The sequence below is a fragment of the Barbus barbus genome, assembly GCF_936440315.1.
Source record: "Barbus barbus genome assembly, chromosome: 39".
Classification (NCBI taxonomy): Eukaryota; Metazoa; Chordata; class Actinopteri; order Cypriniformes; family Cyprinidae; genus Barbus; species Barbus barbus.
In genome coordinates this window covers 15,776,558-15,920,736 of record NC_136717.1, presented here as the reverse complement: position 1 = coordinate 15,920,736, position 144,179 = coordinate 15,776,558, and the positions used below count along the sequence as shown (strand labels likewise).

The following is a 144,179-nucleotide window of genomic DNA, read 5'->3' as shown; positions in this document are numbered from 1 at the left end:
CAGAAAAACAAAAATTGTGCTGAAGTAATCAAGAATTCTCTCAAGCTATACTATTTAAAAATGTAAAGGGACATCTAATATGCACCTTTTAAAGGGATATAAGGTTACTGCCCCCGTGACAAGCTGTTGTACCCCTAAAGATACAATTTTAAAGCATTTTTTTCTGACAAGGTAAATATATAAAGCAAAGCAAAGTCCTGAGTACTGACCTCTACCTGAGGTCAATATTATGCCTGAACCAAAAAGCCCAGAGACTCCAGAACCAAGGTCCTCTGAGTCCACAGAACCTGATATGTCACCAGAGGCCCCAGAACCTCCAGAGCCCAAAGACTCTCCAGAACCGGATGCTTTGTTATCAAGTAAGTCTCCAGAGCCCAAGTCACCAGAACCCGAAATGTCCCCAGAAATCTGAAGGATGTCAATGGGCGTCAGACGAAGCTCCTCCTCTTGTTCAAGACAAGGTTAGGTGTTAGAACAGTTATTAGAATTAGAATTACACTTAGAACCATACCATATGGACTGGTTCAGTAAACACTATGAGTGATGAATTGAATATGATGCACATAAAAAGCGAGTTTAAAAATTATTAGAACACATTTAACCAATCAGATTGCCAGTTAAATGGACAGCATGATGAAATGGTTGACAGGCTGGTCATGACAATTAGTAGTGTGTGCATTTGTCCATGCATAGTACAGACCTCCCTGTGCACTAGGGCCCATCAGAGTCCCAGACTCCCCAGAGCCTGATGGAATAAGCTGAGGCTTTAAGGGTAATTCCTTGTCCTCTCTCCCCTCAGCTGTCCTCCGTTCTTCATGTTCCACATGCTCCACCTCCTCCTCTTCTTCTTCCTCTAATGAGGCATGGTGTGAAGGATCAATGTCCTCATCAGGGCTCAAGGTGCCAATCTCTATCTGCAAGAAGAATTTAGGTCAGTACACTACACTCATTTTTGTTATGTTACAAACAAGGCCTTTTCAGACTGCCGACGGTTTAAATAATTGTGGTTAAAAATGCTAAAGCAATTTGAAGTTCTGGTTTAAAAAGACTCCAAAAACAAGTAGAACATAATTATCTCACTCTCTACTGCTCCTGGAAGTATGCCGTAAGGTGGAGTTTAGCTCCTACCCTGATTAAACACAACTGAACCAGCTAATCAAAGTCTTGAGGATGACTAGAAACTTGAGGGTAGATTTGTTGGGGCAGATTGGAACTAAAATCTGCAGGATTTTTGCCCTCCATGAGTGGGACTGAACACCCTTGAGCTATGCTGAACGGATTCACACCACATATGGTTTTAAAAATTGCAGACACATTAACACAAGTGATTGTGACAGAAACAGTTTTGAGGTTCAGTAAAAGGTGTGACTTAGCAAATGGCTGTCCCATTGAAAGAGAATAGGCTTTTCACTGGGTATCAACCTATGCATTCAAAGCTTTCAAAGTCACCCTCTTCCTTATAAATGCTAATTGTTGTAAGGTGTGAGACAAATTACAGATCATATTGATGTGCTGATTTTTTAAACTATCCATTTCTCATTTCTGTTACTCTGCAAATGTTGTAATGTTGACTAGTTTTGTCAGCTTTTTTGTATTCGATTCCACTACAATCCAGAGTGGGGAGCTGTGAAACCATTCACAGTCTCATCTCCAAGCAGCTGCAATTCTTCAGAAATGGTCCTTGTGGAACCAAGACATACATGGTAGCAGAAAAATACACATTTCTGCACATCTTCTTTCCAGAGTGTTGAATCAACTCCAGAGATGTCTCTCAGTTGTCCCACAGAATGGTCAACTTGAACCTATCGTACTAAATCATTTTTCAAAAAACACCATTATTAAGCTATAGAACAGTAATTTTATTCAAATGCACTACACTGTTAATTTTGTCAATAATCAGGTATAAAGGCAAATGGACAAAATCTATGCTGAGAGTCCATAAAACAACAAGCCTTTGAGAGACCTTACTTAGAATATGCTTGCTTTTCATACAAAAACCTAGCCAAACACGCAAAGTCAAAAGCTAAAGGGATGGCTAAGAAGAATCAACAATGTGTAAAGCAATAAACAGTGCTAGAGACTCATTTCAGATACAGGGATGCATGAAAGCTTTCTGGAGCACCTACCAAAATCTATTCTACAGCAGCCAGGCCTGTGACTCACAAGCCTGTTAGCATTTTGTTCTTTAGTCAGAAAGGGTAGACAAAAGATGTTTTTATACAGTAATGTACATTGCATAAATGTTGTTTAAGTTTGGAAGTATCTTTCTGTTGTGGAAGCAATGAAACGGTTTGTTTTATGCTTTTACATAAATGGGTCATTAAGTTATACTGAAAGTTAGTTTTATTTTTTCATTATGCTGGGACTGATTTGCAAAATAGAGAAAAGCACAAAAAAATATCAAACATACATAGATTGTATTGCAACTATACATAAAGGCTTGAATGCCTTCATGCTTTTTGTTGGCATAGTTTTATACTTTTCAGAAACCTCTAGAACAGGTATATTGAGTATATTATGAGTCCAACCTTTAGAGCCCAAGATTCACATGGCATCAGGGGCAACATCTCAGCAGTCACTCTAGTGAGAGTGATATAAATACACCTGCACATACATTATATGTCCCTGTTCACATATGCATTTACACAGACAAATACAGGCATGTGCCTAAGGAACCTACAAGCACTTTTACATGTACAAGCAACTTCAACTTGTAACTTCTCAAAAACAGAGTCTTAACATGTACTCAGTTTTGTAAGATAAATTTAGTCAGTTTATTTACATTAAGAAGTACCAGAAATCAAAATAAACTACAATTCCGAAACATTTCTTCTTAACACGTCTGAAACAGTTAAGTTCTTAATAATAATAAAAGCTCTGCAGATGGTGAGAAACAAGAAACATTCCCACACTTTATGAAACCTTCATAATATCCTGAAGAGTTGAAAATAAAGAGCCTTACACAAGGAAAATGTGTTGTAACTTACGAGTGTGCTTTTGATTGTGGGTTTAACTACATAACATTCCCATCAGGATCAAGTTAAGTCTCTTGGCTTCTATATAATTCCTCTAAAAACCCATCCTGGTTTGTGCCAGTCAAACATAGTTTTAGCCCAACTTTTTTCCATGCTGAAGATGATGAACTGGTTTTTGTTGTCCCATTGTTTTACAGAATAGACTACATTTCTTCATACCTGCAACTTAACTTCTGGCTATCAAACCTCAGTGCACAACTCAAAGCATGTAAAGATGTTCAAAATTAAGTATAATAATACCAGACATTCCCAAATTAATGTTCTTATCTAATACATTCCTTTAAAATGAAAATATTTTCGATGTGGATGCTGCTACAAATGTAATTTAGGACATGACAACCAACTAGACAGAAAGCTTAGATGCTTTGAGCTACCACCAATGATGTTATTGTGCATCCAGTCAAAAAATGCCCCTCAAGTGAAAAAATCTGACAAGTACAAGTATGACTAGTGGTGTACAACTATTGATTATGAGTGTATTTCAGTACAGTAAAACATGCCAGTGTCTGCCTCTCATTCCATAAGATTGTGCCAATGGAAAATTCAGCTGAGAACATTTCACATTCAACAACATCTGGTCTGTCCATCATACAGATGATATGTCCAAGAAAAGTATTTGTTACATTAAAAAAAAGAACGATAAATCAATCTGACACACTGAACTTTGCTGCACCAGTATGCCTCTGTCCACAAGTAGTTCTTTAAACAAAGTACAAGAACCAAAACTAACCTTTGAATGCAAATAAAGTACGTCACAAACTAACTTGACTGAAAGCTTTGTATCATAAATAGGCAATTTACTGAAAATGGCGGTTCTTATGAGGTTTCACTTCACTGAGAAGGGATGAATATTAGTATGTACAGCCGCACATTGATCTGAAATCAGAGAGGATGAGTAAATACAGGCCCACATGCCCTCAGTGACCGACCCTGAAGCACAGCAGCTTGGTTAAAACCAGTTTCTAAATGGAAATCATAAACCAAAGACTGACATAGCTGGATACTATTATCCCCAGGAACATTTGGATCAGCAGAGCAAATGAAAAGTTGTCAAACACCCTGAAGCAAAACGGCAGAAATACATTCCTGCATGACAATTAGAAGTGAGTCCAATGTTTGAACATTAGCCATCTCAACAGACTGGAGGAAACGAATGAATATGCAGAGAGAGGAATCAGCAATCGAGGTGTATAAAATGTGAATAAGGCTTGATTAAAAACACTTAGAGGAGACATAAATTGGAAAACAGTACTAATGCGATACTCATTTATGGAAAGTAAAGCTGCAAAAATGGGGTCATCCCAAAATTCTTGAATGACTCTCTCACCTGTGGTTCATCAATTCCATCGTAATAGTCATAGACATCATCGCTATCCACATTCAGGTCTAAATCCACATTGTTGTTGTCGTAGTTATCTAGTTCTGTTTGTCGAACGCATCTGCGGGGAGAGGCTGCCACCACACACAGGACCAGGAGTCCCCACATCAACCTCAGCGTTACCATATTCCTGCTAGACACAGAATCAGATTGATTAATGTTTGGTGAGACCTTAAAATGTTCATGTAGAAGAGCAGCACTAGAGTTAGTAAACAGAGGACATGAATGTCTGGTTGGATATAGCAACATAATCAGTCCACAATATATCAAGTGACATAACCTTATAAAATTTCTTATATTTGTGATCATTTAAAAAAAAAAAAAATAATATATATATATCACACCCTGCATTTACAGGTTGTGATTAGAGGCATACGTGTCTTAAAAATCAAGGAATTTGGCTCACCATGTACTATATATACACATCCATTAAAAGTTACTTCTTTTTTTGGGTATATACATACAAATTTATTTTTGAGGTACATAAAAATCACAGTAAAGATAAATTAAATAGCAGAATTCCAATCAATAGTCTATTGTTACCTTCCTTGCATTTACAGTCTCTGCATGGTTCTGTGGCCATAAGTCCAAAGATGTTTTTACGGGACACACATTTTTAAGGGTGGATAACTCAGTGTTCATTACCAGGGTTTAGACAGCCAGTAATACTGAAATATAAACCTCAACAGTCTTTAACTCACTTGCAAGAGCCAAGAAGTCACCATCTAACCCAGCAGCCATCTTGAATGCACTCAATGACTGCTTTGTGCATTAAAGTTGAAAGGTCACAGGTGAGATGCCTGACATTATAAAAGGTTTCTTTTTAAACAAAATGATGACATATACAGTATTTATTTATTTAGTAAATATAGCATGTTATGGAAAGTTTATATTCTTTAGTTTAAAAAAAAAACTATATGGTTCCATGAAGAAACTTTAACATCCATTTTATTGCACAAAAGGTTCATTTAGATAATTAAATATTCTTTACAATAAGAAAAAAAAAATGGTTTGTATAGGAACTGTTCAATAAAAGGTTCTACCCCCCCCCCCTCTTCATTTTTAAGAGTGTGGGTTAATTATCTATTACAAATCCATACATATTGAAAGAAAATAAAACATTTTCACATTGTCATTAGCTGACCCAGAGGAAATCTGCGGATGTTTTTCCATTTTCTGTGCTGATTTTGGAGAGAAATTCTTGCTGACTGGATAAAAGTCTGAGATTAGATTCCACATGTTCCTAATCACAAGTTCTTAATAACTAACTATGTACATATTTCTTTCTCATATTTTATTGTAAAATCCATAATGTTATTTTTTTCCAACAGTTATCGTCATTAGAATTTGCGCTTATTTGAGATATACAGTATGAAATAAGAGGCTCACAGGAAAGCAATGACCAGCTGGAGTGGAGGAAGAGTAGTGGGTGTACTTGATGGGCAGACCAGGTTCTGGTCCTCGGGGTGAGACGGAGAGAAAAAGAGAGGGAGAACTCTGACAGAGCCCCTTTATGAGCATCTGACTCTACACTCAAGTTCGAAATTCCACCGAGGTTTGTGGACAGCATGGCAATGAGTTACGATCTCCCTCTATCTCTCTCTCTTTCATACACACACATATCCACGTAACTCTCCATGAAAGGCTATTTTGGGGCACGGCTGCACTCTAGAAACCATAGCATTTTTAGACATAAATCAGTTCTCTGTGGGTTTCTGACAGCCAATCAAAACATGCCATCACATCACATCATGAATAGAGATTATATAGTGGTGATATCGATTAGAGTCGCAAACTAGTTCAGTCTGTATCTTTGAAAGAAAAATTGTCTCACAGTAAAGCTTCAGTGTACCAGTGCCTGACAGCTTCAGCTTGGAAATGCTGAAAGAGGGACTATACTGCACACAGAGCTAGGCTTTTACACACTCTCAACAGTGTTTGCAGTGCATAGACCCTGTGTGAGTATGTGTGTGTAAGAATTAACTATCCCAATGTTGATTTTGGCTCTACCCAACAGCATTCCACATACTCATTGATTTTACAATTTCTTCTCCTCTACTGATTCTGCCAATATTGCCAAATTTATGACTTATTTAATAGCAATAAGTAAAATTGCATACATATATGCACACACTGTAGCTTAATTATTACATGCATATCTGTTAAATTCCATCTGTTTGACGATTACTTATAACTAATCTGAAAACTTGGAAGTTTCTATAATATGGGCCTTGACCTGAACACATTTCCAATGACCAAACATCTCTTGTCTGTAACAGTATTTACAGCTCTCACATTTTCTGCAAATACTCATATTTTTATTGGTCAAGCTTAAAAAATCAACTAAAAAGCTTTAAAATATAAGTCACACAAAACAAACCCCACAAACCAAGGAATAGTAAACTGATCAATAAAGAACACCCATACATTACCATCATTACTACACAGATCACCTGTTAACCCACTTAAAAACGTAGTAAATCAATACTGTTAGTATGGTAAGAAAATTCATAAAGATTATGGAGAATGGAAGCATTATATAATCAAGCCAGAAATCCACAAACAAAAACGGAAGAAGAAAAAAAATGACAGCCTCAGTAAAGTCAGTCATGTGTACTTGAACTATTTTAACTTAGCAAATGTGCATTACTATTATAAGAACTACAAGTCTCATAAAGACCATGGTGTGCAACCAGTCATATATAAGACAAAACTGTAAACAAAAAATATGAAAGCCTCAGTACAGTCAGTGAACTGCATTTTAGCTTTTTTTAGCTTAGCCTCTGTGGCCAAGTACCACTGAGACTAAGAAGCAGAAGGGACCCCAAGAAGCCTTTAGGTCCGGTCCCTGCTCTGAAGCACAGCAGCAGCATTTAGAAGAACATACAGTAGAACCCTTACCTCTTTCTCCTCCTTTCCCAAATGGTCCTGTTCTTCAGCTCGGACAGGTAGAGGGTTGGTGGGCCTGGCCAATGGCAACGTGTCACTCACGGTGAGTGTGTATCTGTCTGTGGATGCTTCTGGGTGTGTGACGTGTACGTGTGCACACACTCCCAGACCCGTGTACCCTACCTGTTCGTATGTGTGAAGGTAAGAAGTGAGACTGAGAAAAGGGAAAAATCGAGTTTTGGTCACATCTACAGCAGCGCCCACCCCATACCACACTGCATCACAAACACACACACACACACACACTGAACGGACACACAATTTGCACACTGACAGACCCCCAACTGCGAAAATCCTTTAATCCCCTACAACCATCGTTCTTTTTTGTTTCCTGAAGAGACACATAAGATATTCAGTCCTAAGTATGATATATTTGTCTTCCTTTTCCTGAGGAGAGTGTGAGGGATACTCTGCTTTCATGTAGGGATCTGCCGGGCCCCGGTGCACAATGGGCCCTCTGTGAGGCTCCTCTGTTAGTGCAATGCTGAGAAGTAGAAGGCCTCCATTCTGCTCAGCGCCAGGATTTGGTGCTAAAACACTACAACTGTGCTCAGTACCTCTGTGCAGAGATGCACCGCAGAAAACCTGCTAACCTATCAGGAAGTGCCATACAAGTGACTGATTCATGTTCAGTGGGATGTTTTTACAGGTCTCAGTCTATTTTTCCATACTAATTATTTTTCTCTGCAATTCAGTAATCATATTTCTGCTGAGTCACATGAAATAAAAATCCAGCATTAGTCTGTTAAGGACTGGGACTGTCAAGCCATTCAGATTTTTAAATAACATCTGACACATACTGCATTTTGTTTCAGTCTCACTGACATGTTTACATGTCCCTGGCAGTTTTACTGACCACTAATCTCACTTTGTTTGATTATATGTGACATTTATGGGTGTGTAAACATATCTCTTTTATGTGCTACTATTTGCCATCTTTAATTAAATGTAATATGCAGCTATTTATTTAATTATTAATAAATTATTTACAGCCTGTTTTATATAGTTGAGCTTTAAGGGACACCAAATGCACCAGAAAGTTCCATAGCTGGACCATGCATTGCATCAATGTCCATGCAAATACACTGAACAGTGCCAAGGAAATCCATTTACTTGCACGATCAATTTAAGCTGCACAGCCCTGCACTGTGTGGTGAAGGACTTAATGTAACACAGTCAGTTATGTCTAAAGTCAGCATAACAGATGCAACCAAAAATATATGCATCGAGCATTGCAGAATAAATGAAGCTATTGTTTCAACTGATACCCAGGTACTGTAAACTCGCTGTTGCTCGTTCTCTTTTCTCTCAGATGTGTATAAATATTTAAAAGAAAGTGTTCTAGAGTCTTCAGTTGCACACTGTTTTGTTTTAAAAGGTTTTTATAACCACAAAGCTCTTGGACCATAATGATGTGCTGGTAGTATTTCTCATCCACCACATTCTCATGAGAAGATTTGCAATCCATCTGAAAATCTTAAACAAACCGCCTTAATAGACAGGAATTGCTTTTGCTGGAACTGAATGTTTAGCAAAAGCTACAATTGAGTGGTAATTAAAATAAATGACAAGTCTAATCACAAGTTACATTATTGTAGAAGAATACATTGCTTGTGGATATATATAAATTCCTTTATAAATAGGTTACCTGCTTGGCTGTTCTTCTTTGACAAATGAATCAGTGAGAATGCAGAGACAATTGAAAACAGTTTAATCAAGAACACCAAACAAAAGTTAATCTCATCTTATATTTTCCCTCTGACAATCCTAATGGTTCTCACAGTTCGCAGTGGTAAATGAAAACATGAAAAATAATCACATTTGTGCGTTGAAAAATAATATTCACATTACTCTAGAGAAAAATACATTTTAAAATCAGTCTAGAAGGTTCACTGGTAGTACCGTTGTCAACTTCTAATTTGAAACTATATTTGTACATTAATTATTAAAACAGTAGGTCTCTGTAGGTCTGCAGCACATCTTTATGTCCTAAAATGGCTGCTTCTCTCAATATTAATGTCACACTAAATATTGATTGAATACTGAAATTCTGATTGTACAAAGATGTAAAGAGATATTAAAAAGTAGAAATAAACTTACTTTTTTTAAAAAATATTACATGTCAGTACATGTCAATCGCTATAACAGAGGCAAGAAACAATTGGAAGTTAATCTTCTCTTGGTGCTGTTGTTACTAAGAGTAACCATGCATTCAAAAAGTCAAACAAACCACCCTATGTACTCAGTTCACTACCAGAAATGTGGCTCCATAATCAGACCACAACTCTTCTGTCCAAAAACACTCCAGAATGGTGTGGTAAGATAAAACAGTTTTTGGGTAATGCTACACCTACTAAAATTGATTTGTTTATTTTTTCCTTCTGCACAGGATGGGGAAATGACATTGTTTCCCACAAAGCAGGCTTGGTAGTTTTTCAAATGTATGAAATGAAGAAAGGCACAGTGGTTTTACAATACAGTCATGAGAAACCATCTATAAATGCAAATGTGAACCAGTTTTGTGGATTTCTACCCTGCTGAAAAGACCAAAATAGGAGATCATCTGAAAATATAATATTTTGGAAACTGGAATCCCCACCAGCAATCTTAACTATCTTATTTAGCAGGGCTTTCTTGGTCAAAAGCTTTATCAGATTATTTTCACTAGCTAGTCCAGAACTAGACCAGCATAAGTGAAACTGGACCTACATTGAAATTCATTCTTGTCTTAACTAGTCTTTTCAGTAGTGTACATTTTTGAATATTTATTTTCTGACTTTGCTAATAGATAGTAAATTTTTTGGACCCTTTTCAAGTGTTTTAGTTTCCATACATTTTCAGATCTAGTAAATGAAATGGACAGGAGTATCTAGATGGCGTGGTATCTTTATATGACAATAGCCCTGAGGAGACGGAAACACATCATCAGCTCTCGTGGAATAGGGGGTTTGATCTCATTACCATCAAGGCGAAGGTAACGGAGACGTGGACCATTCTCATCAAGATAATCATCGAGTGCACCAGGTGGACAGACGTCAGAGCTATTCACACCTATGGAAATTAAATAAATAAAAAATACACATCTTACTGATAAAGTCATAGACGTGCATCCAAAGTTTAAAGTCCAAAGTATACTTCGCACTTTAATAACAATAATAACAATAATTTTTGTTATCAGCAGGATCCGGACACAGGATCCTGCATGCAAGATGGAGCAGAACGTGGAAAATGAAGTTTACCAGAGCCTTAAGATGGCTTCCTTGCTGCCTGGTCAGTCAATAACGTATTACAATAACAGTCAATAACGTGGCGTTTTGCTTATGAAGGTGCTTCTTAAGGAAACTGGTTTCAGACAAGTTTCAAAGGCACCATAAAGTCTTTAGAGATAACCAAGCAAGTATTGACTATATTGCTTATTTAATGGTAGAAATGAAGTGATATAGAACAATAGTGTGACCATACGGGCGACAGTATGAACAGAGATACTTTGGGGCATGTCTTTAACTAATTACCAAAGGATTTCGCCCAAAAATACAAAGGAAGTCAATATTTACAATAATGCATGTTCAGAACTTTGTTCTTGAACTTACTCTTGATCTTATTGTGATCCAGATGTAGGTGCTCCAGGCCAGAAGAGATAACGGGTATCTCTGTGAGCTGATTGTGAGAAAGCTGTAGATCCAGGATGCTGGAAAGATTAAACACGTGTTTTGGGATACCTCCATTAGCCAGCTTATTGCGGTTGAGCCTGAGAGACACAACTTTGGGAAGACCCTTGAAGTATTCAGCCGGAATATTTTCAATGTTGTTGCTGTCCAAAAAGATCTGTGTGGTTGTAGGTGGTAGGCCAATAGGCATGGTATTTAGCTGATTCTTTGCTAAATTGATCTGAATCAAGTTGTTGAGGCCTTTCAGACTGACCTCAGTAACTGCATCATCCTGTAGCTTGTTGCCTTGCAGATCCAGTAAAGTGAGATGGTCCATTCCAGAGAAAACACCGGGTGGTATCTTTGAGATTCTGTTTCGGGAGAGCCGTAACTGCTCTAATTTGGCAGGTAGAGGAGATGGAATGGAAGAAAGCAAATTGTCTTCCATGTAGAGGTGTACAAGATTGGACATAGCCTTTAGAGCATCTGCCTCCAGGCCTTCACTTGTGATTTTGTTACGGTTCAGGTTGATCCACCTTAGTTGTGTGGCATTGCGCAGAGCGTCAGCTGCCAGGACATCAATCAGGTTGTTCTGGAGGTACAGGTACCATGTGTAGGGAGGGATGACAGGTATGCGTTTCAGACCCTTATTGTCACAGTAAACAGCATTAGGGAAACTTGGAGGGCAGTGGCACTCTTTAGGACATGCCTGGAGCTGAGACATATGGTGCTCATATGGAATTTCTTCAGAGCGGACATGGCCGGCCAGAAGTAGGGCTACAAATGCAACCATGAGCCACTCCATGGTTAGGTTTAACCTGAAAAATTATAGAAACAGAAAAAAAGAAACAAAAACAGCTGTTAACAATATTTAAACCATATAACTCTTAGAGATAAAGAGTTGTCACAGAGCCTGGAACAATGTTTGTCCCCCATACTAAGAATATCCATAGATCCACCCTATATTACCTCAGGTTCTCTCTAAGTGGATAAACTCATTGACAAAAAATTAGGAACATCCTCTAGTTAAGATTATTATTCCCCGTGTCTTCATCTTCTAAGTAGTAATCCTCTTAAACTCAGAATACGCTGCCAGGTCAACCTTAATTGACTTTAGCATGGCACAGTGCTCATCTCCATTCAGAAGTTACATCTTGGACTCCCATTTCTGAATACAACAAGATGTACCAAACATAGCAATGCTATCTCATGACCAATTTGCAAGGAAGGAAAAGGAAAGGAAAGGAGGTGACTTGTGGCCAAGTATGGTGACCCATACTCGGAATTTGTGCTCCGCATTTAACCCATCCAAGTGCACACACACACACAGCAGTAAGTAGTGAACACACACACACACACACACACACACACACACACACACACACACACACACACACACACCATGAACACACACCCGGAGCAGTGGGCAGCCAATGCTGTGGTGCCGGGGGAGCAGTTGGGGGTTCAGTGCCTTGCTCAAGGGTCTCACCTCAGTCGTGGTATTGAGGATGGAGAGAGCGCTGGTTATTCACTGCCCCCACCTACAATCCCTGCCAGACATGAGACCCAAACTTGAGCTTTTTCAAGTGTGTATGCAAGAAATAATATGTCTAATCTGGTTTAAATATTTGGTCCTGAGCTCCAAGTGACTGTCTGGAGATCATTTTCTATGGGCAGCAGTCTCACACTAAACCAGAGGGGATCAAAGGGAAGCCCTGGATACTTAGTGATCAGATCAGATGGAGCCAGCTTCACCTTTTAAGATCTCTCAAAGAAAAGCCTTTTAAATCATGACCTCCATACTGGCTTTGCAGAACCAGTTCTGTGGATAAATGCATGAAAAAACAGCTGAAAACTTTAGTGCCATAAATTAACTCTGCAAATGTGCACTTCTGCAAGATCAAATAAATACAAAGCCATGAAGATCAAAGCAGAAAAATGGCTCACAGTATGCAGTTCTGGAGGCTTTCTATTGGTATGGAAGAAGTCGACACTGTTTTTGTCAAAAAAAATTTAACTGCACATTACCATTGCCCAAATTCTAGAGTCTTACCTTTGACTTCTTGGAGCTCTGCTACTGTATCTCTTGCTGTGGGTACAGATCTCAATTCTGATCTACTTTGTCCTTTCCTGCCCCTATTTGTAGTGTCAATGGCACATTGGACACAACCTTAGCCAATCATAGCCTCTTGAGATCAAGAGCCATAATCCTGTGGGGATGGACAATGCTTAAACCAGCGTATTGGTCAAAAGAAAACATGGGCCTTGGCCCAGTTGTAATTAGGCTAATACAGGCCTATATACCATGCTTCATCCTCTTCTTCATCGCCCCTCAAAACAAAACCTGTCTTTGAGTAAACAAATGTCTCAATCAGGCCACTAAGTTGATGAATCAGAGTTGATCTATCTATCTATCTATCTATCTATCTATCTATCTATCTATCTATCTATCTATCTATCTATGCATTTCCTCTCAGCTTGGTAAATGACAATTGATCTGCTTCTGGATATGCTTACAGTTGCAAAATGAGTAATGAGAAAAGTCTGCACATGTTTGTTACTTAATGTGCACAATTGCCAAAATTCATGTGCTGAAATTCCTGTCCCCACGGGAGCACTAGTCTGGATTTAGAGGCTGATTTGAAGTCGGCACAGGTAGCCACATATGGTGTCTTTGTTTGACTGCCAAGCATTGATCTTGTTGTTTCATTACTTGCTCTCAATTCCGCTGACGACAACAACTACTTACTCTGCCATTGTAATCCCCTGTAATGGGCTCCTCCTACGACCATTAGTAATCCAGTCTATTATCCAGCATCTCGTGTCAAGGATGGTGCTGCTCCACGTTAGAACCAGTGGTCTAAAGGGCAGAGTATACAAAGACCAACCTAATCCAATTGCAGAATTCAAAACCTATTATTCACAGGAACCTAAAAGAGCTCTAAACACAGTGTTGTAGACATTGACACAGACATATTCTAAGTGAATTAGGCTCCAAAATACAGGACATGACAAGAAGTCAATTTCAGGGCAGCAATTAGCATCTAGCTGTAGGAGGTTTAAGCCTATTAAAATACTCTGTATCTTTAATGTCTGTTTATTCCAATGATGGCTTCAATACATGCAGACAAACTATGCAATATTTATATACATCTAATAGTGTCAACAGGGGAAAATATTAAATACTTGCTACTCTATAAGTCTCTGAGACCAAGATCAAACAAGACTAAACCTTGTCACCCCATTGACTAGTCTGCGACAAAAGCCCCAGATCATAGAAGGTGCCAGCTTTTCTAATGTCTGCACCTGTGAGACTAGACATGGCTTACAGATTTCAGACTGGATTTTCTAGTCACCCAGCCTTAAGGTGGACTGTCTCAACTTGCGTGAGAGCAGCAAGTCAGGGATTAAATAGTCACATTTTTGGTTATGATCAGAAGTTTCAGAACAGTCCAAACTGCTCAGTGCTAAGTGCTAATGCTAACTGTTATGTATTTGAGGGTATCTTCATGAAACCTCACTAGGCACCTAAACATTTTGAATTCTGAGAATGGTAAACTGACTGGTGTTTGTGGTTAATTAATATCTTTAAGATAAAAATATTTAATATACCAGCATCTTTGAATGGAAAAGAACAGAAGTTGATCATCAAAATGAAATGCAACAAGGATAAAATCCGCCATAGATGGGGGGAAAAAACCAAGTATGAGAAATGACAACGTAGTCAACACAAATGTTATGCTTCACCTAAAAGAAAACACATGCTCTCAAAGAGGTTTAATTTCCTGTTTGGGGCATTGTGTCTCAGGTAGTTATGTTAATTACACACAGTTCCGCATTTGGCTATAGCTCTGTGGCTAGTGTACCGTCCAAATGTCCACTGTCCAATTTCACATCTTTATGCTTCTAAGAAACTTGATTTAACAGAAACTTGTAATTATTCTGTATTGTCTAATTGCTTTAGTCAACATCAAAAAGCTGCATTAGTTCTAACTTCAGTAGAATGTACATTTAGAGCATCCGTTAATGTTAGCTTCACAAAAAGATATACAAATTAAAGTAGAAATAATTAATTGCACATTATAACACATCTCCTCTGCTGCTTACACAAGCAAAATCTAAAACTTTCCTTGAAAAAAACGTCCTGGTATCATGTTACAGAGGTGATATGGTCATACCATACTATTTTAATCTATACCATGGTATTTTAAAAAATATCATGGTGCTATCATGATGAATGTCTGACATTGTTACTTTTTGACACTTTTGTGTTTTATCACACAAACGATTAATTAGATGCCAGTACATATGTAGTACATATACATTTCAAGTTCATGATCCTGTTGCCAGCTATTACAATTCTTCTTCTTTTTTCCAATTACAATTAAAGTACAAAATTCATTATCTTATACAAAGACATGAAGCAGAAAATTAGAAAGTACAAGGACAATACAAGGAAGTGGCGTTTAATAACTCAATACTCAACTACAGAAAAACCATGAACCTCCTACACCCACCACCCACTTCCTTATTGCATCACCACCACATAAAGTTCAAAGAAATTAAAAATATTACCTGCTCATCTCAGTTATAGAGCTGATTTTGGTTTGTTCAGGTGAAATGTCTGGTTCTGGTTTTGGGGTTGCAGTCAATCTCTTGGTCCGCCTGCTCTCCTCTCCAGTTTGAGTCCAGTCTGCAGTTTCTCCCACTTTTTTTCTGGCCCGGACATGCATCAGAAGACACAGCCTTATTAAATTACTATTGTTGGTAGTGTAACTTCCCCGAGGCCAAACCTTTGACATCAGCTGGTGAGCTTGTAGAATTTTGAAAGATGCGTGTGGAGTTGGTTACTTATTGCTAGCACAGCACTTTATATATTTTCTTTTTGCAGTGAGGGTCTGTGGAGCCTCGGGAGGTGGGGGCCACTGACAAATATGACACCCTCCAAACAGTTGCAGGTGGCTTCGAGACATTTAACTCTTTCTTTTCAATGGACATATCTCATCTCCATCCCTCACGACTTTGAGGGATCTTTTACACCCTGTTAATCTAGGCCGGCCCCTCAGGTAATGCACATCATCTGGCTGTCATTTTGCACTGATGGAGACTCGTCCCAACCCGTGAAAGGTAGAATTAAGTTGGAATGCAAAAACTGGTGAAAGGTACAGTAATGTTAGAGAGTTAATCCTGCACTCTTACCATATCCCAGCAGGTCCCTCTTCTCTCCTTAAGTTGCACATAGCTTCACAATGAATGAAAAGGCAGTGGGTAGTAACCAGGCAACATCTGTTTCAACATCTGGATCCTGTTGTAGACATTTCAAGATGGAGAAGAGGAAAGTGGGATATAGAAGGTCTTTGATTCAAGATTCAAGATTTTTATTCGTCACATACACAATTATACAGAGTATAACCAGCAGTGAAATGTAAGATTTGGGTAGGGCACTAATTAAAGTCCCATTGCACAATTGAAAAGGAGCAAATCTTTATCCTGATGAAAGGATGCTATTGTCTGGAATAAAAGAGGATTCATGATTTCTGTTCTAAGAGCAATAGTTCACCCAAAAATTTAAATTCTGTCATTATACCCTCATATCGTTCCAAACCCATAAGACCTTCATTCATCTTTAGAACACAATTTAAGATATTTTTGATGAAATCTGAGAGCTTTCTGACCCTGCATAGACAACAACTCAACTGACACATTCAAGGCCCAGAAAGGTAGTAAGGACATTGTTAAAATAGTCCATGTGACATCAATGGTTCAGTCGTAATTTTATGAAGCTACGAGAATACTTTTTGTACACAAAGAAAACAAAAATAATTACATTATTCAACAATTTCTTCTCTTTTGTGTCAGTCAATGCGTGTTCACAAAAGTACCACAACGCATGCAAGTAAATAATGACAGAATTTTCATTTTTGTGTGAACTGACCTTTAAGTATTTGGGACCATCAAATCTCACACAATCTCACTTTACAAAGCACACATACCCTGTCAGATCTTTGGCCATGCCCAAAGAGGTCCTTTACACGGTGCTACATAAATACAGACATACAGCAATGAAGTAAAAAAACACTATAAACCTATACACAACTAACCTACTGACAGATTTTAACTATAAGTATACTATATATAAGTATTTACCCTATACAAACTAAAAAATTAAAGATAGAAAATACAAACTATACGAATGCTTCACAAATACTGAACATGTGCAAGGAGAAATCAAGCAGCTGGTTAGGGAACAGTGCAGGATAATTTGTAGTGCATGAGCATGTAAACATACATATATTGATTGAAACATACATACATAGTCTTTTGTGGGATTGCGTACACGCAGCAGTGTGTGTAAAGTGTCTAGTGCACATAGAGGAGAGTGTGTTACTACAGGTGGTTTGTACAGGCCCACTCACCTGTGTGTAGCACACTTCAAATTGCACAAACATTTGCACATACAGTTGCACATACAGTTTTTTCTTTGGTGTGGTAAGGTTGGGGGGGGGGGGGGGGGGGGGGTGTTTGGGATGGGGGGTGGTTCATGTTTCAGGAGGTAGGGGTTTGCATGGGGTTTCAGAGGGGGTGGGGGGGTGGTCCATGTTTTCAGGAGGTAGGGGTTTGCATGGGGTTTCAGAGGGGGGCGGGGTGGTTTGAGTTCAGGACTCTCACAGCCTGGGGGAAAAAGCTGTTGAGCAGTCTGGCGGAGCGGGCTTGCAGTCAGCTGTAAAAATTTGGAGGGGTTCGGCAGCCTAAAAGACTGGAGAAGTCTAAGAAGAGGCTGTAATTTCACTGAAGCATGACAAAGTATGACATTTTTAATTAAAACCATTAAAAACATTACAATGCATTTAGATTTCCATTTCATGTCGACTTCAAAGAAAAATTCTGAACATTTCTCTGTGCAGAGCCGCACAAATCAAGCTTATAATGTTCTGACAATATCACATGAATCAAATAAACAGATTTTATCCCCTCAGGGAACCTTTGCAAGCCTTTCTTGTGTTCTAACATATATCATGACAGTGCAGCACAATGGTCCTATTCTAAACAACAACAGGAAACTCTTGTGTCCTCTCTCTCAAGAGATCAGCTGTAGGAGGAACATCACAATGGTCTCTTTCCCCCACTAAGTCTCTCCAGTGTCTAGTAGACGCTGAATAACAGACTGTGTTTTTTTTTTTAGCAAGACCTCAATTGCACAGCTCATAACTTAGTCTTCCAACAAAAACAAAAAAAAAGAGACTGCCCCTTCCTTATAATCGCCTGCAAGCTCACATTCAGATCTGCCTCTATCCAATCAACAATCAATGTATTTAACCAAGACCCTGCCATCATCCATGCAATGATATGAAGAGAGCAGGGTCTGCCAAGCTCCAGAATCACTGCAAACCCTAATAAGTTGACAACTCAACTGATTAAGTAAACTCGTTCCCTCAACTGAACTGAGTAATGGGTGTACTTTATTTGTTTTTCAAATATTGTACAAAAATAATTAAGTTGACTTAACTTGTACATTTCATGCATTTGATTTCTCATGCTATGCTATACTATAAATGAACTCATTTTGTGCTCCACAGAATAAAGCCAAATGGGTTTCGAAAGACTGTGGGTGAGGAGACAGAAAACTGCATTTAATCATCAACATCCAAAAAAAAATTTTTGTGTGTGTGTATTTGGTCCTGCAAAATCAGCTTGTGGTGAACTTAAATGCCCAGGCTGCTATAAAGTGGTAAAAATATTTCAAACGAAAAGCCAGAACTGCCTATCCATCATCTGTTTCTAACACATGGACAAAAGAAATCCCACAGTGTCTTTCTGTCTAACAGTCACATGGTCACCCCCAGACCCTCCATTCCTCTGGAATGCTGGGTCGTCTGCCTGCAACTCTACTGTTTTAAATAAAACACTAATTTTTAGTGCTAGCTCAGACTTGTGCAGAAAGATCTGTAGTTACGTTAAATGCAACTTTTGACGTGCCTGTCATAAAAGTGTGGTTTGGGATAGAGATTGGAGCAGATGGTTGGAAGAGGTAAAGGGAAAGCACAGACCAAATGTTGGGCTATTTTATGATTCATCCAAGGTATGTTCTGAGCTGAGGAAGGGAATGAATGTTTACAGTTAACTCAAATACAGGCTCTGCATCTGAATATGCGAAAAACCCAGCTACACAGTATGCAAAAACAGTATGCCAAATGGGATGTCAGACTGCTTAGTATTCATGATACAGTAGGCGAACCCGGATGACCTTCTGCATCCACCAAGCCACTGAGCTTCTGAAATGTGCAGCCAGTGAATGGTTAGCTATCCCATGAGGCCAATAGTTGAATTAAAAATAGTGTCGAACTAGACTAGAGAGAGTGGCTCTTTTCAAGTTTAAGTGTTGTAAGTACCAGGAAGTTTGTTCTGCAGGGTTGAATTTACTTGTTTAACACAAGTAAACCTTTTTGTGGTTTTTGCTAGTAGGGCTACATCACATGACAAGAACATATAGTCAAAGGACAATGTCAACATTGCTGATGTAGTTGGCCATAGACTATTTATTCCACACAACTGCATACTTCATCTAGTTTCATGTCAAATTCAGTACATAGTTTGTTAGTTTGGAAATGTAATCGCAGACTGGGATTTATTGTTAAAACTACTTTAATAATCCTTACTAAATCACAATTATTATAAGATGTTTTGATATGTTCTTACCTTTGGCAGCAGTATAAAGTTTCTGACATTGTACCGCCATCGGATGCGACACAAAAATAACACCTTATACAAGCTCTTCCATTCAAAAGCCTTTTCATCTTACAATCACTATATTTATATCCATAGCCTGTACTTCAGCTAGAGACATCAAGAGAACACGTTTCCTACAGGAAGCAGTTCTGCCATCATGGCTCTGCTTCAAACAGAGCAAAACTCATAGACCTTTGTCCATCCATAAGTTTGGCTGAGAGGCCAGAGAGAAGGAAGATGGAGAACACATTCATACCACAAGTTTCTTTCCATCCGAGACAGCAGGACTGAAAACTGGAAATCCACACGAGTCATGATGGAAGGTCAACAACCAAGACGAAAATAATAAAACATGGAGTAGCTCGCCTGTGTGTAAAGGGAACTATTTGGGGTTTACTTTCAGTGTAGTAAAGATTGATGCCCTTATGTTTATGAATCATAAGACTTCATTCGCTTTTATTCTAATATGTACTGAAGATTTCCTGTGATGGTGCTTCAAAGAATTTTGATGATAAAATGGAAAGGAAATTATTCATATTTAACAGGTAACAGTTTTGGCTAAATGTATTATATTATTTGAATAATGTATAATATTACATTTACGTTGTCATTTAGCAGACGCTTTTATCCAAAGCGACTTACAAATGAGGACAATTAAGGATATTAGTCTATTAATTTCTACATGTGATCTCATAAGGATTGATACCATCAGTATCCCTCCAGACAGGTAAGAAACCTGGTTTATTCAAGTAAAGATGAACAAACTGCTTTGGTATTTGTTTTTTAACAAAATAAAACAATAAATCGAGGAACTTACAACCTTTACAACAGTCTGCCAAAGTTACTGTAATCATACATTTCAATAATTTGATTAACATTGTGATGACGTGAAATGGTGTATTGAATACATAAAAAATGTCAATGTTATTTACCATAGAATTGAAAACAATTGCTTTTACAAAATAAGATGAACTGCATGCAGATAAAATATGGTATAAATGTAGGCAGAGTTCAGAAATTCAAGCTGATACTAATTTACAATTGATACAACATTGTGTCACTGAAATTCCTCAGTTAAATAATAAACAAAAAACCTTTAGATTTATTTAGCAGTTAGCGAAACCTCAGCAAATTCACTCAGTGTCCAGCTTTTTTTCAGTTTTGCGTGCATTTCAATTTCAGTTGAATTCTTGATATCCTTCCTGATATCCATTTTATATGCAATTAGATAGTTAGGTTACATAACTTGTACTCTAAACAATCTAATTTCCTTACCGGCAGGCTTATTAATAACATGATTACAATTTTGAATGATAAGGTATTTAACATGCAGTTAGATGACATATAGTGCAGCTTCTTATAGAGTGCACACTGGGCTATTCACAATTTGCACAAATATGTCTCTCTTTAAATGGGAATATCTTGTCTAATTCAACTACTACTCTTTATACAGTACAATACAAGACTGATATTTTATGTGCCAGATTTTTAAGATCCCAGACTACTGCTGCCCATTTTTTCATACAGCTGTGTTCATCAACATTTTAGAGAGAAATGTGACCAGATGTGTTGTTAGGATCATGAATAAAGATGTGCATATGTCAATCAGAGTGTCTAATAAGAGCAATAGCCTTAATTTGTTTGATAAACTACTGGCGAGATGTGACTCTAATCAAAGATGATCTCTGAGGCCTGGCGTAGGCAGTTAGCCGTGTCATCTGGCATACTGCTGTGTGTGATGTTATTTCCATCCAAGCGCAGGGTCTTCAGTCGAGAATAGTTGACTGGAGAGCTGAACTTGCAGATATTCGTCAGGTCAAACTCTGAAGAAACAAAAGTTGAATGAAGTAAAAACCATGCAAAATCTGTAGCTTGAACAGATGGAAACGGAGTAAGACTTACTGTTTATCTCGTTGACTTGCAGGTACAGGTGCTCGAGCGATTCGTTGATCTCCGGGATGGACTTCAGCTTGTTAAAAGACAGGTCGAGCTCAAGGAGAGAAGACACGTTGAACACACCTGCAGGGATTCCAGAGTCCACCAGCTTGTTGTGAGAGATACGCAGGTACTGCAGGACCGGGAGCTTGGCCAGGTAGCCATTAGGGATGCTGTCGATGTCGTTATTATCGGCGTAGAGCATCAAAAGTGAAGGTGGAACTCCCGAGGGAAGTTTCTTGAGCTTGTTCTCGCTCACGTCCAGCAGAACCAGGGACTTCAGGCCTTTGAAGGTACCTGTGACGCTCTCGGTGGTCAGCTTGTTCTTGGACAGGTGGATGGTGGTCAGGTTTTCCATCCCAGACAAGGTGTTAGCTGGGAACGAACTCAGCTGGTTGCCGATCAACTTTAACTCATCCAGAGACTTCGAAAGAGGACCAGGGGGTTTGGTCAACTTGTTATAACTGAAGAGGAGCTTCTCCAGTTTGCTCAGTTTATTAAAGGTGCCGGCCTGGATCTTGTCGCTGGTGATGTTGTTGTTGTCCAGGACAAGCCAGCGAAGGTCGGTGGCGTTATCGAATACACCAGTCTTGATCTCCTCAATTAAGTTGTTCTGTAGGTAGAGGTATTTTATGCCAGTTGGCACGATAGGGATGAACTTCAATTTGCGCTCATTGCAGTACATGGCTGTGGGGAAGCTGAGGGGACATTCGCACTCCTGGGCACAAGTAGAAGACGATACTCCCTCCAGTGGTGCGGAGGGGACATAGTATTCGTCATAGTAATCATATTGACCCAAACTCTGACATAACAGTCCAGCCAACAGGAAGAAGCCAAGAGCAAACATGTCTGCACAACTCAGTAGAATCAAACCTGGAGAAGAGAAGAGAAGAGAAGAGAAGAGAAGAGAAGAGAAGAGAAGAGAAGAGAAGAGAAGAGAAGAGAAGAGAAGAGAAGAGAAGAGAAGAGAAGAGAAGAGAGGGTGGCAGGGGTTTATATGGTTACATAAGTGGCAATATTAAAATGTGAAAAAAAATGTTTAAGAATAACAGAACTTTCTCTGGTCAACCTCAGACATAAACAAAACCCAGAGACATTCTTCTAATGGAAATTGATGACTTCATCCTCAAGAATGCAAATAGGCCCAGAGAGCCGTTCCTTCCTTTGCAAATTAGACCCACATTGCTTATGTGCAGATCCAAGTTTCTCTCAAGTTACTTTAACCTTACCTCATACCTATAGATCGCTTTGTCTTTGCATGCTATACTGAAGAATTATTGCATTGCAAATGATGAATAATGCAAGAGTACTTGTATAATATTGACTATTCAATTAATATTTCATGAAAGTTAAAAGAAAAGAATAAATTAGATCAGGTGTCATGCATGCAATTTTGCAACAGTATTTGTGAATAACAATTCAAGGAAAATCCTGCATAATCTCTCTCAAAATATTCATGCATGCATCATAATTCTATCAGCTCATGCATTTTTAATAATTAATCATTTATGGAGAAAAGTATATTTATAACAACTTAACACAATGTTTTGAATAAAATGCATGAATGGAAACTTCTCAAACATCACCAAGCAGAATATCTGCAATATGATAATACATTTTTTCTTCAGTCCGCCCCAAAAATCTGCCAAGCAGATTTCTAATAATCTTATCCAGACGGAACAAAAGCGAGCATTATAACCACAGATGCTTGATATCCTTACCTTCCTGCTTCTCTCTCTGTGCACGACTTCAGGTAGAGTTGTGTGCGGCCCGAGCACTCTGGAGAGAAAGAGTAAGGGAGGGAGAAAGCAGAGAGTGAGAGAAAGAGAGAGAGAGAGAGAGAGAGAGAGAGAGGGAGAAAAAGAGAGAGACACTCAAGCCAGACCTTAGTCACCCAAGATTGATAGAAAACAGCAGTCAGGCGGTTCTAGTGTGTAGATGTCAGCAGTTGTTCCCTGAGAAACATACGGATTCTAAACAAGGTTCAGGTGTAGCAAAGCAGTTTGGGACATGTAGTTCTTCATGGGACACAGAAAGGAATAAAGACTCACTGGGGAGGGTTTGCCAAATATATATACCTGTATAGTTGCCACACACACGCACACACTTTTCCATCCAATCCTTTCCAAACAATCCCACAAACAATTAATCTATTGTGTGTGAGACACAAACAAGCCAAACACCTCCATCACTTGTTCCGTCATAACCAATGCTAAGCATTCCTCATAAAAATAAATATTCTTAACAAAACAAAGTTTAATGAAACTATTTGGAAAACCGTCTGCAAAAAAAAATAAAAATTGGCTACTTGAGATGGCAGCTGCCTGCTATTAGACTACTGGGCTGAAAATAAGACTTGGAAAAATTGACCAAATAAGACGGTAGTGGGCCAAACCAGACTTACATAACCGTGTTGACTATCTGAATGGAGAGTGTATCCAATTCTTAACAGCTGGTAGATTGTATATCATCAAACGGTGTGCCATCTTTAATGTTAAGCCTCATAAAATCCAGACGGCTTCTGTCTGGCTGTGGTCATGGACTTGTGTGATGGGAAGCTTGCGCACGGTGGTGGGCTGTATGTCATGAGGGAGCAAGGAAGGATGGTGCTGATTGCAGGTCAGTTTAGTTTTAATAGCATACATCGGCTCTTAGGAATGCAGTAAAGCCAGAAAACCAGATGAGAGGTCGGTTCTGTAAGCCTCGTGTGTATCAGAGGAGCTACTGTCTTTGATCACTACTGCAAAATCAGTAAAGAATATGAAGATAAAATATGCACACCAAATGTAAAAAAAATAAATAATAAATAATTCAAATAAAATAATTAAAACAAAATATAAAATAATGAAAGAAAAAGTTTGTAAACTTACATCTATGGTCATCATTTTACATATTTGTTTTAGTTTAAGATTTTATTTACTTATATTTTATTAGTATAAGATTATACTTAAATATTAGGGTTACTGAGTGTTGATTCTAAACAAGAATAAAAAGTTTAAATTAAATTAATCAGGAAAAGTCAATGATCATCATTTAAATGTCAGGTTCACTGAGAGTGTTAATTCATAATAAAATAAAAGAAATCAAGTAAGGTCAATGATAAATGTCAGGTTAAATGTCAGATCCGCTTATAAAAAACAATGTAGGGTCAATTATCATAATTTAAATGTCAGGTTCACAGAGTGTTGATTAGATAAACAAAATAGATAAACAAAAAATGTAATAAAATTATTAAGAAATATAATCTTTAACAAAAAAATTATAAATGTAAACAAATAAATCATTTAAACATATCACCAAAATTCAAACACTAGTTACATGCTCGATCACCACGGCTTGTCATGGCATGTGCGATTGCTAAGCCACAGATCTGATGCTGCTGGGTGGTCTTAAACTGCTCTGGATCAATATGACTGCTGCAGTGCTCATACCTGTCCCATACCAACAGCACTATGACCTTATCACCCATTCCTCATCTGTTACGTCCCCTGCAGCTCACCCCTCACTCACTCCACTCATCTGTCAGGCCTGTAGGGCAAGCACATGGTGCTGAGCTCATGTTAGGACATTATGGATGAAGTTATGCAGCAGGGGCAGGTCAAGGCAAACCTGTGCAGCGCTACCTGATGCAGGTATGTGAGGTTTGCAGTTGCCCCCAAATCCAATGGTACATCTGCAAGCTGAATGATAAAAATCGCTTTTTTAGATGATACAAATGCATTGTTTACCGTATACGGCAAACACACTCCTAGACATAGTTATGTGCCAGGTCATTTATTACACTTTACATGCTCATTTCACTAGCCTTAATGGATGGTAATTAGCTTTGGTTGAAGGACAACACTGTTATTTTAGTATCACTGGGATACAATAGATACAGTATAGTTTTTATTAATTTTTTTGAATTAGTTTTTATTTCTATTTTTTCTGTTTTCATTTTAATTTCAGGTAAAGTTGAATTTTGTTCATACTTTTTTATTTGTTAGTTGGCAAGTTTTAATTTAGTCTTTTTTCATCACGTATTTATTCATTCAGTAAATGTCTATATAGTTTTTAGTAATTTTCATTTCTGTTTTAGATTGAGTTATTTAGTACATCAAGTTAAAATGAAACTATTTGAATATGAGAAATCTGCCTTTGAATATATAAGGTAACACTTTACTTAAAGCCTTTATGTATAATGCATTATGAAAGTAGATTTTATGCATTAATTATGCCTTATAATGCACCCTATAATGCATTGTACAAGCTTATGAATAATTGTAACCACGGTTTATACATTATAACACTTATCAATTCATTGTTACACTATGCATTTTAAATTCGGTTATAATTATTTACGGCAAGATATATTACAACGCACGTTACAAATAATTATAATGCATTATACCCTTTAATAACCCATAACAATGCATTAAACAAAGGCTTTAAAGTAAAGTGTTACCAACTATAAAATATATATAAAAATATATTTTATATGCTTTTTATTTCAGAGTTATTTGATTTTGAGTAATGACATTTTTATGGGTTTAGATTTAGTTAATAGTAACTCTGTATAATGTAAAAATGACAAGTTGATAAAAAAAGATAAATAAATGATAGAGAATAAAGATAAAAGATAATGTAGTTTTACTGTAAAATACTGTAAAAAAAATCATGTGTAAAGCACTGCAGGTTACTTTTTTCTTAATTTTGTTATGTACAGTGGTGGCCAAAATTATCAGAACACTTGGCATATTTAAGAGGTTTCAGTTGTTTTTGTTGAATTGGCCATTAAAATAACTATTTCCAGAACTACCTGCGATGGTAGGAATCTGCTGGAACATTGAAAATGATGGACAGGCCCCCTCAAAGTCCGGACCTCAACCCCATCGAGCAAAATTGGGGCGAGTTGGAAAATAAACTGGATTGATCTATTGAACATTCAAAGGAAAGCCTTTGGCTCGAGTTGCAGAAGGCATGAGATAACATTATTGTTGAAGCTCTCGGGAAATATATTGACACTATGCCAGAGAGATGTGCTGCTGTAATTGCTGCAAAAGGTGGACATACCAAATATTAAAGTTAAAAGTGGATCAAAACAATACGACTGATATTTGTTGTGCTCAGAGCAACCATCTGCATGTTTCAACATGTGTGCCATGTTTGTTGGAAAAGCTAATTTTGATTACTGTCATGCGACTTTCCATTGTACCACCTGTATTATTATCAGTATATTTTACAGTAACAAACAGGAACTCAATAGTTCGGTATATTATACTATAATTAAATGACATGCACAATTATTAACTACAAAATATACAGTAACTAGCCTTTAATATTGTCACTATATTTCTTCTTCTTCTTCTTTCAGTAATATTCTGGCAACCACAGCTGGCAGTTTTGTTGTTGTTGCTGTTTTTGACCATAAATGTATTTATTAGACCATAAAGCCTGTGTCTTTTCAAGCCTGATTATTTCCATCTCAACTTTGCGTAATGACATTAAGTATTTTGTAAGAGTATTCTGTTGTCTTGCCTGTCTGGACATTGACACACATGGAAAATGAAAACCACGGCATCCTGAAGATCACTGGAAAGATTCTCCGCACCAGCTCCACAAAAAGGTCCAGCATTTACCAACTTAGAAATCGGTCTGCTTGAGGATTTCTATCATTTCCTCTGTACACGAGTTTACAGTGATGTTAGTGGATAAATTCCCCCTGTCTTCAAAATTACGCACAGGAAAGTCCACAGCTACGTCTGTTTCTGACAGAACCAGACGTTTCCATTCAAGTTTCGTATTTTCCGACCTTCATTTTTTCCTGGCCTGTATGCTTTTGAGACAGACAAATATGTTTGTAGACAAGGATTATATTGTAATACAACTGAGTATATTGAAACATGTTTTATAAATCTATCAAAACGTTGATTCTCCTGATCTTGTTCAACAGGTTTATAATGTTTTCTCTCCTGAGCTTAAGTTGATATTTCTACTTGATCTGACTCTTAAAAAGGACTTTTACTGGAAAACCTGATACTGTCAGCTGCTACAGTTATAATAACCTTTTTTCCCTTTAATAAAACGAGTTTCATCTTGAAGTCATTTTATCTGAGGAATAAATACCTCATATGGTTTCCATTACAATACATGTCTTTGTCAGCAATAAACTGATTTAGTCACACACAATTTACATTGGTTTTTAAAAGGCAGAGAGAGCTGACTAAAGAAAAGGAAAACGCCACAAAACTTTTCAATATGGCTTATGTTAACAAAACACAGAGTAGCAAAACAGTGAGCTCACAAACAACCAGTCAGCTTCATTAACTATTTCATACTTTTATTAACAGGTATTGATGTTAAGCCCTTAACTCTTTAATATTTGAGATCACTGTAAAAAATGATAAGTTGACTTAACCTTTTAAGAAAATTTGAAAGAAAACCATTGCCTTAAAATTATTAAGTAGATAATATCTATTTTTTTTTTAAAGTTAAGTGAATTGTCAAGTTCACTTAACTTTTTAAATGATTATTTTCTTAATTTTAAGGCAATGGGTTTCTTAAAATTTTTTTTAAGTTAAGTCAACTTATCACTATTTACAGTTATGATGCTATTATGGCTATCCAGCACTTAAGTCACAGACAGCACTTCACCTTATAGATATTGAATATTCTCTAAATATTTGTGATGATTTTACTGGCAAAAACAACATTGTGAATCTATGATTCAGTGAGGGTTTTCTTATACTAATCTGATGATTTTGTCTAGTGTGAATGTGTTCAAAACATGCAGCTGATATATTCTAGTCCCATGAATCAGTTCACAACAAATGATTTTAGTCATAAAACAAAATATTTTAGTAAAAATATATGTAATTATACATGTAGGTGAATGTAAATTAAAATAGGTTTTAAAAATAAATTTTTGTGTTGATTTCTAATAATATTTATAATGCATCTTACATTTTATGCAACATTTTGAATCTATGTGTCTGTATTTATATTTGCTCTGAAATACAACAAAAATAAAAATATATAACTTAATAAATATTAATATATAAGATATACATATAAATGTGTATATATAACATTTATATATTTTTTTATTTATATAACAGCACTACTTCAAACAGGGTGCGTTTGGGAAAATTATTGTCACTAAAATGTCTTCTGAAATATCTGAATAAATAAATCAATAATATATTAAAATTGTATTAATGAATATTACATTTACAAAATATTACAAACATCTATATAATATTTATATTTTTTGCAATTTTAAAAAAAAGTTATATAACCCACCAGTACTTTAAACTGTGTGTGTGTGTGTATAAACTTTTCATAATTTTTACATCTTTTTAGAGTTAAACATCACTCTTGATTTTTAGAGCAAATTGGTGTTACTAAATCTTGTTTTAAAACAATATGTTCACGTTGTAAAATCCCAGCTATCAGCTCTCCTCTTAATTAGTTAGAGGCATTTAGACTCAGTTTGGACACAAATAGTCAAGTGTTGGGTGATCCTAAGGCGGACAAATGCACACAAACAGACTCAGCGCTGTGCCTCACATTGGCAAACACACACTCACACACACACATGGTAGCACATGTGCCACAGACAGCTGCGAGAGTAATTTCAGACCTCAGTATATCCACTTAATATAAGACCAGCAAGCTAGTTAAGATGTCACAGCTCACACACTCGCATGCTGTGGAGGCATGTGAGAGCGAGAGCTGATCAAAGCTCACATTTCATCACTGTCCTGTTCTGAGGGATAAACGTCTCCCAATGGCGTCACTTCTGTCATGATGTCATGACACACAAAGCATCAATTCTTATTGTGACAGGAAGGTTTTAAAGTGCTGGAATGTATAGAATGTGTTTTGAATTTGCATTACTCCATAAAGCAGGAATTATGACTTCATTTCGGTGCTGTCAGTAGATTAAACTATCTGAGCCTGATTAATTATATACATATTTGTATAATTAGTGCTGTCAAACGATTAATCGCAAATTAATCACATCCAAAATAAAAGTATTTGTTTATGTGTACTGTGTATATTTGTTATACACATACAGACAGTATATATTTTGAAAATATTTACATGTATATTACTGTAAAAAGTGATGCTGACTTAACTTTAAAAAATTGAGGAAACCACTTGCCTTAAAATTATTAAGTAAATAATAATTGAAAAAAAGTTAAGAAAGTTAAAAGTTATACTTTTTTTATTATTAATTACTTAATAATTTTAAGGCAATGGGTTTCCTCAATTTTTTTTAAGTTAAGTCAACTTATCACTTTTTACAGTGAGAAGAAGCCTATTTATGAAATATTGTGTGTTATCAAGCAGCACGCAGACTCAACCAGAGTAAAACAAGCAAAGTTTCACAAAAGTAAAATATTCATTGTGTTTGGGGCAAATATCTGCACTCCTTGAATGCCGAATTTGGGGGCTGTAGCTAACTGCTGTAATCACTGTAAATAAAAAAATATATATTGTTTCATCTTAAAATAATTTGTTACCCCGCTGACTTAAAATGTTTAGTTTAGTCAACTAAAATATTCCAGCTGTCCCTTAACCCCTTAACTGTCACCCCCCTTTTTGAAAACAGACTTGAAAGTGCACTATTTAAAGTTCAATTGTTATAATTCATGAATGCTTTTGAATATAGACCTATATGGAGGGCCAAATTACTAAAAAATTAAATAATTAAATAAATGTTGAAATATATAATTAAATCGTTAAATACATAATGAAATAATTAAATACATAAATAAATGCAGAAATAAATGCAGAGCAGAGCCGATCGTTTCGGCACCGACTCTATTTTTGCTGCACCGCTTACGCTGAATTAAAGCCACAGTGTATTGTTCTTGATCAAAATTGACCTGATTAACTTGAAAAATAACACATTTTTGTGTAATAAATACATTCGTGATGCACAATCACCATATGAAAAAATAATATTCACGAAAACACATCACTTCCACGAGGTTTAAATTAATAAAACTAGAGGCATTTGTTACTTGTACTTTTTATCATGTAAACTACTTTATAATATTTTTCCCAGCCACGTCCTTGCAAGGATTAGTTTTGGCTTTGTTTTGCTGTTTTCATGCTTGCCGAAGGTAATGATCGAAAAGTAGTTTGACCAATAGCATGCAAGCATTGTACATAATTGCCCAATCATGGTGTGTGTGTGTGAGAAGGTACATCTACGATCAAAACGATGCAAATACATATTAAAGTGTGTTTGACTTAAAGCGGCGCGGCTCAGACCGATCGGTGTTTGACATCAAAGTACCTCGAGAGTGTTTCGAAGCATAAGGAACCATATGGTACTTTGATGTCATACACCGATCGGTCTGCACACGCAAACAAAGCCAAAACCTAGATATTTTAGGCAATATAGAAATCCTGGCCAGGACACGTCCGGGCAAAATGGCAGGTATGGTCACCCTAAAGAGGGACGCACGTCGCATCACAGCAGAGTATGCTGGCCATATCATACATCGAAGCACATTGTTCAGAGGAGAACACTGGAAAATACGACCAACAGAATTGATGATTCTGGTCTGTATTTACAGTACACAAGCCGCGGTTCAGCTGCACGCAACAACGCTGCCAGTATTAAAGCACAAGAAAAAGGGCCTAAATTAGAAAGACCAAAGAAATCGAGTTTGAAAGGTGACGCCGCCCATTGAGTGATGTGCCGAAACCATAACCCTGAAAATGAAATGAGGAGGGAGGAAATAAATAAATGAATAAATAAATACACAAAGAAATTAATTAATTAATTTCTGCATTTATGCATTTAATTATTTCATTATGTATTTAACGATTTATTTATGCATTTAATTATTTCATTGTGTATTTAACGATTTATTTATGCATTTAATTATTTCATTATGTATTTAACGATTTAATTATATATTTCGACATTTATTTAATTATTTAATGTTATAGTAATTATAGTAATGTGGCCCTCCATAGACCTAAGGTTGGTCTCTTTTTAAAGAAGACAATCAGCAGATTATTGCACAAGTGAAATAATTTTAAAAAAAGTCATAAAAGTTTACATTTACTGTAAATAAAATGTACGGTACTATTATTATTTTATATTATATAAAATAAATATTTTACAAAATATTTTTTAATCCAAATTTGGCATAAAATTAAAGCCATATGGCTAAATAAGTTGTGTTCCAAATTTGAAGTTGATATAAAAAAAAAATTGAGGTTACTATGCAATTTTGTTTAGGCGTTATACCACAAACAGCCACCGGGTGCTATTTAAACCCTATTGAATTTTTTTATGCACTCTTCTGTCACAAATGTATAAATTTCTCTCTCAATATTACTCCTATCACAAAATAACCACCAAATATGGATTCTGAGACTCAGATCTTTCTGATGATATGTATTTTGTCAAGATTATAAAAAGTTTTGATTCTATAAGACAGTAATATATTTGGAATATGACACCTCCCACTAAGGGGGAGGAGCCCGCTAAAAGATTTTAAATGACCATTTCTATGGTAACGCAATATCCGATTTCAAAACGGTTTTCACAGGATGAATTTTGAGATTTTAAGATTTCAAGTGATATATAATATATGATGATTACTAAAACGTGATAGGAAAAAAGGAAACAAATTGAATTTTTGTGTCAAAGGTCAGAACTCCTGTTATGGTGTTTTGAGATGCGCTTTTGTCATAAATTAATCTATTACTGCTCCTACATCATTTTTTAACAACAAACAGTGGTAAAATATATATTTAGGAGTCTTGGACCTTTCCAACAATATATAGTTTGTCATGATTAGATTAGGATTTAATATACTGAAGTAAAGTTAGGTGTCCCGTATACGGGACGGTGACAGTTAAATTAACACTGAGTATCTTAAAATTTCAAGTTGACTAAACTAAAAATTTTAAGTCAGCGGCGTAACAAATTATTTTAAGATGAAACAACTTTTTGAAACTTTTTTTTTTACAGTGTATTTATATTTATATAATTTATATTGTATATAAACATATTTAATATACAAATATACAAATATATACATACATGTGTAATTATATATACATAATAAATATACACAGTACACACACACACATATATTATGTAAACAAAAACTTTTATTTTGGATGTGATTAATCGTTTAATCGCAGCACTAATAGTAATATATATATTTCACAATGAGACTTTTTATTGAGAATTTTTTAAGCATTATTTACATAATATTAGTATATTATGTGTTATTTTAATCATAAAATGTAATATTTTTACATAGAATTTATTAATATTTTGAATTGATTTTTATTATTATATTTTAAGTGTTACTAAATTGTGCTTTTGTCACTTTTATTATTTAGCTTTTTTATTTTAAATATTTATTTCAGTTTTGGGAATTTTAGCACTTCTGCAAATGTATTTAGGTATTTCAGTCTAATATTTATATTTTATTTCATTTCAGCTTTAGTTTAGTAACAATAACAACAGTTTTTGATAAAACATTTCAACTTCATATCTCCCAACCTGAATTTGTATTAGGGCTATTTTATATTATTTGTGTACTATTATAGTATTTTTAATATTGTGAGTTAACTTGTATTATGTTTTCATTTTAATTCTACCTTAAAAATGAGTAATTTTGTTTTGTGCTTTTGTCATTTTACTATTGTCTTTTGTAAACATATTAACTAAAGAAAAGCTTCCGTTTGAGCACTTGCCAAGGCATCATTTTTAAATGATCATTTAAGTTTGTTTAAATTTTCATCTAAGACTTCTTTTATTTCAGCTTTTTTCAGTTAACCTTTTTTCTTTTAGTTAACAATAACACAACTTTTTTCTTTTTATGCTGCTTATATAACATTTATATGCTAATAAAGTGCCTTTATTTGTCATTTAAACTCTATTTCCCAATAATCTTTTTATTTTTTTGATTACTTTAAATATTTTTTTTAAAGGCAGGAAACAGGCTTTCACAGAAAACTATGTATATATATGATTGTGGGTGATGTTTATACTTCTTAAATCTACCATTTTTCATTAATGTAAAAAATGTCCACTTCAATCGTTTTATTATTAATTTTATTCCCACATCTGCTCTACTCTGTAAGCTTTACCTTTCAAGCTCTTGTCCAGTGCAGTGAGGTGATATTAGCTTTTTCCCTCAAGTAAGAAGAGATGCTTTAAACTGCAACATTTGTTAAATATACCACCTCTCACACACTTAGCTCTCTGGCACACGCACGCGCACGCACATATATTTACACATACACAGTCCCACACTGTGTCCCCTCCATCTCTTGCTCTTTCTCACTCCCTCACTCTCACTCTCACTCACTCTCACACACACACACACACACACACACACACACACACACTTGAGTTCTGGAGGAGGAGCTTAATTATTAAAGCTCACATGACAGTAACATGTGTATGAACTGAGAGAGAACTCCGAATAGTGCAGCACAAAATAATCCACAAGAGGACACCAGAGAGAAACGAGAGAGAACCTGCTGGATATATTATGAAATTGAACACACAATAAAAAAAAACCCCACCTGTGTTATAATACATTTACAACACTTCTGCTGTATTAAAATGACCCCAACATATAGATTTGAAAATTAGAATGTATAAAAGTATGTATTTGTTAGTTAATGTTCAATGTCTAGCCATTTCATTGCGTTCTTCATAGTTAAAGAATTTACCTAAGCCAAAAATAATCTTTACTTATATTTTCTTATATTTCTGTTCCTTCTTTTAAAGTGATTTAAGCCTAGAGGCTTAAATCAGGAAATTATATCATATTTTCCATCTCCACAAACGCTACTATTAACTAACATCCTAACAGCTAATCCCTGTGTTTAAACAGACTCGTGACTATTTTTTAATTTTCATAAAGTTTGTTTATGGTCGACCAGGAAACCGCATTTGTCTGCAGTGGTGACTGAGATGACACAATTGCAACTATTCTTTTTAACAACCTGCTATTTCTGTATCAGAGAAACAATTTCCAGGGAAAGAATAATATTTCAGTTCAAAACAGAAAACTGAGAAGAATTCAAGGAAATTAAACCACACAATTAAAATGACAATGTCTTCTTGTGAAAAAAACAAAACAAAAACTTTTTTTTTGCATTTTGTGTTTTTGGACACAATGAAACAGCCACATGAAAGGCTCTGAAAACCTTTGTTCTTTGGACGGACTTTCCCTAAAAGTGTTTTAACATTTTGTGCTTAAGAGGTTCAACCTGAGCAATGGTTGTATATTTCATCTAAATGACACACAGTTTTTTTTGACAACAGAACTAGCACCCAAACGTAACATTTTTACCGTAGCTCTTGAAGGCCTTCTGCGACTGTAGCATCCATCATAGAAAGTTATTTTTAGGCCTCATTCGGTTTCATTTACCTGAAAACCATCCCTGTGCCCGAACAAACCCGGTAAACCACCCAGTGAAAGTTCCCAGAAAGCACGGTGAGAGATTTGACTGTTTATTTGGTTCAAAGACACCTGTGTCGGAGCCCTCAATTGGCCAGAGAGAGAAAGAGAGAGAGAAGAAAGGGATTACCTTTATTGCCGATATATTAAAGTCCAAACTACTGTAAGTGCTTGTGCTTCAAAGCATTGATAGGATTCTTTATACAGCATTTATATACAGCATCTATACAAGAGACATTCATGACTCTCATGAAAGCAGGAGGTGTCCATGTTTACCGTCTCCCTCCCGATCCTTCCAGACTGAAACACAGACGATCAAAAAACACAAAAAAATAAAAGAGAGAAACACATGTACAAGCTCGCACATAACACGGCAGTCACCAGAGCAGAAAAAGCATGCGTATAGGTTCGGGAATCGCGTTCGTCGTAATGACAACATAGTTTATTCTACATCTCGAAGCGCTATATTCACCAGGGTAGAGCAGATGGGATCTGAGGAAACTAATAAACACAAATGCCACCCAAGCGTCTGAACTGAGGCGAAGAGAATCTCGAACAGCCTGACTTCCTGTTTTCTCCCACTTCAATTGATTACGAGAGAAACAACATGACTTTTTTTAGACTTTTAACAGCACAATCTGAACTAGCGCTACACAGAAAGTAATAACTGAATACATTCTAGCATACAAGCTCTTGTTAATAGCACTGGTTGACATGTGTTAACCCCTTGCTGCCCGCTCCGCAGGCCAGCGAAGAACATAGAAGAACATGGCTTAGGTCCAGAAGATCCAAAGTGACCCTCGAAAAAGATCATTTCATTATCAGAGTGATGTGCGCTATTGGATATTCTAAGTGGTCATGGCTTTACTTTCTTTATTTTTCTTTTCTTTTTTTCAAAATCATACATTTTCTGATCTCCTCTGCACTTACACAATATGTATGTTCAATACAATACTGATATGCATTTGTTTATTTGAATATCTGTCCAGTAATCTGCATGTTGAAAATGGAATTGTAGTTTATTTGGGGTTAGCTGAGATATGACATTCAGACTAAGTTATATGTTTGAAAGGATTAGGTCAGACAGGAAGGGGCGGGATGAAAACAGTGACTAAGCCATCTGATTGGATGCTCTATTTCTTTCTGTAGTTGCCCAGTTGAATGGCCGAGCGGTCGAAGACGCAGCGGAAGGTGATGGGCTGGACCTCCCAATAAGGCACTGGGTTACTGAACAGGCTAATGCCTGAGTACATGGCCTTCTTTGTATTATAGCCGGGTGGGCAGAAGTCCTCTGTTCCCACAGCAGCAATCTTGTTGGCATGAAGGTAGATCACCTGGAATCAATGGAACGAGAGCGTGACTACGTGTGACTTAAAGATGCGTGGAAATGGCGTGTTAACTTGTGTGAGATCTCTCACCTGAATGTATTTGTGTTCTGGCAGGCCGGACGGGACTGAAGTCAGCATGTTATTGTCCAGGTGAAGTTCCCTCAGGTGAGGCATGTTGGCCAGAGAGCCATTCTCCACCACACCGATCTCATTGTGGCTCAACCCCAGCCTGAAACCACACACAGTGTTATTAGCATTAATAAAAACTGCAGCGAAAATGAAAACCAATATAAAAATGTGAAGTAAAACAAAAACATGCATATATATATATATATATATATATATATATATCATTCTAATATGCTGATTTGCAACATTTAAGAAACATTTCTTATTAATATCAATGTTGAAAACAGTTGTGCTGCTTTATATTTTTGTGAATACATTTCATAGAGGAAAATTGAAAAGAACAGGATTAACTTGGAACAGAAATATTTTGTGACAATATTTGTGTCATTACTTTCACTTTTCATTAATTTAATGCATCCTTGCTAAATAAAAGTATTAATTTCTCAAAATAAAATAAGATAAAATGCATGAACTTACACTAGAAAACTTAAAAACAACTGTTAAAAAACTAACAATGACAAAGTAACAACAAATTGAAAATAAAAAGAAATAAGAAAACTAATATATATATATATATATATATATATATATATATATATATATATATATATATATATATATATATATAAACCTAGATTCTCAGTACTGTTTTGCTAAATAAAGAAACACTTCTACATATAGAAGTGTCATAAGAATAATGAGACCAACAGCAAAACAATCCTCCAGTGTTCTCATAAAACAGTCTGTATTTGAATCAATACTCTTTTATAACATCTCAGCTGTGATTCAGTCTCGGCATGTACACTGGAAAATCTCTGTAATATGAATGTTCTAATTTCTCTGTGCGATCCAAAGCAAACTGATCCATGCTATGATGTCATGGTATTGGAGTCTCACAGGGTCGTTCTCATGCAAATTCTAAACAAACCTAATGAAGTCTGAATTATTATCTCCTTTGTATCAAACTCTTTCCCTTCTGAGTCAGATTTTGCTGAGGTTTCCAGCTATACAGAGACATATTTAGCTCAAGTCTGCCAAGAAAGAAAATCAACTTTTTGTTTGCATAACAAATTACTAATATATTAACAAGAAAGATGCATTTACTTGGACAGGTTCTTGAGACCCTTCAGACTGTCTGCGGTCACTTTGGTGATCTTGTTTCCATCCAAGTGAAGTTCAAAAAGAGAGCTGGGCAGACCTGAACATTTTTTGAGAGAGATTAATTAAAACAGTGATATTAAACTGGTACAATTCATTGAAGTGAAACGGGCCTCCATCATTATTCACAATAGGGATGATTCTGTACCTTTGGGAATGGATGTGATGTTGGTGTCAGCAATTCGGATGTAAGAAACCCTCTTCAGATCAGCAAAGGCACCATTATCAACTCCAGAGCTACTCAGAGGGTTAGAGCCCAGCTCTAAAATGGGACACAGTCAAAATATGCACTGGTTCATTTTGCAATATTGTTACACTGTTGATTTGATGGTGATTATTAATGTACTATTTACTTTGAGTGCAGAATAAAATAAAAATAAAGAAATAAATAAAATAATAAAATAAAATCATCGTGACATTAAGACTGAGCCTTATTTTTGAAACACACAAAGTGTTATCATCATTAACAAAAATCAAAATGAAAATGAAAACAAAATCGGTCACACTTTATTTTAAGGTCCCTCAATAAACTCCTAATTTGCTGCTTATTATTAGTAAGATAGTTGTTAAGTTTAGGTATTGGGTAGGATTAGGGATGTAGAATACGGACATGCAGAATATGTGCTTTATCAGACTAATAAACAGCCAATATGTTAATAATAGGCATGCTAATAAGCAACCTGTTAATAGTGAGAATTGGTCCCTATACTAAAGTGTTACCACAAAAACTAAAACAAAATTGTGTAGACTAAAGCAAAAGCTAAAACAAAAAACAGTTTTCATTTAACTGAAATAAAAAAACAAAACAAGTGTAAACTGGGAAAAATTAAAACAATATAAACAAAACTTCAAAAACTAAACTAAAATAAAAAAAATTTTGTTTACTTTTTGATACATGGTATATTATATTAGTTTATATAGCATATTACATGGTATATAATATTTATAAAACAGGATAAATACAATTTTTTAATGTGTTATTCTTTTGAGTACAGGATTAAATAAATATGTAATAATGCAGCTAGGGCTGTGCAAATAATCGAATGCGATGATCATGTGCATCTAGTCAGTAAAGCCGGTTCTGTGATTAGTAGTGTTACGTGTGTGCTAACAGGGCAGGCAGATATATCAAACAATGAACTTTACTTGTAGAAAACCTAATGAGTAACATACAACAATAGCGGATATGGGAACAAGGGAGAACTCAGGTTATAAAGGTTCAACGTAATCACAGGGGAACAGAAACAGGTGCGGGACTAATTAACTGATAATCATTGGCAAAACTAGGAGGGCTGATAGAGACAAAACTAAACCAAAACAGAACAGACTCGTGACAGTTCGCCCCCTCCCGGAACGGCGCGTCCCCACGCCGAAAAACATAGTCCAACAGAGGAGGGAGGGTGGGGGTTCAGGAGGCGGGCATGGACTAGGAGGGAGACGTGACACTGACCAGGGGCAAGAACAAACACAGTCCAAAGGATGAAGCCAGGGGGGAGTGCAGGGTGGGAGGAGCCAGGGAGGAGCCTGGAGCAGGAGAAGGCAGATGGCAGTCCAGAGGCCAGCCAGGATGGCGGCTCACGGCGGAGTCGACGGCGGGAGGAGCCATGGTGGGGATGGAACCACCGACACCAGGGGGCCGACTGCCGGAGATGTCGCCGGTGGAGAAGGAGCCCAGGATGGAGCTGACGAGCCGCAGCCAGGGGGACACCGATGGACCGGAGGGCCACGGTGGAGCCGGCGGCTCAGGTGAGTGAGGCGGAGGCGGGGATCCCAAATGACGCGGTGGAGCCGGAGTGACTGAGGACAAAGGTGGAGCCGGAGGGAGGGAGGAACCCGACGGAGCCAGAGGAATGGAGGGATGAAGCGAAGCTGGAGGAGTGGAGTTCCGTGGAGTAGTCAGGGGGACGACTGACCAAGGCGGAGCCGGAGGGACAAGGGAGCCCGGCGGAGCTGGTGGAATGAGGGGCCACGGTGGAGACAAGAGCCAAGGTGGAGCCGATGGATCGGAGGGCCGAGGCGGAGTCCGGGTCTCGCAGGCTGGAGGCGAGGACTGGGGATCCTCCAACCCCGAGGTAGCTGATCGCAGGGAGACCCGAAGCTCAACCGATCCACCGGACATGGCGTGCTGAGGGTGAGCTGAGGGGCCTTCCTGAGGCAGCTGAGGGAGGACTGATGGACTGGCTGACTGGTACAGAGGAGGCGGGAGTGGGAGGCTGGGAGGGACCTTCAAGACACTCGAGGAGCTGGCTGAGGAAGGGGTACAGGACGGAACCAGCGGAGACACAGGAAATTCAGGACTGGGTAATACCTCCTCAAACCAATCAATAAGGTCCTCTTCGAAGATGTCCAACAGTTCCTCAAAATAGCCTCCAGAAACCAGCTGTTGCTCACCCTCAGTGGTGGAAGCGTTGGCTGGGGATTTATCCATTCCCTCGATCTCCACTAAGACTCCCACGACGCACGATGTTGCCGGCTCACACACCTGGTCAGTCGCGTCGAGTATGGTTTCCGGGGCGATGAGTGGCTCTGTCACCTTCCACGGTGACGGCTCTATCCTCGCGGCCGGCTCAGGCTCTGCGGCTGCGGTGGGCTCTGGCGAACTCTCCTTGCAGCGAGATGGTGAGGGCTGGCTGGGCTCTGGATCGGGAGTGGGGCTGGAGCTGTCCTCAGCAGGGCCGACGGAGAAAAACAGTCCATTATTCTCCAGCACCCACTTCACGCAAGCTGCGAAATTCTCTTTGGGACCGTTCGCTGGTAGGCGTGCCTTACACTGCTCGCTCAGGTTGGCGATGTAGAATACACAGAGCGAGCGGTCCTGGAAGTGTGTAAGGCACGCCAGGTCGATAAAGTCCCTCGTGTGTTCCTCCAGCGAACGGTCCTTCTGCTCCAGGCACAGGAGTTGGACGGCGGGAAGATCCATTCCGGGAGAGGGAGAGAAACAAAAATAAACAAAAGAAAAAGCCGCTAACTAAACTGTTTCGGTCCGCTGTTCTGTTACGTGTGTGCTCCTCCGAAAGCAAGGCAGGACAAGGCAGGCAGGCAGATATATCAAACAATGAACTTTACTTGTAGAAAACGTAATGAGTAACATACAACAATAGCGGACATGGGAACAAGGGAGAACTCAGGTTATAAAGGTTCAAAGTAATCACAGGGGAACAGAAACGGGTGCGGGACTAATTAACTGATAATCATTGGCAAAACTAGGAGGGCTGATAGAGACAAAACTAAACCAAAACAGAACAGACTCGTGACAAGTAGTAAATCTCTTTCACATGCTATCAGATAAAGCGGCATTTACTACACAGCGCCATAGTTCACTGACAAGCTTCACAATACTGTGATTTACTACTAATCACAGAACCGTTTTTATTGACTAGATGCGCATGATCATCGCATTCGATTATTTGCACAGCCCTAAAAGCAGCTAACCTAAAATGAGCTATAAAGCCACTTGCACATATGGTTTACTAATAAACATAAACAAAAATTCCTACCCATGACGATGACATTGGCCATGCCGGCAAAGGAGGACTTCTTTATCTTGTTAATCTGGTTCTCGTGAATGCGCAGCTCCTGCAGGCTTTTCGGTATGTTAGCAGGAACATCCTTCAGGAGATTCTTGGACAGGTAGAGTCTCTCCAAATTGATCAGAGAAGAAAAGGCCTTGGCATGAATGATGGTGATCTTATTATTGACCAGGATGAGTGTCTGAGAAAAAAAAAGACATTCCTTTAGAAACTTTACGGAAGATGCAAATTATTGGTATAATTATTTAGTTATTAGTGTTTAAATGCACAAAGTTTTAGTTAGTCAGCCTACAGCTGTTTCAGTGTTTGTGTTCAAATCTGTAATATTCTTTTCACTCCTGACATTCAGTCATAAAAAGTTCACTAGCTACTTGCTATAATCTATACTACATTCCAGTGCATAAAAGTCTTAATTTTTATGTTCTGATTGCATTTGGATCCAGGCGCCATGTGGATGTTGAGCTTGGAAAGTGAAAAACGGCAAAGGGCCCTCGACGGGAGGCTGCATATTTATTGAAGTTCAGGAGGCTGGACAATGGATCTACTCCAAAAGTGAATCATTACACTTGTGCACCTGGGAATGACACATTTCTCACACTGAGAGCTGTTTTCTGGAGATGATGGATTGGAAACACACGGAGGATTTCACATTCCGGTTTATGAGTTTGCCTGAAGCTCTGTTTTGTAATGGGTTTCTGAATATCTCCAGATAATTTTTTGAAGTGTTTTCGAAAAATTAGAGCAGATATTTGCCTTCAAAGATCGATGTGGTTGCAACACATAGTTCTAGGACCCAATTCCACATTTGGCAGACAAACAGCATTGGAGTGTTTTTTCTGGAAAGTTTTTCAGTGCTGCTCAAGCATTTGTTTTTGGGAAAATAATTACTTTTCTTTTATGTGAAATGAGGCTCGCAAGTGATTTGGACTTTATGTTCTCTGCATTGAACTGACGCTTTCAAGGTCGTAGCAAAAACATCACGCTGTCACTTCCAGTTATCAGCAGCATGCAGCCAATTGATCCCAAAATGCATATATCAAAGTGAAACAGGATTTGTCCCATGAGGGTTATTTGAATTTAAAAGGGGACTGAGAAATGTCATTGCTTCTACGATTGCTTAGGCAATTAAAGAAAATGCGAGAAAGAGTACGCAATTGAATATCTCACTTGGAGACTCTTCAGGCCTTTGAAGTCGTTTTCTCTGATCTCTGAGATCTTGTTGTTCTGCAAATCCAGGAGAGTGGTATCAAGTGGAATTTTTTCTGGAACGTTCTTCAAACCTGAGAGACACAAAACCACAAGCAATAAGAAAAATGACACTGATGAAATGGGATATGAGCTGATCTGGGCTTTTATGGCTAGAATATACTTTGAAATCAAATCAGCTGTAGACATACAGATTCTTGTCCAACACAACACGAACAGAAAAAAAAAAATCTTTGAAGAGTGTAAATGGTGGTACTAAATAGAGCAGCCACATTCTTGAAAAACATTTCAATTACAGAAAGAATGTGAACTCTGGAGTGGTCTGGGTTTTGGATGAGCTCCAGCCATCATTGTATAGACAAAACCTTTTATAGAAACTTTTCTATTAACTTTTATGAGCTACTATTCTAAATGCGTAACTAGAAGAATTTCTTTAAAAAAAAAGGGACACTTTTTTTTTTTTAACTGTAAATATCTTATATATAATATCATTGCTTAAGAATGAATTTCTCTTCATCTTTATTCATCTCATAATCTGAATTATAAAATATAAAAATAAAATAAAACTTCACGAGCTACAGGGCCTGAGCAGTCCAGTCGATTAAGTACAACTAGAAAGTACTTAAAACACTGAAAACAGCATCAAAATGAACAATAAATCAACTCCTTACAAAACCAGGAGGGTTTCATAAGGACTCCATGGATTGAAAAAAAAGCCTGAATGTGCAGTTGGACACCAGACCAATCCATTTCCAAAGTGCAACACAATGAAGAGTTATGATGATGGTTCACGTAAGTTTTAGTGTTTCGAAACAGTTCTGAAAGTTAAGCCAAATATCTCACAGTTTTTCTTGGAAGGATTATAAAAGTTGTGCGATGCTGTCAACTGAAAAAGCTGACATAAGATTTCCACACAAGGGGAATTTGTTTTTGCCAACAGTGGACGACAGTGTGACACAGCTTTCATTATGTGCTGCAAACCAGGTTACATGAATGGAATATACAGTGAAAACCAAAACATATGGTAACACTTTATTTTAAGGACCAATTCTCACTTAACTAGTTGTATATTGGCATGCATATTACAAGCATATTTATTAGTAATTATAAAGCACATATTTAGGCTTTATTATACATGAATTTATTTTGGCCTCGTACCTAAACTTAACAACTACCTAAACAACTACTGCAAATTAGGATTAGTTAATAGTTAGTTAATAGAGAGAATTGGTCCCTAAAATAAAGTATTTAGACACTTCCATTTGTATTAATGTTTTTGCATGATATAACAAAAAAATATCCAACCAAGTGGCACATATTTTGAATTTGGGGCCACCGTGTATCATAGTGTTTGCTTCAAACATAAGAAAAACATAGGAAAAATTAGGTAAACACACATGACACATACATACACATAAATATATCTGCTCTAGCAACTCTAAAAGCTTTTTAGGCAGAACCTCACACAAACATTGTTTGGTTTGGTTTTGTGGTGAGTTTCCTCATCACTGCATGTGTATAAACAGTTTAAGAATATGTCCCTGTTAATTATATAACCACAGAGGACACAGAGATCACAGCTAGACGTATCACTGCTGCTGAGATATCTCACATATGTTCCTTTCATTTGTTCGGCTGTTCCTTTCGTGTCGTTAGTTTCATTTTCTAGTGGCTGCATGTATCTGCCAAAATCAGGGCAATCAATTTAGGTTAAAATGTGTTTTACTACAGACTATATTATCAGTATATAATCCTAAAAAGTTGTTTGAGTAAATAAGTTCAAATTTGAACCCAAATGGCGATGAGATAATCAGAATGTGCAGTCCATTGGCAACTCTTATGGAACAAACATTAAACTATTCAAAAACAAATTGTCCTCTGTGGTTAGAAATACTGTTTAGCCACTGAAATCAGCAATTGCATCAAAATCAAGAGCGGAGAAAAACACAAAACCATTATTAACAGACTCGTAGATGCTAAACTCATTCCTATATTTCTTTTACTGGTAAAAACATGGGATACTGTTTGATCCACAAGATTTTCACAATGGAAATCAAACTACACTGTGGTCCATAACACTCAAAAAATGAATATTTTCTCACACTTACAGCCCGTTGTTAGGAAGTAAAAACACAAGCGGGCCCTTAATCAAACTTTCCTATAAACAAATTAATATTTGCCTTTAGCTGTTCTTGGGTTCTGGCGCTATTTCCAGACGGTTTTCCCTGCAGCTGCAGAGCTGTATACACTGGGTCACATAATTCACTGAAAAGAGGTGAAGTTAGATGGAGAACAGGCCTGTCGGCACACCTATTCCCCCTCCCTCCATTCTTTCCCAGGTCTGTTTCGTGCCAAAAGACCTGCGGAGCAGATGAGCACCGGAGGCCTCAAATATTCACTCTTCTCTTATTTGTCCTTGTTCTCTGTCCCATTTTCGTTCTCGTTCTTTCCCTGTCCACTTTAACTGGGGCTGAGTGTTAACATTACAATAGAATTACTGAGAACTGCTGTTTTGCCTGGTCAACAGTATTTCTTTCCAAAAAGACATTCTGTCTATCAAACAGACCTCTAAATTTCCTGTTTATAAAAAGCTACGCTAACTGAGAAAATGTGTTACAACACATGTTAGTTACACTACAATACAGGATAAAGCATCCTGGGAAATGCTTTATTAACCCTTGTTCACTCTATGTTCTGTAAATTCATAATGCTGTAAATATTACATAATCATTTCCTATTTTAATATGATCCTCTGACTTAATCAAAACCCTGTAGGCAATTATTATTGAAGAATTAATCTATCTGTGATATCCATATATAGTAATGTTTCTGTTTGGTTTACAAATACAATATTGTACTGTATTGTTGTTGCTAACATAAACATAATGCTCACACTTTATTTTAATATATATCGCCATTAACAAACTATTAACTGCAACGTTTTACTCGATAAGCTCCTAATTTGCTGCTTATTAATAGTTAGTAAGGTAGTTGTTAAGTTTAGGTATTGGGTAGGCTTAAGGGATTTAAAATATGGTCATGCAGAATGTGTGCTTTATAAGTACTAATAAACAGCCAATATGTTAATAATAGGCATGTTAATAAGCAACTAGTTAATATTGAGAATTGGCCCCTATACTAAAGTGTTACCAACATAACTACATTCACATATTTCTTGGAAGATCTGATGCTTAACATGTTTAGAAAGGGTAAAAAGGGACCTTATATCAAAGAACATCAGGGATAATGGCAGAATAATTGAGAAGGATCAGTCAACTATGTGTTGTTTCTAATACTCTTTTCTGTGTAGATCACAGTGACCCAGCAGACAGGGCAGGTTTACAGGAAGAGAAGCTGTATTCTTTTGGAAGTAACCTTATAAAAGAACAGTCTTGACTTTTTCACTTATTAACAAACACACGCCTGGGGATTCAATTAGGAAAATGAGGCAGCCGTCTGGAGGTTAGTGCCTAGTCATCTATGGAAGTGAGGGCAGTTAACAGCATATGAAAACATTTAAAGTGGTTTTGAAAAAGTGACATTAGTAATTCAATGATGACTCAACAATGGGCAGATCAAACAAAGAGAGAGGTTTTGTTCATGGCTGCTTGGCCTTAGACAGTTTTATGTCATGAAATAAGTGGCATTAGGTGTAAACTATGGAAATGGAAAGGAAAACAATGAAACATGTTAACCAGCATGAAAAAAATAGATAAAGACAAACTTTGATGTTGGCTTGACAAAGTCTTTTCTGAAAGTTTTAAATTATTTTACAAGCTCAACATTTGAAGGTTTTGCAGGTCGTACAGTCGAAAAATAGGACCATTGCAAGGGAGTTCTGGGTGCCGTATTGCAGTCACAGAAGCCAGCAAACAAACTACCCGAATTAAAAAGCCTCAGAATAAAACCCTTGATAGCTATGTTTCCATCACCCTGTTTTTATGTGAATTCCGAAGTATCACATCAGAAACGAGTGATGGAAATTACTTGTGTGAAAAAGGGTTAATGCGAGGAATGGGAGATGGAATAAATTCCTTGATGCACATCAAAAAAGTCATGTAACTTTGACAAACCAGCATCTGAAATGTTGTTATGGTCATTCTGAAATTCCTGAGCAAAGTCTATCATCAAAGTATTTCTGAATAATTGCTGTCTTCACGACTGCATTCTCAAACAGCAGACATCCCCCTCCTAAAGCAATAACCACATTTATTGTTTCGTCTGCTCAGTCTGATGGAAATGATTATTTTCAGTGGCTTCTACTACTTTTCTTAGTGATATTTAGTGATGATTTTGTTCTCTTTGACTCGTTGGATGAAAGCTGTGCGTAGTCACAAATGTTTTATGCGATATTCCAATTTTGTTAAATTTGGATGGAAACCCAGATTATGACCAAAGGCATATTAAAATGCAGATAATTGAACTCATCAATTTATGACAGCTTGTTGCCTTCTATTTTATCATGTTCTCACGCAGTGAAAAATGCATCACGAAGTAAAGAGGAAACTGACAACATGCCGACAGACAAGACAGAGCAGGTTACTTCTGGTATGAAATAAAGTCTTAAGTTTCAAATTTTGTCATTTTTTTAAGAAATTCAAACAATAAATACCATTTTGTAGCATGCTCTTTAATGTGTCGTGACAGATCGCTGTAGTGCTTCAGTTCAAGCGGCACGTGAACTGATCATCTTTTCATATTTACTAGTAAAAGCACAAATAAACATGAATGAACATTAGAAGGTATTTTATTTCAACAGTGGAAAGATGTCCATACACACCATTTTTCAAGTTTAAAGGTCTTTGCACACGGAGTCCAAAATTTTTGCATGATAAAAAATAAATACAACCAAACGTTGTGTCAATCACGTTTACACACTGCCTCTGAAACTTTAGTCCGTAATAAAAAAAATTCTGATTGGGTTTGATTTTCTACATTTTCACATCCATAGCAAGCATTCTGACTCAGTGTGCAAGGTTTCTGTGCGTGACGATGAATACAAAAATTTCAAAAGAAAATTTCAGACTCAGTGTGCAAAGACCTTAAGACCACTGAAGTTAATCTACTCTCCTGACTGGTTTGTTTGGCGGACAAAATGGTGGATTCAGAGATATGATTTGTCAGATCGCCTGTCAATCAAGCTCCCTGCAAAAGGTCACTTGTTTCTGTTAGGTGTCCTTAATCTGGCAACCCTCATGAGAGTCAAGTCTGAGGAGGAGGAGGAGGAGGGAGAAACAACCGTCTCTAATATTTTGAAATTGGACTCATTTCAACCGCTAGCTGTCAATATTACATACTGCACCTAAAAATTACAGCTTGCCAGAGAAAGTACTTTCCAGTTTTATGACCAATATGTAGGCAGATATCAAACAGATAGCGAACAAACTGTTGCCAAACTCGGAAATTTGACTGGCAAATGCCATCAAGTTTGTTATTGTCATTGATCATTGCTCACATCCAGCCAGAAACACTAACAGTGATTCTTAAAAAAAAGTGTCAAATAGGCAATGCAACTTTCATCAAGCAGTCTAGTCTAGTGTCATAAAGTCGTTACCTAGATCAGAACACTGGGACACTCGCAGATGGCACTGGCACCGGAAGGGGCAGAAAGGTCCATCAGGTCCATCGGGTAGCAGTGGAGGAGGCGTCTGAACAGGTGGTTTACGAACTGGAGGCAAGGGAGAGCCTGAGCCCGGCTCGTCCTCCATCATGAAGTCCATGAAGCCAGACTGACGGAAGGGCAGAGCCCAGCATACTGACACCAAAAGCAGGGAGAGACAGGCCGATTTCATGTTGCTGATGGAGGCCTAGAGGGTAAAATGGAGAAGAGAAAGGGTTAAAGGTGAGAGAGGATATGCTGGGTGGCATCTCAGGACCTGTGATGGTGAAAGGTTAAAAGTCAGATGACAGATGTAGAGCGCATGAATGTGACTGAGCAATGTGGGTGATAACTAGGCAGAGGTCAAGGGTCAAATTGAGGTGTATATTAGATTTTACAGGTCTCTGATTACTCTTGTTGCAGCTTTTCATGCTGTTAGACTGATGGTTAGCTTATATGACTTTTAAATGCATTTTAAACGCCAAACTAAACTCCATAACCAAACTCATTCTTGCCCTCATTCAGACAAAAAAAATAACCATGTTCTCTCTCAAATTGAGTGCCCAAAGCTGTCCATGAGCCCATACATAAACATACGTTTGAGGAGCAGCTGGACGTCTCTGAACAACGAGGAAATTGTAAAGTAGGTACATAAACTCCCAGAGCTCAGTTCGACTTTTCAGGGTCATCTCAGGTCCATGTAATCAACATACAGCATAATTACAGTAGTTCAAATCCTCCGTGCGGCCACGTCACTTGGATAGCGAATAACCACTGTGCCTCTGTTGTTAAACTCTGTAAACCCAGAGCTTGACCTTGACAAACTTCTGGAAAATAGCTTTTCTTAATTTCAAAGACAATGATACATACATTCAATCTATATAGATCTATATAACATGAACTTTGTGATATATTACTTTGAGGAACTGTAAAAAGACTTCACAATCGCAATTATCTACAAGCACAGAAAGTGTAGATATAACAGTTTCTCTCAAAAGACTAAGAAGTCTCAGAAGAAAACAAAAAAAAAAACGGCAAGTGACCTTCAACCTTGAATTCTCGTCACTGTTGATTTGCATCACGGGAGAGCATGTTGAAACAATTTTCTGAGGTTCCTTTAGCTCAACCAGTATCCATGTTTCAAGAAAAACAATGAGAAATTGTAGTATTATTCAGCGGCATTTCAAAACAACAACTTGCCGACCTCAATTTAGACATGCTATTTAATTTAATACTACGTTTTCAGACCTGGATTCAACATCCATCACATCAGACACCTTTAATTACCTTTGACCCAGTGGGCAATGAGATGCTTTGAGCAAACACACTGCAGTATCACTTTGCCCTTTAACATTGAAGTATTTGGTAGATTTACAGTGCATTCAAGGTAGTTTTATGCTTGTGCGTTCCTGGGAATTGAACCTATGACCTTGCGCTCTATCGGTTGAGCCACACAAACCTTTTTTTCTATATGTATTACCAGCAGGAATGAACCCACTGTAGGAGTTTAGAGCCTCAGGAGCTGGTCAGCAGTATGAAAAGCCCTCTGAGCATTACAGGCTGTCACCATGAGCAATTCTGTTTGCAGGGGGATCATGGGAGGCTGTTGCTGCATTTGAGTTGCGTCCTGTCAACAAACCACAGGCTGCTATGAGAGCCAGGCAAACAGACAAGACAGATTGATGGTGTCATGGCTTTGTTGGGAAAAAAACAGGCAGGGTACAAAGTTCACAATTACCAATCATAAAACAGGAGTAAAAATTTGCAATAACTTTATAAGGAACTGCAGCATAATACTTTTAGATTTGAACTAAAACCACCCAAACGAATCACAATGTGTGAACATGGGAGGTATTGGCTGTAGGTCAAGTTTGTTTCTAGCACACATACATTTTTTATGTGTTTGCATAGATACTGAATGACAAATTATTAGTATTTTGTTATATTGACAGCCTCTAAAAAATTTTGTCCAAGCACTTTGTGAATGCACAACTTAAGAGACCTACAAATATTTATGAATCCTTTTAGATTCATTGAATATTGAATTTATGCAATCAACAGTTTGATTCATTTAATTCAATCAATAAGATTACTTAATGTCATCTGCATCATTATATAACCGATTATTCTCTGTAATTTATGCTTTTTTTTTTTTTTTTTCAAAATGAAATTTTTTTAAATTGTCTATATATTTTTTTTATACGTTTACTTGTCTCAATGTGACAACGATTATCAGAACTGAGTTTAAATCAATTTTTCACAGACACAGTTCTGTGCATAACTACTAGCTTCTTCCAGGCTGTTACAGGCCTTCGTCTTTGATTTCTCTCTGTCTGCGGGTCGGGCACCAATCTGATCCAGCTGAAGTGTTTCACAGAACCCAAAATCAGCTCTAGCCTTTTTCTGGTCTTATAAATGTAGGCTTGTAATGATTAAGAGGAGACAGGAAAATTTCCACTTTTCCTCTCTTTCTCCAAGCATTTCTACCTTTCTTTTCACTCTCCCTTCTTGTCTTTCAGGATCTTGAGGTCTGGGTTGTGTCACAGCAAGTCTGATTTGTCTCTGCAGAGAAAAAGGGAGGGTTGACACTTCTAGCTTTCTCTCCCTCAATCAACCAAATCTTGTCTTGTTGCAAATGTCCTTAAAACAAGATAAATTTAAAAACCAAAAAACATGGGGACCTGATTTGATAAAACATCTTACATCAATAATATAGGCAGTGTAGACTATCACCAGACCTAACATAAATATACACACATACACACACTAATTTTGAATTGAATCTCAAGACTGCTCCACCACAGGCAGCTTATGTTACAGAAATGTAACATTAGTTTGTTCAGTAATTATGGTTTTGTACTGTAGTATTCAGACTGCATTATGTCTGAGAAAGGTTGACTTATTCAAAGCACTATTAGTGATTTATGAGATAGTGTGGCGGAAGATGAGGTAATGTGATCAAACTCAGTTTTTATGTTACTGTTTATTAAGAAGTAATAGTAGAAAATGTGCACGTATAAACATTAAAATTATCTATTGCAGTTAACTATATGCAATGTATGAATATCTAAACATTCCAAAATCAAGATATTTATTTACTTAAAAGGTAATAAGTCTTGCTTTCTGGGGAAAAAAAGTAATCAACACACTTTCTTCTCTGCTCACACACACACACACACACACACACATTGACCTGTTGCTCCTTTCAGCAATGACTCACAGAAAGGTATTAACAGGCTACAGGACATTTAAAACATGTGTGCTCCCTTCATTTTAAAACATACACATAGACCAGTCTTATCATTGCACCCCGAAACCTGCCTTTTATTTATGAAAGCATTCTTCCACTGAGAGCTCTAAAATATCCTGAATTCCCCAAACACTGAGAGAATGTTTCAGAAATGTAATTATCTGCTCATTCCAACGAGTCATGTGTCAAAACAAAAGCACAAAAAGATATAATACCCAATGTGCAAAAGCCTAAAAAATGTGGACTTAATATTGAGCTCAACAAACTGCACTCCTGGACTACACTAGCATACAAGAACTTCAACCACTCTGCCCTGTGCGGTCAGGCTGGTTCCAGACCACTAAACCAAACTCCAAAGCCACTGCCAGAGCACAATTAGACTTTCTCACAGAAACCCATCAAATATGGTTGTCTTCAATTGTACCTACCCAAAAGCCACAAGAAGTTATTCAGATTTTGAATAACTAAGCAATTATATGCTGAAGGACGGCTGATTATTTTGGCCCAAAAATGAATGAATAAAGGTTTGAGCCCATGACTATGACTATAATGTATCTAAGACAATCCCAGTTGCTCACATTTGCATTCAAGCACTCTTATACTCATCCTCTCAGTTCCTTTTTCCAAGGCAACTGCCCATCTGTCATAAGCAACTGCTTTGACTTTGGTCCAAAGCTCCCGTGTCTTTTCCTCAAAGGGTTAAAAAGCAAATAAAGAGAGGAAAAAGCAGGCAGTGACCAGCATGGCTACCATTTAATGACTCTCTCTTTCTAACATCAAATAGTTGGAGCCAAATGGAGACCTTTGGCTTCCAAAGAATACTTATTGCATGGCCCGAGGACACTACCTTTGAAGGGAGGAAGAGAGGGACGAGAGTTTCCTGTCATGGTACAAACTGTGTACGTGAGTTCTGTTCGCAATTAGTGAAAGTTGTAAACCATACAAAAGAGGATAAAAACCCAACCCCAAATCAAACCTCAACTCCAACCCCAACAAAATAGAAATACATGACCCAATTAACACAACTAAAAAGCCTGCTGAATCTGTCTTAATCCTCGGCTGCCTCTTCCTTGCCCCCTCCCCTAAATGTTTTGAGTTAGCTGGGAATTTTGTGGTGGGATTACCAGGAAGCGCCTTGTCAGACTTGCGATTGGAAGGAAGCTATATCATTAAAGGATTAATGAGACATCAGTCCCACGCCCTCACTCTCTCCATCTCTCTCTTTTTTTCGTTCAGAGTGCTTTCATCCTTCAGCAGATATGGCTCAAGGCACTTTGGCTTCCACGCCATGGATAAAGAGTTTAGGATGCAACTTCAAGCGAGTGGAGGCAAGCAGATACAGAGCGAGGCCAGAGGATGAAATGTCTCTCCAGACAGGTCTATCCGAGGAGAGAAATCCTCTTGTGTTTTAAGGCCTTACATGAACTCTTTCTAAATGCCAAGTGGCGCGCACAAAAGGAAGAAAAACTTGGATGGAAAACTCAGGAGCAGAGAGAATAAGGGCACTCGAAAAGTTAATGGCTTTTTCACAACAGTGAGTTTGTGTGGAGGGGTTTCAAAGAGCAAGGATACTTGTCACAATTTGGAAAAGTCGGAAAAGGTCTTATCCTTTCCAACTTATCAACAAAGAAAATCACCTCAGCATGACCAATCAGTTTGCATGAACATACACTTTTCTGGCTTGAAATTTTCTCATCAGAATGCAACCTTAATCCACATGCAAAGCTATTAAACACAGGAGGCTTTAAAATAAAAGCACTTGTATCATCGACACACTCATGTATTCTCTCTTTTGCATTAAATTTCTTGAATTAATTTATCTAAAATATGCCAGAATGAAGCAAATTCACTGAAAACTTCCAATGCAAAGTCCTCATTTCTGCTCCAAGCCCTAATGAACTGCAGAAACCACAAAACCGCAGATTCCCGAAGGGTTATACCCACATTTCATCAGTGTAAACCATCCACCTCTTTTTGATACGGTCAGTCTGTTCTCTCAATCAAAATCCCTGCTTTTCATCACTCAGAGGAGGAAAGATTAGGGTGAGCTGATCTTACCTGCACGTACAGGAGCTTGTAGAGCTGCAGACGAAGATCCGCAAATCCAGAGAGGGCTAGAGCCGATGTGCAGCGCGGCAGGCCGAGGGCTGATCGCTGTGTGGACGCCTGCAGCCAAGATCAGGCAGGTGTGCTCTGTCACGGGGGGAGGGGATGGAGAGAAGGACAGAGAGGGAGAGAGAGAGGACGAGTGGAGGGAGGGAGGGAAGAAAAGGAGAGAGGGAGGGGTTGATTTCTTCGTCCTTTTCAAATGAGACAATTGGAGAAGAACTTCCCCCGGTCTGGAGCGGTCCAAATGCAGTTGGAACTAGAAAAGCAAGGGGGAAAAAAGTTGGGAGACGAGAGGCTGCGACTATACAGGCATTGGCAAGTTCCCATACAGTGTCATCTGGTAAAGATAGGGAATTCTGGATACGACAAAAGCTGCTCGGCTCCCTCCCTCTCGTAGTCTTTCGGCGGACTTCATGCTGGGTTTTTTTTTTGCGTGGTGGAAACATTCCCCTCCTTTCCACCCACCATACTTTTGTTTCTTTTGAAACAAGAAACTTATTCGGTGACCCGTAACCTCAGCCGCACACACACGTACAGCATTTCCAAATCCGCATTAGGCTTGTTTATTTGTACGGAGTAACAGGCATGGAAGTGCATTGAATGTGCAAATGGAGCTACCCAAAATGGGGAGGGAGGAGCTGGCTTGAGTTCAGCTAGTTACTGAAATCAGGACCCAGTTTTTCTTCTCTCTCTGTCTTTCTTTATCTCGGTTATTCTACATTTCCCTGACTTTCTCTTCTTTTCTGTCTAAATTGAAAGACTGGGTTGAACTGGTACGATTCAATCCTCCTAAATCAGATTGGGCTTTGGGGATTTTCTGGCACACTTTTTGGAGACGGAAAAGATAAGCTGTACATTTGGATAGGGGTGATTAGGATTTCAGTCTCAAAGCCTCATTCACACTGATTTTATCACACCGCTGCATGTCCTGCATTACGGGTTATTTGAAAAGCTTTTGAAAATCTCATCACAAATTAGATATAATTCAAGTACAACTAACATGCCATTCAACTGTGGCAATGAATCAGGTTTTTACTGCTAACAAATAAAAATTTAGGAGAGGAATATGTTATATGAAGTGCATCATAATTTATATAATGATAAATTATCTATTAACTATGAATAACTGTCAACGCAAAAAATAAAATCACTCAGAATGACAATTTGTTTCACTAAATAAAATGTATAAATTCAGCCTGATCCCATTCATATTCATAGGTATTATACACACACATTTTCATATGTTTAGACATAACCTGTAACACACAATATGGATGTACTAAAATGCAAAATTATTTGCATATGCACATCTTTAGAAACTTCAAATATTCACAAATCCTTTAAATTACATTTTCTTTTAGAAATATGTTTTCAATCCCCCTGCAGCACACTTATAACAATCCTAATTACTTCTTCATTTATTTTACTTTATTTTTAAACTATGTATAATAAAATATTAGAAATCTTACAGAACTGGAAAAACCGTTATTCAATAAAGACAAAAGTAAATTAATATTTAATTAAGATGTAATGACATTTAACCTTTAATTTAAAAAATCAACATATTCAATCCATGAATTCAAAATTCTATGAACCCCCTAAGTACATAAATAAATATACATTTCAGCGTCTATCAAATATACAAAAAAAATGCAAATGTGCTAGAAATACCGTTTGTGGTAAAACCTTAGAATAGATTTACTAATGAAATTAAGCTGACAAATCATACATACACTGAAACCAGCCACATTATTATACAGGATATGGATGCGCTCCACTGTTTTATTGGAAGTATCTGGAAGTATTATCTAACTGCACGTTTTCATAAAAGTCATTGGACACGCCAATTGTTTCAAGTCATTGGGTCACTGTTACTCATGTAATAATTCATAACAAAGGATTGTTTGGTCGGATACTGCTGGATGCTCATCAAGACCCCTGAATAAGGTCTAAAATCCCCTATGACTCTTTCGCAGTATCGGTTTTATGGTTTTAAAACATTTCAAAACCTGAAATTGTGGTTTCAAAACTACTTCTCATTGACCCCTGAGCCATGTGTCAGCTATAAGGAGACTCGGAGACACTGTGTACTCCTTTAGCAGAAATCTGGAGAGGATGATGTGGCATCAGATCAGTGGAGGATGCAGATGATGACCTGTTCATCATCCCCTCCGGCCATCTGCCCTGGGCTGAGCTCAGAGTCAGAGGATCTGGCCAGTAAACCTGAGGCCACAGCCAAATGTCCACATAAAACTCAGACACACTTGTGTGACCCACACCCTCCTATTTACCCTCTTCACATTCTGTCCTTCTCGCTCTTTTCCTCTCGCTCACCGCACATGAATCTGCATCTAATATAGTCTGGATTTAATGTTTTTTTTTTTTTTTTACTTTAGTAGTTTTATTGAGTAGGTTTTCGAGTATAAAGATTTCATGCAACTTGTTCATATTTGCTTAATTTGAGCAGCTGACAAATGAATTTGCACCACAATTTTGGTTAGACACACTGTCTTTGACACGCATTTCTGGTTTATGTTGCTATACTAAGTATACGTGATTATACAGTTGCTAATTGCATGTTATCATTGCTGTTTAGCATCGTTTCTTTATTTTCCCAATCAGAACAAGCGTTTCTGATTTGGGTCACAACTCGTCAGTTGAGAACCGCAGCTCTTAAACACTTTCACCAACAGGAAGTTTTTGCTGGCAAAACTGGAACGAATGACTATGAATTTCTATTCCATATGATAACTCTCAATTGATTTTCCTATGTCCCTCTTCAAATCTGATTTCTCTTCCTGCTCAGTCATTTCCAAAATGGACCAATGGGATCAAAGCGGGTTCCAGCTGTTACCAGCTCCCTAAAGGATAGTAGATACAAGGGCCCCTGCTGGTGTCAATGTCTGTTTAGCTGCGTGTGCCTGCATACACAAGCTATAAATGCTAATGTGGAAACTAATACACAGAAAGTCAAAAGGAAGAGAGGAAGTTATTAGCTATGCTAGGAAAAAAACACATGGACACATAAGATGTAGTTAATGAATGTGTCCATGATAATGTAATATATACAGTGGTGCTTGAAAGTTTGTAAACCCTTTGGAATTTTCTATATTTCTACGTAAATATGACCCAAAAGATAATCATATTTTCTCACAAGTCCTGAAAGTTGACAAAGAGAACCCAATGAAACAATTGAGACAAAAATATATACTTTGTTATTTATTTATTTAGGAAAATTATTCAATATTGCTTATCTGTGAGTGGCAAAAATATGTGAATCTCTAGGATTAGCAGTAAATTAAAGACGAAATTAGATCTGTTCTGAGGTGTTTTTAATCAATGGGATGACTATCAGGTGTCAGTGTCTTTCCTGTTTTATACAAAGAACAGGGATCTATCAAAGTCTGATCATGTTTGTGGAAGTGAATCATGGCTTGAACAAAAATAATCTTTGAGGATCTTAGAAAAAAAAAAAAAAAGAGTTGTTGCTCATCAGACTGGAAAAGGTTACAAACCCATCTCTAAAGAGTTTGGACTCCACATATCCACAGTCAGACAGATTGTGTACAAATAGAGGAAATTCAAGACCACTGTTATCCTCCCCAGAAGTGTTCCACCAACAAAGATCCCTCTAAAAGCAAGATGTGTAATAGTCTGTGAGGTCATGAGGTAATGTTAAAGTTCATGAGTCCAATATCAAGAGAACATTGAGAAACCATGGTGTGCATGGCAGAGTGTCAAGAAGAAAGCCCATACTCTCCAAAAAGAACATTGCTGCCCATCTACAGTTAGATAAAGATTATGTGGACAAACAAGAGGACTATTGGAGAAAGGTATAATGGACAGATCAGACTAAAATATAACTTTTTGGTTTAAATGAGAAGAGTTATGTTTGGAGAAAGGAGAAGAACTTCATCCCATCTGTGAAACTTGGTGATGATAGTATCATGGTTTGGGCCTGTTTTGCTGCATCTGGCCCAGGACGGCTTGCCATCATTGATACGACAATGAATTTTGAATTATCAGCAAATTCTAAAAGGAAATTTTAGGACATCTGTCCAAGAACTGAATCTCAAGAGAAAACGGGTCATACAGTGAGACAACGACCCCAAGCACACAAGTCATTCTACCAAAGATTGGTTAAAGAAGAACAATTAGAAAGGTATGGAATGGACGAGTCAAAGTCCGGACCTTAATCAAACTGAAACGTTGTGGAAGGACATGAAGCAAGAAGTTCATAGGAGGAAACCCACCAAAAGAAGCGGTTCTACTGAGGAATGGGATAAAATTCCTACAAGATGTTGTGCAGGACTGATCAGCAGTTACAAGAAATGTTTAGCTACAGTTATTGCTGCAAAAGGGTGTCACACCAGATACTGGAAGAAAAGATTCACATACTCTAGGCTCATTTGTTCGATTGGATTCTCTTTGTCTACTTCCAGGACTTGTGTGAAAGTCTGATGACCTTTGGAGTCGTTCACTAAAGAGTTCACAAACTTTCAAGCACCACTGTCTCTGTGTGTATTATATATGAAATATACAGGTGCATCTAAAAAAATTAGAATATCGTGGAAAAGTTCATTATTTTTGTAACATTTCAAAAAGTGAAACTTTCATATATTCTAGATTCATTACATGTAAAGTAAAACATTTCAAAAGTTTTTTTTTGTTTTAATTTTGATGATTAGAGCTTACAGCTCATGAAAGTCAAAAATCCTGTATCTCAAAATATTAGAATATTTCCTAAGATTAATAAAAAAAAAAAAAAAAAAAAAAAGGATTTGCAAAACAGAAAAGTTCAAGTTGTTTAAAGTATGTTCGTTTATGCACTCGATACTTGGTCGGGGCTCCTTTAGCACAAATTCCAGCATCAGTGAGGTGTGAATGGAAGCGATTAGCCTGTGGCACTGCTGAGGCACTATTGAGCCTTCAGCTCGTCTGTATTGTTGGATCAACTGATTCTCATCTTTCTCTTGAAAATATCCCATAGATTCCATATGGGCTTTAGGTCAGGCATGTTGGCTAGCCAATCAAGCACAGTAATATCATGGTCAGCAAACCACTTGGAAGTGGTTTTGGCACTGTGGGCAGGTGCTAAAGTCCGGCTGGAAAAGGAAATCAGCATCTCCATAAAGCTTGTCAGCAGTCACCAAAATCTCCTGGTAGACAGCTGCATTGACTTTGGACTTGATAAAACACAATAGATCAAGACCAGCAGATGTCACGGCACCCCAAATCATCATTGACTTCAGAAACTTCACACTGGACTTGAAGCAGCTTGGATTCTGTGCCTCTCTAGTCTTCCTCCAGACTCCAGACCTTGATTTCCAAATGAAATGCAAAATTTACTTTTATCTGAAAAGAGGACTTTGGACCACTGAGCAACAGTCCAGTTCTTTTTCTCTTTAGCCCAGGTAAGATGCTTCTGACGTTGTTTCTGTTTCAGAAGGGGCTGGTAGCCCTTTTCCTGAAGACATCTGAGCATTGTGACTCCAGCTTCAGTTCACTCCTTGTGAAGCTCTCACCATTGTTTAAATCGGCTTTGCTTGACAGTATTCTCAAGCTTGCAGTCATCCCTGTTGCTTGTGTACCTTTTCCTACCCAATTTCTTCCTTCCAGTCAACTTTGCATTTAATATGCTTTGATACAGCACTCTGTGAACAGCCACGCCTTTCAGTAATGACTTTCTGTGACTTACCCTCTTTGTGGAGGGTGTCAGTGATTGTCTTCTGGACCATTGTCAAGTCAGCAGTCTTCCCCGTTATTGTGGTTTCAAAGAACAAGAGATACCCCGAATTTGTACTGTAGGGATGGTCATTTAATGAAACTCAAATATAAATATTCTAATATTTTGAGATACTGGATTTTTGACTTTCATAAGCTGTAAGCTTTAATCATCAAAATTAAAACAAAATTAACATTTTAAAACAATTTCAGATGCCATAAAGCATGTCACACTGCAGGACAGGATCTTTCCAAAAAGTAGCTTATATCATGTCAGCTACCCATAAATTGGACTTGTGAAAACCATGTACACACATAAAAAATTTCCTGTAGACATCCTGACCCGACAAAAGCTTTGAATTATTGTTAAAAAAAAGTTAGCTGTGTGAGATCCCACGCCATTCAGTGGTTAGTTACACAATGCAAAGTGGAATCGGGACCGATGACTCAACTTTTGAAAGCAATCTGGATTTAATCTCAGAACTGGTTCAAAAGAGTGGCAAGGCCGAAGCGGCTCTGTCTGCCTTATTCTTGGCATAGATACGAATCTGCAGATCAGCCTCCAGACGAGAGACGTGATGTATGCAGCTGAAAAGGGAGCCTAGAGTCTGTTAGAATCATTAGAACCTGCAGGCAGAGTGCGGACCAAACCACGACGGAGCAGCACGGAGAAACCCGAACCTCTACTGCCTCTGGAACCGCTGAACAGCTGGGACAAGATGAGGAGAAAAACATCACAAAAAGACATAAGATATCAAACTATTATAGATTTTGCGAGGCAAAAAATATTTACGAGGGTGTGGACCTGCAATGAAAATGGTGTAAATATTATTTACACGAGTCCACAGTGAGTCTGTATGTTGTGGAGCATGTGAATGTGTGTAGATATATCTGTTTCTCCAATCCTCAACAATCACACCCAGATATTTCCCAGCAGTGTTAGTCACTGACGCACCGCACATAGTCCAATCATTTAATAAACCACTGAAGTAAATAAATGGATGACGGACACGATCGTTGTCTTCAGTGTTTGGGTCTCCAGCATGCTGAAGCTGCGTTCGTGGATGACTCATGCGCCTATTGTGGGCGTATGAGCATGACGTCGCTGCGATCTCGCCTTTCCTTTCTGAAAGGATTGGCACCCTCTGCCGCCACCCGTCCCGGTCTCTCTGGCTCGAGCAGAGGACCGCCGGCTGGCGCTCTGGGAGATCTGAGGGTTACAGTAAGAGCCTCTCCGCTGGGTACGGACCTCTTACTCCTCACGCAGCGAATGTCCCGTCCGGCTCCCGGGTGATTTCGCTGGTTCGTCCCACGGGACGCCCAGCATTTCATTCAGTGCGCCACCCGAGGACAGGATGTAGATCGCAGCATCGGGGGACGGGTTTACGTCCTCTGAGGATGAAGGTACAGCGGGGTTGCCCCCCTCGGGTGTGGTCGCCACCGCTGCACCGGACCCAGAGTTGATGGCCATGCTTGCCCGGGCAGCCGTGAGTGTCGGGCTGGAGGTCAACAGACCGCCCAGTCCCGAGCCCTCACGGCTGGATGATTGGTTTCTCGGAGTAGGGCGCGGCTCACAAACGCGGTCTACTCCAGTGCCTTTCTTCCCAGAAGTGCATGAGGAGCTGACGAAGTCGTGGATGGCCCCTTTCACGGCCAGAAGCCGCTCGTCTGCCTCCTTCGTCCTCACTACCCTCGATGGCGGGGCTGCCAGGGTACGCGGGCATTCCCCAGGTGGAGAGAGTGGTCGCGGTGCACTTGTGCCCGCGAAACGCCGCCACTTGGAGGAATCGTCCGCGTCTCCCGTCCAAAGCCTGTAAGCTGACGGCTGCTCTTGCGGCCAAAGCTTATAGTGCTGCGGGCCAGGCAGCATCTGCCCTGCATGCCATGGCTATCCTGCAGGTACACCAAGCCAAGGCACTCAAACAAATGCACGAGGGTAGTTCCGACACGGGGTTGATGCAGGAACTGCACACGCCAACTGACTTCGCTCTACGAGCGACGAAAGTCACGGCGCGGTCCCTCGGGAAGGCGTGGTCTACCATGGTGGTCCAAGAGATGGCAGAGATGAAGGATGTCGACAAAGCACGCTTTCTCGACGCTCCCATCTCCCCGGTTGGGCTGTTCGGCGACACTGTCGAAGGATTTGCTCAGCAGTTCTCGGCAGTGCAGAGACAGACAGAGGCGATCCAGCACATCCTGCCCCGGCGCGATCCACCGGCAACGGTTGCCCCCGGGTCCAGGCCTCTGTCTACTCGTCGCCGTAGGTGCCCCCCTGCGTCCTCCAGAGCCGCTCCGGCCCGTGCCGAATCAACACCTGGGCCGGCGCGTCGAGCCTCTCGCAGGAGGGCGTGCCCCCCGCGTCCCAGTCGGGCCCCAAGTCGTCCAGGAGATCGACGAAGCGGCCCTGACGCGGGCAACCCGGAGATGTTGGAGTTTGCTCTTTCTCAGGAGACGGCGAGGACAGCCGTCCTTCTTCTACTTTGGCTCTCAACGAAGGCGGACATATTTTTCTCTCTCTCTCCTCCCCCTTACCTTTGCTTTCTCGTCTCGTCTCGTGTCGTGTCTAACACTGGAGAGACTCTCTCTGCACTGCTCTCCAAACTGAAAAATCATGGATTTGATCAACTGGTCTCTCAACGCAATTGACACCATCTTCTCGATGAGAAGCTTGGGTTCGGGGGTACCTGACTGCCCTGCTGGAACGTTCGCAGCTGGCTACACGATGGACGCGTGAGAGGTGGCGGGTCGTGTGTCTGGCGGCTCTTTCCGTGGAGGACATTGAAGATATCTGGGTTATCGCAGGAAACAGGAACAGCTGTCCAAAGCCTCACAAGGCTGCCCGTCATGACTGAAGCAGTGGGCAGAGCGGTCAGCATTGAGACTGAGACTATTAACCACAATATGGATACCATCACGGAGAATCTCACGGCTTTGCAAAGGAAAATTGATGGATTTGGAGACCAGAATGGACAAAGAGAGTAGCCGTGAAAATTGGAATGCGGCTACCTGCCCCAAGACCAAACAATCGCAATCTTATCTTCTTTCGGCTCCCCCACACCAGCACTGGCCTCGGCAGGCCGCTGTTGGGAAAAGCACTGCAAAAAAAACCCCGGGAAGAGCACTGCAGTGAGATGCTCTTGCGTTTCTCCCCCCTTCCACAGACACCTGCTGATTGTTGACTCTGTCTGGGTCCTGATCAAGGCGGTCTCCATGGCAACCTGTTGTGTTGCTATCACAATCTGCGGACTGAGTCAACTTTGATTTGAATGCCAGCGTGGCGGCTCTCCAGGCCTACAAATACACAAACTACATACATATACACATACGCACATATATACAGATATGCATTCACCTCCCCACCCCCGATCCATCGCCTTCGCCGCTTTGTACCGCCAGTCTGACAAGCGGGTCTGTGACCAGCGCCGAGAATGGCTGCAGGACCGGATGGCTGCTTGCCGGAGCTGGATTACCTCCCCTGTTGCAAAGTCGTGTGTCTATGCTGTATTTATTACGTGCTTTTGTTGCTGGGGTGTTTTTCCTGTTCTCACACTGTACTCCCAAAGGAGCATAGTCTGGGGGTTATTTTTTTCTCCCCCCCTTCTTCATTTTATGCTGGATTTCTTCCTAAATTCCCTGTCTTCCTGTCCTGTCTACCCCCTTGTCATATTGTATGTATGTTGTGTATGTATGGACAGGTTGATGGCTAATTTCGCTGGTACTTGTGACTAGTGACAATAAAGGGCTACTACTACCACTACTACTATCCATTTTTATTTCCGCAAACACAGTGCGCTGCGTCTGATGTCACGTCTTCTTCTGCGCATGCGGGTCACTTCAGCCTGCAGTGTGAACTAAGTCTTAAAGTGATCATAGATTATGGTTAGCTCTTGATTCAGTAGTGATATTTTTAAAGAAAAAGATGGCAGTCGCATTTAAATGTCAATGTGAACAACAGCGCAAAAAAATCGTATTTCAGCAAAAAATGTGATCTGAGCATTAAGACCTGCAGTGTGAACTAAGTCTAGGAGTGTTCTATATGAATAAAACCGACTCGGTTTATTTTCCATATTTTCGAGTGATATTCAATCACAACTGTGTGTGTGTGTGTGTGTGTGTGTGTGTGTATGTATGTATTATATATATATATATATATATATATATATAATTTATTACAAAAGGTACAATTTAAAAGTAATTCATACACAAAGATTTAATTATGTTTTTAATAGTTTATTATAAAAAAAAAAAAATTATAAAACAATAACAGTTTAACAGTTTAATAAAATAATACAAATTAATATGTGAATTATGCATTGCTCAAATTTAGTTACTTTCTTATATTTTAGCCACTATCTCTCATGATTCTTTAGGGGAAAAAATAACATATGTTTTTAATATATTATTTTACATAATTTAATTTAATTTAATAATTAAATAATTAAATTTAAAGTTAAAGTTAAAAAGGAGAAAATTAAAAGTAATTCATACACACATTTAATAGTTGTTTTAATAGTCCATTATTAAAAAAAAAAAAAAATAATAATATAAAAGCAATAACAGTTTAATTATATATATATGTATACTTTGATTTTAATTTTTTTATTTATCTGTAGATAACATATTAAAGTTATTAAAGTAATACATTGAAAAAAATAAATCAGAATCAGAATGAGCTTTATTGGCCAAGTATGTTTACACATACAAGGAATTTGTTATAGTGACAGAAGCTCCACAGTGCAACAGAAAGACAGTAACAGGACAGGACACAGGTAACGAAACAAAATAACAGGAAATAGCCAATAACCAATGTACAAAGCAGCAAAAAAAAAAAAAAAAAATACACAATATATAATATATAATATAGGCGACTATGTATGTAATTAATTAATTAATTAAAAATTAATTAGTTACTGACCAGATTTTGTTCACTGATTGTTCACTGATATGGGGGGGGGGGGGGGGGGGGGGGGGGTAAACCGTTTGTATAAAGACATACAAATGAGTTTATTAGGATTAGTAAATAATTCACCAAAATGTCAAACGGTTACAAACGGTTTTGTGTTTACTTATTTATTTTTTTTAACTGGTCTGGTTTTGTGAAACTGATGAATGCAGCCAATAAAAGCTGCTCTGAACTAATCCCTACATCACCAACCACAATGACCAAAGAAATCCACACAAACCTCACATCTGAATCAAGGTCTTAAGAGAAAACGCAGCTGTGGGTGTATGGGCGGGGGAGAATATCCTCTCACCTCCGGTCTACAGACGCTCTTTCAGATGTGTGTTGTTATTAGTTACGTGATTATTACAGATGTAAAATCGTTGCTTATCCTATCCATTTAGCAAGCATTCAAAGCTTTACATTTATTCGTGAGATGTCTTAAGCTCTGTACAATTGGATTTTATAACTAAAGTTCCAGGATGTGTGTAATCTCTTTGGCATCTTGATTAGTGTATATGTGTTGTACTAAAACTCAAGAGGTTCAAGATGTGACAGACAACAGACCAGACCGCCTTGCTATTTCAAATGTAGCTAACCACTAAACTTGATCCTCAGTTATTAAACTACAATTTCATGCATTTAATTTCTTAAAATCTGGCATGTTGGTGGTTGAGTCAAACTCACACTGCTTTTCTTCTAGTGGGCTGATCCAGTGTCAGGTTTTCTGGTTCAGTCTGGTTTTGATTTATAGCTTCCATCAGACACCAAACAGCTTTTACTGCTGGCAACTCAGTCACAAGACCACCAGAGCCCAAAGGAGCCATAAAATGAGCGTCAAATGGGCCGAAACCCTAAAGAACCCAGCAGAACCCCACACAAACCTGCTAATAAACTCAACAGTCCCCAACTAAAGGAACCAACAGACCTGAACCAAAGACTGCATACAAGAAAGAGGCAGCTACAGACCCTTCACAAAGCCATTTATACAAAAACTGATGAAAAAAATTATCACTGTGTTGCTTCAGTGAATGAATGAATGAATGAATGAATGAATTTTACAGACTGAATTATTCTTCTGTCACATATAATGTCACTTTTATTACTTTTTTCAGATACTATTATCCTTGACTGGGACCATCTAAATAATTCTTATTCACAGTGCTTCTGGTCACCTTTGGCTCTGTCGAGCTAATATAATGAAATGCTTAATTGCTTGACAGAAGCACAATGAGATAAAGAGCGAATGATCACACAGATTGACAAGCTGCAGCTCATCCTGTTTTATCCATTTTACATAATTTTATAAATAGACTTTTGGTTTCAAATTGTTTAAAAATGTTATTTTTAAAACAGTCTATTATTTATTCATCTGTTTATTAATTATGGGAATATTAATAGTAATACAGTACCCCTTGGTCACCTGGATTAACTAAAGTGAACTGGAAATTATGTTAACTTTGATTTCGTGTTACATTACACAAGCTGTTTGATTTGTCAGAGGTGGGCTGGATTGTGAGGCTCAAACGCTGAAGAGAAATGCTGGAGGAAATTTTCCAACATGGGGTGAATTCCGTCTAATGTTTTGAGTGTGTGAGAAAATCAAATGACTCGAACTAATAAGACTCAAATATGTTATCTGAGGAACACAGACTCGTAAGCGTGAGTTTGCACTCGAGTGCATTTGTGAGAAAAAGTTGTATGGAAAAATGTTGACAGACGGTAAAAAATGTGATGTCTTTACCAGTCTCGTCAAGCTTGCAAGCGCAGCCTGGAATGTCTGCAGTAGTTTGTGTGTGAGACACAACATTAACTAGTGTAGTATTAAAGTCAAAAGCAGAAACAAAATGAAAAGAAACCGCGAAACTTGCAATAAAAAAACACTTTTTTTTTAATTCTCAAAAAATATCAAAAAATTCTACAAACAAGATAAATTTAGTTGTGAAGATATATTTTCAGATATGTTTAGACTTGGTTTAAGAAATTATATTGAAATATTTATCTTTCAATGGAAAATCGTTTTTGATTTTTTTTTTTTTACTTTTTTTTAAATCACAAAGTTAGTAAGGCTTATTAAAAACAAAACATTTCAAAATTAATATTTTAGTGTTGCTTCTCAGTTAAATGCATAATTTTTTAATGTATTGTTTTAAGGACAAAAGAAAAAAAGAAAAAAAAATGTTTTGACTGGTGTAACTTGTCAGCACTAGCTAATTAGGATAATATTAAGTTAATATCCCACTCTATGTTTCTTCTTAATTAAACTTATGCTGTTTTAAGGACTGAAGTAATAATAATAAATAGCCTACTAATTTTTAAAAATATGTTTTTATTTATTTTTTTCAGGTAGTGACCATCACTGTTTTAACTGATCAGCACCAGTTAATTCATTCATATTTTGGATCAGTGAAGTGCAGGAAAAACAAGCTTTTTCTCCTTTGCAGCTGAAAGATGGACGTTTTTAAGAAACCCCTGAGAGCCAAAAGTCTGCAGCGCATCACTGAAAAAATGTCAGTGATAACAAGATAAACAGATGCTTCTACCCCAAACGCACACAAATGACACAAAAACACACCCAATATACACACACTCTAGTCTACGATACTATGCACACACACCCTGACAAGAAAATGTATTAGGCAATACCAGAGGAATGTACAAATTCAAGGGAGATTTGGAGTCAGGAAAGGGCCAGTGCAGGGGAAAAAGATTCAGCCTAGAGTCCACACAAAGACAAAAAAAAAAAGAGAAGAAAACATAATGCTCCACCTGGCTTGATGCAAACTTAATCACGTCTTTAGAAAGCACAAGTAAATATTTCCTTCTTGTAACTACATTTCTCCAAATACTGTGTTTTAAAGATATTGCTTGTCGTGTTATTGCTTTTTCTCTTTGCGTCTGATGCAACTGAATGTTCCCATCGGCTTATTGTTCCCAGACCTCTGCTATCCTGTTGATTTTATCGAGGCATTGGCTCAGCCTTCCTGTCTAAAGTTTGAATAAACGGTCAAAACCCCCTCCTCTGTCCCAGACATCTTGAACCATTATTCGTTTGGGGTTTTTTTTTTTTATCCTTCGCTGGTCTTTCAGAGACATGCCTTATCACACAGCAACAAACCACTTTGAAGCACAGAGAAATTAAAGTAGCAGTTTCACCAAGCAGATATGTTGCACAAGTAACTTGCACAGAAAAAAAAAAAACATTTCCAACAAAATCATGAGAGTATTTAGCCACCCACCCACCAACCCACCGTGATGGCCACCGTGTTTGTAAGCTCACAGTTAGCCAGCCGAATGACTGACGGGGAGTTGGGCTGAATAGAAGGTCAGCCATCTTTCTTCAACTCTCTTCTGAATGGAGCAATGTGGAGCTTTCAGCTTCTCTCTGTGAATGCCTGGTAACACTGACTGCCAGACGAAACACTTCCTTTGTATATGTCAGGCCTCGGCGCCTGGCCATCACTGCGCCTGTTTTTATCTCATTCTGTGTTTGTGCATTTGATAGGAAGAGGAAATAAAGAGACATTGTCTGCTTTTTCTCCTTTATGAATGCCAGTTTGTGTCTAAAATCAGTTTTTAGAAAAGACAATACATTTGACTGTTGTTTCACTCCAAAATGTAGCAAACTACCTATGGAGGGAGCATCTAACGCAGCGAAGTCTGTTTCAAAATCTTAATAGCATCTTAATTGTTACGTTCGTATATTATTTTTGGACAAATTGAATTGGTTGACAAGGCAAGTCTATACTGCACTGTTCTACGATAAACAAAGTAAATCCAAAATGACAGATGAGGTGATTATAATTAATTATAACTCATGCAAATATATAAAATAAAAATACATACATTTAATCCAGTACTAAATACAATAGTTCAATTAAAACATATTAATTTACCCAATATTGGTGTGTTGTTGTTGTTGTTGTTATTAGTTGTCTTACAAAAATGCTATCTACAAGCTTTATCCAAATCGATTGTGTGCCATCATTTCCAACATTTGTTTGCCACTTAAAGTATATTTATGCTCAGAGTTCCCTTGTTAGCTTAAAATGCTACCGACAAGCTTTACTCAAATTGATTACGTGTTATGTTTTCCAAGATTTGTGTCAAAGTATTTTTATGCTTATTAGAGTCTACTTGTTAGCTTAGCAACATGCTAACACTGAAATTAACTGCAAGCTGCATTAATCTCAAAAAATCATTTATGCAACTGAAAATGGATTGTACATACATCTAAATGCTGCTTTAGATGCAGTTTCTGTGCCACTTTTGTAGTGTATAAACAGATTTTGTTGATAGATTTGACTGGTAACACTAACCATCTACAGTGTCTTATTCTAAATTAATTTATCAATCGTAATCTTTTTGACAAAAGAGCTACTGCTTACCCGTGTTATTTACATTAATTACTTACCAATGTTAGTTCAGACTGTTTGAGAACTCAGAAAGTCTTTTTGTTTTCTTTGCGCACAAAAAGTATTGTCATCGCTTAATAACCGTTTTTAATAACCAAATAACCTCTGGTGTCACATGGACTGTTTTAACGATGTCTTTACTACCTTTCTGGGCCTTGAACGTTTCAGTTGCGTTGCTGTCTATGGAGGGTCAGAAAGCTCTCGGATTTCATTAAAAATATCTTAATTTGTGTTCTGAAGATGAGAGAAGGCCTTACGGGTTTGAAACAACATGAGGGTGAGTAATTTTTTGGGTGAACTATCCCATTAAAAATATTGGCTTTTGCACTTTCGTCATGTGTATACATAAAAAGGCTCATCTTAAAAAAGTAACAATGCCCCGGGAATCAATTTAAGGTGGTAAATATCGCAAGAACCATTGTATTATGAAGTTATGAAGAATAGGAGTTTTGAGAGTCTGCTAATTATCATTACCACCCATCAAGATATTTTCTTGTCAATATCACACAGCCCTACATTAGTCACCCATAAGTCTGCTTTCATTGAACAAAGTCTGTGTAAGATGAATGAAATCCTGAAATCACTGTGAATCCTCTCACGTAGCTTCCTTGCTGTGCCCAGTGGGGCTGATTTCCCATCATCCTCCAGAGAGTATTAAAGCAGCCCAGTCTGTTTCTTTTGGACGTACGTGTGTTTGCTCTACAGTTCGCAAATATTCTGTGCTGAATGCTTCACATTTTCATAACTGAGATCAAGTGCCTGTGGTTTGCTTTCTGCTACCACTAAAATGTTTTATAGAGAATGAGTTAGCCATACTCACACAGACAATAAGGAAAAAAGAGAGAGTCTGAGAAGCAGAGATCAATCCTAAATGCAATAAAAGTAGATTTTTACATTTTTAAAGTTGCATTTGCTATATGCAAAACTCACCACAACAATTCAAAAGTCACTGGTTGCACTGTTTCCAGGGGTCTGTTCAAATCCCTAACTTAAAGTAGTAGCAAAAGTAGCTTTAGTGAGTGCTAATAAAGTAACATATCTGCAATAATAATGACTTTTTTGGCATTGTATGTGTTCTTGACACTTTGGGCCCCATTATATTTGGCTGTGCTGCAAAGTCTAAGTTGCTGACTGATGGATCATAGATCTGCTGTTTCTGTTCTACATCACCATTTATCAGTTTCAGTCTGTGTATGCAAGAGCGTGTGCTCGCATGTGTGTGTTCCAGCTAATTCAAGCTGGCAGTGTAGCTCAAATCTCGACTGATCAGTTTGTGAACTCTGTCCTGCTTACCCACTATGACTCCAGCGGCGTGTCTGGTGTGACAGAGTGCCTGCTTACCTAAGTGTGCTCCTGGCTCTCCTCTCATCTCCACTTGGCTGTTTCCTGAGGCTGATCTCATATCGACACACAGCACATCTGCTTCTGTTCATTTCTCCATCTTCTGTTCATTTCTTGTGCTGCAAAAAAAAAAAATTTAAAATCATTCTTCAGAATTTTATCTTGATTTTAATGTGGTTAAGAAAAATAAATGTGTATTTTATATGTATTATATATTGTATGCGCACTACTTGTCAAAAGTTTGGAATAATTACTCGTTTTATTTCATTAATGTTTTTAAAATAAGTCTCTAAGCTCACCAAGTCTGCATTAATTGACAAAAAAAAAGATACAGTAAAAACTGAAATAGTGAAATGTTATTAAAAATAACGACTTTCTATTTGAATATATTGTCAAATGTAATTTATTGCGATGGCAAAGCTGAATTTTCAGCAGACATTACTCCAGTCTTCAGTGTCATACGATCCTTCAGAAATCATTCTAAAGAGTAAATAATTAATACAAGGTTCAGTTCACTATGTTTTAATGCAGACACTTGATCCATGAACTGATCAACTTGAGCTTCATGTGTTCACATGTTTATATGATCCTAATGAGTGATAATGGTAAACAGATGTGGCTTCCTTGGAGCTCAATAATAAGCACTGTTTTCACACTGCATGCATATGCAGCTTAAGCATCCCATCAGCGTAATGGCAACAGCACACCCTGGTTTGCTATACATAAATATACCATTATTTTCATTTAAAAGAAATTAATACTTCTATTCACAGTAAGGATGTATTAAATTAGCCAAAAGTGACAGTTTAGACATTTATAATGCTGCTGATTCACTTTTCTACATCAACAGTAAAAATAAATGTTTTTTAAGCAGCAAATCAGCATTTTACAATGATTTCTAAAGGATTATGTGACACTGAAGACTGGAGTAATGATGCAGAAAAATCAGCTTTGCATCACAGGAATAATAATTATACAATATTACTGTTTTACTGTATTTTGTATCAACTAAATGCAGCCTTGGTGAGCATAAGGTAATTCTTTCAAATAATGCTAATAAAATCGTTCCAATCCCAAACGTTTGCATGGGATATTCCATTATTTGATGTTGTGCTTTACTCTGCACCTTAGGCTCCAGAATATTTCAATTGCTGAAAAAACAAAAGGATGAGTCAAAGATTCAAGACGGATCATGCTGAGAGGTTTGAAGGTTAGTCGAAAAAGGACGAGTCTGCTAAAAATCACCTTTTAATGCCAGATGGTATATCAAAGCCTCTGTGCATAACCTGAGTCTACACACACACACACACACACACACACAATCATTGAAGAGCCCTCCAGGCGGCCTCAATTTGATGCAGAAAACACATTAAAACAACAATTATCTCCTTGAACACATCCTGCTTTCTTTTGAGGGCCTCATACTTGCCCAAACAGACACTCATGCAGCCATTGAAAACTTCATTAGGGGTTGTAATAGACTTTGGGATGCGCCATTAAAAAAATGCTGTAAACTCATCACCGCTGATGAGTCTGTGTTTATGAAGTCTCTGATTTCTTGGCTTCGTTTTTGAATGTCGCATATTGAAAAGCTGAATGTTGCGAAGAGAGCTATGAATACTTAACCTGTGGTAAACCTCCTCGCAAGCAAACAGCACAGTAAAGTTTACAAACTGGTCTGCCACAGCTGGAGATCACATTACTGAGCGTCTCCAGGCCTAGAAAAAGCTGCGTCATGAACGCTTACCGAGCTTCCTAGTGGCAAACGGTAAATCATAAGAGCGTTTTCACAAACATTTCCCCCTCAGCTCATGAAGCTACTGTTCTAATGCCCGTTGACATATACGAGACAGTATTAGAGGGAAAAAATGACAGGAAAATAGTAGGACAGCAAAAACTTTGGAGTGCTTAGGTAATGTCTGCTCGAGGAGGAAACATTGTGTTCTACAATAGACTTTTTGTCTAGTCAGGGACGAATCGAGTAGAGGAGAGGGAAAGGAAAAACAGGAATTACGCAAGGCTATTGTATAAGTCGATTTTTACATTTCCTGAAGAAAATGTGAGTAGTAATTGCTCTTGCAAAACTCACCACCTCAATGCTAATTGGTTTCTAAAATGTTCAGAGTGATTGTTAGCACATTGCTATGCTGTTTCAAGGATGTTTTGGGTGATTGTTAAGTCATTGCTGCTAGGTCATTCATTGACTGTCCTATGTCAAAAATTACTCCGTCAAGCAAAAGCTTTTACTTGAAAAGTAAAAACACTCCTCAATAAGTCATACAATTGGATGCAAAGTTCATGGTCCATTACACATCATTTGTCAAAGTTTAATACTTAAAGGGACAGTTCACCCAAAAATTAAAATTTTGGGGTGACCCTCAAGCCTCAAGCCATCCTAGGTGTATATGACTTTCCTCTTTCAGATGAATAAAATCGGAGCAATAATAAAAATGTCCTGGCTCTTCCAAGCTTTATCATGGCAATAAATAGGGTTTAAGATTTTGAAGGCCAAAAAGCTGCATCCATTCATCATGAAGAGTAGTACTTTACAAACTTTACAAACCTTTCTAGCTTCTGCTAACTATAGTAAGCCAGCTCACGAGAGAGTGGCGTTCCAGAGGATGACGTAAGATGTAGGTGAACACGGTGACAAACACAGAAGCGTAGAGAAGAGAACAAAAAAACACCGGTCATGAATTAGAAGAACAAAAATGTGGGAAAATGTTGGTGGATTTCAATATAAACCAAAAGTAAACTGGTTTTCCTTTGCTTTTAAGAAAACTTGGTTTTTGAGAGGCATATTCTCTCACAAGTTTACACTACACACAAACGCATTGATTCACTTCAGAAGGCCTTTATTAACCTCGTGGAGCTGTGTGGAGTATTTTTTATGATGTATGAGCACAGTTTTTGGCCTTGAAAATCTTAAACCCCATTCACTGCCATTACAAAGCTTGGATGAGCCAGGACATGTTTTAATACAACTCATATTGTATTTGTCTGAAAGACGAAAGTCATATAGAATGGCTTGAGGGTGAGTAAATCATTGGGGTAATTTTCATTTTTGCGTGAACTATCCCTTTAAGATTAAGAATTTGCTCAAATTGTAAAATGTAATGACTTTAGTTATGCTTATACCTTATTAAACATCACTAATAACATTATGTCTTGCGTGTTAAATAGTCTCTGTATGATTTCTTTGAAAGTTGATGACAGGGGAGAATATCTAAACAAGGAACTGGGACGAAAAATACAAAAAAGGTGAGACAAAACCCTGTCCAGCTCAGTTTGATATAGAAAAGTACCTTTTCTTGGTTTTCTTCCTTTTTTCTTCTTCAAAGTGGCATCTTTTTGAAAAACAACCTAATTAATACACTGCAGGAATGTAGAATTCTTATAAAGACCCTAAAGAGCACACCTGAATGCTCAGGGGTCTCGTAATTCCGGCCTAACAGATAACATTTAGGGATAAAACCAGGGCTGGTGTAAAACGAGCATACTGACCTTTGACCTTTAACACCGGCAGTCACATGACCCATTGTTTATGGCTCTTAACTTTGCGAATGTTCCTCAGGCTGGAAAATATCCTTTCGCTGTATCTAAGGATATATAATAAAACATTAGGTACGTAATTACACACTTCCAGCAGCTATTGTTTATTTTCCAAACGAGATCTTTCATTACACTGTTTAAATTCTCAAAATATCTGTTCTGCGAGAATCTTTTAAAAATGTATAAATAACCTGAGATGGACCAATACAGGATCCTGTATCCTACACTCACAGACACTGTGCAGAAGGAAGGAGGCGTGGCTAGACCACATATGTTTGCATGGAGATTTCCAGGACAGAAAAATGCTTAATTTATATTCATATGTATATATTTGCATGCATTTGTATATGTGATAATGGAGTGAAACAGCATGTGATTCGCTTATCTGAAAAACAGTAAACACAATAGCCCTCTTGTGGAGCCTGCACGTGTGTAAATGAGACTGGCTGCAGGTTTGCAGACACCTTGTGTCCACACCAAAGTGTTTGTCTTATTAAGGGTTAAATGAAATCGAGGGAACAGAGGGAAAAAGTGATGGTGAGAGAGATCAGGGGCTGTAAATGCAAATGCATACATATGTCCATATATATAAGTGTGGGTGTGGGTATATAGAGGTCCGTCTGGCTCCCATGGTTCAGTCTTCAACTCTTTCTTGCTTGGTTGCCACCTCCCCCTTTCTCTCTCCTCCTCCTTTTCTGTCTCTCTCCTTCTCCTCTCCTCTGACTCAAGCGCCACCTCACTTCAGTTATAGTAACAGCAGAGTCCCTCAGCTTTGAACACTTGTCAAGTGTCCCTTTAACCTCAAGGGTCAGGCTACAAATTTGTAAAATCATTCTTCTATATGAAATGATTTTACTGTGATTTTACCAGATTAACTGTGAACAGACTTTTTTCTTGTTAATTAAAACAAACCATGATTTCATTCCAACATTGTCATTTAAGACATTTTTTATCCAAAGTGACTTCAAAATGAGGACAAACCCAAGCAATTTATCATCCAAAGGCTAAAGATATTAACAGTGCTGCAGTTTTGCAGAAAAGTGCCTCAAAAAAGTTGGGAAAAATAGAAAAGATAATTGGAAGTTGGAAGCTCATTCCACCACAAAATAACAGAAAGAGTGATCAAACCAAGTGTTTTTGCTCATTCAGGTATCCCAGAATCCCCATTTCCAAGTGACCCATGTCCTCTAGAACACAGGTCTTCCAGACCAATGTTGACCTGATTTTCTGTTTACTGACCTGGGCAGACGCTTTGTCTCTATCCATTTATTCCTTTTCCCTTTTTTCAGGGTGGGGTTTCATTTCCTGGCTTTGTGTTTGCAGACATTCTTCAGTGGTAACTAAGTTCAGGCCTTCTGTTCATTAAACGCCCCAGGGTAGACTGAATCTTAATGGAATCACAGACGTTAGTATTAGCCTTAGAAGAGCAGGCAGGCTTTTGCGGTTACGCTGCTGCTCACAATTTTCCGCATTGCCTTTACTTTTACTTTTTTAAAATTTACCGTGTTGAACTATAAACTATCTGCTTCAAGCAACTAAATTTTAAACTCAGACAATGCAACAGTCAGTGATCTACCCTGGTTTATGAAATGTCTGCAAGGCCAGCATCCAATAATTGTCGTCTTGTTTGTTCCTTCGCCTAATAGTTTGTCTCTACGCCTCCTAATTTAGAAATAATATGATGCCAGGACTGGCACAATGGCACCGTTTGTATTAGGGATTGTCAGTTTTAACACTGTACTTTAACAATTCAATAAGTTACCTGGAGATATGGAAAGAGTGCGATATTTCAAATAAATATTTGTGAATTTTAAATGTTCCTGGAAAAAAAACTTTAGGGAAAAGTGGGAAATTATGATGCCTTGATTCATTAAATTTGTATCTCATTAGCATATATGAATGAATGAATGAATGAATGAATGAATGAATGAATGAATGAATGAATGAATGAATGAATGAATGAATGAATGAATGAATGAATGAATGAATGAATGAATGAATGAATGAATGAATGAATGAATGAATGAATGAATGAATGAATGAATGAATGAATGAATGAAAGTCTTATACTTTTCGCATATGCATCTGTCAATCACAGGAAGCTGTGTATATATATCCTGTGATTGACAGATGCATATGCGAAAAGTATAAAAGCATAAGTATAATTTTTATATATATATATATATATATATATATATATATATATATATATATATGAAGTCATACAAGGGAGTGTACTAATATTGCAATAGAACACCATAACAAAAACTGTTGTAATTGTTACAGTCACTTTTACAGAGAAGGCTGAAAATTGTTTCACTAAATTACAATATATTGAATATTAAACCTTTCCTTGGCTGGATTATGAATATCTAAATAATATGCATATTTTGACTTTGGAATGGGATTGTGCATTACATTTTCTTTTTAAAATTATGTTGATCATTTTATTTGAAATATAAATTGCAGATATTGTGCCACTAGATACCTTTTTTTAAAAGTCATTTCTATTGCACTTTCTATTTCAAATGATAGTTAGAAATGCTTCTTTGTAATTTCAAATTAAAGCAGAAATCATGACAAATAATTATAGGTATCAGCTTTACTTCTACCTTATTTCTCCTTACTTGGTGGACATTATGTAAAACCTGTCACAGCTTACTCACCCTCCCATTTGTGCAGTGTAAAAAAAACTTTCACATTGCACTGGTTCTAAATTACAGGGGTCAGGGTCCTTCTGGACTGTAGGGAGGTTCTGGAAGAGTCCTTCACCTTCCTAAAATCCTTCTTTTTTTCTGTCTTCCTCTCTCCTCTCTCTCTTTCTCTCTCTCTCTCTCTGCAGCTGTCTCCCAGTGCCACGTAGCTTTCCTGCATTATTAGACTGATGGAATTTACCAACCCTACACATGAAGCTGCTATTTGCTTTCTTTCCATCTCATTTCTCTCTCACTTTGTCACCCCCTTCCCCTCTCTTTCGTTGTATTCCCTGACTCATTCTCCGCTTACACACACTCATATGGTTTGCATAAACAGTCTCACCTAATTGAATGTAAAGACCTCAAGACTTTGGCAGCACCCTGTCAAATTTGGTCATATCCTAGAGCAGGCACATCATTTGCATCTGCTTTCAACAGGTCAGAAGAAATTAAACAAGAGCAGACATTTGAGACAAAAAGCAAATAAGCAAATATTCAAGATTGGGGAGATTTCAAACAACGGTCATCAATAACGCATGTCAAAGTGCCGAAGATAAACAAATCTATTTGTGCACAATAGTTCCTAACAGATCATGTTAACTTATTTGCTATTTATTTTAGAATAACCAGGAGAACTATTTAAAAAGTATGATGTAAAGTTTTGTATGGCGAAGCATATTTAAAGTATACTCTTCTGTCATCTAGTGGTGAATACAACCAAGTACAAGAGTCTCTCACAAGGTAGTATTCTCCTTAGTTATGGTCTGGTCCTGCATGAACATGAGCAGGGAGACACTCAATAACTTTCTTCCAAACAGGTTTGTTTGCAGTGGCAAAACACACACACGTTGGAATTGCTGTAACTGGCGTAGACACACTATGCAAGTCCCATGTGTGACAGAGAAAAACAGCCAAGTTCACCTCATCCAAATTCTGAATAATGCGCTTTTCTTCACTTCAAATCTTGCAAGAATAATCGCAGCCAAGCAGCAAAACCTGCCAAGCGTTTACCAAGAAAAATATAACAAGAATTTTCAGAAAAACACTTTTTTCACTATGAATAATGAAAAACATATTGACAATATTTTATATGCTTGTCATGATGAATATTCTTGTTGAAAGCTGTTATAGCTTGAAATGAGCTGAAAGGTCATGGCAAACCAGAACTGATATAACACTGGCTCAAGAAAGAGATAGTAGACTGCCAGGTTAAGAAAATGGGTGTTTTATTTTCAAAAGTAATAGACTTAAAAATGATGAAATACACTTATAAAACATCAAATAAAAACAATGTAATCTCAAAACAACTGTCTTGGGATTCATCCAAGCAAAACAGCCTTGTTCTCTATGGGTTTTAGCAACTAGTCACATTTCAGTGATGTAACGGTTATAAAACATCAACACAGCCAATGGAGGTCAAGTAACCCAGGCCTCAGACAATGAAATCCTGTTATATTTTGGCTTTTAATAAAATCAGTTAAGCATAAAGAGGAAGGAAGGTACGGGAAAAGGGACATTAGGACTCAAATCTGTGTCCTCATGAGCACAACTATCAGGAGCAATGCATTTACACACAGTTCAAACTTCAAAATCCTATTTTGTAAACTTTGTAGATCAGGGCTGGGACACATATTTTGTCTTATATGACAATTGTTTGCAGTCAATGTAGATTCCTCGTCACTAACTGCAAATTTCAGACTTTTGTCCTACTGAAAGTTCACCAATTTTCTCTATCATTGTAACAGATACTGCTGGCTCTAGGTCTTCAGTGCAGACAAGAAAGAAAAACCAAGCTGAGACCTGTAAATTCCACTTCGACCCATATGTTGACCATTTACAGGGATTCCAAATTGGTTCAGTTTAGTAAAATTGCACCACCTGAAAGCCTCTGAGGCAACGGAAGGCCAACGTGTCCAGATGGCCCAGATCTATCAAGTTATATTCCAGGTGAACCCTGACTAGGCGGCTGAGAGGAGACTCATTGCCTCGACCCCAACAGAAAGCATCACGTGGAATTACACTGATCTTGTTGTGCAAAAATGTTGCAGAGTGGAGCCATAATGGGAGCTGCCTTGGTACCTGTTGTAAGGCATTGTGACTCATGTCTAGCTGATGCAGAAGTGGAAGAACCCGGAAGGCACCAAGGGCCACTTTAGTGATCTTGTTTCTTGCTAGGCCTAGGTGCTCCAACTGAGGCACTGAGATAAAAGCATCCTTGCCAATGCTAGAGATGAAGTTTCCCTCCAAGTTAAGGGTCTTTATGCTGCGGGGTAGATGGAGAGGAACCTGCTTCATTAAGTTGCCCTCTAGATTTAAACTCTCGAGGCGACTGGCATTCAGTAGTGCTGCCTTCCCAAAACCTTTATCGGTCAATCTATTCGCACTTAGATCCAGGACCTGCAGCTCCGCTTTACCCCAGAACATGTCTCCTTGGAGGCGTTGAATGCGGTTGCCTCTGAGATAAAGTTCTCGAAGACTGAGGGGAAGCTGCAGGGGAACAGAAGCAAGCTGATTGTAGGAAAGTGTAAGTGTCTGAAGTTTGCCCAATGGTAGAAGAACTCCTGGAGGGATAGTAGATGATTTGTTCCCCAGGCTGTTGTTGCTTAGGCTGAGGATCAGCAGGTTTGGGCAGCGTCCAAAGGCTGCGTCGGACATCACATTTACCTGGTTCCCATCCAGCCGTAGCTCCTCTAGAGTAACAGGCAAGTCACTCGGGATACTTTGGAGAAGGTTCCGCTCCATGTATAGTCTCTTAAGATTCTTGATCCCTTTAAAGGAACTCTCGATCGTCTCGTCTGTTAAATGGTTGTTGCTTAACACCAGGAACTCCATGGAGTCATACTCAGAGAGCAACTTCAATTGAATGCTATTGATGTGGTTGTTCATTAAGAGAATGTAACGGGAGTTGTAAGGAATTCCGTAAGGTATTTTGTCAAGAGTTTTGTCGGAACACTGCACAACCCTGGAAAAGAAGAGATCATGTCAAATTACAGCACGTAAACTGAACGTTTTCCAGTGCAATGCTCTGCGGCATCAGGAGAATTCTTAAAGGGACAGTTCACCCAAAAATGAAAATTCTGCCATTAATTACTCACCCTCATGTCCTTCCAAACCCGTAAGACCTTTGTTTATCTTCGGAACACAAATTGAGATATTTTTGATGCAATCCGAAAGCTTTCTGACCCTGCATAGACAGCAACGCAACTGACACGTTCAAGGCCCAGAAAGATAGTAAAGATGCCATTAAAACAATCCAAGTGACATCAGTGGTTTTTGTACACAATGAAAACAAAAATAATGACTTTATTCTATTAACAATGTCCTTACTACCTTTCTGGGCCTTGAATGTGTCAGTTGCGTTGCGGTCTATGTCTATGCCGGTCTTACGGGTTTGGAAGGAAAGAATTTTCTTTTTTTCCACTTTAAGCATGTTTGTTTAAGATTTAGTAGCCACAAACCTCCCATAGCAGGAACATTCTGAGGGACAGTAGTGATCTTCAAAATAAGGAAAATACGAAGGTGTTGTTGGCTTCATTTTTCTCTCTCGTTTGAACTTTTTCAGTTTCTTTGCTTTTTTCATAACTTTGGTCTTCTTCGCCTTTACTTTGAGGACCTTTTTTTTCTTTGCTTTCAGTGTCATATTGTCTTTAGGTTTCCGTTTTGATTTGACCGTAAATGTAGGGGCCTTTGCAGTGGGTCCTGCCCTTGCTGCCATGGCTGTGGCATCAACACTCACTTCCTCCAGTGGGTGGAGTTTAGAGCTGTTCATCACATGGAGCTCCACTCTCAGATCATCATTCGTGCTGCTTTCATTTACTAGTAAGGTGTCTCCGGTCACCTCAGCAGTTGAATTGACAGTGTGAGGTTTTGTGGTTGTTTCAGTAGTTGCTGCTGGTCCTTGTGAAGTGGAGGGGAATGAGGAAGGTACAGTAACTGACTTTGTATGCAAGTTCAGGACAGGTTGGGAGGCGGTGGCCATGGTAGGTAGAGTGGCATTCTGATTGACAGTTGGAGGTAGCTGTTCCTCACCCTCAATTTCTTGTGAATGGCTGGTATTCTGTGCAGTAACGATGGGTTTGGTTAAGATTACATCTGACATGTCGTGTTCATCCAGATTCCGTCCTTGCTGCTCCTCTTTTTCTACTACTTCTTTGTCTTTTACATCAGTTTCTCTTGTTTGTTCCACACTTTTTGTTTTCTTCATACCATGTTCTTCAACTGTGTCCGTTTCTTCTTCCGTCCCGTTCATTGTGACCTCTTCATCACTTCTTTTCTCCTCTTCAGTGTCGAGAGCCTCCATCAAACGATCAAGTCTCTGCTCTGCCCAAAGTTCACCTTCTGCTGATACGTTCTGCTTGACTGTCACATTTACACCTATAAGAGGTAATAAACCTTTGTGAACTTAATGAACACAAAATCTCCCTCATACCTGATGATTCATTTGCTTTTAGGACATTTGACAACCGTAATACATTAAATGACTGCACTGTGAGTTAGGGACATTACAGACAGACAAACTAAACTTGTTCCATAATACAATTGAACAATTTGTGTTTATTTCTTCTGAAATAGCCTGTCCTTAACCTTAAATGACAAACTTTACAATATTAAGTAAAAGCAATAATTTAATCAAAAGTAATTCATAAATTAAATAATTCAAATTTAAAGAACACTTACTCGGCTGAAGCACAAAAGTGTGTACAGGCACAGCGAAAATCCAAACCAGCATCATGAGGGGCTTCATTTTTGGCTAAAATAGCTAAAGAGAGGGAAAAAAAAAAAAGAAAGTCTAATTAACTTGAAAAGCAGATTGTTAAAAATTTATTTGTCTGCCGTAAAATTCTGTGGCGATCAACCAAGCTCCCAGAAACTGAAATAAAATACTCATGATTTTCTAAATGGCTGACAACCACAATAAAAGGTGCCAGGAAGCATCTGAACCGGTTTCCATTTACAAGCCATAACTGATTGTGTGAGCAATAAATCCAAATCTTGAGATTTTTTAATGAGATCGGCCCGCCAGGCGCAGCTTACCTGGAGTGTGTTCAAGGTGAATATGTAGCGTCCTTCAGAGGTTTAAGTTCTTTTACTCTGCAGATATGGAAGACATGCTGGCTTCCTGTATTGCATAGACTGTCTCTACACCACTGAGACTGACACACATACACAAACAAATAGATGCGCATCTGGACTAATGGACCCATTTAAAGACTCTCCTCTTCTCCCTAATGCAAATTCCACATATACACTCAAAAAAAAAATGATACACTCTTGAATAATAGCTCTCTTCAAAAGACAATTATCATTACGGGAATTTTCTCACTCACACACTAGATCCAGAAAAATCTAACGGATCAATTCAGGGGGACGGAGATAGCCATAGTGGATAGAAAGGTCAAAGGTCAGGATTCACTTTAGGATAGACACTATTTGCTTTACTTTCACAAATACTGGTGCCGACTCACTGGCACCACAACGACAAGTGTTGCCTTAAAAGGGTCTGTGGCCTTTGACCTTACAACAGGTTTGTATTTAATCACATAGAGCTGTGTGAAGTGGGACAAAATGTTTGGATGAAGAAAATTATATTCAAGACTGAGAATTCAAATGTTCAAGAATACGTCATTGTAAAAGCCATTTTGTTCCATCACTAATCATGAATTTCAGATAAAATATTTTCTTAGAACTTTCTTCACTTTTCTGAAACATTTTTGCAAGCCACTGCCTAATTCTGACTCCAGATGCAAGTTTAATCAGCGTGTGAGGAAGGAAATAAAAAAATGATTAAAGTAAGATGTTTGCTGTCACCACCAAGCAGCAGGAGAGGAATACGTGAGCTGGCAGGGAATCAGATATTTGGGCAGAGTTTCACGGTGTCCGCATAAAGACTTTATCAGGTCATGTCAGTACTACTTTATTCTGACTCAAATTCGTCTAGATTTTTTGAAAAATATGTAAGGTTTGAAATTAATTAGGAGTTTTCACATTTTTGGGCTACTTAATGATATGAAGAAACGTATATTTTAAGATTCGTTTATGTAAAAAAAGATATTGAGATTGTCAATACATGGTGTTTAAAAATGTAATAATTGGCATTATGCACTGTACTAACCAAATAAATATGATCTGAACCATTTACTTCAAATTAATTCATAAATCTAAATTATCTGTATAATACTTCACAATACAAATTGGCCATTTTCACAATAATATTTTACACTTTTTCTATCCGACATTTTCCATGGACCCCTGGAGCCCAGTTTGAAAACCCCTACTCTAAATCACTGCCGTAAAGACAAGTATTTCTAGCTAAATAAATGACCAACCATGTGGTCCCTCACAGCCTGACATATGTCTGTCTTTCACATTTGTGAAATCTGTTTTCACTATGCCCGAGTCTTGAAAAAATTGTGTTTCCAGTCAAGCCTGAGCTCTACGGATTATCAATCCGTAGTCTACAAAACAGACAGAAGACACCATAACATCACGTTGGTGATGTAACTTGTATAAATAATCCACATTCATTAAAATCTAATGCTCCAAGTGGCCCTAAATGACTTGAATGGACAGCACAACAGTATGACAGAGTGAAGAACAGCTTGTGTCTTATAGATCAAAGATTTCAATGAAAACCATTTTTTTTTAATGAGGATTAGACTATATTAGAAAATACATTGTAAATACTTTAATATACACATCACCTAAAACACAGCGAGTACTTTTTAAATATACACTATTAAAATATATAGACATATTAAATAATTTAATAAGTTACTTTTTAAATATTAGTATTTTTAAACATAAAAAGAAAGCATTTTCACCGCTAAATGTAGGCATTTTTTTTTAAATACATGAAGTTCTAAAATAAACCACCAGGGAACATTAGAGGACCATTTAACATTTCAAATGTTCACCCTGATGGACCACTCTGTTGTGTTATGTAAGAATTTAGGTCGGAAAGTGTATATAGAAGCGGATTGTTTCACCAACAAACTTTTCCAGTTACTTGTTTATAAAGTGCTACTGGCATCAGCGCACGTAAATACAATAAGACTCTGAGAAATGTGATTCTTTATCTTTGGTGTCACTACCATCATTCTGAGATCTACATGGACAGAATGAGGGAACGACACAGACTTGAGAAAAGAAAGGATAATGTTAGTCTTACTATCTGCTGGGATGAAGAAAGAAACTGGGGCAGCTTGTCCCAGACAGACCACCTGATTGGAAAACGGCAACAGGGTTGGAGTAGAAAAAAAGTTTGTTATTTCATATACAAATAAGGAGAGCTTATATCAGGCCTAAATATGATCTGAAAGCTGTATTTTCAGGCCTTATACCATTATTGCTCCTTATCTAAGATGGCGTCAATGGTAAACCCTTTACATTTGTTGAAAGACACCGATGACACAGCTAGACTCAACACTAAACCTTTTGTTAGCTCTCTTTTGTGCATGTGCTAAAGCTGTAATGACGCACACCTGGTCAGGAGACAGCTGAACGGCCAGCTATCCAATTACATTTGCTCAAAAGACTAATTTCAACACGGCTTGTTGTTTATGAATGCAAATATTCTAAAATTAAAGCTGACAGTCTGTACTTTATCCGAGCAGCGATGAAGTCAAAGAGAGATAATAGAAACCTCATGGCTGATTTTCCAATTCAGACCTGAAACAAAAGCGAATATTTTGGCCTTCAGATGGACTAATTGATTGCACTTTTTGTTGCGAGTGTGTGCAGACTATAAACACATATGGATCAATCCACTCGATAACCACACCAGCACTGCGCGGAAGTTTCCACTACAGCTTGCTATTAAATGTGTACCCTGAAGGTTAACCAATCATTTAGACTCATGTAGGGGCTTCAGTTTTGATGCACACTTTTAGTGTATGAATACAGACAAACACTTAAAGGGATAGTTCACCCAAAAGAGATTTTGAAGCTAAATAAAGTGCATCAATCCATCATAAAAACTCCACATGGCTCCGGGGGTAAATGAAGGCCTTATGAAGTGAAGTGATGCATTTGTGTAAGAACAATATCCATATTTAAAACTTTATAATCTGTAATCTCCAGGTTCTGCTAATTGTCGTACGCGCATCCATGAGAGATTGGCATTCCAGCAGATGACGCGAGTGTGGCGTAAACTCTGGTGAAATATCGTCTCCTCTTGGCTTATATAGAACTCCTCAGATTTTCCTTTACAAATCCTAGTTTTGTACTTCTAATTCATGAACTGTGTTTAGCTCTCTCCTCTGCGCTTCTATGTTCATCACTTCTCATGGAAGCTTATGCTATGCTTACGACTGGAACGCCACTCTCTCGTGAACATGCATACGACAATTAGAGGAAGTTAGAGATTACAGTTTATAAAGTTTTAAAATATGGATATTTTCTTACACAAATGCTTCACTTCTAAAGGCCTTTATAAACCCCCCAGAGCCCAGCACTTTCTGGGGCTTCAAATTCTCCACCATCAATCACTACCATTATAAAGCTTGGAAGTGCCAGGATTTTTTTCTTTTAATAGAACTCTAATGGTATTCATCCGAAAGAAGAAAGTCATGTACAGCTAGGATGGCTTGATGGTGAGTAAATCATGGGGTAATTTTAATTTTTAGGTGAACTATCCCTTTAAGTCCATACTTTGATTTTGGCGCAAACACTTAGTTGTACGCCTTCAGCCAAATGCATAAACCCAAAATATAATTCAGTTTTGATGCAAATGCATAGAATGTGTACAGACAAATGCATAAGCCCAAAGAATAATTCAGTTCTGATGCGAACGCTTAGCATAAGCATACAGCCAAATGCATAAGCTTAAAACATAATTCAGTTTTCACGAGAACACTAAGCATATTGTTGTACAGCTGTAATTCTGTTTTGACACAACCCTTAGCGTATGCATACAGCCAAATGCATAAGTCCAAAGTTTACTTAATTTGTGATGCAAACGCTTAGCATATAGCCAAATGCTTAAGAGCAAAGTATACTTCAATTTTGACGCGAATGCATAGCGCATGTGTACAGCCAACATATATTTCAGTTCTGAAGCGAGCATTTAGTATAAATGTGCAGCCAAATGCAGTCCAATGTATACTTCAGTTTTGACGCAAACACTTAGTGTACACGTATATCCAAACGCTTAAGCCCAAAGCATACTTCAGTTTTGACATGAACAGCCAAATGAATAAACCCTAAAATATACTTAAGTTTTGACGCAAACATTCGGCATACACACACAGCTGACTGCACAGACGTTATGATTTGTGCAAAAAATCAGATTAAGATTTTTCTAATTCAAGGTGCACTGATTCAGGTTAAACCACACTGGGTGAATAAGATGCAGGGTTTTGTGCTTATAACACCATGAACAAACATATCACAACTGTACATTGAACAAAGTGATGGACAAACAAAGTCTGAGGTCAGAAAGCCCATAATGGCACCATGTTTCCCATTCCGGATCCTGTCAAACTTTGGTGTATCAAAGCTTAGTGGTATTGACCTTACGCTGAGGAACACCTGGGTCTCTCACAGAGTAATTTAACCACCAAGGACGTGCTTTCTGGTTTCGCATACAGCCTGAGTGGAATGTGGTATTATTTTCAATGGAAATAGTCAAGTTTCTACTAAAACTAATGATGCTTATACTGAAAACAGAAAAGAAAACCGAGAAAGGAGAGCCAGAGTGAGAACACAATGACATTGATTGAGAATAGGATATCTCCTCCCCTAAACCACAGACCCATCTGTCTGCTGGGGGTCAGGGATTTGAAAGGTCATAGGTCGCAGACAGCGATCAATTTGTGTGCGTCACACTCAGAGCGATTGAACTTTATGCTTGTCTTATCTTTATACACATAAAACCTTATCAATTTTCCAACCGTCTGTCGCTCTGATGCCACTAACTATGGGACTATCTGTCTGCTGCCCACGTCTCTGATAGAAAAGCCTGTGTAAATGTTTAATCACAGCTCACTGCTAATTCTGGCTCAGTCTCACATCCCAAAGCCGATTACCAAAAGATATGTAAAGTAGCAGTTGGACGACCCAATTTTGAGACTTCAGTTTCTCCTTATTCCTGGACTTTCAGAAACCGACCACACGCTAGCAGTCACACATGTACAAACATAGACTTTTTTCACTCGCATAGAACATCCAAATATTTTCACGGATCCATCCCTCTTTCATGAGATCTATGAGGCTTGAAGCGGGGGGGCCCCTGACAGGCCCCTGTTCTGTTGTCTTAACCCTGCCTAGAATATCCAAGCTTATTCCTGCCCTCTTCATGTTTTCTTTGGACATGTGGATCGTTCGATGTGTAGAGAGGAGCTGGAAGTCTTTGGAAAGCACTGAGAGCATTAAAAAAGAGGGGAGACGTGTTGAAAGGAAATATGAGATAAATGCATCATGTTGTTGACGAAAGGGAAATTTATAACTCAACCTCTAAAAATATCAAAACTGAAAGATCACAAAACATTGTATTTTTAAAATACTATTCATATCTATCATTTGGGAATATTTGTTCAACATTTAAAAACATGCCTTGTTTTATTTCGTTTTGTGAAATTTATGTTTAAAACGAGTGTGTTATATATTTTTATATATCTTTATATATTTTATTGTATTTATTTTTGTATCTCTAAAAAAGTAAACTGATCTTAGTTTAAGGATGTTTAGATGCTTTTACACTATATTTAGTATCCTAAAAATGTCAAATATCAAAAATGTTTATTTTAAAATATATTTTTATAGATGATTTTAGTTAATATTTATAGTAAAACAAGACTTTCTGCAGTGTACATTTTCAGGGGCTGCACACACTGAAGGATTCAGCTATAGGTTTATGAAATATATCTGGCCTTAATTACCTCAAATCAAATCAGACGACCATTAAGATCAGAGTTGAGCAAGTTTGTGTGGATGATGGGAAGCTGCATGCTTGACTCCACTTTAATATGTAAGAATGGGGCTGATGTGAAAGACAGACCAATCTATATAATGGCGCTCTCTATCTGAGAGGATTATTAAAAGCACACACAGACAGACGCATATAGGCATCGCATTGATTTGTGCACATATGTAGGATGCTGGAGACTAAGACACAGCTGGTGATCTTCTGATGATAATGAAAAATACAAAGATAAAGAGAGGGAGGCAGATTTCCAGAGTGTTGTTTAAAAGCCTGTCAAGTTAGACTGTGATTTTAGGTTTGGCTGTAACCTACTGCATGAATATTCAGATGACCATATGTACAGAGTGTGTTCTTTTGTGCGTGTGTGTGTGTTTGTGTCTTACTTGAACACCATATGCTTCATGACGCTTGTCTCAATGCTGCTCAAACACACACGCACACAATCCCAGTGTGCACTGATAAAATTAAAATATGCACTCAAAACAGATGTGATATTGTAAAGAGCATCTTTTTTTACAGCATACTAATTTGACTATTTCACAATGGATCTAATGGCACCATATTTGATTTAAGAGCTACAGCAGAAGTTATGGAAGCTTGTTTCCACCACTGGATGAATAAATAAAATCACAATTCTGAATTTAAACTCATAATTTTGAATTTGTAACTGACTTACTATTTTTAGAATAGAGATATAGAGCAAGTTTACATCTTGAGTTATAAAGTCACAAGCACGAGTTAACATCTCACAATTCTGACCTTTTTCTCAGAAATTTGAGTTCACATCTTGCAATTTGGTTTTTGTTTCCACCACAGATTTTTTTTTTTAAATATATATAAAAAAGGTCATTGCAACTTTTTTATAAAAATCTCACAATTCTGGCCTTTTTTCTTAGTGAGTTTACATACTGAGTTATAAAGTCACAATTACGAGTTCTCACATCTCGCAATTCTGATTTTTTCTTAGAATTTTGAGGTTACATCTGCAATTCTGTTTCTTGTTTCCACCACAGAAAAAAATATATATATTAAAAAGGCTATTGTGACTTTTTAATCCCACAATTCTTGCAATTGAGTTTATATCTTGTGTGTGTGTGTGCGCGCATGTTTATGTGGTTTATGAGGACACAAATATGTATAATGACATGGGTATGACAGAGGTATTACAATATGAAGGTGGTTTATGAGGACACTGCCTATGTCCCCGTAATTCAAAAGGCTTAAAAAAAAAAAAAAAAAACATACTAAATGGTGTTTTTTTGAAAATCTAAAAATGCACAAAGTCTCCTGTGAGGTCTAAGTTTAGGTGTAGGGTTGGTGTAGGGCAATAGCACACACAGTTTGTTCAGTATAAAAGCCATTACGCCTATGGAGAGTCCCCATAAACCACAAAAACCAACATGTGTGTGTGTGTGTGTGTGTGTGCATATATATATATATATATATATATATATATATATATATATATATATATATATATATATATATATATATATATATACACACATATATATACACACACACATATATACACACACACACACACATATACACATATATAAACATACATATATATACACACACGCACACAGACATATACGCGCGTGTGTGTATATATTATATATATACACACACACACACACATACATACTATATAAATAAATACATACACACACACACATATATATACACACACACATATTAGTGCTGTCAAACGATCGCATGCAAAATAAGAGGATAGACAGATCGATAGATCGATGTTTGCAACCAGTAAATAACATTATAAAAACAATACACACTTACAAAATCAAAACATTTTATACACCCCAAACTCTGATCTGTGTTTTTCTAGAGAACCAGGGTAAAGGGACACCCATGAGCGCATTATAGGAAAGACATGTGGCAGACTTCTAGAGACATGCTGATTCGTCTCGTGGTGAGATCTAGGCTTAAACCTAGGGTGTATCAGCAGGGGTGGTCAGGTTGGCGAGACATGCTATTATGTCATGACAGCGCTCACTGGCACACTTGTGTTTGTGTGTTTTGGGGGAGAAGGGGGGCAGGAAAATGGCTGTGGGGGGCTGATAGGTGACGCCAAAGACGGCCAAGACTGCATGACAACAGACCTCTCATTGGCTGCATAGTGGGTCTTTTAACCAATCATGCAGTCCCTTGAGTAGAGAAAAAAAAAAACAGATGCTTAACATTGTGTGAAAGTGCACTCTCTCAAACTGAGGGGAGACGCTGAGAGAGAGAGCGAGAGAGAGAGAGAGAGAGAGAGAGAGAGAGAGAGGTTTCGAGTTGTCAAACTGAGTTTCCCAAAAGACGATTCATCTTTCTTAAGGTGCTGTGATGTGTTTCACAAAAGTAGATATGTAGAAGCTCAGAGATCACATTTGCATTTTAATAGAGCTTGAAATGCACATTTCCAAAAGCAAACTACCTTCACGCTTCCACCCAGATTTCCCTTCCCAAGGGTTCATTTTAGAAGCTTCCCATGCAAACTTTGAAAACAATACGTCTGGGTACAGCTTACAGGAGCATGTCTGCCATAGACAGATGTTCATTTCATAAGCTTGCGTCTCTCTCGCTCGGATGATGATGATGATAAGTTTTTAGGTCAGGCTGAATAGACACTGAATAAGAGCAGACAAAACTGATTTCGGAGGGTTTGGAAAGATCAATGTTAACCTTTTCAGTGTCTAGTTTGTGTGTGAACTACTTCCAATATGATTGAACCAAAAGTAATATCAGGGTCAGTGCTCTTGTTATCTATTAAGTCATGCAAAATTAATGTTGCAATGCATACGTATAATGAGATTTTCAAATAAATGTCAGGTTGAACTGAAATTAACAAGCTGATATCAAATGTCCTGATATCACATTGAAGGAAAGAGCTTCATTAAAAGAATGAAATTCGACACTTTTTCGATTATTTCTTCTAAAATGTTAACAAAGTTTAACTGTTTTTAATATTTTGAAAAAAATAATAAATTTCAGATAATTTGACCTTTACATTGCAAGGCAAGTTTAGTTCAGGTATAAATTATATATATTATTTATAAAGATGTACATTCGCATGTTTTCAAGGTGTAAGGAAAATGTGTTATTACTTTTCCCTTGATGGTTAAACCACATGACATTTTTATTTCTTTATTGGAAATCTTTTTATGAGGTGTATATAGCACAATATTCAGCAAGTAAACAAAGGGCCTTTTCCACACACAGCTTGAAATGTACACATATTAAAGCCTTTACTGATACCTATCTGAACCAAACTGATTCTCTCAACCCATCAGCTGTCTTTCACCCTGGATACAAACTATAAATAACTGTCAAATCTGACCTGTTGAGAGATTTTCAATAATAACACTGTCAAATTGTTTTTTTTTTTCTCCTAACAAAGACTGTTTTCTCCCCATCCTGAAGGGTGTTTAAATTAGACAAGAGTCTCTCTCAATCTAGATAAGTCACTGTGTTTCCATGTCAACCTGTCTCGGATCGAACCACCGGCTGACATGTTGATGATTAATGTTGTAGAGCCTTGGCTTGTTTGCTGGCATCAATGGAAATAGATATAAAATAATGAAAAAAAGATGTGGCCAGATTATTATGTTAAGTGCTGGCCAGTGGCTGTTGCTGCACAGAGATTCAAATAGGTGAATCATTTTGATCTGCCTCATTTGCATGAACAATCCAAGCAAACGGACTCACTAAAACAAAATCACATGCTATATAAGATTGCTTCTATATTCTCGACTGTAAAGCTGCATTGGTTGTCGGTTGTTTGTTTAAACTTGACAGAAACTAAGGGGCCAGTCTGTTCTGCTCCAGGAAGCCCAGACAATCCACTTAAAATGAAGAGAGCGCAGACTGTCCCTTCTCATCATAGTGTGGTAAAGTGAAGACCAGACCCTCAAATCTCCTGTGACCTGTGCCAGTTTGGGTCGAAATATAAAGCCAGTGTAATTTTATAATGCACTGAGTATATGTGTGTCTGTGTTTATGTACAGACACAGTAGTAATCCAGTCTTTTGGGTGGATTAAATTGGATTGTCTGGAAACCTTCTTCCTTCTGTCCTCTGACACACACAAACACAAACACATATCAAATATTATATATAGCTACAGTAGAAGAAAAAAAAAAAAAAATTATTTTACTGTAGCTCACCATTTAGCTCAGAAACAACTTTGTCCTAAACTCAATACATACTATTTGTTTATCTGTCATGGTGGGGACTTCTATTATTTTTATACTGAGGTAATAGTCTGTAATAATATAAATATTATTTATCCCTACTATTAAACCAAAACGCGAAACTTTTGCTAACCCTAGCCATTTATTAAACCATTTTCCTTGTGTGGTCCCCACAGTGCAGGTGATATCAGGTTGTATTATATTTTTGTAGACATTTGGTCCCTTCAATTTAGGCAAAACCAGACCCACACACAGTCTTCCTGTGGGTGCATGAGCACGTTGTAGTGTGTAGGCGTCATCCAAAGTTTACACACAACACATCATAACACACACGCTCAACCAGATGCAAGATTGCTCAACCAAAGAAATAAAACTACACAAATAAGCTTCTCCTACCCATTAATCTCCATACTGCGCATTGTAAAAAAATGAATGTAGCTCATTAGATTAAAGTGTGTGTGTGTCGTTGACATCTGTTTGAAATATTCTGCTTCCTTTATGTGGCTCCGGCCTCCCATAACCTTCATTAGCTCTTTTATCAACTTAAATAAAGTCCCAGCTACACACCACTTCTGACATAAGGAAAGAATCAACACAAAAAGAAGCAGTCAAACACAGCTATTATTGATCATCCAACAAAATACACTGGCAAATATCATAAAATACTGAGTTTCCATATGCTTAGTCTGTGTATCTCTCTCACCCGACTTACACTTACTGGAAGAAATCACAAGTAGTTATTTTCCTGCTTACTGATTGTTGTAGCCACTGGAAACACTCATTACAGACAAATGCAGTCCTTTCTAATTCCAAAATTCCTGGTTAGTTCAATGAGCAACATGTATTATGTGCATTTTTGCTTCATGTTCTGAATGGAATACTGAAAAATCTTTTTGAAAAATACTATTTTTCTTTTAAATACATATAATCATTATACAAAAATATTATCATGTCAGAAATAAACTATCATTTTTGTATAAAATAACATTTATTTGCATGAAATGGTCTCATTTGATCTGAAACATTTAGCATCACTTGCTCAACCATGGATCTTCTGTAATGAATGGGTGCCGTCAGAATAAGAGTTCAAAAAAGAGCTGATAAAAACGTCAAAATAATCTGCAAGTAACTCTACAAGACCCCATGCCATCAGCTAACATTGTGAAGTAAAAAGCTGCATGTTTGTGAGAAACAAATCCATCATTAAGGCGTTTTAACTTTAAACATCCCTTCTGTCCAAAATACAAGTTCATAATTCATAATAATGCTTCCTCCTTCCGACTTGAATAAACCGAGAAAACAATATTTTAGACAGAGGTCTGCTTTAGTCGGAAACCACAGTTTGAAGCATCTTGATGCGTTTGTTAACACATGAAGTTATGTTGTGGATTATTGTTATTGTTATGCATTTATCAGCTATTAGATTCCGACAGCACCCATTCACTGCAGAAGATCCATTGAAGAGCAAGTGATGTAATGCAATAATACATTTCTCCAAATCTGCTCCAGTGAAGAAACAAACTCATGTACATCTTGGATGTCCTGAGGGTGAGTCCATTTTCAGCAAATTTTCAGTTTTGCATGAAGTATTCTTTTAATTAACCCAAGGAATATTAGGAGAAACATCTGAAGCAGAGATATTGGTTACACTATTTTGATAGTCCACTTTAGACATTCTACTAACTAGAAGTAGCTTTATAACTACATGTCAACTAATTCTCATTCATTTGCAACTACATGTCTACTAACTCTCAGTAGGGTAGGTTTAGGGTTAGTAGAATAAGTTGACATATACTTGCAAAGTTTCTAATAGTCAGCATGTTGTATGTTGAGGACCCATCAAAATAAAGTGTTAGAAGATATAAAGCAGACAGTCTACTAATACTCTAATGACTGCTAGTTGACATGTAGTTGCAAAATTACTTACTGTTAGTAGAATGTCTAAAGTGGACATTAAAATAAAGTGTTACTGAGATATTTAAATGCACTCAGCACCCTTGTGATAGCGGTGCTATGAAAGCGCAACCTCTGAGCATCTGAATGAGCTCACCTTATTGTGCACCACAGAACACACATCTGTATAAACAGGAGTCAATGAAATAACACTAATTCTTTTGCATTATCCATTAACCATTATCTGCTTTCCATTATCATCGCACTCCTGTTTGCAGGCATTTAAGCAAAGATTATTGTCAAAGGTTACAGGTTCCACCATTAGTTTATAGTATTTAGCGGTGGTCATCTACTGTCCTCTGTAATGAGACAAATTCAATTAGAACACAGATTTATGACATGTAGTTATAAAGCTACTTCTAGAAGACACACCAACGCCTCAGAAGACACACCAACGCCTCTTCTTCCTGAGACGGCTGAGGAAGTTTGGAATGAGCCCCAGCATCCTCAGATCATTCTACACCTGCACTGTGGAGAGCATCCTGACCGGCTGCATCACCGCCTGGTTTGGAAACAGCACTGCTGGCAACCGCAAAGCTCTGCAAAGGGTCGTGCGAACTGCCCGTCACATTGTTGGAGGTGAGCTTCCCTCCCTCCAGGACATCTACACCAGGCGGTGTATAAAGAAAGCCCGGAGGATCATCAATGACTCCAGCCACCCGTCCCACAGACTGCTCTCTCTGCTGCCCTCAGGAAGATGTCTCCGCAGCATCCGATCCCGCACTAGCCGACTGAGGGATAGCTTTTTTCCTCAGGCTATCAGGCTAATGAACAATCAAAACTAATACACACTACAGCACACTCCCACTTTACAATATACCACGCACTGCACTTTAATTCCATACAGTTCAAACTGGACTACCAGTACACTACTGCACAAATACAACAATCTTTTTGCCAGCACTGGATACCATCCAATGCACATCCATGACATTTGCACATCCGGTTTATATATAATCTGCTGCATCTTCGCATATTACTGTGTGTATATAACGTAGAATGTGTACTACATACTGTGTATAATGTGTATCGGTAACTGTATGTCTGTCTAATAGTACACTGTGTGTACTGAGTATATGTATGTGTATATTACACATTGTCATCTGTATAAGTCTGTACGTATGTATGGTAATGTCTATATGTAAATTGTTTCTGCACTGTCTGGAGCACGCTCTCAAGAATTTCACTCACGAAGGCACATGTGCTGTGGTGATGTGACAATAAAAGTGATTTGATTTGATTTGATTTGAGATGGTGCCAATGTCACATCAGTAATCTGCTGTGTATCGGGCAACATGCTTTTAGAGGATTTTGGGGGGGATGGATTTCTGATGTGTGTGGGTTGTTAAATATAGACATAACTCACACAACAAAACATCTCAACACCAGCTGGACTGAGCATTACCAACTGACCTAAATTCTCATCACACAAATTTACAGAAAGCTTATAAATATACAAAAGCATCTGATTACTGCATGAGTAACGAACAGCTAGTTGACTGAAAAGTGTCAGTGATCTGTGTTTGTCAGTCCGTTTTGATGTAGGCCGACATTAGATAGTCAAAGGAAATGCTTATCTAAAAATAAAAACCTGTCATCATTGCTCACCCTCATGTCGTTCCAGACCATGAATTTCCTTCATCCGTGAGACACAGAAGGTGAAATGTGACCCTGGACCACAAAACCAGTAATAATGGTCAATTCAATTCATGTGAAAGCTAAATAAATGACCTTTCCATTGACGTATGGCTTGTTAGGATAGGACAATATTTGACCGAGATACAACTATTTGAAAATCTGGAATCTGAGGGTGTAAAAAAATCTAAATATTGAGAAAATTGCCTATAAAGTTGTCCAAATAAAGTTCTTAGCCATGCATATTACTACTCAAAAATTAAGTTTTGATATATTTACAGTTGGAAATTTACAAAATATCTTCATGAAACATGATCTTTACTTAATGTCCGAATGATTTTTGGCATAAAAGAAAAATCTATAATTTTACCCATACAATGTATTTTTGGCTATTGCTACAAATATACCCCAGCGACTTAAGACTGGTTTTGTGCTCCAGGGTCACAAATATAAAAGACTGGATGCCTTGGTCTATCCATACAGTGAAAGTGGATGAAAAACCAAATTGATAAGTTCCAAAATGAAACAAAATGCACAATTAATGCTGTATAAAAATAGTCAACCTGATCTCATGAAAGTGCGTATCAATAGCACAAGTTTGTTTCAATTTGGCGTACTATTTATATGCAGCAATTGACTTTGCCATGCATATGATATGCAATGGGTAGGATTAGGGTGTGGGGTAGATGCGTATCATATGCACGCGAAAACTCCATATTATATGCACATCAAACGTGTGCATCATATGCACGCCAAAGTCAATTTTTTTCTGTTTGTATTTGGCATACTATTAATATACATTTTCATGAGACAGGTCTCAACTAGTCCATAAAACAAATCTTCACAAGGACACATGACTGTAATTGAAAAATTACATTTTACATTCAAATGGATTTCATTGATTGTTTAAAAAAGTCAAGCAGAATGCACAAAAGAATAAACATTCTTAATAGCCAAGAATGCAATAGGCTATACAGACAAATATATATTTAATGAAAGAATATTGTAGAAATATGTACTTTTCAAGGACTAAATGAAAATTTAAAGAGAATGATATTGTGCTGCTCCTTGCCATTTATAAAACCCAGTATATATAGGCTACACCTTGATATAACTTATTCTCTTCAGATGGAAAAAGTGACAGATGTCACAGAGGCATGTCACGCGTTACATGCCTCTACATGTGCAAACCTTAAGAACAGAGATCGCCCTGATTTTATTTTGATTTTATCCAATTTTAGATCGCCCTGTCATACACTACCTGGAACATGAAAGAGCAAGTGTAACCACACACATCCATACACAAAAAGCCTTAAGTTGCATTTCTGTTGGACTGTTATTGTGCCTTTAATCAAGACAAAATGTGTTCTACTTAGGCTTTATTTTTCATTAGCGTCTAAAGTCTTGGAAACTGCTCATGATTGTTTTACCACAGATTTTGCATATGCGAGTATATTTGCGTAAGTGTAAATGTGTGTCCATGCATATGAATTTCAGCATGTTTGAGTTTGCGAGTGTGTCCGTGTACGCGTCAGTGTGTGTGTGTTTGGCCTTCATTAATGCAGAATTAACATGGACTTGTTCAGAACATCCTGTCCCTCAGCCCTGAGGTCACAGCGTTTGTCTGAATTATTCAATTCAAGAAAAAACCACAAACAGATTACTGTGTGCTGAATGCATCAAAAATAAGGGGGACCAGAAACGACACTGTCCCTGCGGCACCTATTGTGTAGTGTAGCATTAAAAAGTATACAGCAGTTCACCCAAAAATATAAAATCGGTCATGTCTTTTCCAACCTGTTGGATTATATTTCCTTTAATAAGAATATGAATATATATATATATATATATATATATATATATATATATATATATATATATATATATATAAAAAAATCGTATTGTTTTTGTACATACAATGAACGTCAGTGCGGTATAAATTTACTCACCCTGAGGCCATCCAATGTGTAGATGAGTTTGTTTCTTCCTTGAAACACATTTTGAGAAATTTAGCATTACATCACTTGCTCACCAATGGATCCTCTGCAGTGAATGGGTGCCGTCAGGATGAGATTTCAAACAGCTGATAAAAAAAAAAGAATCACAATAATCCACAAGTAATCAATTTGTGTAAGTAATCAAGTTAAGTCACAGCTCCAGCCGGTGGATTTTGATGTGGGAAGACAAAAGGGATGGACTTTTTTTTTACTGGAGGAAGTGTTATTGTGGATTATGGACTCTTATTTTGTCCAGAAGCAATGGTTTAAAGTCAAAACGCCTTATTGATAGATTTGTTTTTTACAAACACAAGATGTTAATTTATGAACTGGAGTCATGTGAATTATTTGTAGATTATTGCGATGTTTTATCAGTTGTTTGAACTAATTCTGACGGCACCCAATCACTGCAGAGGATCCATTGGTGAGCATTGGTGATTTTTCCAATTTTCCAATTTTTTCCAAATGTTCTGATGGAGAAACAAACTCGTCTACACTTGGATGACCTGATGGTGAGGACATTTTCAGCAAATTTTCATCTTTGGGTCAACTATTCAAATACTGAAGATTTATCAATGAAAGATGCAACATGGAATCCAGTTCACACGCATTTATTTTCAGTTTCTCCATCCTATCAATCTATCTGTCGTTCTTTCACTCTGTCCAGCTGTCTTCCTACGCCTGCACAGCCCTCCTGCATGGTATTTAATAAGCGCATTCGGCCGCTGGTGTAACCAGCTGCCCGTCTGTCCTCTATTTGTCTGCCTCCCACTTACTAGAATATTGATGGGGTCCTGCTTTAGCTGTGTTTGATGTCAGCGTTTGTGGCATTGTTACATCATTTAAAAGCAGCTGTCTCCACTGCACTGCAAAAAAGAGATTGTTAACTAGTATTTTGGTCTTGTTTTCCAGTACAAATAACGTTCCTAAAACAAAACAGATTTACTTAAGAAGTAAAATGTGAAATTAATCAAACTCAGGAGAGTTTATGTATAAAAGTGTAAACAGAAGTAGTAAGAATATCAATTCTGCAGTGTGCAAAATTGGAAAAATGAATTATGTAAGGTGTACTAAAACTATGATTATGCAACAGGTTTAATTACACAGAAAGGTTTCTTTGTTATAGACACAGACGAGTTCCCTTCTCCACCCACATATGCATGTATATTTTCCTTTCATGTTAGTGAAGGGCAACCAGTGCCAGGATTGTTACACAACTCGCCCAGGATGTGCATGAGGTGAGGCAATTACACACACACACACACACACACACACACACTTTGCACAACTCCAAATTAGGTCAGTATGACATATACACAGAGCACACAGCAACAAGCTGAATATATTTTGACCTTTAAGTGGTTATCGCTGCACTGAATAACAGAAATAATAGCAAAACTGTATTCAGAATGCCTCAATCTCTTAAATGGGTCGCGTTAGACTGCCATTTAAGCAGGTGACGTAACATTCTGCAGTATAGAGACTTTCTTGCTATCTAAACCCAAGCATCTGACTCTGTCCTTGCTGATGCGATTGCTCTCCCACAACCACCCACAGCTGCGCACACAAGCAAAACACTCACAGGCCCAAAAAAATGACTGATTAGATAGTATGTATCTATATGCAATGATAAAAAAATGAAAGATTTTTTCTTCAAAGGCTGTTTGATTTGTCTGACAACCTCTAAACGGCAGTAAATTCATAACACGATCTCTGCCATCCTACGTCCCATCTCTTGCATAACTGCTTTGAACCGGTTGCCACAGCAGCCGGACTGCCATCCATGTTTAACGCATCACTGGGTCGGTGAAGGCCCGATTGTTTTTACAACTGCACAATTACACAACAACGTTCTTGGGAAAGGGATGGTTTAAGCTAGATAAGGATATGTTTATATGTTTGATCTGTCATAAATACTGAGAACTGTTGTCTATATTAGAGGTTTGTGAACAGATTTGTGGTAATAAAGCTTGTGTGTGTGTGTGTGTGCACTTCTGTGGTTGATCCCTGTTGATTGTATTTGTGCCATGTATTTCACAATTGTGTTGTGTTATCTGTTTTTCTGAGAAAATTTCAGTTCACAACAGTTTCGCCATCACAGATAAATTTACTAACTGACCTCTCAATTTAAAAAAAAAAGCGAACCCACAAATAAATTAAAAACCCATAAATAAATTAAAAACGTATACATATAAATGAATCCTAATAGTAATTAGTTCTTATATATATACACACACACACACACACACACACACACAATGCCCTCCATAAGTATTGGAACAGTAAAGACAAAATTGCTCTGTTGGCTGTGGAGTCAAGACATTTGCAAACATCAGATAGGGGGATGAAACTCTAAAAGTGCTGAACTTCTTAGCTGCTAAAACATCTGTGTGTTGAATCACCTAATAATAAAATGTGACATTCTGTAATTTTGTCTCATATTCATCTTTTAATCATATTTGTAAATGTCTTGACTCCACAGCCAACAGAGCAATTTTGTATTTACTGTTCCAATACTTATGGAGGGCACTGTATAGGATATTCATTGTGTAATATAGTTGGCATCGCAACATTTATAATAATATCATTTTCATATTTAAAAGTAATGTTAATATTTAATCTTAATATTAATATTCATACATATTTATTGTAACAATTCTGCTTCTGGATGTCAAAACAATGGTTAAGTTAACATTTTGTTAGCTGCCTACATTTTGACAAGCAAGGTCATGTTCTGATATAATAAACATTAGATTCAGTTGCCACAATCAACAAGATAACTTTTCAAGTCACGCAGTTAGAATTAGAGATTGGCAATATTCTGGCCAGGTCACTGTGATTGTGCATTAATATTAAACCTGATTATTTAACCCCTACTTACTTGAAGGAAAACAGAGCTAATGTGGCTTTAGATGTTTAATTCTCCTTTGTAGAAAAGTCACTTTGCACTATTGTGTAATAAAAAGGCCAAGCGTACAGCTAAGAAGGATTTATCAGTTCCTCATGACTAGAACCAGGGCTATTAAGGTCAAAACCTGAGGACTGTTTCTTAGAGAGAGCGTGCACAGCTACTTTTCCTTATACAATATTTTTACACAATTCTGGCTATTATTTGTTTAAATTTTGTACTGTGGTTAACCAAGGAACAAGAATTTCATCACTTTTATTCCAATTAATCGTTACATAATCCACAACAGTTTCTCAATCTGAATCCTGTTCAGATTGTGGTGACCACATGTGCCAAAATACTGTGAGTAGTACAACAATAAACTTTAAAATAGAACTGGAATCAACACAGCAATTCTGTTTCAAACCCTAGTGATATGCCTTGCTGCCTAACTGCCTACACCCTGTTCATCAAGATACTTCATAAGTGACTGATTTGAAACACTTTACACAGGCAGCAACTCACAACTTTCCAATGGAGGATGATGTTAGCATGTTGCTAAGCTAACAACATAACATAAACACAAACAGCACACACCAACCTTTGTTGAAGAAGCATTTTAAACCAGCCTCTGCTGGTTTATTGATCTTAGCTGGTCTCTTGGCTGGTTTTAGGTCAACTTTCAGCTTGTCAGACTGGGAGACCAGCTGCACACCCAGATAAACCAGCCAAACACTGGGAGACTTTAAACCAACTATATAACCATCCATTTATAACCAACCTACACCACCTAAGAGCAAACAGCTTAAGGTGGTTTAAGTGAGATTGTTTTAAGCAGTGATAGTGTAAAATAGTCCATCTACATTTAAACTGAACTATTTATAGAAACTTCTTAATATGAAATGTATTTATAATATAAAAATTATCTTACTTTCTTCACCATCTTGGATTTGTTTTGTCACTGAGTTTGTTGCAATGCATTCTGGGACTGCCAAAGACATAAATTTGATGCTACTTTATTTGGATAAAACAAGGCATCATAATCAAGTTGAGTGTTGTTATTGTTAACTAAACTATTAAAAATATTTTTTGGTAAATTAAATAAATTAAATAATACAAATAAATAAATTAAAAGATGAAACATGTAAACTTAAAAAAAAAATTAAATAACAAAAGCACATAAAATTATTGAAACTTAAAAATAAAATTAAAATTATAATATAAAAATAAAACCCAATTCAATTAAACTATAGGGTAGAAAAACTACCCTCTTTGTTGACGAAAGAACAAATAAAAAGTCTACACCCTGAAAACGGTTGTCTTGTGAAATCAGGATACTACAGCCTTGACAGATAAGATGAGGCCAACTGTCTGAAATAACCTGCTATCATATGCTGACCTTGCTAATCAACAGCTGTGTCTGTCCCAGCCAGTCCAGGCCTTGTAAAAACAGGACAACCCAAATAAGGTTTTTCATTTACATCCAATCAGTTGGACCGTTTAACGGACAGGCTGATAAACGGACACCATCACCCTCTCAAAACCACCTTAACATGTAACACTATGAACTGTCATTCAGGATAAAATCTAATCTTAACTAAAACATCATTCTTAAAGTGCACTGTGTACCATGAGCACGTGATGCATTGTTGCTGTCAAACTCAAAGCAGAACGATGCAAAGGGTTAAAGGGAATTAGCTTTGGGCTCTTCCTTCAGGTCAGACCTGTTTGGGACAATGATGTGGGTCCACAACATGTTTGAGAAAGTGCATCTAACTTGCCCTAGATAAGATTATTTGCTCTTTGGGTATGTTTGCCTTGTAAATTACATTTATGTGTGTGTGTTGAAGGAGAAGGTGGGGTGGTGTGTTGTGAAATGATACTGGATTATTTATGGTTGTCAGAAAACTCTCTATCTAATCCGTGGACACTAATTCCTCCCCCACAGACTGTCCTATACTTAGGATTGCAAACAAAGATCTTATCTTGTAATTTAAGCATCTCTCTCCCTCTCTGTCTTGCTATTTCCCGTCCCAAGTAAGGAACCACAGCTCTAAAGAAAAAAAGAAAAGAAACAAAATGTGACTCAAATTGCTCAATAGTCCTGATCTCAAATTACATTGACTCCCCCTTGGGCTTCCTATGAGTTTGGATTTCTACTCCACCCCAGCTTGTTTTGTATGAACAAAGTCACAGAATTTGCTGCTAGACAATTCCAGAGAACAACAGCATATAAAATACAGAGGATATTTTTTCGGACTACTTGAAGTTGAAATTACTACCGGGGCTAGTTGTCACAATTTTCTTATAGGTTTATTCAAAGTCGTAAAGCCTTTGCTACAATAAGCCTATTTCAAAAAAACAAAACCCAAACCAGTTCCTGCTTCTCCGAATAATCTCAGTACAGTTTCTTCTATCTTCATCTACTAATCCTCCATTCCCCACATTCCCGCTGTCAAACTATCCATACACTGACTGCGAATCAAGCACACCAAAGGACGAGCCAAGCCAAGCGATTTTTCCGTTTGAAAAAGAATCAAAGAGTGTACTTTCCAAAGACTGTCTTCCTTACAGCTGCTGTTCTCCAAATTGACATTTTAAAGACCTGACGAAATATAAACTGGAGTTTTGGGACTTTTAGTCCGTCTCTATTAGCTTTAAATTAATGTATATTCTAGTATATAGCTGACAAAAATAACTTTTAGTAGATATTCACATTTTCTGATCAAACAATATTGACGACTCATCCTGAACTACATTTAATTTTTGTCCAGTCAAATGCTTTCTATCAATCCACCACCAATACCGCCTGACACAAACTAACAACAGAAAGTACAGTAGCAAATCATGTTCATGACTGTGAGAAACTATTGTTCCACTTTTCTGAGAATAAAAGTATTTGCTGTCTCTTTAATCACATTGCTTTTTAGGCAAAATTTAGATATTAGAGGTCTCATTTTCTCTCACCTCGGCCTCTTCAACACTCTCGGCCCATCATGTAATTAAATCTAAGCCTTAATTGGTTAAATGTCCTCTCATTAAAGCTCAAGAACATGAGATTAGCATTAGCCCGCTAACTATTACAGGAACTCCAGGAACGATGCAAGGCTTTGTGTGAACAGAGGGGGGTAAAGAATACTGTTCATATATAACACACAATAACTAAGAGGATTTTTTTTTTACACATTATTTTTGCCTAGTTTCATTTCATCAACAAAGACTCTTCCAAGTACATACTAATCAGCCCCTCCACCTAAGCATAAAGAAGAGTATGTACAAACAAAGAACACAATGAGGATGTCACTGAACGTAAGGCGAGAAGGTTGTGTTTGTATAAGATAAGAAGATTCGGTTTGCTCTTCTGATTGTGAAGTGCTGTCGCCCTGTGAGAAAACAACGTCATATAAATACACTATAACTGTGTTGAATTCACACATGCATTACACAAACTACAAAAGGACTCTCGAAATGTCTCAGATGCTTCTTAATTGAGTGCTGGGGTATGAAGAGTTCACTGAGATTTCCGACCCTGTTCATCACCCATAAAGAAATGGCAAAAAGCATTTCCAGGCAAACATTTCCACATGCTAGCTCAAACAGGCCCATAGTAACCTCGGCCTTCCCCCGACAGATGCATGGCAGAAGAAAGAGGGTGTCAGATGGGCAGAAAAGACAGAGTCTCCGCAGACAGTGACCTAGATTTGGTGCAGACGCACACAGATAAGTTCAAGTTCAGTAGCTTATAAACAATCACTTACTGAACACTGACAGATATTAGTGGGGGACAACAGGGAATGTATACAACAAAATTAAGAATGAAAAACATCATGGTTTAGATTTGATTGAAATTTATCTGTGTTTAAAGACCTCAAAAAGCCTGACAAGTTGATTTTTCCTGTCTCGTATATATTTCTTATTGAAGCAGGAAGTTTGGGAGGGCCAAATCAAAAATAAAATAAACTAAACTAAACTCAAATCAAATCAAATCAAATCAAATAGGGGCCTACACATTCACAAACATTATTTGCTACTTGATAGTCATTGCAGGTTGTATTGGGGTGGGTTATTATTCTAAAGAGCATCTGATTGGACAAAAAACAGTGTAGTGCAGGATGAGTCATCAATATTTTTCTCTAGTTTTCCCAGGAGAACTGTTTTAAATTTTTAAAAAGAATTTAAGAGAACACTAGCATATAAATGTTCTCAAAACAATTGACCACACAATACAAATTTTTACTTCAGAGTGTTTTTAAATACTCGACTATAAGTAAATAGTTCATATGTTGATTTTATTGAAAAAGTAAACACTGTAACATAACCAATGGCCACAAAAATACCACAAATATATCATAGTTAAAGCCATACTCCTCAAAATTCTCACAAAAACCAAAGAAGCTGAGACTAACACAAGAATATTCTCATCCCATTTCCTTTTGACACCCCCACTTGCTTTTATTCTCAACGGAAACCCTAGTCTATTGGGACAGACGTCTATTTAAAACGATCGACAGACTGAATTACAGAACATTAAAGCCTCCAAATGCTGCAGCACAGAAATACCAGAGACAGAAAATTTGCTTTCTGCTCTGTCTACACAATTTACATTTGTTTAATTAACCAGAACAAGCTAAGGACACAAGGGCCTTTAGTGAACAGAACCAGCTTTAAAATGGCTTAACAAATCACATTTATTGTTATCTTAATGAGGCTGTGCTTCAGAAATGGCTGGACGACGTGTATTGGTTTGGAACAGATACACCGTCTATGCATGTACTGAAGGACGCTATGTGTGTTCATTAATACAAGTACTCATAGACACACAAAGTGCTCTTCTTTGAAAGTATATGCAGGTGAACATCATATTTGGGCTCTGTTTGCATATGCATAGAAAATCATAGAATAAAATATGTGAATATGTAACAATACTCTTCTAAATGTTTGTCGTTGCACAATGCACGCAATTTCATATATTATTTTTCCAAAATAGTAGGCAGTATTTAGTGTATAAGACACAGTATAGCATAGCCAAAGTTAAACGAACATCTCCATCAGCTACTCTGTCTGGGTGTGAGTGTGTGTGTGTGTGGGGTGTGGGTGTGCGGGTGTGCGTGGGTGTGTGGGTGAATGAGTGCACTGGGCCTGTGTTTTGGGTGATGTTCAGTGTATGTCCTGAACAGGCTGCTCGGCTTCTGTTCACCCTTCTGGGACAATGTGCGGACAAGCGTACTGAATCCATCTGCATTCATCCTCTGTCTATCTGTCTCTCTTTCTTTAGACAGTGTTATCTTTATTTAGTATATAAAAGTGTGCTGCATCATCACATGACCTCATCACATTGCATGTTTAATTCATAGAGTGAGGAGCTATTTTGCAATTTAATAGAATTTTTTTTTTCTGTAAAAATATCAATATTTCACACTCAGATGAAATAATGGGTCAAGAAAGTGCTATTTAAAATTGCAGTAAGTGAAATTATACTGGAAATGGAAGGTTATTTATGTTTTTATGCTATTATAGAATTTATTCATATTCATATTAGCTTTTATTTTCATATTTTCAGTTTTAATTTTAATTTGAGTAGTTTTGTTTTTATTTTTGTTTTATTTTAAATATTTCTTTTTAGCTTAAATTTATTTTTATTTGAATTTTAATTGTAGTAATTTTAGTACTTAATTTTTTCTAAGGCAGCATTTATAGTTCTTTTTTTGTTAAGTTTTTCATCTAATATTTATATTCAAACAATGAGAGTCAAAGTCAGACAAAGAAAGCACATTGATTTAAAATCTATCATTTCATAATACATCATCCAGATATGGTCTTAAAGGGACAGCTCACCCAAAAATGAAAACATTTGCTCACCCTGTAAGACTGTCTTGGAGTCTGTTTTAATTAACTGTTTAATAAGATTGATTTCATTTTATTTTAAGTTTTACAACTTTTGTGTAGTGCTTTTGCCATTTTTATTAGCTTTTGTTTATATTTAAATATTTATTTTTCGTTTATTTTTATTTAAATTTTAGTTTTAGTAATTGTAGTACTTCAGCTCATTTAATCCAAGACAACATTTCTTATTTTCATTCAAGTTAAAGTTTTTCATCTAATTTTATATTTAATTTCAGCTGCATTTCAATTACCAAAAAGTATTTTTAATAGTGTTAGTTTTAGTTAACATTAACAATACTGGTCATATACTTCTCATTTTAGCAAAAAACTGCTCAGACACCAAAACTCACAAATACATACTACACTCTGCAGCAAGAGTTAAAGCAATCCCAGCAGCCTCTGTCTCTCTCAATCCGTCTGTCTTCCTCCAGGTGGTCCGATCACCTGTTGTTGCAGTGGCCACAGTCATCGCTACCTACGGTGGGAGAGCCAGCCACGACCTTCAGACGCCCTCGCAGTAACCATGGCAGCAAGCGTTTAGTGCGGCTTGCTGCATACATTAGCATTCGCTAATGCTCACCCTCTCATCAAAACACATTGATTTTGTGCTGGGGATTAATACAAAACACTCTCCATTAGACGCCAAGCCCTCTGCCCCAACAAACAGCCTTTGAAATAGAGCCACTTTGGTGGGTGGGAATGGAAAAAGGAAGAACCAGTGCGTTATTTTGCAAACGTCCATTTTGATAAGATACGAATGAACGGTAGGTACAGTAGGGTCTGTGACCGCAGACGCATTAGTTTAACCCTCCAGTTACAGTCCTGCTAGGGTAATTCAAATGGAAACGTACAATTTTGCATGATGTACTGTTGTTGTTGATGCTAAATGCCGCACATTTAGCTTTGTCAAGAGTGCTTATTTGTACTGATGAGAGATTAGCTGAGTGGGGAGTCTAGGATCAGACAGCTAACGGAAACTAGCAATCAGATACGGCCCTCACAATCTCCAAATACAAATCTCCTCAGAATTACGCATACAAGTACGCAACTGTGCAAACACATCAAAACAACCGAATGTTGCTACTGTTTCCGTAAATGTGTAGCGCAAGTGCATTCATGGGAAAGTCAAACAAACAGAGCGCGATGATTAAAAAAGGGAAAATTGCATCATAATGCATCATCCGAAGGTGGTTTTAATGAGACATTTAACATTTTGTCAAAATATGTATGACTGTTTTTCTTCTGTGGAACAAAGATGATGTTTTAAAGAATGTTTTAGCTGATTTTGTCCATATAATGAAAACCAGTGGGGTCCAAAACAACACAGGAGTCCAATGACTTTCATTGTATGGACACTGAGACATGGTCCCCATGAAGAAATGGTTTAATGAACATTTAAAAATGACAATATTGTCATCAATATTATTGCAAATTGCATGATAACACTTCATCCAAAGTTGGTCAGTTTGCCCAAAAATGAAACTTTTGCCATCATTTACTGTTTTTTTTAATATGTGGAACACATAAGATGATATTTTTAGAAATGTTTTCACATTTTTGTTCAAAATTTAATGTTTTGTCCATATAATGAAAGACAGTGGGGTCCAAAATAACACTGGAGCCTATGACTCATTGTATAAACACTGAAATATGGTCCCCATGAAGAAACGGTTTAATTAGACATTAAATCATTTGTAAATGACAATATAAAAATTCAACAATGTTTCTGTGAGGGCTATAATTAGATTTAAGGGCTAGAAAATAACTGAAGTCAATGAAAAGTCGCACACAATCTAAAAATACTGTAAAGTTGATATAAAGCCACCCAGCTTTATATCAAGCCGATGTAAAGCTGCTTTGACACAACTGTTAAATTGATAAAAGCGCTATACAAATAATAATATTGACAATCTCCAAATACAAATTTCTTCAGAATAATGCACACAAGTACACAGTTGCGCAAACACATACCAAAACAACCAAACGTTGCTTCTCTTTTTGTAAACATGTAATTTAAGTGCATTCATGGAAAAATCAAACAAAGAGAGCATATAAAAAAGTTCAAATTGCCTGATCACACCTCATCCAAAGTGGGTCTTAAAGGGCCAGTTCACTCAAAAATGAAAGTTTTGCCAACATTTACTCATCCTGTTAAGACAGTTGCTTTTCCCTGTGGAACACAGAAGATGATGTTTTAAAGAATGTTTTAACTGTTTTGTTCAAAACTGAATGTTTTGTCCACACAAAGAGGTCCAAAACAACACTGGAGCCTACTGACTCATTGTACATGGTTCCCATGAAGAAATAGTTTAATAAATGTTAAATAATCTGTTAATGACAATATAAACATTCAAAAATGTTTCTGTGAAGGCTATTATTAGGTTTAAGAGTATAATAACAGAGTATAATAAGAAACTTTTTACTCACTTACTGATCTAGGACTTTCCTTTTTCTATTGTATGCAAAAGAGGATATTTTGAAGAATGTTTAACTCTTTCTATCCAACAATACAAGTCAGTAAGAACAAAAACACTACTGTACCCCATTGACTTTCATTGTATGGACAAATAACACTGAGACATGGGCCTCACAAGGAAATACTAAATAAATACACTAAATAATCTGAGAATATAAAAATTTTAAAATGAGGGTTAGATTTGGGTGTAAGGGATAGAAAATGTCTTATCTGAGTATAAAAATAACAATGGAAAACAGTCGATGGAAAGTCCCCATCATGATAGAAAAAGCGTTTTGTGTGAATGTGTGTGTGTGTGAAAGGCAAAGAGGGCGTCAGTCCAAACAGTGTGTCTATGGCATTTCAGCTGCTTTTGTGCACGCGCCCATGTGTGGCACAGATAAAAGGCATCCTCCTCACAAAGACTCAGATCAAGTCTTTGCACAAGGGGAGCTTTTCAAAAGTGCATGAGAGCGTAGGAGCAGAGAGGAGGGGAGGAGACGAGACGAACAGAGAGAGACTGGAACTGACGTCAAACGGTGCATAAAGGTGTTTGCTGTATAAAGGTGTGTGTGTGCGTTTGAAGCACACAGGTGGGAGCCAGTGCTGCCCATCATTCAGGAATCATTTAGCCAGCAGACAGTCCATATCCCTCAACAATTACAGTAAACACAGCAGAACGTACAGGCGCTTCACAAGCGTGGAGATGACACAAACAGCAGCCTTTTCAAGAAAATTACAGAAAATTGTAATATAATGATCCACACACTTGCAATGAAGACAGCTTCGGTAATTATAATAGGAGTGTTCGGGTTTAGTTAGTCGCTCACAGCATAGATGGAGTGTAAGAAATAGAAATCTAAAGAGAAAAACAGAGGAAATGGAGAGTGAAGTACCATGTGCTGCTGACCTAATCATGTAAACTGTGGCTAATCGTTTAACGTGACTATAGATTTAGAAACAGTTGCCTGTGATTTAGAAAGGATATGAAAAGTTTCTCTTTTTTTAAACAGAATTGTAGTAAAACAGGTTGTTAATAATAATAATAATAATAATAATACCTAATAAAAATATAATAACCGTAATATTAAATCATATATAAATATATTATTTATTTGTAAAAAATATATAATATTTTGTAATAATAATGATGATGATGGCTATTATTATTTATTAAAAATATATTGTTTTTTATTATTGTTGTTGTTGGTAATTATAAACAAAATATTTTAAAGTCATATTTCTATGGTAACACATTATAAATGATTATAGGAGACACCCTGAAATATAATTAGGCAAATACATTTCATCTTTTTTTTTTTTTGCCTAGGACAACGTGGCATAGCTTACCCCACTCTCCCTTACTGATGGGCACAGTATGCATGTTTGAACCAGACGCTGGAGATTACATCTGACTGTTCATCTGGCCTGGCTCTACCACAACCATAAGTAATGTGTTTTGTGTGGTTTCCCCCGCCACATCTGTCTGGATATGCACACATCTATAAACAACCCCCATCTCTTTCCCATTCCCCAAGGGGATCAAGATGGAACTGATGGAGCTTCGAGAAATAGTGGAAGAAATGGCAATAATTCATAAGTATAATTTTTAAAACATGAAAAACATATAACACTGTACTCTGATCGTATATACAAAAACAAGTTCCTACATTTATTGCAGTCATTTAATTTATTTAAAAGTTAGAATATTTCTTCCGATCTCAGAGTTAATAATTCAAATGACTGGGAGGAAAAGCACTCAACTCTTTACATTCACAGACTAGCAAAAGTGACCCAGACTAACATACAACTTCTGCATCCTTCATGAAGCCAGAAGATGAGCAAAACAACATTTAATATGCTCAGCATCTCACTTTAAATAACCTACACCATGAAAATCCCAGAGCAGGCTGCAATCTATATAACTGCCATAAATAATAGAGTAAATGCTACACTGTTACAGTTGTGCTTTAAAAGCACTCAGTATATTCAATATATAAAACCATCAACTCATCACAAACCCAAAGTACTTACTAGTATGCAGTTGTGAATAAATGTATGTGGTGAAATGCAACATACAAAACGTTACAGGCTCAGTACACACTACTGCTAGGCATTGCATGGCGGTTGCAGTGCAGGCAGATCTGAATCAATGAGGAATCTGATGCAATGACAGGTAAGTATTTATCCAGTTTCCATTTATGTGAGTGTGTGTGGTTGTGTGCCGCATTCTCATTAACAACTGAGACCCAGATGACACTGCTGTTGTGAGTTGTGGGTCATGGTAATTGCTTTAATCACTGTCTGTTGGACACACACACACACACACACAGAGAGACATGCAAAAGGAGAACAGGGCTTTACAAAATGGCTGCCAGTGACACATATTTGCCCAACAGATGAATGCATTTGATAAAAATGATGTTAGTAAATATATTTTGTAATAGGTAACTGTTACAACGTTTCTATGAAAAGGTCCTCATGTGGATTTCATGTTTTGCACTGCTCTCAAAGAGACAATCAAAAAAATCATTTAGGTCATCATTTAGGCTACATCATCATTAAATGATGGTGTGAAAATGTGAATAATATTCTTGTTAATCTTTTCATTTAATTGCAATGAATACAGACTGGATGTTTTGATGTATGATTGTGAACGAATCATTCTTTTGAGTCTGATCTGACTGACCAAACGAGTCTGAAAGATTAATTCAGAAATCTGATTCAGTTATCCGGTTGCGGCAGTTTTTTGAAGCTCCACTCCCAATTCATTGTAATTGAGCTGCTGGGGAAACTCATTATGGTAATTGCTGGAATTATTTGAATACGCTTTTCCTGAACTTCAGTTGCGAAATCCATTTACCAATATCTATTTTACCCATCAGCACAGCTTCCTGAAGGTTCACAGCAATTACTACACAAATAACAAACCAACACACCCACATATCAATCAAACACTAGCACAGCAAAAATCACACAGAGAAACATGTATGCTAGTACACAAACTCATCCATCACACTCTCACATCCATGAATATCATTCAATCACAGTTCTCATACATCACACACACACAAACGCTGGCCTAATGGGAATGGATGAAGACTGAGAAATCACATTGACCTTCACTTCTATACGTGAGCCTTAATGTATATGCATACAGCACTGCTGCACACCACAATGAAAAATTGAATAACTTCATTACAATTCAGGGTTCAACCATATTCTGACTGTCTATGAATTATTAATTACATCTGTCTCATTTTAAGGACAGAAAGGCAATAAATTATAGTGCTGTGTATAGGCTATTGTATGCTATTCATGAAGTGCATTTCTGATGCATGTGGTTCACATATGTGAGCGTTAAGGACATATGAAGGTGATTGAAGCATGTGTTTGTGCGAGATGAAACGTCCAGGCACATATGTTGTCCGTTTGTAATATGATATGATGATTTGGCTGAGATGCAAGTGTAAACTCCAGTAGTGTGTGACTTTCTACAGTCACCTGCTGTTGTTTCTACATACCTGATTATCTAGTTGGTTTGGCAACACGCTGATCAAACACACACCCTTCCAACATTTTTACTAACATCTAGATCAATATACTGCGGCAAAGACACACAAAAGACTAAAATGCCCAGTTTTGTACACAGTTTTAGCTGTTAGCATTAGCCGCACGCTAGCTCCATTCACTGACTTCTGTTGTTTTAATCTGAGGGGATATTTTCCATCCGCTAAAACTAACCTCCACACATAACTTTCAGCATTTTTAGATACACAGATGTACAAAACACAACACGTTACGTCAGAACAGTCATTTTACAAATGCAGAGATAAGTGATGACTACTATATGCTTTTACACACACCTACATTCCATTCTTAGAGATGTCATATTCAAACATACTGTACCTTTCATTCTGTGTGTGACATTCACAAACACACACTATCACAGTAAGGGAACAGACAGTTTGTTCTTTCCGACTAGTAAATCAACACACATTCACACGTTAAATAAGGAAATGCTATTAACTTTTATTGTTTTAATAGTTAATTATGAACTAACACAAACTTACACCCTAACCTTATTCAGAAAGCATTTTTTTATTAAACAGGAACAAAAAAAATTTATGAATGTATTTATGTATGATTAAGGGTGTTCCCAAATGTCCCCAAAGCGATGTTTTGTCAGATTTATTTTACATACTGTTAGAATTTTGGTAAAACAATATAAATGTCCACCACTGTTCAAAACATTTGAATCTGTAAGATTTTTTTTAAGTTCTGGAAAGATGCTTCTTATGCTCTCCAAGGCAGCATTTATTTAATCCAAAATACAGTAAAAACAGGAATATTATTACAATTTAAAATAACTGTCTTCTATTATAATATATTTTAAAATGTAATTTATTCCTGTGATGCGAAGCTTAATTTTTAGCAACCATTACTCCAGTCTTCAGGGTCACATGATCCTTCAGAAATCATTCTAAAATGCTGATTTGGTGAAATTGGTTGTGGTAGTTAATATTTTTGTAGAGGATTATTATTATTTGAAATAGAAAAGACTTTACTATAACTTTTAATCAGTTTAAAGCATCCTTGCTGAATAAAGAATCTATTTAAAAAAAATACTGACCCCAAACTTTTGAATGGTGGGACGAAACACTCAATATGACAACTGTAGGAATGCAAGTTCTGCCTTTCCACTAAAATAGAAAATAATTTTTTGATAGTGTTAGTTTACTCTAGAATTCACTTGCACATTAGCTAGACTAGCCAAAACAAATAGTGCAATTTGAGTTAAAGAAGCTGTATTAATGATATTGTCAGACTGCTAAGTTCTATTTTATAAAAAAATAATCTTGCCAAACACTTCTGGACATTTCTGTCTTCCCCATTTAAGTAGATGGAGCTATAATTGTATGCTTAACTAAAAAAACTGCGGACAGGAGGCATTATTGAAAAAGTTGCAGAGGGAACCAACGTTCCATATAGGACATGTACAATGTAATTTAGCTGCTTTAGACATAATTATCTTGATAAGAGTATAAGATTAGTTTCATATGCACTCATGCAGAAATCGCCAAGTCAAGCATGCTGTGTGATAGAGCCTCAGTTCTCATAGAGGCGACGACAGACAGAAAACAGATGGATGGAGATAAAATTCTGCTATGTTTCAATGTATGCAGGACGGCCTATTTATGTACATTATGTTTCTAAATCTGATCATGATATTCCCTGAACAAAAAGATAGATAAGTAAACAATGGCTGACAAACACACACAAGCAGCGAAACAAAGCTCTAGCAAACACTCTAATCAGGCATCATTCCAGCCGCCCTGGGGTCCTGCACACAGACACATTCCCTGGAAACAAGACCTGTCTAGTGAGCGTCTGGTAAAAAGACTAGCCTGCCCACACAAAAGAGCTCTGGTGGGCCGGGGGGCAGTAGACAGGCTTTTGCTTTGTTGCTGTCTGGCTGGGTAGGGGAGAGGTGAGGAGAATGCCAGAATTTGCCCACGTTTGTATGGGTGCACAGAGCTCTAGGGGTGGTCGCCACAGCAACAGGGCAAAAGGACTCTTTTTTTCCTCAGGAGATTGTGTTGTTTGCTTTTCCTCTCTTTTTGCACAGGCCACAGAATCTTTCCATTAGCTCAGCATAAACATATGTTAACCTCTACATTCTCCTCCTGTCCTGTTCACGCCATCTCTGCAGTGACACCGACCTGAGCAAACACAGTCCTGTTTGTTGAATTTGATCTTCATTCTATGTTGTAAAAGGTTTTAATGTTTTTATCTTACATTCTCAAAACACTTAAAGGGATAGTTCACCCAAATATGAAAATTGTGTCATTAATTGCTCACCCTCATGTCGTTTCAAACCCGCAAGACCTTTGTTAGTCTTGGAACACAAATTAAGATATTTTTGATGAAATCCGAGAGCTTTCTGATCCTGCATAGACAGCACAAAGAGTATTTTCATAACTCCATCCACTGATGTCACATGGACTATTTTAACGATGTACTTACTACCTTTCTGGGCCTTGAACGTTTCAGTCTATGCAGAGTCCAATATCTCTCGGATTCATCAAAATTATCTTTGTATTCCGAAGATGAACAAAGGTCTTATGGGTTTAAAACCACATGAAGGTTATTATTATTAAAATAATATGAATTATCAGGGTTTACTTAAGGGAAATGTTTCACAGGTATGGTAAACTGCCCGTTATTGCCATATATTTGCCATTGAACTAAATCTATTTGTAAGCCTTTTGTTTGAACATTACTCTACAGCCTGAGTATGACATCCGACAAATTTAGCAAGTTTGGTTTGGCTTTGTGTTTGTTGTTAATCATGTTATATCAATGTTTTATAACTACTTAAAGTGATAGGCCACAGAAAATGTAAATTCTGTCATCATTTACTCTCGTTCCAAATGTTCCAACTTGTACGCATTTATTTCTTCTGCAGAACACAAAAAATATATTATGAAGAATGTTGATAAGCAAACAATTTCGGTTCCTAATGACATCCATTGCATTTTTGTCTATACAATAGAAGTCAATGGGAACCAAAACAGTTTAGTTATCATCATTCTTCATAATTTCTTCTTTTGTGTTCCTTCTGTGTGGTCAGGTTTGGGACAACATGAGGGTGAGTACATGATGACAGAATATTCATTATTAGGAGGACTATCCCTTTAAAGGTATTCTCACATCTTTTTTATTTTTAGGTGTGGTTTCTATACTAGTTACCTGACTGAAAATAAAATGCAACGTTGAAAGGTTATACAAATATTTTTTGTTTTCTAAGTAGCCAACGAGCCACCTTAAGTGTAATTTTAGTTTTTGCAAAACCAGTCATAAGTCACACAAGTATTTTTACTAAAGTCATTAGGATATTAAGTAAAGATCATGTTCCATGAAGATATTTTGGACAAATTTTAAAGGTAGTTTTCTTAGTATTTAGATTTTTTGCATCCTCAGATTCCAGATTTTTAAATAGTTGTATCTCGGCCAAATATTGTCCTATCCAAACATCCTCTCAATTTCCAAAAATTGACCCTTATGACTGGATTTGTGGTCCAGGGTCTTTAGCAAATATTTAGCAAACGTTCAGTCAACTGCACTTGAAAACGGTCATAAGACATAAAACATATGTAAACATAAACATCATCAGAATAAGCTATTTTTCAATCTGATTGTAAAAATATTCGGATTCAAGCATTTACATGCTTCATTTTTTCCATATTGATAAGATTATTTCAGGTCAGCCACACTCCTTCCAATCCATTCAAAATTTAATTCAGATATCAAGCTCAGTTGGATTGATGGTGGTGTTTACATGAAGGCTATCCAGTCCAATTGAACATCAATCTGATTACTAACAGTTATTTGGTTGCATGTAAACACCGAAGTACAAAGTATTGACCGGCAGGACGCATAAGATCACTAAAAATGTTGTGAACAAATGTAGCGGGATGCAGCTCCACTAATGTCAGGAAAGTAAACTATCCGTTTAACCTCGATCTGTTTGTTGGGTCACTGATAAGGTAAACGTTAGCATGTTCAAATATGTTAAGGTTACAGTTACACAGATCAAAACTAGCTGTAGCCCGTAGTTACCTACAAGTAATGCAAATGAAAATGTAACAATGCTTGAAAACTTTGTTGCGGTTTTTTTTTTTTTTTACTTAATGGGGTGCCTGCTCTCAAGTACTGATGAAAGGCTAGAAACGCCTTGGGTGAGGTATGGAGAAAGTGAGCAGATGAAGGCAAAGAGCCAGAACACCATTTACAGATCTAATGCACTTAGCCTGCTAATGACAGCCACTGAAAGCCAAGGTAGCGTTCCCTCATCTCTCATAATATAATAATCACTCTCCATGTACTCTGACCTCTGTGTGGCTGTTACTATTTCACACTTGAGATGACGCAAATGCAACTATTTTAATACCCAGCCTGAAAGAAGGCTGAATGAGAGAAGGCCTTGTGGTTTTAACCATTCTGATTAGGGATTTTGTTTCAGCGTTGAGCGTCTCTTCACAGAGCCTTCTTGAGATGTTGTTTACTACTGTTTAAAGGTTTGGGGTCAGGAAGTTTCCTGAGCAGCAAATAAGCATATTAGAATGATTTCTGAAATATCATGTGACTCTGAAGACTGCCGTTATGATGATTAAACTTCAGCTTTGCCATCAGAGGAATAAATTACTTGTTTACAGTATATTCAAACAGAAAAGTTATTTTAAATTGAAATAATATTTCACAATAACGTTTTATGGCATTTCTAACCAAATAAATGCAGCTTTGGTGGCAACAACAGGCTTCTTGCTTATTAAAATAAATAAAAAAATACTCTAAATAATTACTGCATTATTGTTAAAAAAAAACTTGAAAAAGAACTTTACAGATTTGAATGCATAGTGAGTCACATGTGAGAAGTACTAGTTTCTCCCCATGCCAGGATGTTTCATCAGATACGAGGCGTGTCCGGGCATGTCATGTGTCAGGCTGTTCTAAATAAGGTCCTGTAGGTGAGCAATCCAGGGGAGTTCTGCTGTTAATCATTTTGAGATGCTCAACCAATAGGAGAGCAGGGAGGTGCTGTTATCACTATGGGCCATCGAGAAAAATCCCCGTGCTTCCCTGTGCCGAGAATCAAAGGGAAAGTAAAAAAGTGACGGGCAATCATTGTGGAGGGAAAATTACAATAGGTAAAAGTGAAAGTAACAGAAATGTTTTAATACGTAGAAAGAAAGTGGAAGTTGATTTGCTTTCACATCTTTAAGGATGTTTAAAGTTCTGGTAAATGCATTTGCACTTTCTTGGTTTCAGATGACCAGATTTCCGAAATGAGAACCAGGAACATTTCACACAATATTTAATTCTGTTTGTCGGTTGACAGTGATCTCTGTGTGCATCCAGTTATTACTCTGTTTTGTTACATTTACATTTATGCATTTAGCAGACGCTTTGCGACTTACATTGCATTCAAGTTACAGTTTTAAATTTTTATCAGCTCTTGCTTTCCCTGGGAATCGAACCCATGATCTTGGCGTTGCCAGCACCATGCTCTACTATTTGAGCTACAGGAAAGTTGAATGTTACAGTATATAACACAAATTTTCCAAAAGGGAGTTTTACAACAATGCCTTGGAAGAACCACTTTTGGTTCCTCAAAGAACCTTTCAGTAATCATTTCCTAAAATAATATTTTTTAATAAAGGGAACATTTTAATCTAAAGAGTCTTTTTCCACTATAAATGAACCTTTTGTGGAATGGAGGTGTTCCAAAGGTTCCATGGATGTTCTTGATGGAATCATCAATGCCAGTAAAGAATCTTCATTTTTCAGAGTGAATGCAACTAAATAAAATTGATAATTCACAAAATAATGACAAAATATGAATGATTGTAGATAAAGCAAAACTGGTAAGAAATAACTAGATGATTGCTGATTTTTTTTCTACTTTTTCTGTTTTGTTTTTTTCCAAAACAAACAATCTTAAATAAATGAATGAATGAATGAAGACAGAATGAAAGAAAGAAACATGGCATCAATGGTACATGCAGCCTTCTAGTTTTTGTCAAACGAGTAGGCTAAACTTTGCTCTTTTTTTTTAGTTATTCAAGATTGTGAACGTCTGGTCTTCACAATGTCAGCAAAACCTGACAGGCACAAATGCACAGTAAAAAGCACACATTTTTTTTCTATGGGCTGCATATGGGGAATCTGAGACAGGCTGATAGACTGGGCAGCATATGTTAGATGTTCTCTTCTATTCCCTCTCACATATCTTTCCCTGCAAATGTGCCTGGATCTTGTGTGTATGAGCAGTAACTAGTCTTTGTGGCTCATATCATGGGAACATTCTAATTACACCTGAGAAGTAATTATTAGATTATCACATGGAAGTGGCTTTGGCCTGTTGCTATGGTAACGGCACTAAAACGGCATCAGTATCCATGCATTTCTTGGCTAATTCTCTGCACCTGCTCAGTAATCTCAGTGGCTGTTTACAATATCTCAGTATTGGTTGCGTGATATTTTCTTTGAAAGAGCAAAGCCTGTTAAGTAATACCTAATGCAAAATCAACTGTTGAATGACTTATTGCTTTTTAACCAACATTAGATTCAAGGTGAATCATGAACAAGGACATTCCTATTAATATGACAAAAAAATAAACAGATGTTTGGGTTTATGAGGCCCAAAAATTACTTTTATGATCATTGCTTCCTTAATCAAATAAAATCTTTAATAAACTGTCCAGAATGCTAAAATTACATTATAATATTTACTCAAAGCAATGCTTAATTATGCCATGCTTGACCATTCTTGGTCATTTACCTCCTCTTTCTCTCTCTTTTCTCATACTGTATTAAAGTGGTGGTGAATCAGAGGTCTCCAGATCAGTATTGTTGACTGAATTCCTCTGATCAGTTTCCCTCACACTACGAGCAAAACCCCTCGCAGACCACCCTTATATGAGGCTCAGGAGGTCAGGAGCTCCATAAATCTTTGAACTGATGAGACACAATTGATGTTTCTCAGGTGATGGGCCTGGGAACCAGAAGGACAGATCTAAAAATATCTAAAAATACTATATTGATTGCTTTAGACCGCAGTGGGATCTCAAGCACTGAAAATCTCACAATAAAACTGCGTCATCCCAACAGCTCCAGATCTAGATCAATTTTCCATCTGATGAGAGTTCATAGTAATCATGGTTTGTTAAATAGGACAAAAACACCAAAGAACCATAAAAGTAGTCCATATAACTAGTGCATTATTTTCAAGTCTTCCAAAGCCATACAATAGCTTTGTGTGAGAAACAGATCATAATTTAGTCACTACTGACTGATAATACATGAACTGTATGGACTTCATGGTGATTATATGGTATTTTCTTTTTGAGCATACTGATTTCAAATTTTAGGATTCATTAGTTTGAATATACATTGAGCCAAAAACAAAAAAAAAGCCAAAAAAGCCAAAAATCATAACATCTTAGTTGATAATTCAGTATACTTTATTTTTGACAAAACATCCCATGCATGTTTCAGTAGTGACAGTACATTTTCAGCACATTTGCTTTGGTAGCAACCACATCACCTTGCAGAATTTTAACTTGCATACTAAAACACTTCTAAAACAAACATTTTAAAAAATTGCGTAACCCCATATATGCGGATTATGTGTTCCCTATTGTCACTGCAGAAACAATGACGACTGTTTCAGTAGTGACAATTCTATGGGATAACACCCAAAAAAACAAAGATGTCACTACCGAAACTCCCCCAAATGTTTCGGTAGTGACTGTTTTGGTAGTGACAATTTTAGACACTTTTGAATCTAGCTCAAAGATGCTAATCAGCAGATGGTTAGCTATCACAGTTCTGAACAGTGGTACACATATAAAAACTAAATGTTATGGAATAACTCCCCAAAAATTGTGCTTCATTGCAGAAAAACGGTGTTTGGTAGTGACATTCCTTAAGAGTTACACACAGATTTTGTGACTTTTGAAAAAAGTTTACCTTAAAATGATGAGACCTATCTACTTGCTCCTTGTAGTTATGAGAGAGAGGGACACAGAATATTCTGGAAGCACGTTCCGTAACACAATTAGTATTATTTTTATATCTAGTATTATTAATTAGTTATTAAGTATTAAGGTACTTTTTTTGCAAATACCATGAATGTTTATTTTATAAATGTCTTTGGCGAGTTGACCTGTTCTGATATTTTAAGAGACTTACTAAGTCTCCCTACTTATTATTTTTTAATATCATTAATTATTATTTCATAAATATCTTTTATGTTTTGGTGAGTCACATCACATGACATTCTATTGAAATTGCTCTGTTGTGTGGCCATGTTGAATTTCTGTTAACTTCCCGTAATTCCAGTTCAACTTCCTGTCAGGTATGGCCATTTCAAATTCATAAAATGAAATGCATAAATTTTGCAACTTTTGTGTACTGAAATTACTGCTGTCATTTAAGACACAATCTGCTACACAACCACTGATGATAATTCTGCAAAAGAACTTTAGTTGTGTGAATGAGCTTTATTTTTAAATATACAGCATATGTGTGTGTGTAATACACATAGTATATGTATGTGTGTCTGTAAGCATAAGTTGTTTGCAGACAGATAACCACTTGATCTCTCATGATGGAAAAACTAGACCATTCTCACGCAACCTCCCACATCTTGAAATCAGCCTCACGGGTAGAAGCGAACTATTAAACATGCACTAAAAGGCGGGTTAACACACACAAAAAAAATGCCACCCCTCTAAAATCTCAGACATGGTCTCCATAAATGAGAGCAAACTGAATATAACCACCACAAAAATAAGCACGGCTGCAGGAGTAGCCAGATGGAGTGCAGAAAAACAACAGCTTTGCCATGAAAGAGGAGAAGGAATGCGTGTGTGAGAGAGAGACAGATTTACAGGGGTCTGTCAGTAGCAGAAGGGATTTCACTCATGCTCTGGCTAGGAAACTAGGCCAGGAAGAGCAAGACGATATAAAGCATTGCGTGATGAGCGTGTCCAAATGTATAGTCGTATATACATGTGACTGCATATTTAAGACTATAGAAATGAAGCCTGACTGAAAGCAAACACATTCGGAGCATATCACGTGCTGCACGCAACACTCACATTCGCCCACTTTTTCATATCAGAACCAAAACTAAAACACTGTACTGTGCCACTTGGACATATATTGGGACCCAAAAGTCTGAGATCACAAATGAAAATGCTTATTTATTCATACAAAATTGTACATTCTAAATTAGATTAGGGTTAACGACAAATAAAAGTGTCCACAATACGAAAGAGGCCAAATATTTAAAAAATGAGGCAAAATTTTCAAGACCATTTTAAATGGAATGACAAAAAATGTCATGTGGTGTAACCATCAAAAATAACCTTTTCCTACACCTGTGCACACACAACTTAATCATTATTTTAACAAAGTTTTTAAATATATTTTTTTAAGTAAAAAGTGTTTTATTCATATCATGAATTATTTGAACAAATATCTTTTTGTAAAAAAAATTGTTTTTGGCAAGTCATACCACATGACATTTTAAAACATGAACAGGCCAAAAAAAGAATAATCTGATATTTTAAGAGATTCACTCACCTTGACAAACACTCGTAAGCGTCAGTAGTCCTTTCTATGATATTATTTCCCTTTTTATTTGGTTGCACAACATGACTTTGATCTGGTGGATAAAGGTTTTTCAATTATTGATAAGCGTTAAACTGATTCTTTTAGGATATTATTTTTAATATTAAGTCATTTCAGCTGATTTTCAACTTACAAATAACATTATTTCATAAATATCTTCCGAGTCGCACCACATGACATTTATTTTACAGCATCAAGAAGGCAACGGGGTTTATATACCATATTATATCCCAGATTTTTAATGTGGTCTCAGACTTACAGACTGCACTGTACATACAGGCCAATGATATGAAACCTCATAAATGTGTGTTTACCATATTGACCTGCTGGTGTCATTCGTGCTGCTTTGTAGCAACTTATAAACCCTGAATGTCTCAATCTCCCACGCATGTAATGTGCTCTTCACTGCACATTACAGCAATCAGTCCTGTCGCTGTGGCAGCTATTACAATCACAGCTGCCCCGGCGTCTATACATGTTATGATCCACGGAGGTTCAGTAATAGATGTGGTTTACGCACATTTGTGACAAAGCTCTCACAAACATACGTCGTACAGCCTACAGATTCTTTCGGTTCACACTTCATAGCATCTAGCACCTTTTCTGCACATTTGTTTGTGCAAATTAAGTAACGTTTGAGATGGCAAACAGCAAGACTGTACTGGGATCCATTACAGCTCTGCACAAATGTTGTTTATCTGAGGCTGCGCTGCACTTACACGGTGAATTAATTGAACCATCTGAGTAAATTAGTTACTAATCTGTCTCAGAGGCATGAAAAAATGCCCCATGTTACTCATTGATAACAGCGAGCTGCTTTTCTGGGTCAAGGCTGCACGGCTCAACAAAAAAAAAAGCAGTCTGGATCTGAAAGCTGACATTTAGGGGAACCAAATGATGTGCTAACTTACACAATAACACTGTTTTTGCTCGAGATATAACCACAGAGGAAGAGTGTTGTGCATTTTGCGATAAAATGAAATATTTAGTGCTGTCAAACACAAGATCAATTGGTCCCTGGCTTTCAGTAAGGAATTACTGAGATACAAATCGTGCTCTCATAAGACTATTCATCTGGCTCAATAACATAAAGTGGGCATCTGTTTTAAAAACGCAAAGTGTAAGTGCGCATGCAGTTTTGTTGTGATAAGGTTCAGCCTTAACACGGAGATGGTTTCACACATGCTGCAAGGTTGCAGCACAGCAAGTCTTTCATTGTGGTCGTTCTCTTTTTGTCTCTCGTTCTCAGCTGTCACAGGTTTGCGGTGTGCTTTTCAACAGAAAACAGAAAACAGGAAACAGCTGAAGCGCGTTCGCAAATTCTCCGAAAATACAAACATGTGCAGTTGTTTGCGATCGGAGGGCTTCAAAATTGCCACGTGCTAAGTTTACTGCCATGCTCATTCTTTATCACCTTTCCCCGTCTGATGTCATAAACTGATAAAGTTTCTAATTAATTCCAGAGTACGTCAAAACAGTTTGACAGACAAATTCAAAAGAATAGGCTTGGCTGCTGAGCCGAACAGTCAGGGGATGTTTACCAAGGGTTTGGCCTTCCTAAAACTCCTCGTTCCAGACCAGGCCAAACAAATCCACACACAATACATTTTTTAAACTCTATTCGGAACAAGAACATCATGCCAATTTTGAGCCAGAGACAAAATAATAGCTGAAATTTACAGTACTGTTAAAACCATCGAAATGGGTGAATCACATGAAATCTGTCACTGTCAAGAACATGTCCAGGTCCTATTTCAGCCTAAACTCAAAGGAAATGAATGAAAATATATTTTCCTTAAAGAAAATTAACCTTATTTTAGAGCCATTAAGTCTGTTTGCATTTTTATATCATTTTAATGAAAATTATGCACATTTTCCATCACAATTCTAATTATCATAATGCAAAAAAAGTTATTTTCAGTACAACAATGCAAAAATTATATATAATTTAATATTATTTTAAGCAATTTCCCATTTGCATACTATCCTTATTCTGAAATAATATTCAATAATCCATTACAATAATAGTAACTATAACAAAACAAAACATTTTAAAATAAGTTATATTTATATATACACACATACATAATTGACAAGAGATCAAGAGAGATTCTGAAGGAAAATAAAGCCAAAAATATGACCTGGACATGTTTCCGTGAGATTTCCTCATATGTGTGAGAAAGAGTGAGAAGGGGTTGGCATTTATATTTGTATCTGATGATGCCGTAATGTTTTAGTGTCTGGTTATCTATTCCTTTCTCTGAACCAGCAGTTAACCACATTCACCACAGGCCAGAGACCTTCAGAGAGAGACAGAGAAACAGTGAGCGAGAGAGGCCTTGTACCCAGCTATTCTAAACATTTCTCTCTCGGTGAACATAATTCCATAATAGAAACAAGAGAGAAAACAGTATGACATATAGATCTGGAAGTTCCCTAAAGGATGAACACTACAAAAGAGACCTTTACATTCACTAACACTAAATATTTGGGGTTGTTTTGAAAGAAATTAATACTTTTAGCAAAGAATCCTGAGTATGAGTAACATGGTTTCCACACAAAAATGAAGTAGCACAACTGTTTTCAATATTGATAATTATAATGTTTCTTGAGCAGCAGATCAGCATATTAGAATGATTTCTGAAGGATCATGTGACACTGAAGACTGGAGTAATGATGCTGAAAATTCAGCTTTGCCATCACTGGAATAAATTGCATTCTGAAATATATTCAAATAGAAAGTTACTATTTTAAATTGTAATATTTCTCAATATTACACAATATTTACTGTATTTTTGATTAAATGCAGCATATAAGAAACTTCTTTCAAAAATGTAAAATATCGTATTGACCTCAATCTTAGTGTAAAAGTGAGTCTACTTATATAGTTCTTTTTATTTTTTGTCATTACAAAAAAACTGTACTATCTGGATTATCAGAATACTTTGACAGAAATTTTAGTGAAAAATAATCATGAATTTTATCATGTCTTAATATTTGGTTTGTCTCTCTTTTGCTTTAATTACTGCAGCATTTGAGCTACATCAACTTCACTAGGTTCTTTCCAAATCATAAAACACTTTCTGTTTTCAATTCAATTTTGAATCCTAGATTTTCAGTGTGGACTTAGACGTTTGAACCCCACTGTGTATATATACCACAATTTATAGACAAACTGAATACATATCAGCAGGAAAGAGGAGACATCTCTGGTGACCCTCGCGATCAGCTCCATGCATGTCTTCAGCAAACGGCAACAACTTAAACACTAATGATAAGATAAGTGTAAAAACAACAGATAACAGCAATTTTCTTGATGCTCACTTTATAAACTAGTGCGCAGACAAACATATAAAAACACAAGGCTGAAAAACTGCTTTTGAATGCCACAGAAATACTTTCCTGATATGCTGGAGCCTTATGCACAGATTAAGATATATACTTATGGTATTTGCTTTCATACTATGTATAATTAATAAAAAAGAATACACTTATCCTGCCAGTTCTACAGAAAATATTCAGTCTGTTCTGTGGGATGAAAGCGAAGAACACCTGGCAGGAGTAGAAAGAGTCTGAATAAAAGAAGACAGAGTGAGAGAGAAAAGCAACCAGGTGAGTCTCTCCCACAGTGACAGAGAGACTGCAGTTTCCTTCCAGCTGCTTTCACTTAGGTCCACTTTTGTTGTGGCCCTACGCTGCAGATGAAGAACGAGAGGGTGGTTGAGCGCCGAAAGGCAGATGTGAGAAGAAAGAGGAACAAACTGAGCCCACACAGTGTGGAGAAAAACACACACACACACACACACACACACACTTACAGCAAATCCACAGATATGTTTTTACTGTGAATTCTAGCATCTAAATACAATCTTAATCTGTGCCAGACTCCGGTGGCTTGTTTTCCGTAGGTTTGTGATGTTTACCGCATACATACTACCTTGAAAAACAGGAACGCTAGAGCGTTTTAGACAGAAGGACTTAAGCAGAATATGAAACAAGCAAGGCAACTATTGGCAAGACCTGCAGGTAAATAGATGTATTGGACCTGTTTGAGTCACACAACAACCGCACCCAAAAAATTGATGTCCCGTTTCAAACACTCTCACTGCTTTCCAAGTGTTCAGATAACTATAGGTCACACGAACATCCATCCAGGTCTTTTCATGCTCCCCTTTTGTTATACTCGTCTTCTCCCAACCCCCATCTCAGTCTTTGTCCATTAAATCGAAATACCCTCCAATTCAGAGCGCTACCAAGCAACTTGTGAAAACAGAAGCTTGGGGACTGTGTCAAGTCAATCCACCCACTTTATTTTTATTTTTTTAATGGAGTCAGCATTTTGACACAGTACTCACAAGATGATCTTTCCCAACCTGCATGTTTCCCTTCCCAAACACAAAAGAAAGATTTAATCGATATAGACAACTTACTTTATCTAATTTTCAAGCTTTATGTTAGAAGAACATTATTTGGGAAAAAGTAGGCTAAGCATTAGCATTCCCATTTATCTTAATGCTAGCTACTCAGCTAGCACAACAGGCCTGAACGTGTTTTTAAACTTTTCTCAACATCCCTCAGTTTAAACTGAGCGAGTTCACATGAGCCATAAATTTCATGTATTCAGTGACTCCATAACTGCAGGAACATTATGCTAATTAACTCATTAGCACGACAAGGACACACTGTACTAGCAAATAGGCAGGGAAAAATGCAATAGGCAGGGAAAAATATCCAAAACAAAAATCCTAGTTCACACTTTTAAGAGCTAACTGAAGAAAAAGGGCACTGCTAAAACTGTACAATAATGAATTATTAGCGATATGCTAAACAAGAGAAGTGTCATATAAGCTTGCTTTTGGTAATGATGTAGTTACAGCACCTATATAAGCAGGGGCTAGCAGCTAACTAGCTAAATTTTGTCCCCTTGGGCTAAAGGCCTGTTCACACTAAGAAAGATAACTATTAGACTTATTAACCATTAGAAGGATAACTATTATATTAGCATCCACACCAATGCACAAGTTGCAGTTATGTCATCTGCCACTTTAAATGTTCATGCTATTTAAAGTTGGGTGGATTCTGAATGTTAATGTTAAGTAATGGTGGGCATTTATAATTGACTAATTGCAGGTTAATGTCTAATATTTTACAAGCTACAATCATGCTCTATTGATGTGCATACAGACTTCCTTTCTTTGTCCTAACGCAGGAAAAAAAGTGAAAAGCAGGTCAATGACATCAGGGCTCTGTTACTAACTAATGTGGCATATTTTGTCTAAAATGGTGGAACTTGAATGCATATATCAGCATACTCAGATCTGTGATACAAAACTACCCCAGTGCTGTTATCGTAAATATCTTCCAAGAAGCACAAAGAATTACCTAATGAAATGTGATGAGCATGTTTTGATAAAGAATAAGACCAGGTCCACGGGAAAACATTGCCAAGATAGGAAATCTTTTATTACAGAGAAAAAAACTTTTCTTCCAAAATATAGAAATCTGTACAACTTCCGCACAATCAATTTACATGAACTGTACAAATTTACAGCAGTTCATCACAACATACCCAAGAATGAGGAAAAGAATGAACACAAGAGATGTACAGACGAGAAAAATCACAAGATACAGACAGCTTTATCTTGGGTTGCTCAGAATTTTTTCTTTTTCTGTTTTTTGTTTTAATTTAAAAAAAAAAAAAAAAAAAAAAAGAAAGAAAAGAGGAAAAAAAACAAGGAAAGTCTATCAGCACAGAGCATGGAAACTGATATATATATATATTTTTTTTTTACCAAAACAACTTTGGTCCTCTCCAACACTCCTAACACAAATGGCTTCACTTATGAAAGAGGAATTCATGTTAAAATATGAAATACAAAAAGGAACACGTCTACAGACAGCAAAATATCAATTATTGGCACTTCCCATATGTATGGTTATGTACTTACTCTACCATATGTTGTAAAATAACAATACATTCTACAAATATGGAACCACCTCAGATGCGAAAGCGGCAATAACGTGAATCACTTCTGAAATGACCGACAAAAATTCCCAACTGAATCATTCCCTTCTGTTTTTCACATTTTAACCTGCACATCCATAAGGGTTTTAATGAATGTCTGTGGCCTGAGCTTGGCAATACATTCCAATCGAGACCCGTCGGTCTAAAAGTCACATAACTTCAATGTTTAACCTATTAAGTGCATTTCATGTGCTCTTGCCTCCGAGTAGACTTGTTTAGACTCACGACGATACTTAAAACTTGTGTGCAAATGCTTACCGAACTGAAAGGGAGAGTGGAAATGGTTTGCTGAAATTATTTCGGTGGAGGAGGGGGTAAAGTAGTTTAAAAGCTGCAGATCTAAAAAGCACTCGATTTGTCTGTTCCAATTTGGTTACGATCACCAGAATGAGGTTGAAAAGCTTTACTATTAAAACCATCAGGCGAAGGTGGCCGCCTGTCAGAGTTCAAAGCATTCAGAAGGGTGGGATGGCGAACTGCATCCAAATATCGAGGTTCGACCCATACTTAAAATGTCAAATTGATTTAAAAACGGATTTCTGCCTCTTTAAAATGGACCAAAACAACATAGAAAGGGACGGCAGTGCATCGACAACCCGGCGTTACCCGTGGTCCTCTAGGGTTAAAAGTATTAGCACACATAGGACTGATCATCAGCACCTTGTCTCGGCAGTTTAGCGGCTAAGGCAAAACCAGTCCTTCGCACGCAAACTCTGCAAACCCGCTTATTTCCGCCCATTCGCGCCAATGTAAACAGAATCGGCCAGAACCAGGAGCACACCGCATGTCTCTTCCCGTCCCGACTCGGCCCTGTACGTAAGGCTCAGTAGGTTTTGAAGTGCGCTCGGTTTGTGTGCTGGCATAAAAACTCTCCTCCGGGCTGTGAGAAGGGGGCCGGAGAGGATTGTAGCTGCCCTGATCTGAGGGTCCTACCCCCTTCTTCGCCAGGCCTAGGGAGGGAGGTGATATGTTTTGACGGCGCACTCCTAGTTAAGACTGAGACCGGTGACGACTGGCTGGAAAGTGCGTCGGGAGACCCTCTGTAACAAGCGAGCATCACTGGGACTGCAATTCTGTGATAAAATGGGAAACATTGGTCCGATATTTTTATGCCGGTATGTTGTTTCTTTCCATGTACTGGCCTTAAATGGAGTCCTAGAGATGGAGAACTAATCTCTAACAGCCTCAATCAGTCATTCGAAAGGATAAAAATGACTAGAGAGAACGAACCAGTATTGAAGTGCTTTCAGAAATATTGCAACCAGAGAAAGCGAATTACGACAACGCAATGGTACACGATGGAATGCAGCTGGATCGAATTGAAACGTCATCCCACACAGTCTAAAATGTCAAAGTGCATTCAACGTCCTTTCTATACCAGGCAGAAAGTAAAGACCACATCTGCTCCAAGTCAACAAATACAAAAACAAACTTTGCTACATCTTTCATTTTGGTATGACGAGGGGCTTAAATAAATCAAATGTGTTGTTGCATTGAGTTTTTTCTCTTTTTTGTTAGAAATTACATTCATCCAGGAGAGAGCCCCTAGAAAAAGCTACAAGCGTAAGAACCTTTTCATCACAGTGCCATCGACGGTTAGCGTGGGTAACGGTATGACACGTATTCCACCACGGCAGAGCCAGTTCACGTTGACCTGAAGCCCAAAAGAAGGCCCAGGTGCGTACCAGACACCGAGAAAAGAGAATAGTACCGCTTTGTGGTCCAAAAAAGTGAGGTTTTTAGCAAAAAATAGGCTCGTAGCGGCTACTCGGGTCTGGTGCGGCTGCCAGTGGGTCTGGGCTTCAGGTCGACAGCGAACAGTGAAATGATAAAACAGGATTTGAGAGTAATTCCTTAACATTTTAGAGGGAGTTTATGCAATAACATAAACCGTGAAAGCAAAAGTGCAAAGTCAACATCGGCAGACGATGATGGAAAAATCCGCCCCAGGACCGCCGCTGTAGGAGTGAGCTGGGGGGCCGGGTGATGTTTCAGGTCTTCATTAGCTGCCCCAGGGTCAAGCCTCTGGTAGATCCAACACAATAACAGAACAGACAACCAAACGAGTGAAAATTAAACCTACGAGGTTTCCATCACCTGGACGATAGGACACATCCTGTTTTTTTTTTCCTCCTTCTCCTTTCTCTCTTTTTTTGAATTTTTTTAAAAATGACTTCTGTGACCCATTTAGCTGGACACAGTCATCATGTAGGGTTTAGCGGGGTTGGTGCGGCCCATAACCAGTAGTTCCTCCTTGCAGCTGATGTGACTGTCCACCATTGGGGATACCTGGGCGACAGAGGAGGCGGGGATGCTGTTTCCAGTGGTGACGCTGGGGTTTCCGTTGGTGCTGGGATGGGACTCGTAGAGCACGCAGATCGAGCCGTCCTCTCCGATGCGGTAGGACACTTCGAATGGGTCAACCCACAATGTGAGCTCACTGGGAAGCAGCAGGTAGAGTTGCTGGATGCTCAGGCCGATGCGCTGGCCAGCCTGTCCAACCAAAGGGTCCATCTTGTGGTTGATGCGTATGCAGCGATACCCAGAACCTTTGTTGGGACGGTCTGGGAACCAGTGGTGCTTGTATTGCTCTGTAAGAGAGAGATGGAGGAGGAGGTTTCGTAATCTTGCATATAAGAAGTAATAAATAAAAAGCACTGGTAAACAAACAAAAAAAACTGAACAGACATTACATATTACATATAATACTAAACTAATTTGTTAGACTGAAATGTTGTTTAATATTTTTTTCTGTTAAACCTTTTTTTTCAACTCTTCATTAAAATTCTGGATGATAAATCATGGCCAGTATTACAATTCTGTGTTAGTATCTATGCTAATTCTATGATGATTTATTTTCTAAAAACAACCATTTTAACAATTAAATTAAAATCAATAGTTTTAAATTATAACTATTACTTGTAATACGTACAATAAAGACATTCATTTTAAGACAAAAAAATCTGTATTAGTTTGTCTCAGAATCAAAACTATTAATTTTTTAGATTGTTAATGTTGAAGTTATATTAAACTATAAAATTGAGTATATTACATTATTAGTGGAATTAAAGAACACTATTTTTAATTTTAAGCAATTGGTAGATGCAAAATTACGTGGAACATGCATTTTTAAATATCCATTATCAGCTGATAATATTCAGGGATTATTTAAAATAACAAATATTACAGTTTATGTCATTTTTAATTATATTTATCCTTAACTACACTAAGACGATGGTTATGGTTAGTTTTCCTTTTTTTTTTTTTTTTTTAGCTTAGCAGAATGTCCATTTATAGTTTTAAAACATTCAGATCCAGCACTTTATATAAAAATTACTACAGTAAGTTTCAGAATGCATCATAAACGGTTTTATTTTGTTGGTGTTGTTCTAACAATAAAGGAAACATAGATGCAATTCAGTTAAGGACTTATTAACTAATACTTAACTGCCTTAATTAATACTTAACTAACTAATACTTAACTACTTATAAAGGGGGCAGGGATGTTTTTCACAGTGTGAAATGATCATTGGTAGAACACAGATAAACAACCATTAACCATCTGTGTCAGAGGCCTACGTGACGGAGATAGAGAACCATTTGAATGCACAATCCCCTTTTGGCCCGAGAGTCACAAAGTCTTCAAACACAACAAGAGCAAAAGGGTGAAGTCCTGGCAGAGCAGCTGGAGGAGGAGGGACCATCCTCTTAAAGACAAAGCGTCCCTTTCATACAACCTGATGTGATTAAATATTACAGCTCCAAATGGATCAGCTTTGCTTTTCGCTAGTAGATGTTTGTGTCCATGTATTTCCAGCTACTTCGTTTTGCTAAACATCAAATCATGACTTTTAAAAGTGTCAAGCTACACCCTACACAAAGGACTCGTTTTCCAAAAAGAAAACGACTTCTCGCAATTGCATTTTCTTTCCCTTTTGGCTCTGTGTATTGGGTGACAGGTGGAGAACAGGAGACAGAGGGATGGGTCTCAAGCCTCTTTGTGCGGCTCTGAAATAGGCCAGGCCCCCGCAGGCCACCTGTAGACCTGGGTTAGATAATGCCGCCTGTGTGCTGTCTGTGACGTGACGTCCCATTCTCCTGAAAGCCTAGTATACAATGATCAATGCTGATCAACCCACCCACCACTCTGGACGGAGCCCAAACCGCAACAATGCTCGTACTACATATCTAAATGTTTAACGAAGTGAAAATGTTGCTTGCCAACATCCAAATAACATTGTGGTGGCTTTCTTAGGAAGTGTTATTTGTGAAACGAGGCCTGCTGTGAGATTGAGAATTAGGACAAAGCCGTGACGAACGTGTATTTAGTGATGTGATTAGAGAACAGGAAGCAGAAACAGATTTTCAGATCGATCTTACACAACACCTGTGTTTTCAATCCGGCAATCCTCTCTCAAACGCACATTTTAACTGTATGGAGAAGAACTAACCCACTTTTTCTACCCAATGGGGATTGTGAGGAGTCTTTGTTCCATTGTGTGGACATATGTTGGGTTGAAAATGCCGGGAAGGGAAGGAAAGGGAAAAACTAAACAAGTCCACTGCAACAGTAATACGTGATGTGAAACTAGCAGCCACACATCCTCCCTTCCTCCACCGACGGCCATTTTGTCTGACTGGGGCCTCAACTACATTTGTTTACAAACAGCATTTAGTGACTGCCCGTTCTAACAAAAATAAAACAAGAATGTAATAATACTATGTTTTCTGAACATTTAGAGTTTCTCATGTTGACTTCAAACACTTGTAAAGTAAATTGACTTCTTGTATTACCATTATATATTATTATTGTTAGTTACATTTTATGTTTGATTGTTATTCAAATGTTTAACCACATATTTTTATTCTAATTTATTGTTTTCTGAATCCTAACAAAAGGGTCTAACAAAATGCTGGTCCACTCAAAGAAAAGGGAAAACAATGGGAGGTTGGAATAAAACAAGATAAGGACAACAACATTAAAAGAATACGTTGTTTTTATGCTAACTATTGACAATAATAATGATTAAAAGGACTCCACTTCTGTCTTTGAGCCTTTTTTCATTCATATGATCAAATATTTGGTTATGGAAACTAGTATAAAGTGTAAAAGCCTGTGATGCAATTAAAATTATTGTTAACTGAAATTTGCATTTGAATGCAAAACAGCTGAAATATTATTCTATTGTCTATTCAACTTGTTGCGGTCATTTTTAGTACGCTGTGTAACTACACGTTTATTATAATGAAACACAGGCACAGTGTGCATCATTTGCACTACTACCAGTATGAAAAAGAGATGAGACATCAACCCCACATCTGATATCTTCTGTGTGTTACGTAATTTACTGCCTACAGCATATGGCATGCCATTTTAACATTTATTCCTTAAAACTAACTAGTATCTAATTATAAAGTTTTTTTTTTTTATTACTACCAAGTAACTTAATATGAATGACCTTTTCTCAATTGTACTATTAATCAGTAACAGTAGTAGTAGCTACTGGAAAAGGTAGTAGCAACACTTGGATCACATAAAAGACAAACTAACTAACAACCAGTCTATTTAAAACAGAATAACATGTCTAGTATGTTACTAATATAATAACTGAATATTTACGGCATGGCGACTAGTAACAATCGAAAACATACCAGTATGTTAGGAATAAGCAATATTAAGATAATAAATGCATATTGGTCACTCCTGGAATAATTTTCAATGAATAGCAGTCTCTCATAGAATATAATTGCTTTCTAGTCATTAAAACGATGTAATTTTAACCAAAAAAAAACACAGTAGTTTTATGGAATTAATGTTAAATCCGATTTATTAATTTTTTTTAATGAACTACATAATATTTATGTTATTACTCGTTAGTAAACTGAACTATTAATTACGAGATCAAGTATATTTTCGATGTACACATATCTATAAATATATATCTTTCGGCCTTTTTTCTGTTTTTTGAGGGGGTCGATGTTTTTAGCTGTTTATGTTCGTGCGCAACGCGTCCGCGCGCTTCCGCCTATGTGGCCAAGCACATAAATTAGCTCATAAACAAAGACATCGATGTTTTTCCACACTTTTCACAAACAAACGAGACACATAAATAGAAAGTAGATATAATAACATTCACATTCGTCTGATATTTACCTGCCAGGATGTCCTGTAGAGTCTGGTTGAATGTCTGGAGCTGTCTGTCGTTCACATGTCCTTTAATCCGCAGGAATCTCGACAGAAACCCGACGGCGGCGCTTATCTCTGACTTCATGGTTCCTCGGGCACAGAGGGTATGCATTGAGAGGCTCCGTGCGCTGGATGGCCAATGCGCTTATGTTCCCGTTTGCAAAATGGTCCTTGTTTTTCGCGTGTTTTATTTCTCTGATGCCTTTGCTGAGCATTTATTTGTCGAGGCAGGGAAAATTCGGAGAGTACTACGTGTTCCAGGACGGTACAGTGCTGTGACTTGGCTTGTTTTGTCCGAAAACGCACACAGAGGCGGGATCCACCCTCCTCCGTTACTGTCCTCCAGCAGAGTAGACCGTAACGAAAGCAAGCAGCGCTTATGTAATGCCCCCGTCGCCGCTAACAGCAGCAACAGCAACAGCAACGATCCAATCACGACGCTGACACGAGGTGACGTATGCGCGGAGGAGTGGGCTCATTGCGTCACAACTCTAGAAATAAACAGAGCATGTGAAAAAAAGGCTTTTAACCCTTTCCTCTGAACCACAACACTGCAGACACTTCTCATGTACAACACTGATATGCATACCTATAATAACGACTCGCGCTGTCACTTAAAAAGATGTACTTCTGCATTAGGTAGTATCTTAGGCCTAGGTAAGGAAGTTGTGGCCTAATGGTTAGAAAGTCAGACTCATAAACCAAAGGTTGCGGGTTCGAGTCTCGGACCGGCAGGGATTGTAGGTGGGGGGCGTGAATGTCCAGCACTCTCTCCACCCTCAATACCACTGACTGAGTTGCCCTTGAGCAAGGCACCGAACCCCCAACTGCTCCCCGGGCGCCGCAGCATAAATGGCTGCCCACTGCTCCGGGTGTATGTTCACGGTGTGTGTGTGTTCACTGCTGTGTGTGTGCACGTTGGATGGGTTAAATGCAGAGCACAAATTCCAAGTATGGGTCACCATACTTGGCTGTATGTCACTTCACTTCATCTTCTGCTGTGATATTTGGAATTTCCCACTCTCTTCAAGGGGAAGACCCGATGATTAGTGTAGTGTCTTTATAAACTCACACATGTGCATCCCACACAACCACACACACGTTTTCTATATATATATATATATATATATATATATATATATATATATATATATATATATATATATATATATATATATATATATATATATATATATATATATATATATATATATATATATATACACACACGCGCTGCCCGTCCAAAAAAAAAAAGTCACCACCTAGATTTAATTAAGCAAATAAGTAGGATTCTCCCATTGGATAATTACTGCATGGATGATTATGTTATGTGCCCAAAGAATGAGGTCACTAACTACCTGAATATACTGAATGACCAGGTTATTCCATCAATGATTTTTTTTCTTCCCTGATGGCACGGGCATATTCCAAGATGACATTGCCAGGATTCATCGGGCTCAAATTGTGAAAGAGTGGTTCAGGGAGCATGAGACATCATTTTCACACATGGATTGGCCACCACAGAGTCCAGAGTCAGACCTTAACCCCATTGAGAATCTTTGGGATGTGTTGGAGAAGACTTTGTGCAGCAGTCCGACTCTCCCATCATCAATACAAGATCTTGGTGAAAATCAATGCTGCTCTGGATGGGAATAAATGTTGTGCCAATCAAAGCCAAAGGCGGTCCAACAAAACATTAGAGTGTGTTACTTTTTTCTTGGACGGGCAGTGTATATAGTGAGGAAGAATGATTTCTAAGTAAGAGAACTTGCAAAATCACAGGGTGATCAAATACTTATTGACCTCACTGTATATGTGTGTGTATCCATATATATATATATATATATATATATATATATATATATGAACAGTTGCAAAAGCCTCTAATTGCGTTGGAAATGTTCTTCTAAAATGAGCATTTTTATCAGGCTATGTTTTTTTTTCATTGCCATTAAAGTGAAATTACTGAACATAAACATAGGAGCCTGATAAAAATGCAAATTTTAGAAGAATTTTAGAAGGCACTTAGAGGCTTTTGCATCTGAATTCTTCATATATATATATACACACATACATACATACTGTAGGATAATTTAGTTTTTTTGCACTATTTGCATAAAATTACTCTTTTGCTGGAAAAGACAGAAAATAATCCAAAAAAAGGTTGTCAAAACAATTTGTATTAGCTTAAAAAAAAGAGCAAAAAGAAAACTATGGTAGACTGTATAATTAGGTTGTAGACCCATACATTTCAACGGTTTGTTTTCGTCCCTGAGAGAAACCTTGGCATTATCAGAACAGCAGGTTAGGATGTTTGTATGTGGCTATGTATTTACTTACCAGTGGGAATAAACCTCTGAAAGGTGTTTCAAAAGCACTACAATGAACACTCTGACCTAATTCTATTGCTTTTTCTGTTGTGGCCAAAGGCAAATCACCTCTGAACTACCATATGCTGACTCAACCTGACCTGCCCTGCACACCTATCATTCAATTACACTGACATCTTGGTTGGTCCAAGAGCAGCTAATGTCAGTATTTAGCAAATAACTATTCTGAGATTGTTGGGTCTCAGGCCTGGTCATCTTTGCAAATCTCTTTGACGCCAATGTCAAAAAATATGTGCAAGTCACTGTTTAGTTGGCAGTATTTAGAAGGCACATTTTATAGAAGCTACTTCATTTTTTAAATTTAAAACAACAAAAAAGTAGCATTAGGAAACCAATTAGGCCGATTCAAATTAACCAACTAAATATGGAAGCCTGACTATCTCACAAAAACAGTTACTAGTTATAGTGTCAAATAAACATAAATTAACATCAGAAGGCATGTAGTTTCAACCACAGAAAGATGTCAATACACCATTTTTCAAGTCCAGGTCCACCGATGTTAATCTACTCTCCTGTCTGGTTTGTTTGTCAAACAAAAATGGCATTATGATTAGTCAGATCGCCTGTCAATCAAACTCACATCTACATCTCACAATTCTAAAAAACAATTCTCACAATTCTGACTTGAAAAATATAATCTCAGAATTGTGTAATATAAACTGTCAATTCTAAGAAAAAAGTCAGAATTACAATATGTCAACTCGCAATTGTGAGAAAAAAAATCAAAACGTCGCAATTACCTTTAGATAAAAAGTCGCAATTACCTTTTTTTATTTTTTTAAAAAACAGAATTACGTGATGTAAACTCTGAATTTACACAAAGTCAAAATTCCAAGATGTAAACTCAAAATTGATAATTAATAATTCTAAATTTCTGTCATGCAATTTGTTCAGAATTGCAAGAAACAAAGCCTTTATTGTGAGATAAAAAGTTAATATTTTTTTTACTTTTTTTCCATGGCAGAAACGGGCTTCCATATCTTCCATAGGCTATATTTGAACCACAATATATTAAACTAAATCCATGAAACGGTTAATAATCAATAGAGTGGACTGAATCGAAGCCTCAGGTAAGCACGGCAGCCAAGCAGAGCATAGCAGGCCTAGTCGCCATTCACCGGCACTGGAAAAATCCAGCGTGACTGAAAATAATACAAATTTTAGTGGCGGCTATGATTCACAACATCACTATGTCTGTCCTCTCTCCACCCACAAGACCAGGGACTCGAAGGGTTGAGAGGATTTCATGCATTTTGCAGGACTGAGATCAACTTTCCCTGTTTCTTTTAGGTAGGATTTTGACAGTGGGGGTACTGACTCTAAAAGTTAATGCTGAAACCAGAACAGTGCTATACTTAGTCCTCCATAGCCCATAGTGCATCAAAAGGAACAGTGATACCCCATATTAACAATTACTGACCCATTACGGAATACAGATTCCACACAGACAAGAATAATGACTGTGAAAGAGAACAGAAGAAAAGCAAACACGTGACATGTTGAGTTTAAGCTCCTTTCTCACTTTTCTCAAGGTGAATGAGATGGACTATGTAAGACAACACCAATAAAAAGACATGCTGTGGATTCACTTGACCGAGACAATGTTTCATTACCCCGTTATTTCTCCATCCCTCACCCTTGGCCTCTCTTTAGAGAATATTGCCTTCATCCGTTAGAACTGATGCAATCTTTCCCCTTGACACAGCTGATAGAGTGAGTAAATGAGAGAGGGATATGAGAGAGGTGAAGACTGAGAATAGAAGGGTGGAAGAACAGAAACATACTTACAAGGACATAGATAGAACTCTTAGTTATCTAAACTAAACTATCAGTTGTCTCAGAGTGTTAACACAAGTCAACTTTCTAATTTCTAATATAATTTATTTAATATTACATTTATGTCAGTAATATTTTAATGTTGTTAAGAAGTCTTTTATCCTCATGAAGGCTGCATTTATTTGACAAAAAATACAGAAAAAAACAGTAAAAAGTAAGTGTTAAATTCATACATATTTTAATATGAACAACTATTTTTAACAATATCTATGAAGTTATACTTTTTCTTATTGATGTCACACTGAAGCTGTGATTTTCACAGTAGTGTACCCTTTAAGCTAACCTTAAAATAATATGAAATCTTTAAAAATTACAGCACTGTAAACCACAGACCAGCAATAAACTGTAAATTTATAATATTATGGTTGTAAAAGTACAAGCCAGTAATGCCTGTGAAGTAATATGTTAGCGAAGCACACAATCTTATACAGCTAGTCAGCTAACTGTGTTCTGTAGCATCTGTGCTATGTTGCTAAAACTATCTTTTGGATCTTATGTAATTATTTCTCACATCCAAGTTCCAGGTTATAATATGCAAAAGTCTGAACATCTTACATGAACAACTCTTAATTTTACAATAAGTAGTGAAAGTTACCCAAAATAAAGGCTTAAACATCTAAAAAACGCACATTTAAGGGGCTCCTCTATTGGTGAAAGTTTTTAGACAGCTTTCAAAATGTCCGCCAGACAGTGTGAGCACATGGAGAGCCATATCTCCGTGTGCAATGATCCGACTGACTTGAAATTATAGGAGGTATATGGTGACAAACACATCAATTGAATAAGACACCAAGTAGGATAATAAATTATTTTGTTTTTATAATCTGATCTCGAAAATGGAAGTGTGTTTAATGGGTATGTGAGCTTAATAGGTACGTTTACCGTAGCAGAAAAATATAATTTTTTCATAAATGTAATAGCATTACATTGTGGCAACATTCTACCATAACGGAATGACATTTTACATGAACTTGTATGCCACATTTGTATGCCACACCCATCACACAGACACATTTTACACACATTACACATACCATGAATGATTTTCATTGGACTGAGTATGAGTGTGGCGTTTGGGTTGTGTCTCTGACTCACAGTCCTGGTCAAAACTAGAAACAGACTTGAAATAAAAATACCAGTACGAGTTTGCACATACTGTTAATTTACAAAACATTTCATTTAGAGTGTCCTTCTGTTCTTATATCAGATAGTGACATTAATAGATCACTGTATTTAAGTCTCTTAGGTAAGAAAGTGTTTGATAAAACTGAAAAAAAAAACTACAGCCAAAGTTCAATGCGGTTCTACCAGTATGTCAGACCATGCAAAGTCATAAAAAGGAAAACCAATAAACCTCAGGGAGTGCAAAGATTTTCAACATGGCTTATGAATAAACTGCTGATGGAAAAAAGGGAAAATGTCCTTCAGGTATATAACTATGGCTCCAAATAAAACCTCCAAACCCCTCCATGACTCATCTCCCTCTCTTTCCTCTAGTTCTAATCCAGAAAGTATGGGAGTGCTCTTTCTAACGGTTGGAAGTGAAAACCCCCAACTGTGTGGTTTGGCCATGGCTTCCACACACAGGACATTCCACTGGAAACTCAACCCCTTTTCAACTCAAAGACCTTCACACGCTTCCCATTCATTTCCACAGGCTCTGAAAACACATTTTTGAAGCATTAACGAACCGGAAGTGACATTCGGGAACAAATAATCCATTTTCTAATGTGCATTGGCCCTTGATAACCTCTGAACTGAGCTTGAGCAACCTTACAGACCTTGGCTCTATTAATAGGGGTGCTAATCTGTGCTCCCCACACTCCCTATCTGTCCATATCTCCCCTAGTCGCCAGGCTGGTATGACTTTATTTTTAGAGGCAAGAGAGAAGAGGAGCCCGTTCCCGAATATCCTCATAAACTCCCGGCTCCATCAGATACTCAGGAAGAAGATATTGTGTTTAAATTTGCTGAGATATATATACTGGGCTTAGCTTCCTGCTCTTCATTTTTACTATTTGTTTCTTTTTGTGTATAGATGGATAAATAGATAGATAGTAATTTATACATTATCTATCTAGTTTATTTGATCTACTCATTTTTTGTCAACAGTACATTTTAATAAAAAAACATTAAACTACCATCATAATGCACATTTTCATGCTGTCGTTATTGATTAAAATAAAAAGAAACCTATTTGTTAACAAATGTTTTTGAACACTCTCAACACTCTCCTCAATAGATTTATCAGTCAGCAGATTTTCAGAAAATCTACCTCCTACACCAGGCCTGAGCATCTGTAAGTGCATTCAAATGAAAATATAATTTGTGCAAAACCCATAGACAGGGTGGCAGAGGGTTTGAGGAACATCACAGCAGCATTCTGGCCTGTACTTAAGCGGTTTTGCCTTAAATGAGGCGTAGCAGAGCAGGGTTGATCCAGCTCTCTGAAGTCATGGAACACAGTCTGGCTGTGGGAGGAATGTTACGGGTTTAGGCTTGAACCGCTTCAGCTGCTTCGTACATATGCTGTGGGTGTTATTTTAATCTCCGCTATAATCACAAAATATCACACACACCCCAGTATCATCTCAGAAAGGATACAACCTTGTCCGGCCTGCCCGGTGTGCGTGTCCTTGTGGTTTTGCCAAGTACTATGTGTTTCTTCATGAGTCTGTGCGTGTGTGTGTGTGTGTGTGTGTGTGTGTGTGTGTGTGTGTGTGTGTGTGTGTGTGAGGACACGTTCAAGAGCTCATATGGACGTCTTCCAGGTTTTCGTGTCAGCTGAAGCACAAATTCACCACCCTGTGAGTCACATCCAGCAGCAGGTCTGTGTTTATGTGTGCTTTAACATGAGCCTGAACACACTCTAAGCTCTCTCTCCTGTCACTGAATTCATAAAGAGAGTTCTATACTACAGTAATTCTTCTGTCAATGCTAATTTGTGTGTAAAGAAAGCAAAATATGTACTAATATGAACTCAAACATTCAAAAACTTCCAGTTTTATATAATTGAATGCGAGTTAGAGTTTAAACCTTAGTTCTCAATTATTTCTGCAGAGCTATGAAAGAACCTCTGACTGTTCAAATTTTCCTCTAGAATGCAAAGGCAAGAGAGGACTGATTTTTCAACCAACCAACTAAACAACTAACTAAATAAATATATAGAATCATACTCAAATAAGTGTCCAGAGCTATGAAAGAGCAATTTTCATGTCATCCCAGGTTGAAATTAATTTAAATATTTCATTGTTGTTGTTGTTGTTATTAATAATAATAATAATATTTCTTAAATAAAATATAAAATAATACTAAAATTACAAGATGAAGTATTATACTCAAATTCAAATTCTCATATCAGCCTAGAGATTGATTTTTTAAAAGTATAGATTTTAATATCATGTATTTAGCCAGATAATTAGGATCCATCTCACATCTAAAAACACAAAATGTTACACTAACTTTCACCACAAAAAAGTGATATATCAGTGCAAGCAACTACAGTCTGCTCTGTCCACACTGATCTCAGGCATGTCTCAGGCTACGAATTGGCAAATAGATGACACAGCTCCTGAGGACTTAAAAGGGTGTGTGTGTGTGTGTGTGTGTGTGTGTGGGTGGGTGGGTGTGTGTGAGAGTGAGAGTGAAACATGACAGACAGCCAACAGTGAGTCATTCTATAACCAGCTCAGCAGCTGTTGCCTTATCAGATAAGGCAGAAGCCCATCACACATGCACAAGATACACACCTACACTCACAAACAACTAATACCTGTTTTACAACTTGTTATAAAAAACGCTACTTTTTTAAAACACCGACCAGATTTTACTTCCTGCCAGGACCTTAAATACAGCAGATAAAAAAGACTGCTATCAGCAAATGTGAACCTATGGAGTCGGATTATTTATTAATCGGGGACAAAAAGTCATTCGAGCAATTCCAGCGTTATGGACGTGACATTCGCAGTCAAAACCTGAAATATAAATTCTCATAAATTGTATTCTTTACCAATATATTGAACCATCTCTTTATATTTTTCTAAACCCCTTAAAATAGAGTCCAGATATCAGAAAAGTTTCAGTCTATAAACCTGTTTGATATTTTAAATGAGGGAAATACACATGTGAAGTTTTGAACTGATTTTAATTTGTTTCATTATCAGGAAAAATGCAAGTGATCGCATGGGCGCCTGCTTCCCTGTCATGCATGCACATTGATATTCCGCACAAACACTTAAATATGGGCCAAAAATGTAGCACATTTATATAGGTTAATGCTAGACTTTGGAACCACATTACAATAAATCTTCACCCATCTACATCCAAGACAGGTGCAGTTATAACCTATCAATTGAAGGCTATTTGACATTTTAAAATGATCTAACAGACCAACGCAGCTCCAATTCGTTGATGAGTTGTTGATCAAGATTAAAAGGATGCCGCTGAAAAAATGTTTTAATGACTTGCTTATGCGTAAGATAAAATACAGGTTAAGTAAAATATGCTGAATATATAATAGGCCCGCCTACTGTGCAAATATTTATGAAATTGGTTCGCTTAAAGGTAGACTTTAGATACATTTCTCATGTATGTGAGGCGCCCCAATTTTAAGTTTTCTTTTTTTATTATTATTATTTTAAGTTGTCAAATTTATAATCAAATTTAGTTGACTAACTTTCAGTAAAATTTATTTAAATGTAGCTAAAATAAATTGATTGCAACCACTTACCTTAAAAAAAAAAATTGTAAATTAAATGTATCATTTTTTTTCAGTGCATTTGCATGGAATTTTTCATTCAGAGTCCAACATCAATGCATTTCTATGGTCAGCGTGACTTCTGGGTGTAAATGGACATGATAAAACTGGGTTTACTATATGACTAAGGTCTGTGCTGTAGGTTGGATGTGTCAACGAGGTTGCTTGAGGTTGTGCTGTGGTTGCAGGTTTAGAGATTAAGCCTCTGATCTGTTTTCAGTAAACGGGAGCCATTTTTACACAATCAAAAGCGACAAAAGAAAAAAACTTTCCCCACTCTTGACCTCATCACACCCCACTCACAGGCTATTTAAAGAGACGTCTTGCTCATATATGTGTGTGTGTGTGGGGTGTTGTAGAAAAGTTGGTGCTAAAAGAATCTAAAACTAGGAAAAAAACAATGCATTTCATAGTGTCCATCACTGACACACTAAATATGACATCCCAGTGACACATTTCTAAAAAAACAGGTTAAGATATGCTCATTAACGGTTATAATGACAGATAACTACCTTAAGAACTATTTGAACAGGATTACTTTTCTAATTTACATCTCGTGAGCACCTATTAACATATGACGTCCGTCATTTCACAAAGTTATTCAAAGACAGACAGAAAGACAGACACATAGATATAACCCAAATGGAAAGTATACAATATATTTATAATGTACAATTAAAAATGTTTAATTTAAAAATTTTCAGAGTAATACTGAAAAAATGGTTTAGGGTTAGTAGGTCGTTTATTTTATCGTTACTGTGTGAGAAAAACAAAGACCTGTTTTTCCTCGGTATTGAAATCGGAAAGCACGTCGCAAACCTCAACCTAACGTCCTCAGGGGAAACTAGTCCCATCCAACCGGGGTAGTAAGTCAATTATGACTCAGACTTGGGTATTTGTTGGAACATGTACCTGTCAGCTGTAAAACAGACTCAAGCAGAGGATGGGAGGGGGACCACGAAAGAGAAAAATAGCTGTGGGTGTGTAATATGGCAGCTGTGAGGACGACTCAATGACACTATCAGCCAAGCAGAGAAGAAACTCAAGACAAAGCAGCTCCTGCCCTCCACAGGTTTATCAGTTTTCACTTAATCTTCATCACCCGGAGTCAACAGATGCTCAGGAGGCCCTGGAGCCCGAGCAACATCACACATCATGCCAACTTCATCACTGAGTTTACAATTATTGGAGCATGCTTTAGAAGAAAAAACTATTTTAGTTTAGTTTGTCTACTTCAAAATTTCACATTTAATTCAGTGCATTTCTTAATGTTTCTTTGTTATTGTTTTTTTATTATGTGTGAACAGAACCCATTGAACAGGTTTAAGATGTTGTAACATTGCCGGAAAAGATCCATATTGGTGCTATGTGTGTGTATAAAGCCGTACAATTAATGATTTGGGCTCGTTATTGTCCAAGAGAGACAATCACAATGTTCTGTTGGGGTATAAGCCTGTGACGTGGTTAAGAAATTTAGATTATTTACAGCTTATTTCGGAAAGTTATGTAGTCACATTAGCTAAAATGAAAGCGCTTCTCTTTATCTGCACGGATAGACAAATGCATCAACTGAATGCTGTTAGAGGTAATCTGAGTATCTTAATGTATGATTCTTTATCCGTGTGGATAAAGAATTATTTTACCTGTCAGAGATTATTTTACTTTCTTAACATATCAATATATGACATCACAGAGCTTTAATAGCTGCTTGGTGAGTGAAGAAAGCCATTGATTGTAAAGTAAAGTAAAGTAAAATAAAAT

At 37.4% G+C, this 144,179-nt stretch overlaps 6 protein-coding genes across 17 annotated transcripts in view; all 6 read right to left on the bottom strand.

Annotated features, from left to right (window-relative positions):
- The window catches only part of LOC306858562 (uncharacterized protein), a 12,721-nt gene extending 4,970 nt beyond the window's left edge, over positions 1-7,751 (bottom strand). Inside the window, exons 1-4 of one of the 3 annotated variants that reach the window (XM_079399146.1) lie at positions 7,315-7,751; positions 4,363-4,546; positions 701-914; positions 210-446 (exon numbers count right to left, since the gene is read on the bottom strand). In XM_079399146.1, the coding sequence (XP_079255272.1) occupies positions 210-446; positions 701-914; positions 4,363-4,539 (628 nt within the window). In that variant the 5' untranslated portion in view covers positions 4,540-4,546; positions 7,315-7,751. The remainder of the gene's footprint in view (positions 1-209; positions 447-700; positions 915-4,362; positions 4,547-7,314) is intronic. The other 2 variants (XM_079399147.1, XM_079399148.1) reach the window with 2 other exon arrangements.
- Positions 7,752-8,735: 984 nt separating this feature from the next.
- Positions 8,736-16,264, bottom strand: LOC306859100 (keratocan). Of its 3 annotated transcripts, XM_079399936.1 has the most exons (4): positions 16,209-16,264; positions 15,585-15,725; positions 10,953-11,827; positions 9,057-10,413 (listed from the first exon to the last, which is right to left on the bottom strand). In XM_079399936.1, the coding sequence occupies exons 2-4, from the start codon at positions 15,590-15,592 to the stop codon at positions 10,250-10,252; spliced, it is 1,047 nt and encodes a 348-aa protein (XP_079256062.1). In that variant the 5' UTR covers positions 15,593-15,725; positions 16,209-16,264; the 3' UTR covers positions 9,057-10,249. The 3 variants fall into 3 exon arrangements, with proteins under 3 accessions (XP_079256063.1, XP_079256062.1, XP_079256061.1); XM_079399937.1 differs by lacking the exons at positions 15,585-15,725; positions 16,209-16,264 and adding an exon at positions 13,063-13,281 and having other exon boundaries at positions 8,736-10,413; XM_079399935.1 differs by lacking the exon at positions 16,209-16,264 and having other exon boundaries at positions 15,585-16,018.
- A 3,265-nt stretch (positions 16,265-19,529) lies between these two features.
- lum (lumican) lies at positions 19,530-23,720 on the bottom strand. 2 transcript variants are annotated; one of them, XM_079399031.1, is made up of 4 exons: positions 23,557-23,720; positions 23,393-23,450; positions 21,639-22,544; positions 19,530-21,559 (listed from the first exon to the last, which is right to left on the bottom strand). In XM_079399031.1, exons 3-4 carry the CDS (start codon positions 22,516-22,518, stop codon positions 21,405-21,407), a joined length of 1,035 nt encoding a protein of 344 aa, XP_079255157.1. In that variant the 5' UTR covers positions 22,519-22,544; positions 23,393-23,450; positions 23,557-23,720; the 3' UTR covers positions 19,530-21,404. The 2 variants fall into 2 exon arrangements, with proteins under 2 accessions (XP_079255157.1, XP_079255156.1); XM_079399030.1 differs by having other exon boundaries at positions 23,393-23,718.
- A 10,444-nt stretch (positions 23,721-34,164) lies between these two features.
- dcn (decorin) lies at positions 34,165-54,042 on the bottom strand. 3 transcript variants are annotated; one of them, XM_079398981.1, is made up of 9 exons: positions 53,372-53,761; positions 50,551-50,625; positions 48,019-48,271; positions 42,426-42,538; positions 41,226-41,439; positions 37,877-37,990; positions 37,675-37,768; positions 36,532-36,670; positions 34,167-36,447 (listed from the first exon to the last, which is right to left on the bottom strand). In XM_079398981.1, the coding sequence occupies exons 3-9, from the start codon at positions 48,254-48,256 to the stop codon at positions 36,247-36,249; spliced, it is 1,113 nt and encodes a 370-aa protein (XP_079255107.1). In that variant the 5' UTR covers positions 48,257-48,271; positions 50,551-50,625; positions 53,372-53,761; the 3' UTR covers positions 34,167-36,246. The 3 variants fall into 3 exon arrangements, with proteins under 3 accessions (XP_079255105.1, XP_079255107.1, XP_079255106.1); XM_079398979.1 differs by lacking the exon at positions 50,551-50,625 and having other exon boundaries at positions 34,165-36,447; positions 53,372-54,042; XM_079398980.1 differs by lacking the exon at positions 50,551-50,625 and having other exon boundaries at positions 53,382-53,688.
- A 23,260-nt stretch (positions 54,043-77,302) lies between these two features.
- Positions 77,303-123,400, bottom strand: LOC306858739 (podocan). Of its 5 annotated transcripts, XM_079399422.1 has the most exons (5): positions 123,366-123,400; positions 121,177-121,258; positions 80,770-80,851; positions 79,551-80,466; positions 77,303-79,054 (listed from the first exon to the last, which is right to left on the bottom strand). In XM_079399422.1, the coding sequence occupies exons 3-5, from the start codon at positions 80,834-80,836 to the stop codon at positions 77,953-77,955; spliced, it is 2,085 nt and encodes a 694-aa protein (XP_079255548.1). In that variant the 5' UTR covers positions 80,837-80,851; positions 121,177-121,258; positions 123,366-123,400; the 3' UTR covers positions 77,303-77,952. The 5 variants fall into 5 exon arrangements, with proteins under 5 accessions (XP_079255548.1, XP_079255549.1, XP_079255547.1 ...); XM_079399423.1 differs by lacking the exon at positions 121,177-121,258; XM_079399421.1 differs by lacking the exons at positions 121,177-121,258; positions 123,366-123,400 and adding an exon at positions 100,615-100,667.
- Positions 123,401-126,924: 3,524 nt separating this feature from the next.
- On the bottom strand, positions 126,925-133,834 carry btg1 (B-cell translocation gene 1, anti-proliferative). The gene is made up of 2 exons (XM_079399419.1): positions 133,404-133,834; positions 126,925-129,840 (listed from the first exon to the last, which is right to left on the bottom strand). Exons 1-2 carry the CDS (start codon positions 133,546-133,548, stop codon positions 129,437-129,439), a joined length of 549 nt encoding a protein of 182 aa, XP_079255545.1. The 5' UTR covers positions 133,549-133,834; the 3' UTR covers positions 126,925-129,436.
- Positions 133,835-144,179: the final 10,345 nt, after the last annotated feature.

What these genes read in the sequence shown, in the direction of transcription:
- LOC306859100 (XM_079399935.1), bottom strand. Translation starts at nt 15,811, where the DNA reads ATGTCAAAGGTTTGGCCTCGGGGAAGTTACACTACCAACAATAGTAAT. An exon ending in TCTATAACTGAGATGAGCAG is followed by an intron (nt 11,828 to 15,584) that starts GTAATATTTTTA and finishes ATAATTTTTCAG; the next exon opens with GTTAAACCTAACCATGGAGT. An exon ending in GGATCACAATAAGATCAAGA is followed by an intron (nt 10,414 to 10,952) that starts GTAAGTTCAAGA and finishes TAATTTCCATAG; the next exon opens with GTGTGAATAGCTCTGACGTC.
- lum (XM_079399031.1), bottom strand. Translation starts at nt 22,518, where the DNA reads ATGTTTGCTCTTGGCTTCTTCCTGTTGGCTGGACTGTTATGTCAGAGT. An exon ending in GCAAGTCAACGAGATAAACA is followed by an intron (nt 21,560 to 21,638) that starts GTAAGTCTTACT and finishes TTGTTTCTTCAG; the next exon opens with AGTTTGACCTGACGAATATC.
- dcn (XM_079398979.1), bottom strand. Translation starts at nt 48,256, where the DNA reads ATGAAATCGGCCTGTCTCTCCCTGCTTTTGGTGTCAGTATGCTGGGCT. An exon ending in AAGGCCTGAAGAGTCTCCAA is followed by an intron (nt 41,440 to 42,425) that starts GTGAGATATTCA and finishes TTTTTTTCTCAG; the next exon opens with ACACTCATCCTGGTCAATAA. An exon ending in CATCACATCCATTCCCAAAG is followed by an intron (nt 37,769 to 37,876) that starts GTACAGAATCAT and finishes AAAAATGTTCAG; the next exon opens with GTCTGCCCAGCTCTCTTTTT.
- LOC306858739 (XM_079399422.1), bottom strand. Translation starts at nt 80,836, where the DNA reads ATGAAGCCCCTCATGATGCTGGTTTGGATTTTCGCTGTGCCTGTACAC. An exon ending in CACTTTTGTGCTTCAGCCGA is followed by an intron (nt 80,467 to 80,769) that starts GTAAGTGTTCTT and finishes TACCTCTTATAG; the next exon opens with GTGTAAATGTGACAGTCAAG. An exon ending in GAATGTTCCTGCTATGGGAG is followed by an intron (nt 79,055 to 79,550) that starts GTTTGTGGCTAC and finishes CTTCTTTTCCAG; the next exon opens with GGTTGTGCAGTGTTCCGACA.
- btg1 (XM_079399419.1), bottom strand. Translation starts at nt 133,548, where the DNA reads ATGCATACCCTCTGTGCCCGAGGAACCATGAAGTCAGAGATAAGCGCC. An exon ending in TCTACAGGACATCCTGGCAG is followed by an intron (nt 129,841 to 133,403) that starts GTAAATATCAGA and finishes TCTCTCTTACAG; the next exon opens with AGCAATACAAGCACCACTGG.